Below are 127,163 nucleotides of genomic sequence, written 5' to 3' on the forward strand. Positions count from 1 at the left end.
AAGCTAATTCCTTGAAGCAACTTAGACATGCACAGAAAAGCCATACAGCCTAAAGAGGGTTACGGTCTGAGTCTTCCTATCAAGAATAGGTGGGCAGAGTAGTTCTTATCTGCCATCAAATTTAGTGTTTCTACTTTGTTGAATGCTTCGGGTATTTCGTTTTGTATATTTAGACCCCTCTCCGAGTTTAAACCAACGCAAGGAACAATATTTTGTTACTATAACAAAAAATTTGCCAGCAGCTCTTTTTATTTTTTTTACGCTGCCAGAACTAGAATATTACCGTGTTAGTGAATAACCAGGCGTATTATGAAATGCTTCCTCCTTCACATATCTACACTTATGTCTGGGTAAATAATTGGGGCATTAACCAGGGTGTGAACCTGTAATATGATCCTTTAGCAAAGCTGATGTTGGAAAATGTACATTGAAAAATATTTGTTTTCTCCAACTGGAAGGGAGTGGATTACAAACATGAAAATAATTACCCAATTTATAAATAGGGATGCCAAGAATCAAACAAAGATATGTATGATTGAGTGGGTTATGCCCTCTATCCTTTACCCATTAGGATTCTCGCTTTTCATCTACCGTGTTTCCCCGATAGTAAGACACCCCCGATTGTAAGACGTATCGGGGGTTTCAGAGGGGTCGGCTAATATAAGCCGTACCCCGAAAGTAAGACATATGTCTTACTTTCGGGGAAACACGGGGGATTTGCCGGGTCCGCCACTCTAAGGGGCCGGGAAGTCCCCACCAAGGCCGGCCTTACGTGTCTGCGGCCGCACAGGATTTAAATTAAAACATCGGGGTTTTTTTTTTAACTTTATTTAACATCCTCCATGTTAAATAAAGTTTTTTTAACTTTATTTAACATGGAGGATGTTAAATAAAGTTGAAAAAAAACCCCGATGTTTTTATTTAAACCCTGTGCGGCCGCAGACCCCTAAGGCCGGCCCCTTAGAGCAGGGCCGACCTTTGGGGTGTGCGACCGCACAGGGCGCCACACTCCAGGGGGTGCCAACCTGCGGCACCCGGCACCCCTCCAGAGACGGACAGTAATGTCCGCCGCTGGAGGAGCAGGCTCGCAAGGGAGCGGTATCGGAGGTCTTTAACAGACCTCCGGCTCCCTTGAGTGATTTTAAGCCGGGTTCAACCCGGCTTAAAATCACTCAAGGGAGCCGGAGGTCTGTTAATGACCTCCGATACCGCTCCCTTGTGATCTGCGCGGCAACAGCTGTTGTGCGCCGGGGTTTCTTGTCAGATCCCGGCGCACAACACTGAAGCCGCGCCCACCGCTGTCCGTGCCCTCTGACCCGGAAGGAGACAAGAACTGAAGAAGAGGAGGAAAAGAAGCTGAAAGAAGAAAGGAAAGGTAGGAAAGCATTAAGTGAGAGTGGATTGGTGTATATGTGTGTGTGGATTGGTGTATGTGTGTGTGGATTGGTGTATATGTGTGTGGATTGGTGTATATGTGTGTGGATTGGTATATGTGTGTGGATTAGTGTATATGTGTGTGGATTTGTGTATACGTGTGGATTGGTGTATATGTGTGTGGATTGGTATACGTGTGGATTGGTAGGTGTGTTGATTGGTAAGTGTGTGAGAGTGATGGGTGTTATGCTGTACCATTTCCAATGTCTTTTTCATGATCTAATTATGCTCTAAAAGTACATCATAACTCCCATCACTCTCAATTTTTTCCCAATATAAGACATACCCTGAAAGTAAGACATAGTGGGGCTTTTAGGGATAAAAAGAAAGTAAGACACTGTCTTACTTTCGGGGAAACACGGTATGTATTCCTAGATCTACACAGAGAAACTACAGGCATCATGTCCGCTTTAACGCATATGATAAGCTGAGTGTCATAATCCTTCCTATACATGAGTGGTGTATGTGTGAATAACCTAAATAAACACACAAACAAATGAACTTGGATATAAAAAGGCTGTGGTATTTTATTGAGGCTTTAATAAAAACCCAATTACAATTAACCGTTTATTAACCATAAGTTAACCATAACGTCATACATAATAATTTAACCATTAAGTCAGCCCTACTAGCCAGACTTACAACCAAAATTGAAAAGCTGGCCACCCCCCTCTAATGGGCAGGTGACCCATACCCTCAATAAAACCACGACAAGCCAATAATAAAAAAAAATTTTGGTGGGAAGCTCAGCCAGTGGCGTCACTACAGGGGGTGACGGTGTCACTACAGGGGGTGAAGCCACCTCCGTGCGGAGGAGAGAGAGGGGCATCTAGGAGCCGCTCGGCGCCCCCTCATTCTCCTTGGTGGGGAGGAGAGAGAGGGGCGCCTAGCAAACGCTCAGCGCCCTCATTCTCCTCAGCGAGGCCTTCGACTTCCGTCGCGGTGCTGGCATTTCATGCTGATTGTCGTCATATTCCTGCGCTCAGCAGTGAAGCAGCGGGCACCGCAACAGAGCAGGAAGACAGAAACCTCATGCTCCCATCGCTGGATGTAAAGGTGAGAGAACTACAAAGGGTAGATAGTGAGTAGTGAAAGGGGAGGGAGAGGGGGTAGAAAGTGACAAGGGAGGGAGAGGGGGTAGATAGTGAGATAGAGGGTAGTAAAAATATTGAAATAAGTAAAGAGTGTGAATTAATGTGTGGATGCATTGTGTGAATGAAGGAAAGTATGAGTTAATATGTGGATGAATTGTCTGAATGAGGGAGAGCATGAGTTAATATGTGGATGAATTGTCTGAATGAGGGAGAGCATGAGTTTATGTGTGCATGAATTGTCTGAATGAGGGAGAGCATGAGTTAATGTGTGGATGAATTGTCTGAATGAAAGTGTGAATTAGTGAGTGACTGTAAAAGTGTGTGTGCGTATCATAGATGTATAATTTGTGGCAAAGATGGCACTAGCAGGATGTTTGAGCCTTGGGGACAAAGATGGCAAATCTTATGTGTGTTATCTGGGTGCTGGTCAGGTTCTATGTGGGCAGTGTGGACGCCAGGGCTGGCTTTGGGGTGTGCAACCTGTGATCTATGCTTGCCGTGTTTTTATGTGAATTCCAATTGATCTACACCTGCAAAGCTGGGTCATTCTGTAGATCCATATCTGCTATGCTATGTTTCCATACATTATTTATGGATACCTGCAAATACAGGGTTTGTATGTCTTATTCAGTTGATTAATACCTGCAATGCTGTTTCCATGTATTTATTTAATCTATACCTGCAATGCTGCGTTTCATATATTATTATTATTGTATACCTGCAAATACAGGATTTGTATGTCTGATTCTGTTTATTTGATATATACCTTCAATGCTGAGATCACAAGTGAATTTCAGTTGATCTATGTATGCAAAGCTGGGTTTGTGTGTTAATGTGTTGATCCATACCTGCTATCGGCAGCAGGGTCTAATATTTATATATATATATATATATTTATATATATATATATATTTATATATATATCGGCAGCAGGGAGATGGGCGTAGGAACCCCTAAAAATCTGGGTGACAGCATTTTCCCCCATCAGATCCCCACTTTCTCCACATCTCTCACACCATGTACCCCTCTCCCCCTTCTCACACTATCTACCCTCTCTTCCCCCTTCTCACACCATCTACCCTCTCTTCCCCCTTCTCACACCATCTACCACCTCTCCCCCTTCTCACACTATCTTTCCCCTCTCCCCCTTCTCACACTATCTACCCTCTCCCTACCCCCCTTCTCACACTATCTACCCTCTCCCTACCTCCTTATCACTAGCTACCCCCTTCTCACTAGCTACCCTCTCCCTAACCCCCCTTTCTCACTAGCTACCCTCTCCCTACCCCCCTTTGTAGTTCACTTACCCTGCAGTCCTGTGGTGGGAGCGCGTGGCCTCTGTCTTGCTGCTCTGCCGCGATACGCGCAGCTTCACTGCTGAGTGCCGGCATATGACGTCATATGCCGCCGCTCAGCATGAAGCGCCGGCACCGAGACAGACGCCTCACGCTCCCACAACTGCAGTTGGGGCAGCGCTGAGGCAGGCGGTGGCGGCAGGGAGCAGAGGGGCCATCACATAAATCCATAATAAAGGGAGGAGCTTGCTGGGGGCATTAATACAAATAGTAGTGGCTAGAGGCGATCATACAAGGGTGTGGGGGCACCACATTAATTGATACTTAAAGGGTGCTGGCTGGGGCATCAATAGACAAGGGGCAAAAACACCAAAGGGGGTATAAACAACAATGCAGTGTGAAAAATCCATCCTTATGTAGATAAGTGACATAGATTGTGTCCTGTTGTTTGTGTGTTTTTGGTTATCAGTGTAGCAGAGCCTGTCCTGGGGTGTGTGTGTGTGTGTGTGTATAGGTGTTGGTGTGGCAGAGCCTGTCCTGGTGTGTGTTTGGGTGTCAGTGTGGCAGAGCCTGTCCTGGTGTGTGCGTTTGGGTGTTGGTGTGGCAGAGCCTGTCCTGGCATGTGTTTTTGGTCATCTATTTCCTGGCACTTAATTTGCAATAGGAATTATTTCATTTATACTTATCCGGAGATAAAATGCCCTTCTGAAGTTGTAGTGACTTCAGGGCAGGGCCGGCCCTACAATGGAGCCGACTGGGGCGATTGCCCCAGGCAGCACTTTAGAAGGGGCGGCACTTTGCCGCCCCAAGCGTTTTTTGGTTGTTTTTTTTTTAAGCGGAGGAGAGAGAGGGGCGCCAAGTGGTTTTCGCTTACCCGCTCGGCGCCCCTCTCTCTCTCCTCTGCGGCGAGTCTCCCTGTTCAGTCTCGGTGCCGGCTTGTAATGATGAGCGCCGGAAGTGGCGTCAATTTCCGGCGCTCAGCATTACAAACCGGCGCCGTGGCAGAGCAGGGAGACCCGCCGGCAGGACTCTTTAAAGGTAAGTACTGGGGGGGGGAATAATGGCGTCAGCGAAGTTTAAAATGCCGCCCCCCCCCGCGTCGGCGGGGGGGGGGCGGCATTTTAAACTTTGCCCCAGGCGGCGTTAAGTCTTCGGCCGGCCCTGCTTCAGGGGACAAAAGGTTCAATTGTGTTATTTACTCTAAAATATTTATTTCAAGGATTAGTTGTACTAAATTGTGGCTTCAGGCTTCCCATGTTGAATGATGAAGTATTATGTTAGTCCAATAACAAAAGTATCATTCCATAGCACATTACTTTTGGCAATATAAATATATATATATTGTAGCAGGATGGCCCGATCAAAACAAGAAACTCCGAACACCAGCAGAATAAAAGCAAGATGTGGTTTATTGCAGATTTGTACAGTCCACAGCAATGCACTTCATAGTGTCAATAAACTGAAACAAAAACAAATCCTTTTGATACAGTCTGAGGGCCTCTGGCTTGCCTGCCTCTCACCCTATTCCCAGACAACTAATGGCTCTAACGGCCGCCCTTTTAACCACCTGAGTGCAGGTTAATTGGCTCCACCTTGCTGACCTCCAGCAATTAACCCTCCCCATGCTGGGAATAATGAGCGTTCCAATCTGCCACTTATGTAGACAGAGTCCATTACTTTGCCACAATATATATTTTTTATTTTATTTTTTTTATTATTTTTTTTTCCAGTGGTATGATTTAATGGTGGAAATTATTAATGCCCCCCCAGTTTGACTGTGGTATCTTGTGTGCCCCCCCTATATATTGTTTCTAGAGTTGCCACTGAGCTCAGGCCAACGCAATATAAACTGGCTAGTTATCTCAGATTTGTGCAAATAATTTTACCAGCGCAGCGCTATTTATATTAACCCTTCCCGCCTTGCCGTCTCGTGCGCGTCCCATAGCCAATCAGCGGCTCACCTAACTACCTGCTATTAGCCCCTACCTGCCCTATTAACCCCTACCTGCCCTATTAATCCCTACCTGCCCTATTAATCCCTACCTGCCCAACACCCTCATGCAACATTAAGGGCTATGCGCCCTCATGTTGGTGTTTTTCCTTGGCTTGCAGGAGATGCGTTTGGTCAAATACATTTCCTGCTCGCAGTGCTCATACTTACTGCACGATCCTGCTCTGGCGCATACAAGAATGTGTATAATCTGACACATTCCGCATGCATGTGCAGAAAGTACTCCCATTAATTTATTTGAAAGTGCTTTCCTGCCAGTGATTGGCAGGTAAACCTGGCGTGACACATGTGGTACCCTGTAGCTCTGAAGCTGCAGCGGTTTCAACGGATTTCTAGAGGTAAGGAAATGGCATTTAAAGTACTTACAGTGTGCTTTAACCACTTTATGACCAGGGTTTATTCCCACCCTAGCTTTTTTAGACCAAAGCTTTTTTGATGTTCTTACTTTATGGTTACAATATGCTTGTTCAATCACGATTCAACCTTTTTATATTTAGTGTGCCCACGCAATTTAGGTACCGTTTTTTTTTCAAGGATATACAGAGCTGTGTGTATATTCCATCACTAAATATGATTAATATGTATATATTTCTAGTGGAAGGGGTATGCAATTTATGGGCACCTATTTTTACATGGTGTCATAGTGACTTTACTGCAGTCAGTTTATTCATTTTTCTGCTTTAAAAAAAATATATATTTTGGTTTATTTTCCTATGTTTGATCCCCACTGTAGCTGATCGCAGATGGCAGGGCTCCATTCCCCTGCATTACTGTTTGCAGTACATGTTATTGATTACCTTTTGGGAGGCAAATAAGAGGTCCCGCAGGAGTCTAGAGAGACACTCTTGAGAAAAAAGTTCTAGGGAACTTTTATATGTTTTACACCATTTCAGTCGGGGAGCACCAGTTACACCAAATCAGTCAGCTGGGTGACAGCAATGTTGGGTCCTGCTGACAGGGCAGACCCCTAATCTTCCGAGTACCAGTGGGGAAATATGTACCAGTGGGGAAATATAGTAATAATACATCTGAATGTTGGAGCTGTGTATAGAGCATTAGACTGTCACTTTAATGAATGCTGTCAGCTAAGCAGCCCTGCTCAATAAATGACAGAACTTTGGATGAACAATATATTACGGATTCCTAACCTAGTGCAAAGGGCATTCACTCTCTTCTTGAAAGTATTTACTTTATTTAATACAGTTTTTGACTCTAGATTAAACAATATGCATAAACACTTGTCTTACCTGTAAGCACTGATATGATTACTGGTTAAACAAAGAGATTTGATGGATTAATGAACAAAGACTATTGTGTGACACAACTTTATGACATTTCTTAATATGGGTTCATAATTTTTCTAAATGTAAAATTACACTAATCATCAAATTATCGTGTCATACAATATTTAATTGTGTTTATAATTGTTAGTTAAGGGTAACATTTTTTTTGTATATGGCATATTTATACTATATCTAGTGTGCATAGTTATGTGTCAACCCACTCTGTAAAACTAAAACCTAGTCTTTAGTTCTATTCCTAACCATTAATTGAATATCCATAAAAAAAAAAATACATTGATTCACTGGTCTCAAATATACTACGTTATTACTGCCTGTAACCTACACCGTCGGGGCATTGACTCCACTAGACCTCTGAAAGTGTGCTGTGGTATATGGCACCAAGACGTTAGCAACAGATCCTTTAACACCTTCAGTCCCCTATGGACGTACCAGTACATCCAAAAAACGCATCTTAAGAATCTCCTATGGACGTACCGGTACGTCCTGCCTTTCTTGCAGCAGCAGGGATGTTTGACAGCCTGGACTCCCCTCTGACAGCAGAAGCCAGCATCGTTGGCTTTCTGCTGCCCAATCTCATGTAACAGCTTCCGGCACAAACGCCAGAAAACTGTTACATTTTTAAATGATCTGGCATTACCTTTCAGATCACATCACTGCTGACGTCACCCGGAAGGTCATCGGAGGACAGGATATTCCCTGCAATATATGATGGCTCTGATCACAGTGTGACCAGTGCAGGGGTACGATCGTGTACCATGTTTCTCACTCTTCTCCCATGCTGAAAAACAAAACGAAGAGGAAAAATTGTTAGTGATTTAAAAAAAAAAGAACTAAAATAATACAATAAATAATAATAAAAAAAACAATAAAGTGAGCTAAGTGATGTCATTGTGACATCACTGGCATTAATGGTTAGTACGGTTAGAGGTCCTTAACCCAGGTCCCAGTGCGTAAAAAAAAAAAATCCCCCCCAAAAAATTAAAAAAAATAATTCACAACCCCAAAACCCTTTAAGCCATAAGCATAAAAATTCTATGCATAATGTACACCTAGTATGTTCCCTATAATTGCTAGGAAAGTATGGAAAATCTATATAAATTAGGTATTTCTGAAATCAGGACACATGAATTGATAAACCTGGAGGGGATTTTCCATCACTTTACCTAATTTTGTGAGGATTCAGAGGGAAAATATATAAAAAATTTGGGTTTTTTCAAATTTTTGCTAGTTTGTACTAAATTTCTCATCCTAACTTTTCAGCTAATCATCTAACTATGGTATCAAAAGAAAGCTCTATCTCTCCTTGAAAAAACAACATATAGTTTATATGGGTACACTATTTGCAGGAATATATCGCTGAACCAACATACCGTAAAAATGGCAAAATTGCTCCGGGACTTGAGGAACCAAAAACCCCTGGGACTGAAGGGTTTAAGTCCTGTAAGTTGTGAGGTGGGCCTCCATGGATACATTCTGGCGCCATGCGCTCCCCAGGTTAGCGACGTACCTGGCCATCCACTTGATTCATCAGGTCAGACCTTCCATTGCTCTGTGGTCTAGTTCTTATGCTCACATGCCCATTGTAGGCAATTTCACCAGCGGACAGGGGTCAGCATGGGCACCTTGACTGGTCTGCGGGTATGCAGCCCCATACACAACAAACTGTGATGCACTGTCTGTTCTGACACCTTTCTATCACAAGCAGCATTATATTGTTTTCAGCAATTTGAGCTACAGTAGCTCATCTGTTGGATTTGACCACACCGCTGCAAATGAAACCTGTCACCTTTTCGGCTTTCCATTCCTTGGACTGCTTTTGATATGTGCTGACCACTGCAGACTGGGAACACCCCAGACTTATTTAGTAGAGTGTTTCTTAGTTTCCTGTGCCAGGGGCCACTTAGCTTTACCTGTAACCCTATGCCAAAGGGTGCAAGCTTTCCCCTGAATGGAACCAGATGTGTTTTGCTATTTTTGCATATGTGTGGGTTTTGTAAGGATGTTTAAAGCCGTAGTGTTACGTTCTTCAAAAAGCATTGAGGACGCGAGAACTAGTTTCTGTAGACATAAGTTACTATTTATGCAATTTGGTTTGGGACAAATATTACATACGTAGGCATAACAACCATAGAAAATAACAAAATGATTTAAAGGTATGGTGTGAGTTCCCCTTTAAGCACTCGTTCAGGACCTGTATATCCTTAAAACCTATAGCAAGAAGCCCATTAGGATGAACAGGTATGTCCTGGCTTTGTAGCAGCGACAGGGACATCTCCCTTCCCCTACACAGGAGTTTAGGCTCTCTATTGACAGCCTGGAATCCAGCATGCCGACTGATCGTGTGCAACTGCTCTCACCAGAAGCTGTTTCACCATCATTCAAGGAATGTCAAATCATTCCTAACACCCACCAGAAGTTCATGTGAGGACAGGAGAGACTTACCTGGGTCTCTCTAGAGCTATGAAGCCCTGCTTGCTGATCATAGTGTGATCAGCAAAAATAGATAAGGAGCAGGAGAGGGAGAAAAATAGTTTCTTCCCTTTCCAAATAAAAGGGAAAAAAGGAATATAAATTAAAGGCATCTCAAGCCATACTTCAGTATGAACGGTACAAAATTAGTCAAAAAATCGGAAAATAATAAAATAAATAAAAAAATATATTATTTTCTAAGTGCCCCTTAGCCCTAATGAGTAAAAGATCACTTATCACTAATAATTATTATTATCTTTTATGTATTTCTATGATTTTAAAGCAGGCCCTACTTCTGAGCAAAATTACATATAATTTGTGTGGGTTCATGACATATGGAAAATAGGAGTCATACTTTAACAAACATATAGTGAAAATATTTAAAAAAATATTGTATGGTAAAAATATATATGGTAATTTGGTTATGAAAACCCCCGGACCTGAAGGGTTTTAAAGGGTTTGTCTTTTTTAATATGTGCATGTAGTAACAAATGAAACAACAATAGTATGTCAGACATATTAAAGAACAGGCAACACTTAAAGACAGGAGGAATATTTTCCACCCCTTTAATCTATATGGGCAGTTCATGCATTTTTTTGGAATTCGGTTTTCAACATTAGCAGGAAGTTGTACCACGTTTCCTAGACGTTAACTGCCTTTTTTTAGGAGAATGCACATGAGCCACTATCTGTAGAAAAGTTTGAAGTGCCTTTGCAAAACTAATTTTGCTAATATCTTGGGGTGAGATAGCAAACTAAATTGTGTGAAGCTGCTGCAAGATGCCTGTTTTCACAAACAAAAATTGAAATTTTGTAATTGAAGACATCATTAGAGGTTAATGTATACTGGAAAAGAAAGTAAGACCTACCATGTTTACATACTTTAATCTGTCGATTACCCACTTAAAAATAAGATAGGGTAAAAAAAAATGTTTTTTTGCAACCGATTAACATCATCATCTTGTGATGTAAAGAAAACATTGTGCTGGATTTAATACCTGTGATAAAATTAATCGACTAGTAAACTCAGGTGTGTAGTTCCATATTCATTAACTCAGACACTTTAATGGCAACTTTTTTTCTCTTTTTTATCTTATGCTATTCAATTACTTGTGATAGATTTTTTTCCAGCATTACATCCAGCTAATTGTGAGCAGGATTTCTTCTGGGCTAAAAATATGACGATAAGTAAACAAAATTTAGCTTTGAGTTTGAAACAAATACCACAGTGGAGAAAGAAATCCACCTTGCGCTTAGCAATGCTTTTCATAATTAGGACCAAAAAAAATACTTTTAGGGACATGCAATATAAACCGTAATTTTATATCAAGACAAATATCTAAAGCAAATAATGTCTTTTGATTACTAAAAGGTGCACTTATGTCTTATTCAGGACTAATATCTATTTTAATTTAACTTCTTGAGCGCTGGGTCAGGACACATTTTGCCACCACTAGAGTGCTTGGCCAAATGTTTTGTTATAGTTAGAGCTAGGTGACGTTCAGGGCGTGTGTCGGCAATAGCTTGTACCAGCCAACTTGTGGAGGCGGAAGCACAGTGGTGTTACACAACACAAAATGACCCTGTGGTAATAGCATGGCTGCTCGCACTGTTTTTGAGCAGCTGTAAGTAAAGGCAAAAGTGTGAGGTGTGATTGATAGAGTGATGTGTGACGGAGTGAGTATTTTTTGGTGTCTGTTACAGTCATTGTTACAGTGTGTATATTATTTACGGAGGGGAAGGCTAGCCCTCCTCTGGTCACCTTTAAATATTTTACCATTACACATTGTTTTCAGGAAAAGTCTTGTGCATTCAAATTCATTTAAACTAAAATTTTGCCTAATTTGTCCAATTGAACTAATCTCCAAAGACGACAATCTCTTAAACAAAAAGAACATGAGACCTGTGAATGTTCAGTCTGCCCAAATTAGATTAAATTTCAATAGTGCTGCTGCTCTGTGGGATCAATTCTTAAAAATGGTCCAAGTTTTAAGGAAATCTAGTCCCATAATGCATGTCTAGATTTGTGTCTCTGCCAGTGCCGGCCCGCTGCCCAACTGCTACTGCTGCTCTTAGAGGGCACTCTGCCTCCTGAAATGCCTTAAACCTCCCTATATGCCACTCTGCCCCATAATATGCCTTTTAACCCCCTAAATGCCAGAGTGGCACATAGGGGGTCAAAAGGCATATCATGGGGCACAGTGGAATATAGGGGGTATAAGGCATTTCTGGCGCAGAGTGGCATATAGGGAGTATAAGGCATTTCTGGGGGCAGATGTGCATAACTGGGACAAAGTGGCAAATAAAACGAAAATAAACAAAATTTTCAATCATAGTTTTTATTAAATATGATAAAATAGTGAAATATGTGAAATATTTACTAGTAAAACATTTTTCCCATAGGGTAGTCTTATATTAAGGCTTTTTCTTTTTTTCTAAATTAATATTCAAATTTGGGGGGGGTCATCTTATAATCAGCAAATACAGTAAGTGCGTATGTGAGCATGTATGTGATAGTGGTGTGAGATGAAATGTGTGTTAACTTAAATGGTGTGAGAGGGAATGTGTTAGTGAGTACGAGTAAGCGTGTGTGTTAGCATGTTAAAATTAGTGTTTTACAAATGTGGGCCAGAGTGTATGTTGGAGGAGGGAATGGACAATTATGGAGCAGACAAGCTGTTTGGGGGCAAAGGTAGTATATGTTGCTTGGCGAAGTTAGGGGGCCCTGAAGCAATTTTCACAACAAGGCCCTGTGGTTTCATATGCCTGGTGGCCGATTGAGCTGCATCGTATCCAGCGCGTGGCTGTACATACATCTTTTAGTGCCCTCTGGCCTTAAATGACCAGAACAACTTTTCTTCCCCAGTCAGGCCCTGGCCATTAATACAATAAAAAAAAAAAAATACAATCCTGGCGAGAAAACAAACATGATCTTTTTTATTCAGGACTTAAAATGTGATCCCTAAATCATTAATAAAAGATCTGTCAATCAAATAAAGTTCCCAAAGTGCTCAAGGATGAATCTATTCTGGTCTCTTTCTTTTGATACCATTTAAGGATGTGTAGTCCATCATTTAATATTAATAATACATTAAAATAATGAAAATACTTGTGGGTTGTAATATTTAGTAATGATAATTGTCCCCAAACTAATTCAGCTGGCCAAAATATTACAAATATAATAACGTAAATGTCCTGGTTTTGAAAATACCCAACATGTGTGTACGTATTTATGTTTTGGGGGATTTTTTGGAAGTTTGGGGGCATAGCCATTCCTTTTTCTAAACTTGAAATTCAGATTTTATTTTGTGAGGCCTCATTTAGGACTGTTAAGGAGCCCACCAGCTCAAAAGTACCCCCACAAAAAGTATATATTTTTGGAAAGACAAGCTAGGGTATCACTAGGAACATTTGGTCACCAATCTATGGGAAAGGAAGCCATATCAATATTTTGTTGTTGCTTCCCCCCACTACAACCTTTTGTCAGATTACATGCAATGATGCAACTGCACAGAAACTCACCAAAATGTATTCAGATGCATCTCCGGATTACAGAAAAATCCCACATGCATATGTTTTAAAAAAAAATAAATAAAAAAAAATTTAATCTACATGGCACATTTATATAACATGACACTATGCAAATAGTTCAGGGAATTAGGGGGGGGGAATACAATTTCACATGCATTCCAGCCTTTTTTCATGCTTCAACTTTTGTGGGCCAGAACTCCCATCACGCTTATCATCAGCCTGACCAGACATATCAGAAGTTGTAATCCAGTATTTTTTCTTATTTTCTGTTTTATTATTTGATTTTACCTGCAGGTGTAGGGGTAGCTGGCTATGATATATTTGAAGAATGTGTTTGGATGGGTCCTGCATTCCCTTTCAATCATTTTCTGGTTCTTTAATTTAGCTATCCAGATTGCTTTTCATTTTGTAAATTTCTTATATAAAACTTTGAAAGGAAGCCTTTGTTCCTTTAACTTTTAAAAACTTTTTAATTGTATTTTTTAACTTTCAAAAGGGTGCTATTCCACCTAGGGTACATCATAAAATGAAACTAGATATATGTAGAGAGAAGGAAAATAAGCAGATGTTTTTTTTTTTTTCCACAATCCCAGTCTCATAAAAGCAGTATTTGATTGTAAATTAAGTTACCAGCATTACTTAGCAACCAAGTCCTGCCCTGGATGTTACATTGCTTGAAGGAGCTTTGCTGAAACCTATCATATGCTAAAGCACATTTATGCGATGTCCGAAATAGGCAGGCTAAGCAGAGCAGAGCGGATTGGTTTCATTGCAGATTTAAGAGTCCTATAGGAAATGATTTGCACAGCAAATGACAGAAAAACAGCAGTGCCTTTTAAAACTATGGATGTGGAGAGGACAAAAACATTGTCACAGTTGGTGTCCCTACATCTCTTAGGGGCCTTCTGCAAGCTACAGAAGTTTTAACTTGCAATTAGGTAGAAAAAAAATAGTGCCATCCTCATTTAAATGTAAGCTACACCTAAAAAATATGCATGGGGAGAAAATTGTCATGATTAAATGAATCTTTATTTAACCCTTAGCATACCATAGTGTTGCGTAGAGTATTTGGTCCTGCAAACATTAGAAGACGGCAACATCACCATTAAACTTGCTTGAGTGGAAAACACAGATATTACTTTAGTAATAGTATTCTTGAATAATACTATTAATAACAATTAAAAAACAGAAAGCATTACAAAGTAAATTGTTTTCAATAATCAGACTGACTTTATTACCCATTTGAACATTTTACAATATAAAATGTATCTCCAAAAATAAAGCAAAACAAATGCTAGTAAAGACACCCAGTATAAAAATAACCCGTTTGGATTTTGCATGTGGTTCACCTGGAAGAGACACTGAGGTCCCTGTGGGAAGAAAAGCTTTACACTAATCTTGGAGTAGCACAATGTCAACATTATCATGAACACCTTGTAAAAGTAGTTCCCCTTGGTACGTGATGATCTTCCTACGTTTGGCAGCTTTTAGTGTCCCTACTAAAGCCTCAAAGAGGTTGGCACACTTGTCATCTGCGAACAACACACCAAACTTAACGCTCAGCTTCCCATCTTCCCCTGCAAGTAGAAAAGCAGCAGTTATATGCAAACAGTGTCCAGATAATAATCAGTAAAGCAGCATTGTCTCATGAAAATATTACATTAATCATTAGGGCAAAAACTATGCTGAAATAAAAGGTATTGTAACATTTGCTATTTTCTAAGATGTAAAATTTAACACATACAAAACATACTAGTTGAAGTTAAAGAGTAAAATTGCTAGAGCTATGTCTCAGGGTGAACAGCGAGGCACACATGTATATTTCTCTAGGTCCATAATTATTATTGTGCATGTCAATTATTTTTTTCTAGTCATATAAATTAAATCACAACAATTTAAATTGAAAGAAAAAAACTAAATTAATTATTTCGGACAGGACCCTTGTAGCCGATTGGTAGAAACTCCACACATTTTGGCTATTGAACACTATTCTAACTTTACATGTGGATATTAGGACATTGAATATTTGTAATAACTCCATAAATTGTCAATTAGTTATACCAAATAAATCTAATTTGTACAGTTTTCATATTACATCCAGATGGATTAATGTTTCAGACCATGCCTCTATAGCCCAATAATTTCTAGTGTTCTTACCTCTAGAACCAAGGCGGCGTATCTCTTCCACCAGAAGACCAACTTCATGTTCCACATTCATTGTTAACCTGGGCAAAACATTAATCTGTTATATGGTACTTTGGTACTTAAACTCCAAACTGTTTGCCTATGGCCAAAACAATACAAGCGATATTGAAATTTAACAAAATTATTCTTGTTTCAGTTTATATGCTGTGTTTCTGTGTCAGCCAACTCCTCCTAGGAAACACCATGACTATGCACTGTGAGGCACTATGCTTCATACTATAGTTCTGTTGGGTCTATTTATATAAAAAAAAAAATGTGCATTACATCACATGATAAAAGGTACCAGTGGAAAAAACACAACAGTTCCCCAGTATGAAACTTGAAACTAGATGATTAAAACTAAATACCTTATTTGCCCGAATATAGGCTGCACTCCCCCCCCCACTTTAAGTCTTTAAAGTGGGTGTGCACCCTATATTCGGGGTTTAGCACAGGGATGCGCAATTCGTATCGCCCCACGCCCAGGACATGCAGTTCCAGGTGCCGGGCAGGTGTTTTTTTTTCTCCCCCCATTTAGGTTAGGATGCAGAACCCCCACAGCACTGCAGGAGACCTGGATCCTACTCTCCTGCAGCCGGCGGATGTCCGCGATGCGCGCAGACAACCTTCACTCCGTCATAGAAGCCCCGGCGGAAGTGCCGGCAGCGGAGGTTTGCGTGCATCACCGTAGCCGATGGCTAGCCGGCCCCGCTAGACACCAGGGAGTCTGGGGGTGCATTGGTAAGTCTGGGGGGTGGCATATCAGGGGGACAGAGTGGCATATCTATAAGTAAGGTGCATTATGAATTAAGGGGGACCTTAAAATGGCTATTGGTTTTCCAAATGTCTGTTTATATATAACCTATGCGGCATAATAGATACCAAAAATGTTAAAATACATGTATTCCTGTGTATTAGGGAAAATACTCTTTTACCATTCCACTAATGTGTATTCTTTAAAAATATTTTTTTTTTCTTTAAAATAGCACCAAACTTGTAGCGTGCAGCCTATATTCAAGCCATTATGGTATGTTTTTTTGTTTTTTTTTACTCAGTAAATACATCCACTTACGGTGGTTGTAGTTACATGTAGATAGCATAATATGCTAATGTCGGGGACAGTACAAATATATTGCAGGGCAGACACATAAATATCTATACTAAATAAACAGTCTACATATAAAATACTTCCGCTGGTGCACCGACTTTTGTGGACTGTGGGATAGATTATGCATGGACATAAATCATAATATATATACTTGGTCTTATAATTCCTTTAGTTATTTTAGCTGCATACCAGAACGTACAGTCTACAATACTTACTTATACATAATTTATTTTAGAAATGCACTTCTCCAGATTTTATGTTATCTCTGAACAAACTTGACTCTTTCACAATCATACATGAACATGCAGCCTAAAACAGGAAGCAGTATTTACAAATAAAATCTACACCCACACATTCCTGCTACCAGTCACCTTTTAGCAGGGGCTGTTTTAATGCAGGCCAGGACTTCAGGGGTTATTTTATGTAACCTATCCACTATGATTTTGGACAAACTTTAATATCATTGTCTAACAAGGTCACCAGACAATAAGAAGTGACTTTGGAGGTATCTTTATTGGGTTCAAGCAGCAACAAATAAATAATAATATTCCTTAGTATACCCATCAGGGCCTTACTACCAAATTTACCACCAGTGCTATCTCTTTAATCCCCTTCGTGATGATAGACTTAAAAGTTCATCCCAGGATTCCAGCAGTTGACACAGTAGGACGTGTTATTACAGCATGTTGCTTTTAAGCATTGGCAGGACTAAATCCCTGCAGATGCACAGGAGACCAGGTTGTCCCCATCTCTCCTGCAAGCTGGAGCCAAAATGTTTGACTTCAAGCTCAGTGCCCAATATTCTTATAATTCTAGACAACATATTACGGCTTAAAGTCTTAAAATTGCAGCGTCTCAGGGCAACTGCCTCCTGGTCATGTATTTCTTGCACCACAGGCAGTTAATTTTACCCATACTGTGCCACTGGGAAATGAATGCACCAGCTACACTAGAAAAAACAACAACATGCACTGGCTTTTAAACTATGTCCTAAAATCTCAAAATGGACATTTTCCCTGTGTGCTAGACACTAATAAGGAACATAATGCACCACATTTCATTCTTTAAGTAGTATCCTGAAACCTGAAATAAATGCACAACTTACAAACAATCTCTATTGTATAAACTATATGCAAAAACACCTCAGTACATAGCATGTTTGATATCTGTACTTCAGACTCTATTATATTATATTATACATTAAACATTATTATACAATTAAATGCACAACTGACATACATTAATATAATTTGAAACACTAAATCAGTCACGTAATAAGACATACCTTTACCTTATATTATCTGGGTTAGTGGAAAACCACTATTTATATATAATGAAACATATATATATATATATATATATATATATATATATATATATATATAATGAAACTATAACATGTGACAAAAAACTGTATATGCAGTAACTCTGACACCCATCTTGTGATCAGCTGCTCTTGCCACACACTAGGGGGTGGGAGCGCCCTGCTTTTATTAACCAGACATTCAACCATTGTTGCTTTTTTTTTTTCTTCTTTTTTCATTTTCTTATTGTTTTGTTGACCTAAGCTCACCTGGAAACTTTCCTCTTGTTATCTTGTATACCAGTGCCAACAGCTGGAAGGGAGGACAGCAGACACCCTGTTTTACCGATTCAATGAAGAAAGAGAAGCAGGAAGGGAGGGAAAATGCTTTGTGTAGGATGGAGTTAATTTTATGAGGCTGTACCGCCCATAGGACTGTGCAGAAGCCTATTAGGTGAAAGCCGGGAGGAAAAGGGGAGGAATATGTATTTATACACTAGAAATAGGGAACGAGGTAGTCTTTCTTAATACAATCTCTAACTGATCAAGCTATATGCTCTAGAGACGACAGTCGGGGGAAACTGCATTGTGTTCCAAGGTCATATGGAATCACTAACCAACATGACGAGATTGTTAAAACACCAAGGTATATAAGCAGCGTTTGAACCCTTAAGGCGCCAATACTTATTTGACCTGAGAAGAATTTTCACTTCTTCCGGTGTGTTCGCCATAACAATGTTACTTCATGGTGTCTGTTTAACAGGGTGTGTGCATTCGGAATCACGGCCCGTTTCACGTAGCACCCTCTTGTGTATGATATGGTTATATACATAAAGCAATGTTGCCGGTTTAGTTAACCATAGTAAGTCTATTTGGTGGGTAGTTATGGTTAGTCCTGATATGTTCTTTTGTCTAGGGGTAAAAATAAAGTATGTTTAGTTAGGAAGTAAGTTATTTTATTTTTATAAAGTTCTGTGGGATTTTTAGGAGGGTGATTTTTTTTTACTTAGTATAATTGTTAGGTGGGTGGTTAGTGGGTTGTGTAAATTGTATTTAGAATTTTCACCCTACTATAATGCATTCAGCTTTTTGTGGAGGAAACCTTTTTGGGAGAGATTGCCTCACATACCAATTCATACGCTAATTTTTGTCAACAAATTCTAGTTTTTACACCAGTCAAACATCAGTCATAGTATCTCACTAAAGTGGCTGAATTAAAAGTATATAACTTAAAAACCCACAATATGGTCCCACTGGACTACAGATTGCAAAACCCAGATATAAGTCTATTCTCCACTTTATGCACTTTTCTTTCCCAAAGAAACCATCGTTATGACAGATCTTATAAAGTTGGAAACGTCATACAGATTTCAATGAGACGCACCCAATAAATTGATTTGTGAAAACTCCAAGTTTAAAAACTGATGTTTGCAATTGTCGTCCCATTATCATGCCAGGTGGTACATTGCTAGCTAGACTAAGAGGATGTTGCCAAATGTAGTCTTCATGTCTATTTTTTAAGTTTTAAATTGACAACCACATGGCCTAAAAATGAGACAAACGACAGGTAAATCCAGTACGTTCCAAGCTTAAAGCAGAGATGTGCATTTTCCAGTTTAGACACCATACATACCTTTATATACCTTTAAACAGCTTTGTCCAGCGAATGTCGCAAACGGAGGAACAGTTTGGGGAAGGCCCTTTTCTACCCAGCATGAATGTCCCCCAATGCACAAAGCAAGGCCATAAAGACATGGTTGGATGAATTTGGTGTGGAAGAACTTGACTCACCCACACAGTGACTCCCTCCCAAACTCAAACCTACCCCTTTGTGTCCTCAGCCTCAGGGGGTTACCAGGAGGATATGGGGAGACCCTCCTGGGAACTTGTTTATTAATGGGCGCCGCCATCTTGCAAGATGCAAAATCTCTCGCCCTGGGGTGGGGTTTCAGTGTCGCCGAATGCCTCACTAACGAGACATTTCAGTAAGACCGTTTAAGCTAACTGTACAGTGAAGGAAAAAATTATTTGATCTCCTGATTTTTTACGTTTGCCCACTGACAAAGACATGATCAGTCTATACTTGTAATGGTAGTTTTATTTGAATAGCGATAGACAGAATAACAACACAAAAATCCAGAATAACGCATTGCAAATAAGTTACAAATTGATTAGCATTTGATTCAGTGAAATAAGTATTTGATCCCTTATCAATCAGCAAGATGTCTGGCACCCAGGTGTCTTTTATACAGGTTACGAGTTGTATATGAGTTTGAGTAAAGAAAGTGACCCTTGGCACGTCATTGGTAGTTAAGCAAGAGGGGGTCTTGCCCCCCTACATCATGACTTCTACAAGGTAAGTTAACTTCAAAGGGGGAGGATGGATAGGGAGAAAAGAGTGAGGAGGGGGTAGATAGGGAGAAGGGGGAGAGTGGGTAGATAGGGAGAAAGGAGGGTAGCAAGAATATTGAAATAAAGAGTCAGAATGAGAGAGAATGAATAGATTAATGTGTGGCTGCATTGTGTGAATGAGATAATTAATTTGTGAGAATGCTTTAATGAATATGTGTAAAAAAATTTGAGTGAAAGAATAAATGAATTGTGTAAATGAAAGTGAATTAGTGAGTCACTGTAACAAAGATGTTGTACGCTGGGCTGTTTGGGGACAATGTTGACTCATGCTGGGCTGTTTAGGGACAAAGATGGCATGTCCTATGTGTGTGTAATTGGTCATGTTCTATGTTGGCAATGTGGAACTTTGGGGTGTACAACCTGTGATCTATGCCTGTAATTCAGGGGGTTTTGTCTATACCTTTTAATGTTGAGTTTTTATGTGAATTCCAATTGATCAATACCTGCAAAGCTGGGTTTTTGTATCTGCTATGCTATGTTTTCATACATTATTTATGTATACCTGCAAATACAGAGTTTGTATATCTTATTTAGTTGATCTATACCTTCAGTGCTGAGTTTACATGTGATTTCCAGTTGATCTATACCTGCAATGCTATGTTCCCATACATTATTTATGTATACCAGCAAATACAGGGTTTTATGTCTTATTCAGTTGCACATGCTATTTCCATGTGTTGTTTATTTGATCTATACCTGAACTACAGCGAGTAAGTAAAAGAGATGTGTGGTTTAGTGAATGAGGGGACAAAGAGACTCTGGGGATGATTACGGGGGGGGGAAAGGACCTCTCAATGTCACGGTGCAGGAGGGAAGACTGCACTGACTCTCACAGTCTTCCCCTGATTTGCAGTCAGTGCGGCAATTTTTTTTTTGGTGTGGTAGCGAAGGGGCTAATATTAATATATATCGTCAGCAGGGGCTAATATTAAAGAATGAAAAATAACTGCCAGTTCAGCTGTTGATTTTAAATCATATTTCAATCAAGGTCTTTACTTCAAAGAGATAAGTACATATTGTGTAGTTAAAAATGCATGTCTAACATATATATATATATATATATATCAGGGCTTGACAAATTTGTTGTGAATCTAGGCGCCAGCTAAAAAAGTTAGGAGCCAGGATTTTTTTTTAAACTAACAGTTGGTTAGGAGTGATCTGATCATCATCAGCCCACTTACTAAACTCACAGCATTTGACCTGGAAGCACCCTGGACTTTCAGGTCAGTGCTGTTTTTTTGGGTTTTTTTTTTTAAATAATTTTTTTTGATATATATATTTTTTTAACACTTTCAATGCTGATGTTCCATTGGAGCACAGCATTGATTGATATTTAGTCCCCACAAGCTTGTGGGGACAAATGTTAACCCCTGCAATGCCACGAATGTGTTATAAACAATTGTGGAATTGAAGGGGTTAACGCTGCACTGTCGCTCTCATGGAGCGATCAGGCAGCAGGGGGTGTTGGGGCTGGTCTCCACACTCATGTGGAGACCAAAGAACCCTCTCCCCCTGTCACTGAAGCTGCCTCTGGCAGCTGGGAAGCAATTGCTGGTCTATAGACCAGCCATTGCAGAGGAGAATCTCTGATGACTACAGGAGTCATCAAAGGGCTTGTGGGGGCTCGTTTTTGCTGTTGCTGGTCTGCCTGGACTTCCAGGCAGACCACCAGCAGCAGAGCCCCTTGAAAAACGGGAATTAAGGGGTTAACGCTGCCCTGTCGCTCTTATGGAGCGATCAGGCAGCAGGGGGATGTTGTGTCAGTGTGGGGACCCAATCAACACTGAACCCCCTTTCCTGAAGCTGCCTGTGGCAGCTGAAAACGCTATTGCAGGTTTCTCTGAAATCGCGGTTTCAGCCTACAGGATCACTCCATGGGAGTGATCACAGGCTCGGGGGCGGGCTCGGAGTGGCTGTGCTGTCTGCCCAGACTCCTGGGCAGACAGCAACAGCAGCGCCCCCGCGTGGTGACACGGGGGCATTTTTTTGTGAATGTAAGAGGCTGACAAACTCCTAGGCGCCAGGACAAAATTCTGAGTCGCCATGGCGACCTGGCGCCTGGGATTTGTCGAGCCCTGATATATATATATATATATATATATATATATATATATATATATATATATATACACATGGTGTTAGTGTATATGTAGTGTTTTACTTTGGTCCCTGTTCCCCCATGTGCCCCTCCTAAATATGAAAGCTGGAGACACCACTGTAGTTAAGGGGTTAAAATTAAGTACTGGCACCGTGTGTACCGTTTATAAAGATTAAAAGTGTGTGGTTCTTTTTCACTTTATGCCTACTTTTGTTCTTTTTGTTTGTTTGTTTTTTACATACTGGCTGATAATAGGTGAGACAGATAAATCATCAGCGGCCTAAAGAATCATTGATCAGATAGCAATGTATTGGGTTAAAAATTAACTTCTTAAAAATAAAATATTGTAAAATGAAAAAAAATATGTAGCTACTGTCAGATCACTTGTAAGCAGCAGGTTTAGGCAACTGACTTTGATCTGTAAATTTGCTTAATAGTCAGTGACCTAAATTTTTTTCTTATCAGTGATCCGATAATGTGATAAAAATGTAAAAAAAATAGAATATAAATTTTTATCAATAATTAGTGTGTATGGTTTTTTTTTTTTTACTTTATGACCTGTCATAATGGTTAGATTGGTTAGATTACTTCTGACCAATAAGAATGGTCTGATCATTAGGAATTCGGACTATTATAGAATGTAATTGACTGTCAAAGCACCCTTTGACTTGCAGGTCAGTACTGTTAAAATGTTTAACTTTTTCAATGGGAGCACAGCATTGATCTTTACTTGATCTTAATAGCGCATTCATGTTACAGGTCGCAATTGCATAATTGAGGGGGTGAACGCAGCACGATCGCTCCACTAGGGGAAATCAGGGATGGTCCCTACACCCCTGTAAGGCAGCTGGGACACGATCGACGTTAAACTGGTGGTCATGTGGTTGAAGCTGCACAGTCGCTGTAATACATATTTCAACAAATTTTTACTCTGGTCTCATATGCACCTCCATAAAGTGATGGACAGGGTCAGCAACAATACACCACAGGTAGGCTGTTGTGTTTAAACAATGCTCAATTGGTACTAAGGGGCCCAAAGTGTGCCAAGAAAATGCCTCCATACCATTACACCACCAACAACCTGAACTGTTGATACAAGTCAGGATGGATCCATGCTTTCGTGTTGTTTACACCAAAGTCTGACCCTGCCATCTGAATGTCGCAGCTGGAATCGGGACTCATCAGACCAGGCAACGTTCTTCCAGTCTTCCATTGTCCAATTTTAGTGAGCCTGTGCGAATTGTAGCCTCAGTTTCCTGTTCGTAGCTTACAGGAGTGGCACCCGATGTGATCTTCTGCTGCTGTAGCCCATCTACTTCAAGGTTTCACGTGTTGTGCATTCAGAGATGGTATTTTGTATACCTTGGTTGTAACGAGTGGTTATTTGAGTTATTGTTGCCTTTCTGTCATCTCAAACCAGTCTGCCCATTCTCCTCTGACATCAACAACACATTTTTGTCGGCACAACTGCCACTCACTGGATATTTTCTCTTTTTCAGACCATTCTCTGTAAACTCTAGGGATGGTTGTGCGTGACAATCCCAGTAGATCAGCTGTTTCTGAACTACTCCAACAACCATGCCACGTTTAAAGTCACTTGAATCCCCTTTCTTCCCCATTCTCATGCTCTGAATTTCAGCAAGTTGTCTTGACCACATCTACCTGCCTAAATGCATTGAGTTGCTGCCATGTGATTGGCTGATTAGCTATTTGTTAACAAGCAATTGAACAGGTGTACCTAATAAAGGGGCCAGTGAGTGTATAATCTACACCTGGGCAAAACACAGCTGGCAAGAGGGATAAAATGCAAGATGTAGCCAAACCAGCTACAGCACTTCCTGGTATTTTACTCTGTACAGAAGTCCTTATGGATGTGCACAAGGACTTTCCACGTGCATCAAGCTGGTGCAGTTTTAATACAATTAGTTAGAATACTCTTTAATTCATAGAGAGGCTAACCGCCCAGCAACACTACATGATGGAGGACAGGTGTTCTATTGCCGGCACTGACTTTCTGATTTTCTCACCAGAGTCACAGAATTCACATAAAAAAGGGTCAGATTTTCCTCATCTTCTTCAGAGGAAGAAGATGTAGTGACTCAAAAGCAAGGGAAACTTTTCCTCTCAGGGATACAAATCTCCTACATCAGGGGTGTCCAACCTGCAGCCCTCCAGCTGCTGCAGGACTACATCTCCCATACTCCTCAGCCAGCCCCTTAGCTGAAAGAGCATTAAGGGATATGTAGTACTGCAGCACCTGGAGGGCCTCAAAGAGGATGACCTACTACTGAAGTCCCACATGGGTATCCCAGACATGAAGGCTATTTGTAGTTCTGAGATAAACCCTGCAATCAGTCCTGTTTTTAATAATACCTCTAATATGTTGAACTACTCAGTCTGCAATATTCAATATTGTTATGGGTTCAAAGGCAGGGAGGATAATTTGTCCACTGCTTTAGCAACACTCCTCCAGCTTCCAGTAAATAAATCTGAACAGGCTATTTGGTAAGCTCCCAATGTAGTGGACAAAACCACATTAGGTTTAAAAGCAGATGAACATTTATTACAGCGAAATGCAGGCTTTTAGGGCTGCAACTATCACTTATTTTCATAATCTATTAGTTGGCTGATTATTTTTTGATTTATCGATTAAAAAAAAAATATGCAATTTTTTTTTGTTTATTTAAAATAAAAACGTAATTTACTTTAAGGTGTGTCATTAACACTTTTATCTCTATCACAATGGCATTTCTCTATCCACCTTCTTATTTTACTGACATAATAGTTAAAGCTATATTTTAATATACAAGAACCTAAAACACATTATTTCTCAAACTAAGTTTTAATACCAAAAAAGTTTTACTAGTAAATATTAATTCATGTAAACTATTTTTTCATATTTATTAAAAACTATGAGAAAAATGCCTCGTTTATATTTTCTTTTATTTGCCAACCTGCCCCCCAGTTATGCACATTGTAATGGTATGATGAGGCAGGACCCCAGATGGCGGAGGTAGCCAGGCCAAACAGGAACCAGAAAGTCAGAGAACCAACCGGGTCAGACAGGTAATCAGGATAAGCCGAATCAGAATCCAGAGACGAGGTCAACAAGCCGAATCAATACCAGACGAGCAGGAATCAGGAGACAGGAACGAGGTCAACAAGCCAAGTCAAACCGGAGCAGTAGTCACAATCAATGCACAAGCAAATAGCAAAATACACCAACCAAGGGTGAACCAGAAGAGGAAGTCCAGGTTTAAATAGGGACAGGTGGAGGTGTGTCTAGCATTAAGGAGGTCACCTGAGGTTATAAGTACACGTTACGTATGTGCTACCTGTTTGCCGCGTGGTCGGCCACGCGGTGAAGACGCCGACCGGGTAGCGGTGGTACTAGCTGCCCGGGAAGCCGGTCGAGGAGGCAGCGTCGCAGGAGCGGCCACGGCGCGGGACCGGAGAGGCAGGTAAGTCCTTACAGTACCCCCCCCTCGAGAACCGCCCGAAGGGCGACCAGGACCCCTGCCAGGCCTCCCGGGGTATTTGGAATGGAAGAGACGAACCAGCCGAGGCGCGCGGACTTCAGAGGCGGGCACCCAAGATCTTTCTTCAGGTCCATAACCCTTCCAGTGAACCAGATATTGCAGAGCACCCCGGAAGATGCGGGAATCGAGGATGGAACGGATCTCGTAGTTCTCCGAGGAGGTGACCGAAACGGGACCAGGACTGGCCAGAGGACGAGTAAAACGGGAGAACAACACTGGCTTCAGGAGGGAGACATGAAACGTGCGAGGAATACGAAGGTTACGTGGCAGGTTCAGTTCATATGTGACAGGGTTAATACGGCGTAGGATGGAGTATGGTCCAATAAAGCACGGTGCTAGTTTTTGCGAAGGACAGCGAAGGCGTATGTGACGGGTAGAGAGCCACACCTTGTCTCCAGGCATATAGGAAGGGGCAGGTAACCTTTTACGGTCATAATACTTCTTTTGTGTCTGAGAAGCAGCTATGGACGCAGAGCGGACAGAGGACCAAACAGAAGACAGGTGTTTTAGGTGTGCGTCCAAAGCAGGTACCCCTACCTCTGGGGTGTCTGTAGGCAAAACAACCGGGTGGAAACCGTAGACACAATAAAAGGGAGTGTGTTGGGTGGAGCCTTGCACGGAGTTATTGAGGGCGAACTCCGCAAGTGGGAGGAGGTCAGCCCAGTCGTTCTGGTTGTCGTTAACAAAAGCTCGTAGATATTGTTCAAGGCGCTGATTAGAACGTTCCGCTGCCCCGTTGGTTTGGGGGTGATAAGCCGTGGAAAAGGACAGGGTGATACCTATGGCTTTACAGAAGGACCTCCAGAACCGGGAGATGAACTGGACTCCACGGTCAGATACGATATCCTGGGGAATTCCGTGGAGTCTAACAACTTCTCTCATGAAGATATCCGCGAGTTCTCTGGCCGAGGGAAGTTTAACTAGCGGAACAAAATGAACCATCCTGGAAAAGCGGTCCACGATGGTGAGTATGGTGGTGTAGCGGCGGGATAGAGGAAGTTCCACTATGAAGTCCATGGCAATATGGGTCCAGGGACGACAAGGCACCGGAAGGGGCCGTAGGTGACCAGCTGGAGGAGTCCTGGGGGTCTTGGTAGTGGCACATATGCGGCAGGATCTGAGGTAATCAGCCACGTCTTGTCTCCAGGAGGGCCACCAAAAACGGAGGCCTAGGGCCTGGCAGGTGCGTCGAAGACCAAGGTGGCCAGAAAACTTTGTGGAATGGTGTAACTGAAGTATCCTTTCACGGTACACAGGAGGCACAAACAGTTTGTCAGGTGGGGTATGGGCTGGAGCAGATGGTTGGCTGGCTTGAATGCGTTGTAGGAGGGGAGAAGCAACGGCTAGAGATACAGCGGAGATAATACGGTTAGCTGGGACGATGGGTTCCGGGTCTGGTTTCTCCTCTGTGGCTGTGCAGAACATACGGGATAAAGCGTCGGCCTTGGTATTTTTAGACCCCGGGCGATAGGAAATAACATAATTAAAACGGGATAAGAAGAGAGTCCATCGTGCTTGTCTGGGGGTTAAACGTTTGGCATCAGCAATATACTGGAGGTTCTTGTGGTCTGTGAGAATAGTAACAGGTATGCGGGAACCCTCTAGGAGATGACGCCACTCAGTAAGGGCGAGGATGACTGCCAGTAGTTCCCGGTTGCCGATGTCATAGTTCCTCTCCGCAGGAGAAAAGCGTTTGGAAAAGAACCCACAAGGATGTAGCGGCCCTTCGTATGTTTTCCGCTGAGATAGGACCGCTCCAGCGCCGATTTCTGAAGCGTCTACTTCTATAACGAAGGGTTGAGAGACATCAGGGTGAACGAGGACCGGAGCAGACACAAACAGATTCTTCAATTTCTGGAAGGCCTGAACAGCGGAGGCAGGCCAATTATGACAGTCAGACCCCTTTTTAGTGAGCGCAGTCATGGGAGCCACAACCTTAGAAAAGTCTCGGATAAATCGTCTATAATAGTTAGCAAAGCCGAGGAACCTCTGGAGGGCTTTCAGTCCTTGTGGTTGAGGCCATTGCAGAATGGCATGCAGCTTGTCTGGATCCATTTCGAACCCTGTATCGCTAATGACATAACCAAGGAAGGGTACGCGGGAAACTTCAAATACGCATTTCTCCAATTTAGCGTATAAACGGTTTTCACGAAGGCGTGCCAGGACCTTTTTAACGTGTATCCGATGTGAAATAGGGTCCGGCGAGTGGATAAGTATGTCATCAAGGTAGATGACAACGAATTGATGAAGATAATCCCGGAAACAGTCATTAACGAATTCCTGAAATACTGCTGGGGCGTTACAGAGCCCAAATGGCATTACTGTATACTCGTAATGGCCAGAGCGGGTATTAAAAGCTGTCTTCCACTCATCGTTCTGACGGATACGAATGAGGTTGTAAGCACCACGTAAGTCCAATTTAGTGAACACCTTTGATCCCTTCAGGCGGTCGAACAACTTGGTAATGAGTGGCAAGGGGTATGTGTTTTTAATGGTGATTCGATTGAGGCCCCGATAATCTATGCACGGGCGTAGACCGCCATCTTTTTTAGACACAAAAAAGAAGCCTGCACCGGCGGGAGAAGCAGAGCGGCGGATAAAGCCCTTTTGGAGGTTTTCTTGGACATAGGCCTCCATGGCCTCAGTCTCTGCTGGGGATAACGGATACACTCTGCCCCTTGGGGGTACGGTGCCAGGAAGCAGGTCAATAGGGCAATCATAGGGACGGTGAGGAGGCAAGGAGTCGGCCTCTTTCTTATCAAACACGTCAGCATATTCCCGGTATTGCGGAGGCAGGGTGGTGGTATCTAAAGAGGCGATTTTCACTAAGCATGGTTGAGGGAACATGCAGGAGGAGCACCGCCAGGAAGTGATTTCACGGGTAGACCAATCGATGTCAGGGTTATGCAGCTGCAGCCAAGGGTAGCCCAACACTATGGGAGCAGCCGGAGAAGATATTACATGTAGAGCCACAGTCTCTTTATGGAGAACCCCTATTTGGAGACGAAGCGGTGTAGTGTCATGGGTCACCGCTGCAGGTAGGAGAGGCCGCCCGTCGATTGCCTCCACAAAAACTGGAGAGGCTTTCTCCTGCAAGGGAATGTTGTGGAGCCTGCAGAAGTCGCGGTCGATAAAGTTTCCGGCGGCCCCAGAGTCAATAAGGGCTGGGGCTAGAATGGTTCTCTCCTGGACAGTGAGAGCAACAGGCACAAACATACGCGATGTCCGGTCGTGGGGAAAAACAGCAGGAAGGCCTAGAGGAGACTCCCCAATCCTCCTTAGGCCCTGTAGTTTCCCGGCTTCACGGGGCAGGAGCGCACGTAATGACCTTGTTTGCCACAGTACATACAGAGGTCCTGTTGGCGCCGGAGGGTTCTCTCCTCCTCGGAGAGATGTGTGGAGCCGATCTGCATGGGCTCTTCAGGCGGAAGAGAAGCAGAGTCAGAAGCAGCGAGACGTGGCGCAAAACGCACTGGACCCCTTCTTTGGCGATCTCGCTGTACCTGGCGTTCCCGGAGGCGTAGATCAATGTGGCCAATGTAGGCGATGAGTTCTTCCAAGTCCGTGGGCAGGTCTCGGGCTGCTACTTCATCTTTCAGGCGGTCAGTCAGGCCATTAGTGAAGGCAGCAACCAAGGCGTCGTTGTTCCATGCCACTTCTGCAGCCAGGGTACGGAATTCAATGGCATAGTCCGATAAACTGCGTGTACCCTGACGCAATGAGAAGAGACTTGACGAGGCAATATGGCCGCGACCTGGCCTGTCAAACACTTGACGGAAAGTGGTTACAAAGTCATTATAATTGTTGACCACTGGAGAGTTGCGTTCCCAAAGAGGAGTTGCCCAGGCCAGAGCCCTGTCAGTGAGTAGGGCGATGACATACCCCACACGGGCTCTGTCGGAAGGAAACAAGTAGGGAGACATCTCGAAGTGAATGGAGCACTGATTGAGGAATCCACGACAGGTAGCAGGATCTCCTCCATATCTGGGAGGAGGAGGTAAACGGAGGGTATGAAGACCTGGGTCAGCAGGCGGTGGAACAGCAACAGGTGCAGCAGCGGGCACAGGAGGAGGACCACGTGCTGGATCAGTCCTCGCCAGGAGGGTTTGCAAAGCCTGAGCAAACTGGTCCATGCGATGATCCAGACTTTCAATACGGGCTTCACAGGTAGACATCTTCTGGCCAATCTCCGCGGGGTCCATGGTGACCCTTGGTACTGTAATGGTATGATGAGGCAGGACCCCAGATGGCGGAGGTAGCCAGGCCAAACAGGAACCAGAAAGTCAGAGAACCAACCGGGTCAGACAGGTAATCAGGATAAGCCGAATCAGAATCCAGAGACGAGGTCAACAAGCCGAATCAATACCAGACGAGCAGGAATCAGGAGCCGAATCAGGAGACAGGAACGAGGTCAACAAGCCAAGTCAAACCGGAGCAGTAGTCACAATCAATGCACAAGCAAATAGCAAAATACACCAACCAAGGGTGAACCAGAAGAGGAAGTCCAGGTTTAAATAGGGACAGGTGGAGGTGTGTCTAGCATTAAGGAGGTCACCTGAGGTTATAAGTACACGTTACGTATGTAACGTGTAATATTACTTTTTGGCCACACGGTGGCGCTGTGCTACCTGTTTGCCGCGTGGTCGGCCACGCGGTGAAGACGCCGACCGGGTAGCGGTGGTACTAGCTGCCCGGGAAGCCGGTCGAGGAGGCAGCGTCGCAGGAGCGGCCACGGCGCGGGACCGGAGAGGCAGGTAAGTCCTTACACACATCTCACCGCCAGCTTGCCACTCTGCCCCCAGAAATGCCTTATACCTCCTATATGCTACTCTGCACCATATATGCCTTATACCCTCCTATATGCCAGAGATGCCACTGTGCCCCCTGATATCCCTTATACCTCCTATATGCCACTGTCCCCATATATGCCTTTTACCCCCGATATGCCGTATAGCCCCCTAAATGCCGTATAGCCCCCTATATGCCGCTGATATGTCACTCTGTCCCCTGATATGCCACTGTGCCACGATATGCCTTATACCCCCTATATGCCACTGTGCCCCCCTGATACGCCTTATAGCCCCCTATATGCCACTCTGTCCCCGATAAGCCACTATGCCCTATACCCCCTATATGCCACTGTGCCCCCTGATATGCCTTTTAGCCCCCTATATGCCACTGATATGCCACTCTGTTCCCTGATATGCCACTGTGCCCCGATATGCCTTATACCCCCTATATGCCACTGTGCCCCCTGATATGCCTTATAGCCCCCTATATGCCACTCTGTCCCCTGATATGCCACTGATATGCCGGCGTTCAGTAATAGAAGCCCCAGCGGAAGTGGAGGGGAGAAACAGAGGGTGTCTGCGTGCATCGCACAGACACCCAGAGGCTGACAGAGAGGAGAATCCAGGTCTCCTGCAGCGCTGCGGGGGATCTGGATCTCAGTCTTATAGTCAGACCTCTATTTGAGGTCGGATTATAGAAGGAGGGGAGTTTTTGCTCTGAAAAAACTCATTTTATAAATCGATAAAAATGTATTCAACTAATCGATGTTGAAAATCATTGACAATTTTCATAATCGATTATTATCGATTTTATCTTATACAGAAAAGCATCAGATAACTGGGGTAACACAACTTCTAACAAAACAAGAAGCTAATTCTCCATCAGGTACTCTCATTATAGAGTTACAGGATACAATGGGGAAGGGGAGTGTACGTGACAGACAGGGGGCATAATACAATTACCTTTGGTGAAGATACCTGTACACAAGACATAAAATTTGATTCCCCATTGTCTGGAAAACAGGCCCCCCCCCCCAGCCTACACACAGTGGTACCCCCACAACCAGCATGTCCCTGGATGCCTCTAAGGGTCACAGATCCCTCTTCAAAAAAGCATCACGATCAGATGTTATTTGGAGGATCGGTGGTCAAAGTATAGGGGACTGTGACATGATTGCAGTCTGCCTGAGAGTTCCAGGTGAAATCCACCATCTCCCGCTTAGGTGCTAGAAGTGTCTGCGGCTGGATATAGGGACAATAGTGCGCTCCAGAGACGGCATAATCCACACAGGAAGGATAAATCTGGGGTGCAGGCCTGTCCTGTTACAAATATACAATAGCAGGCTCGTGGGTCCATTACTGTTAATGTTATGTAAGGCAGAGAAAGATGGTAATCAGGTTGTTTGTTTAACCAATGCCTTATTAATAGCGTCTTAACTAGCCTTAATCAAAGCAATTAGTAGAGCTGCTCTTTTATCAGGACAGACCTTTTAGTACAGCTCCTGAAAAGGTCCAGGATATTAAAATAAGCAGGTCTGGCTAATCTGCCCCCTAAGGCTTTCCTGAACCGCTCCTTATCACACCTATTTGGCCCTGGTTTTATAGTACAGGCTAAGGCTTTCCACAAGGCTAGATCTTTGCCTATGTTTAAAATTCCTCCTAAATCCAGGGCAAAGAACCTTTTTAGAACTAAGGGCCAATCCTCTAGGCCATAGGATGGCACCATTAAACAATGGGCCAAACTTTCACATCCAGGGAAGGTGTTTTAGTTAGTAACAGGTGGGTCGATCTGGGGTCTTGGTTTGTACAGATAATAGAGAGAAGCATTTATTTTGCCCCCCAAAACAAGGACAGAAGGTGCCTGCAGCATGTGTGTTAAATGAGAAACTTAAGATCATGTATACAACAAAAAGTTACTTAAGTTATAAGAGCTGCCAAAGCACACGCAGAAGTGAGAATTGCCCAGTTAGTAAAAAAGAAAGATAAAATGTTTTTTAGATACATAAATGATAAAAGGAAAGTAAAACAAGCAGTTGTTAGATTAAAAACAAAAGAAGGAAGGTATGTAGAAGAGAATAAAGGACTAGTAGGCTGCCTCAATGAATATTTCTGTTCAGTTTTTATAAATGAACGTGAAGGAAAGGGAACTCAGGAAAAAAAGACTTTAGCTGTCTAAGGTAAAGACAAAAAAAGGCCTCATGGGATACACCCCTAGTTATTAAAAGAGCTTAGTCATGTACTAGGAAATATTTAATCAATCATTGTTAACAGGAGTAGTCCCAGGATATTTGAAATTGGCAAATGTTGTGGCCATTCACAGAAAGTATTCAGTGGTTGGGTACACTAAATGGGACGAGTGGTTCTTATCTGCCCTCAATTTATATGTCTTTATCTAGAGGAAAATCCAGGAGATATCCTTTCATTAAGCTTTCCTACTTCTCCTGTCCCCTCCATACTAGCCAGAGTTGCTCAATAGGAGTTGATCACCACAGACGAGCAAGTACTGGGTAGTGAGAAAAAGCCTCTTCCCTTCCTCTTCTCAATTTCCCTCTTTAGGGTTATACTTCATGCACCTCTTCATTGGATGCTGTTCTGTATATCAAGCCCCTGCAGTCGGCAGAATAAAAGAGGCAGACCTCACAAAAGAAGGGCTTGCTGAGCCACATCTTCCTCATCATAAAATCGGATGGTTCAGTTTGTTCTGTCCTAAATGCCAAAAGACAACTAATTTCTTCGTCCAAAACAAATAAGGCCTTCAGCATCTGCCAATTATTTTATCTCAGGGCTCGTGGGTGGCCAAGATTGATCTCCAGAACCCTTTACCGTCTGTTCCCATTTATTCTCATTGGACGTTATTAAGATTCGCCTAGGTCGTGAAGCAGTAAAGCAGCCTCAGACCATTACACTACCACTACTGTTTGACTGTTGGTATGATGTTCTTCTTGTGGAATGCTTTACGCCACATCTAATGGGATCCATGTCTTCCAAAAAGTTCCACTTTTGACTCCCCATTTTAAAAATAAGATAAGATGAGCAGTGGTTTTCACCTTCCAACTTTTTCATATTGTTGAATCATGAACGCCGACCTTACTCAATGATGACCTCCTAAGCTCAAATGGTGTTGCCGAAATGGCTTAATCAAGGCATTCAGCGATACTGAAAACCCACCCCCAGGGTGCACTGTGGCTGCTCTAGAGACGCAAGCACTCATTAAAAGTGTTATGTCACCATCAGGAGAACCATCAAGTATCAACAAAATGTGAAAAAAAGTCCAAAAATATATAAACAAAATAAAAAGTTTATTTTTATGTCCTAAAATTAACAATATATCTTCTGAAAAATCCTGGCATGGAAAGAGGTAAAATACTACAATTTGAAATACCCATGCGGTTTCTTGTTTTCAAAAATGTTTGATGGGTTTAAATATGTCCCAAATAGGGCATAGGCACAGACTGGCCCAATGTGAAAAAATGTGCCCTTTTAGACCCCCAAACAACCTGACAAGCCCATAACCCATGCATGGGTAGAATCAATGTACTCAGGATACGTTGCTGAACACATATTGGGTGTTGTTTGGCAGTGACATATACTGGGAGCTATGAATTCCTACCTCATGTACAATATGCTTCTAATACCACCACAAACTTTGACATAGAAGGGCGGTAGAGTTTGTGCATGGAAAAAATATAAGCATCTGACATACCCTGAGGTGTCTAGTTTTCAAAAATATATGGTTTGACACAGTAAATTGAATAGGCCGGCTTCAAAGATGCCAAAAAGGGCATGGGGGCAGGCTAACCATATGTCAAAATTCCAAACCTGAATTGCACATGCCCCAAATGTGGTCTGTAAGCCCTCAAACAACTTGACAAGCCCATGCATGGGTGGCATCGCTGCACACAGGAGATGTTGCTGAACACATATTAGGGTGTTGTTTGGAAGTGACACGTACAAGGTGTTTATACCTGAATTACAATTTGTGTCAAAAAAATTATTACGATATTTAACAAAGGCTGGTGGTGCCTTAGAAAGTCTTAAAATACCAGCATTTGAAATAGCCTGGGATGTCTGGTTTTTCAAAAAATACATGGTTCGATGGGGTAAATTGAACTGACCGGCTTTAAATATGCCCCAAATACGGGGGCAGGATTAGAAGGTTTGAAATGTTTTATGAAAGGCTTGAAATAGCAAAGCACTACTTGTATTTATTTCCCTATAACTTGCAAAAAAACATAAAAACATTAGGTATTTTTAAATTCAGGGCAAATAGTAGAATCTATTTAATAGTTTTTTCATTAGCTTTTGTAGATGAGCTAAATATTTTCAAATAAAAGTAAAAAAAATGCTTTTCTAAATGTTGCACCAAATAATGGTACCTAAGGAAAGACCTTCTTGTTGTGGAAAAAACAATATACAACTTATGTAGGTACATTAAATGAGAGAAAAGAAAATTACAGCTGAACACAACCACCGCAGAAATGTTAAAACCATTGCCTTTGCGGGTACAAAAAGTTAACGCTTTAAAGGAGATATATAAAATATGGTATTCTTGTTCTAAGTGACTAAATAATACATAAAAGGTCATGAAATTACTTAAAACGTCCTGGTAAAGCCCTTCTTCTCCCCACGCCTTCAAAAACAAAAGTGTCCCCGTTCTACAATTTTCATTTGTGGGAGATACGCATTAAGTGCGAGACCTGCGTCACAAGTGACTCCGCGCGCGCCCCCGAATCCAAAGTGTCAGTGCAGTGAGCGCCGCGCAGCCTCGATTCATGGTCGCTTCAGTCCTAAAACTTATCTTTGAATCTGTTTGCCCTCCAGGCCGCTAGAGGTCGCTTGCTCTTTTTTTCAGTACCCTCCCAGTTAGGTTTGGGACGGAGCCTAAAGGGTGTTCCGCTCTACATCCGGATCCTCAGTTCACGTCTTTTTCGGACTTGTGTATGCGACGACGTCAGCCCGGGGGCGCAGCAAGCACACGCTCGTGCACTGTATGGCTGTACGCTGAACGCTGAACGCTGAACGCAGGGGGAAGCAATTGAGAATAGCGGGCCTGAGCGTGAGAAGGAAGTATACCGGAGCTGACTCATTGATTTGGGCGCTTTGTGTCCACTTTATAAGGGACCCTACCGGCAACCCGGAGTGCGTTTCGTGGTCTTCCTATCCTGTACTGATTGCACTGTTTTGGCAGTGGGTGGGTCTCATTCCCAACCATAGCAGTGCCTTTAGAGACTGGCGTTAGCTCATGTGTTACATTAAATTATTTTCAAGCGAGTGAAGGGGCGTATCTAGTAACTCCTCACTGGACTCCCCCACCTGCTGCTCCTACACTCAAGTGTTGTTCTTGGGTTCCCAGCATCTGTGTGACGGATCATCACTTGCTTCCCCACTTTCCAGTGCATACAAGGCCCATCACTGCATATACCTGGATCCAATGCGCTACGGAAGATAGCAGTGAACTAGTAGTTCTTTTTGTAAGATCTGTTGAATCCATTTGAGCAAGCGGCTCCAATGTGTGTTGAATTACACATACATCTGGTTGTGCAGCCCCCTATTTGTAACTGCTAGTGGGGTGGGTGTTAGTGTGGTGTCTTGCAGGCTTCAAGAGTTTACAGCAGTTTTCCTCTCCTTCAAAGCATGGAAGGACTATCATTGAGTGATGTGGAGCAAAAATATTATTCGGACCTCTTTGCTTACTGTGATACTGACAGTACCAAGAAGATTGCATCCAATGGGAGAGTGCTGGAGCTATTCAGGGCTGCCCAGCTACCCAGCGAAGTGTCTCTCCAGGTAAATTTTGGAAAGCCCAACACCAAATGTTTTATTCTCAAAAGAAACAGTGGATCCTGTTTTTCATTTTTTTTTGTTACCAGATACTTGACATTAGTGTGTGTGTGTTTTGAACAACTCTTCTAGACATACTGACAATCTTGCAGTCTGAAATTAATTTTCCAGTGTTCGTATAAAACATGTTTAGTCGCTATGTAATTCCTAAACGTTTCTTACAATTAAAGCATAGCTGTGGTTTAGAGGCTCCTACAAAAAAACTGCACATAATATCAATAAAGATAAATTGGGTTGATACACTGTAGCAGTGTATGCTTATGGGTCTATTTAGTTTAGCTGGGACTGTCCCTGCCCAAGATGTCCTGCGTATAGGTATAGACCTCTTTAACTTTATGGCTGTACACAAGTAATAAAGGCATCCACTAGATGAGCCTCTTACTAACAAAAATAGGTAAGCTAAACACAGACACAAAACACTATCTAGCATGCTTATGGCTGTTTAGCGAGTCATTATAAAATACTGGCTTATAACTGCAAATGTCAAAAAATTGGATTTGGTGCTTAGCACATTAGCATAACGTATTCCATTGTACACAAGCTATAATGTGGTTAAAGATGTGGTTTTACTTTACTGAATATAATACTCTTGCAACTAACTTCTACTTTTAGTAATATTCCTTGGGCTGTCTACACCTATGTCAGAAACTATTCTTTAATCATATAGTTAGCCTCTTTATTATGTTTATCCAGCAACACATGTAACACAAAGCAGACGGTGATAGATGCAAAATGAGTTTTTTATGTCTAAACTTGGCTCATCCTACTCAATTCAGCTAGCACACAGCCTTTATTTAATTCTTCGACTAGCTTTTCTGGAAGACAAGACATGGCATTGTTCGTACAAGTCCATAGCCTTATGTTTTGTAGACAGATTAACATTTGTAGATCTCAAAGATCAACACTGACAACATTGTTTGTTTTTCCATCTAAGTGCTATAGAAAAATGTACTTGTTCCTGCTGTGTTTCTTAAGTAATAAGGAACTATTCATATGTGATTGTAATTATCCCAAAGGTTGCTCATCCTTGTAATTAGGGACAAAATAAAACTTGCAGAACCCGATTAGGAGCAAAGGTAGTGAAGTGTGTTAGAGACAAGGTTTGTACTATTTGCAGTTATCAATGAATGGCTTTAAAAACATTTGACAGGAAGCCAGCTTTGAATGGTTATCACCTACACCATCATCTTTCAAGATTACATGCAGTTTGTAGCTCTATTATGGGAAGACCTCATGCCCTCCTCTACCATCTCTGTGCTTTTGTCCTGTTTTCCTGTTAGGTGTATGTTGGAATATATTTTTAATGGAATCAAATACATTTTACTGCATGCAATTGGGTAGATGCATTTGTTGGTTACTGCAATTCTTCATTTTAATTTAACTGCTGTCCCTGGTGCCTCTACTGAAAGCAGAGATCATACCTTGGTATGCTTCTTGCACATTCTGGTCAGTGGGAATAGCAGGCAATCACGTTTGCTGTCTGAACGCTGATGTATTGCTAGCATTCATGTGATTGGCTGCTGCTTTCTTAACTACAGTGGAAGTGCTGCTGAGCATGTGCAGTAAGAATGCCTTCTAATGGTTCATTGCTTCAGTAGAGGAATGCCATCCAGTTTTGCTGGTGGCCAGACCCAAGAATATTAGCGCATATACCCATGCACACACAAACACAAGTCCATGTAGAATGTTTCCTTCTACCCAATGGGACACTACACACTCTAAGGAAACTGCGTAATTACTGCTATTTCAATGGTGTATAATGCAGTTTCCTAAAACATATATTTCTAAAAATGTATATTGATATGTCTGTATCATATAGGTGTGTGGTGTGTGTTTCTTTGTATAGATACATAGACACACACATTCAAATTAATCAGTTTATGCAATATGGACCGATCTGGGTTTTCTTTTTCACAGTAGCCTTAGAAGGCTTTCATATTGGATTCCAGCTTTCAGATTTTCTGACTAATTGATTCTCCTCACAGAAACGCATGATTATATTGAGCCTTATACAAATGTGCAATTAGTATCTTGTTTAGTAATCGGGTTCTTCTTTCATCCCTTTATTAAAAAAAAAACCCAAATCATCTTTATAGCTACTGATAATCTGTCAAATGATAAATATACATTTTTTTTTTTTAATATTAGATAACATTTTTAGGCTTCATATTTGCTGGGAATAATTATTTGGTTGGTTGAGAAGCAAACGTTCGGTGAAGAATGTTTATCATACAGTGTTTAGGTCCTGGTATCCAGCATCTCTCAACACAGGTAAAATAGACCTGAAGCTGACTGTTCTGGCAGCTCTTGTAAGAGTGGGATAAAGTTTAACTTAAGGCCTGAAGATTGATTAGTTATTCTGGTTTTGTCGTATATCCCACCTTTGACACCTTCAAAACAATTACACTCATTGGAGAGAGAAGAAAAAACACAAAGCAAAGCTTGTTTTGAAAAAGCATTTTAATTATGAAGGTATAATGATGGCACAGTTTACCTTTCCAGGTATATACATAATAATGTTATGGAGCATCTCACTTAAGTAAATTAGAAGAATGTGGCACTGTCGTTTAATGTTTATCTGTAAAATAATGCACTTTGGACCGGTGATAAAATATTAGAGCTGAAACAACGAATCGATAAAATCGATAATAATCGATAACGGAAATCGTTGTCGACGATTTCCGTTATCGATTAATCGAGTGATCGATTCGTCGTTGGAGCACTAGGCTCCTTTTACTTACCTCCGCCTGCGTTCCCCGGTTCTGCTCCACGCTCTGCAGTCTCCGCCTTCTTCATGCTACGTGACGACGGAGGTGACGCGCGTCTACTATCAAGTTTGAAGTGGAAGAAGTTCGTAGCGGAGGTAAGTACTCTTTATGTCTATTGTCTGTGCGAATGTTTATGTGCGAGACGAGAGAGAGAGAGAGAGAGAGAGACTGGGTGCAGAGCAGAGTGGGGGTGGGGGGCATTGCAGGGTGTGAGACTGGGTGCAGAGCAGAGTGGGGGTGGGGGGGCAGGGCAGGGTGAGAGACTGGGTGCAGGGCAGAGTGGGGGTGGGGATGCAGGGCAGAGTGGGGGTGGGGGCACAGTGCAAAGGGGTGGGGGCACAATGCAAGTTGTTTTTAACATCTAGTTCTTAAAATTATTTTAAATAAACGAAAAATTTGCATATTGTTTTTTTTATCCGATTAATCGATTAATCGAAAACATAATCGGCCAACTAATCGATTATTAAAATAATCGTTAGTTGCAGCCCTATAAAATATAGCATTAGGGGTTCTGTGTTGTCACAAAGATTGACTTGGGTGCAAATTGTGAGGCTTTAAAAGCAGGCAGGGTGCTGGGTTGTATAGCTATTGGCATTAGTAGCAGAAAGATGAAATTGTTTGTTAATTTAAAGATCTGTGGTGAGACCTTCCCACTGTACGTGATCATACATCTCCAGAAGGATAAACACATTCAGTTCTGAGAAGATCTAATCCTTTTTTTAAACTGCAAAGCAGTAACCACCAAGGAAGGATAAAGGATTTCAATGTATGTAGCTTGGATGAGATAACAGATTAAGGATGTGATAGTACAGTTTTAAATCTTATATACTCACAGACATAACGATCTGCAATACTCAGTCTAGTATCCAGTAATAATGAGCCGTTGGATTTAAATTGTGTTAAGGGTGGAGTGCAACTGCTCTGACAAGTTCTAGAATTTAGGTAAATGGGTGGATATGAATGTGCAGTAGCACATCATAAGTATGCAACCCTTTTTTATTTATTTTTTTTAACCCTTTTGGTCTGAAGACTTGTACATGTGCACCTGTGTGTTTATATATAAACATATGTATCACAATTTTATGTGTAACAGTAATTGTATTAAAAAATGCCTCCCAAGTACATCTCCCATCGGTAAATTAACCAATTGGTACTGGACAAGCATCACAGGACTTTAAGTTGCACAGTAACTAGTGAGATACTGAAAAGCTATTCCTAATGTAGCTTATCAAGGTTTTTAAATTTGTCACACTTCTATTGTAAAATACTTTACTTCATTGCTTGAATTAATAAAGAAAGGAAATGCAGTGGAAGTAGTCTCTCAAGACACATCCTGTTTTGAAGTATAGTGGCTCTTGCCCCAAAACATGGTGTGCTCTCCTCCTTTCCATGTCGTTTGCTCAAGCCGGTCCTGCTCATATATGATTTAAACTGTAGGATGTATACTTTCTGTGTGCATTTTGTCAAGAAATATAAGATAGCAAAACGTCATTAACATAAGCATGGATTTTATATTTGAAATTTGTTTGTATTACTAAAAACATAGAAAAAAATATCTGGTATGAAAGAAAATGTGTACATGTGTTTTCAGATTACCTAGCTGAGTTGGATTAGCCCCATCTAACTCTGTAAGTGTTCTAATATAATTTAGTACAAGATTTAAAAAAAATAATAAAAAAAAAACCTTTAAAAAGAAAACTCAAAATGTTCATGGATGTTTTTTATATTTTGCTATTTGTCCTGGGTTTAGAAAACTCTTCATATGCCATGCAGGGATAAAATTGTATCATGTTAATCTACTTTAAATTTTTTTTTTTTGCCCTAAATCTATGGATATCTGTTTAAGAAACTTCCATCCCAACTGTGTGTCAAAAAAGGCAGATATACAGCTAGAGTGATCAAGTAGCTCAAAATATAAACTTAGAAAAAATATTTTCCACTCGCTGTGCCTATATCTGCTCAATTGTCAAAGAGCAATTAAATACATGAAAATGCTTTGTTGGCTGCTGCTGGTCTGCTTGGTTCTGCAATCGGTAACATTACTGGAGAGCATATTACATCATTTGGCTCTATTCTGCTGTAATGCAGGGCTTGACAACCCCGGGTGCCATGTTGCCATGATGACTAGAAACCACTTTCTGGTGCCCAGGGTTTTGCAGGGTTGCCATCATGAATCCAGCACCCTATGCTTTCCTCCAGGGTGTGGTGTTGGAGTGCTGTGAAGCTCCCAGCGGGGTTGTGTAATGTACCGCTCCTCTCCCCTGCATGAAAGCATAGGGTGGCTCATTCAAAATAGGCACCGGTGTGGCTGGTCTTCATGTGGTGGGAGGGGAGAGAGGTGTAGTAGTGTATGCTGTGGCGTCAGTCGTGTGTGTGTGTGTGTGTGTGTGTGTATGCATATAATAAATAGCTAGCCAGTGTGTGTGTGTCCATAGTGTTCGAGTGTGTAATATTGTGTGTGTGTGTGTGTGTGTGTGTGTGCGTGCATATGTATGAGTATGGTGGTGTAATATGGCATGAGTGTGTATCAGCATATAGTGTTCATGCGTATATTAGTGTATGGTGTTAATATGTTCATACATGAGCATAGATTTAGCGTGTGTTACTGTATGGAGCTAGTGTGTAAATGCATGTCAGTGGATGGCAAGCTGTGACAAAACTTGGGCACCAAGAAAATGAAAACATGTTCAGGGAAGAAAAAAAAACACTGGCTCATAACTTTTTTGGCTGTCCCCTAGGAAAAAACAAATTTGTCAACCCCTGCTGTACATACTTCATCCTTAAGAAATATTTTATATTTTTTTTCATGATTGTCTATCATGGTAACTGTTAAAATATTTAAATGTAAGGACCATTTAATTGAAGCTGGAACATGAGGGGAAATTGCATCGTAATACATTAATATTGCTTGTTCATTTTTAAAGACAATAACATAGATCTGGTGTACAGAACTGTAAATAGTATGTATGAAGACTGATCCATCTCCAACAGGTTGAGTGTGATACCTTTTTAACAAAGGCATCGCATTCCTCTGTTTCACCTCCACTCACAAAGCTACCGTGCTCAGCTAGTGTCCGTTTAGTGAGCAGTAAGCTCCTTTCAAGATTGTTGATGTCCCTCAATTTTTTCCTGTAGCTCTCTAATACAAGCATCAAGAGAGGCCTTTACAGAGGTATAAACCCTAGACCGATTATTCCAGCTGCTAATACTTGGTATATTTGAACACAAACAGCCGCTGTATAAGCGGACTGAAAAAACCTTGTCAGCAAACTAGTTCAGATTCCGGAATAACGTAATACACACCTTCTTGCAATTAAATGTCGTATAAGTCAAAAGATATCCAAATAATTCACTTAGCTTCGGCTAGTTAAGCAGAGCGTGAGGGAAGCCTGTGTTGGCATCAGCCAATGCCCATGATCGAGAGTACAGATTGAACACAACACAACAGATCTTTTTATACCATCTAGATAACACGATGACGGTGCATGTGTCTCTAAACAGTGATCCAAGATCCAGCAACTACTATGTCTGTAACATTATGTCCTTGTTCTGATAAATCTGTAAAGTAAGGAGAAAGAACAGCTGCATGAGCGCTAAAGAGCCATGGAAAGAAAAAACTCCTATCACACATTGTTTGGTTGTTTTTTCTGTTTATTTTTTATTCTCTGTGTCATTTTGGCTGCTTTTCACATTGACTAGAAAACTAGAGGTGCTTGTCCAAGTGGGTGATTGCCTGCATTTTTTTCTCCTCAATTCTTTCCATTTAAAGGGACACTCCAGCCATCATATGAACTTTAATGCATATGGTAGGAGAGTGTCACCTTACAAGTGGGAAGGTTTTGCATTAGTGAATTGCTGCTCATGATTTTTTAAGCCTCAGTCTGTCACTTTTAGTCATAAGGAGCCCTGGAGTATGTGAGGTTGATTATCAGTTTTCAAAAGTACTCCCTGGCCCTGGGGTTGATGATTAATGCTGGGTATGCTGTGGCTTTACAGTCATATGATTTCCTAACCTGAGAACATTGGAGCTGGTTTGCAAGGTTTTTGGCTGGTTTATGTACAGCATCGCTACTCCGACTAGTGATATTGGAAAGTGTGTTTTTTGACCAGACTTTCTCATGTAGGAAACATGAGGACATACCCCTATATATACCTCATCACAGAGTACCAATACAAAAGTGCCCATGTTCCCTTAGACCATTAGGAAATCTGGAATGCATGAACGCCGTGCCACAGACGTTGCTTAGTAATTTTTACCTGGTATAGTTTTTATCACCTTTCCAGACGATATGGACTTGTGTACGGAAGTTCCAAAAGAACCTGTCTTTTGTGATCTTCATTGCTCGCCTTGGCAACAGAGAGTTTGGCATTCAGTTATTCTTGTTGCAACCCTTACCACTGCCTTTGTCTCAGACACTAAAGTTTTAGGTTCTGGGTACTGAAAGTCGCTTCAATATGAGAAAACCTAGAGGAAATCTGTGCATGGTGTTCTAACGGGAATGTTTTCCTGTTTGAGGCATACATGTTATATCAGCACAGAGGTTGGGTGAGAGAGACTTTCTATGACAGAGCCATTTTTTTTTCTTTAACTCTTTTGAGAAGACAAAACTTTCCCTCCAGAGTTGTCTGAAAGGCTGTTTATTCCCAACAGGAATTGTTGGCAACACTTGTTGGATGTTAGTTGCTGTGTCCTTAATTTCCATGTGCAAGAACATAATAGGAAGGTGAGGGCTTTCATAGTTTTCCTTTTCTACCAGAGGAGGGTTTTCATGAACAAGGAAAGAAATTCCACATATGTAGAACTGTTGCTCACACAATTTTGTGAAAACAAAGGGATAACGACAATTGACGTGCCAGGACCCTTATGACTTTAAACGGGTGTGATCTACGTCCGCTTTCTGCACACAAACGGTGTTGCTGTAATGCCTCGACCAGCAACACCACGATCGGCACTAGGGGCCATGTCTGGCCCCTCCCCGGGGTGTCAACATCCGCCATACATTGTATGGCGGCGGATGCCCATTTTAAAAGAGTTTAGGAGGCAGCCCTGTAAAAAAAAAATAATAAAGTTGAAAAAGTTCGCTAGATGGTCTCCAGACCCTCTAGAGAACTCTGGCAGGTACTGCATTCAACCATGCAAGTCAATGGAGCCCAGCTTTCTAATCACAGTGTGATTAGTAAAAATAAATAAAAAAATAAAATAAAAATAATTAGAAAAAAAATGTTAAAAAAAAAAAACCTGTAAAATGTAAAAATAATTTCCCACTGATGTCAGGGGAACCTTCAAGTTCCAAAAATGTAAAAAAAATTTAAAAAAAATAAAGCAAAATAAAAAAATATATATATTTCTGTGAGCAAGTCCTAAAATTAGCACATTAGCTTAAAACAATTCTCGCATGGAAATAGTTAAAATACTGGCATATTAAATGCCCATGGCGTATCTACTTTTAAAAAAAATGTATGATTTGATGGGGTAAATTGAATTGGCCGGGTTCAACAATGTCCCAATTAACACGAGAGGGGAAGGATGGCCACACATCTAATTTCCAATTAGAAAAATGCACACGTCCCAAATTTGACCTTTTAGTTCCACCCCAAAAAATGACAAACCCATGCATGTGGGGTGCTCACTGTACTCGGGAGATGTTGCTGAACACATATTGGGGTGTCATGTGACAGCGGCATATACCAGGAGCTGTAAATTCATAGATAAAGTAGATGTGTGGGGAAACTTTGAAAAAATGCTGGTGGTAAAATGTGTGCATGCAAAGAGTTAAAATACCAGCATTTAAAATACCCTGGGGTGTCTAGTTTTCAAAAATATATGGTTTTATTGGGCACACTGAAATGGCTGGGCTCAAAGATGTACCAAATAGGGCATGGGCACTGGATCACCAAATGCCAAAGTTCAAAATGTGGCTCTTTTGCTTCTAAACAGCCAGGCAAAATCATTCATGTGAGGTATCGCTGTACTCGGGATATGTTGCTGAACACATATTGGGGTGTTTTATGATAGTGACATATACCAGAACCTTTAACTTCATACCTGAAGTAAAATGTGTGTGAAAAAAATGCAAAAAATGACTACCACAAAGTTTGACAAAGACTAGTGGTAGATATGGTGCATGGAAAGAGTTAAAATACTAGCATTTGAAATACCCTGGGGTGTCTAGTTTTCAAAAATATATGATTTGATGGGGAAAGTTACATTGGCCGGCTTCAAAGATACCTGAAATGACACATGGGGGGAAGAATTACCAGATTTGGAAATAGCAAAACGCTACCTGTACTTATTGCCCCATAACGTGTAGAAAAAAGCAAAAAAACATAAATACATTGGGTATTTCTAACCTCAGGACGAATAGTAGAATCTATTTAGCAGGTTTTTTCATTACCTTTTATAGATGAGTAAAAGATTTTTCAACCAAAAGTCATTTTTTTTCTAAATTTTTCACCATATTTTATACTTTTTTAGTAGCAAATAATGATACAATCAAAACAATGTCATCTAAAGAAAGCCCTTGTCCTGAAGAAAATATATAACTTGTGTGGGTTCAGTAAACGGGAAAGAAGAAAATTACAGCTAAACATGAGCAGTGCGGAAATGTTAAAACAGCCATTGTCACGATGGGTACAAAAAATAAAATCGGCCTTTGTCACGAAGGGGGATATACCGTTTTGGCTCGGATATAGGCCGCCCCCGTATATAGGCCGCACCCTAAATGTTTGGTGCTTTTTTAAAGAAAAAGTTTTTTTCTTTAAAAAAAGCACCAAAAAACATCCTGCCACTCTGTCCTCTCCCCCCCGAGATACGCTGCCACTCTGTCCTCCCCCCCTCCCCGAGATACGCTGCCACTCTGTCCTCCCCCCCTCCCCGAGATACGCTGCCACTCTGTCCTCTCCCCCCCGAGATACGCTGCCACTCTGTCCCCCCCCTCCCCGAGATACGCTGCCACTCTGTCCTCCCCCCCTCCCCGAGATACGCTGCCACTCTGTCCTCCCCCCCTCCCCGAGATACGCTGCCACTCTGTCCTCCCCCCCTCGAGATACGCTGCCACTCTGTCCTCCCCCCCTCGAGATACGCTGCCACTCTGTCCTCCCCCCCCCGACTTACCAGAGCAGACTCCCGGGTGTCTTACGGGGCCGGAGGGGGAAATCTATGCACATCGTGTATACAACTCCCGGTACCGGCACTCAGCGGAAGTGCCGGCACCGGAAGTTGTATACGCGTATTGCATAGATGTCTTCCGCCGGCCCTGCAAGACACCCGGGAGTCTGCCCTGGTAAGTCGGGGGGTTAGAATGCATCGTGCGCACGTTCACCGGCAACGGCGCATCGCCGCTGCCGGTGAACGTCGGTGCGATGCGCTTAGACAACCTCCCGTGCCGGCACTCCCCTCCGTGGGAAGTGCTGGCACGGGAGGCTGTCTGAGCGTATCAGACAGTAGGATACAGGTCCCCTGCACCGCTGCGGGGGATCTGTATCCTAACCCCGCTGCCTGCCCGGCGCCTGGGACTGCATGTCCCGGGCGTCGGGCGCTAGACCCCGAATATAGGCCGCACCCCCACTTTAAAGACTTAAAGTGGGGGAAAAAAGTGCGGCCTATATTCGGGCCAATACGGTATTTGTTTTGTTTTTAGACAACAAGAACACTCACTCACACACTGTTTTTTGAGGGGAAGTGGAACTGGTGAGCAGTAAAGGATTTTAATTCCTTCGTGGGAGTGCTACAAAATAAGTTTTCAGCGAAGGTGCAGCTCCATGGTCCGCAATGTACATGGTAGTCTTGGCTGATAGAAGCAGTCCATTGGTATTCTTCCCCCTTTGAAATTGAAAGGACCTCTTACTGGACATGCATAAGGGGGTTCTTGTTTTTTTCCAGCAAATCCCTCCAATACTCTGGATCTATTTTCCTTATTTGATGTACACATTCAAATTATACATTGTCCAACCATACAAAAAGGGAAAAAACTATCTTGGCTTTTCTGTTCCCTGTTGGGTGTTGAACCTCCCGGAAGGGAATGCTCAGTCGTATGGCCAGTGACATACTGCGTACTGTGAAATATTTGTCTCCCCTATTGAATAAAATTGCTGCTGCTGGTTAAAGTGTTAAATATGAATACTGTAAAGCTGTCTTATTAGGCATTATCTTTGAAAGCAACACCAAGGCTCCAAATTCTGGAAAAACATGCCTGGTGAGTTTTGTTGGCGCTCTCTCTGTGAATGTAAATCAAGTAGAACTTAGAATGTAGATATTCTTTGAGTAATGTATATTTTCCGGCCTGCAGTCCATGCTTTTCTTTCTTGTACTTCCCACTGTGTTGTCAGCTAGTATGTTATAAGACCACTTAAGGACCAGAACATTTGTGGTTTTTGCTTCATTTAGTTAATCTGCCCAAACTGTATAATTTTTTTTATCAACCATGTTGATGTATGTATTTTTCATAAATAAAATATTAATGTTTTACAGGTCACATCTAGTATAAATTAAAAAAAATACTAAAACTACATTTAACATACCCTAATTTGGAAACCTATATTCCTAGATTTAATTTTTTCAATTTTCTAACTTTTTTTTCTAAGATTAATTTTTGCACCTAACCTCATCCAACTAATCCAGACTACCCCCTTCCACACTAACTATACAATATTAATTTAAAATATATATGTTTTTTAAAAAGTCACAAATATTTTGGCCCAGCGATTCACTGTTTCTTACGGTCTTGCTCACTATCACAAATAAGAGACAGATAAAAAAGGCAGTACTTACAAGCACTGTCTTGGTCATCTGACGATATCCGTGCATGTGATTGGCTGTAGAAGAGGTGTAACAGAAGTGCAGGGAATCTACTGGACACTGACTGCTCCAGTCTTGGAGTGGTCAGCAACAGCAGCGACCCTGTGATCATGGGATGATCCTGCTACAGTTTGCTTGATTGTTATACAATTTAAGTTCTAGTTGCTGAGTAACGGTGCTTTGCCTAGTAAACTATGTATTTTAGGTAGCCCTCCTGCAAAAAGTCTATAACGGCAATACTGATTCCTGTCTGATTTACCTATTCAATATGCGTTCATAGCCACTGATGTAAAGCGGAAAAAATCATAAGATCACTTGCTGTGTTTTACAGATAATGGAACTTTGTGGGGCAACAAGACTTGGCTATTTTGGAAGAAGCCAGTTCTACATAGCATTGAAACTTGTGGCTGTAGCCCAGTCTGGCCTCCCACTGCGAGTTGAAAGCTTAAATACTGGTAAGTACTTGGGCTATACCACTTTGCTGATATCTGCAACCCGTTGAACACTCTGGCTAGACGCACCATACATAGTTATGACTTGTATGACACTACAACTTCTCTGGTATTTATAATTTTACTAGGTGAGCAGTGATAATATTCTATGAAAAAATACTACTAATGTATCTAACACACCCAGTTAATACATATTTATACTTTGTGACCATACCTTTTGGATTATTAATTCATGGCTGTGGTTTTGAAAGACTTCTTCTTTTTTCCTTTTTTACCTACAGTAAAATCTCAAGTGTAATACTTATAATTGACCCCTGAAAAGGGAGGGGGGGTCATATCATACCAGAATACATAAGTGCGGCCACAGCCTTTTTTCATTGGCTTTACCTCAAGCTTCTAGAAATAACTTGGGAAGCTCAAGTTATGTACACAAGTACTTCATTTTGTTTAAATTGAGTGTAAAGTTTTATATCTGAGATTTTACAGTATCTTATGCTTGGTTTTTGACCTACCACAGTTCATGATTAACTTTATTCCTTAGTAAAGGACCTCCCGCTACCAAGATTTATGGTGCCAAAGAATGAACAGGATTCTAGACAAGCAGCTGCACACGGTTCAGAAGGTGACAACCCAGCTTACTCAGGTGTAATTCCTCCTCCTCCTGGAAGAACTCAAATAAAAAAAGGCTCCGTTAGCCATGATGTTATACAGACACGTGGTCAAGCAGAGCAACAGGTAATATTGGACACATAGAAACAAGTTGAGATGTGTATTAGGAATCGGCTGATGCTCTGTTATGTTTTCCTTTAGCTACTACTAATAGCAGTAGTAGAAGTGTAGTCATTTTGTGGACTATTTTTGGATTACATGACTGGTTCACCTGCTTTTGGAGAATTAAAAAGCAAGATGTTTTTTTCCAGCCAATAACACTAGTATAAGTGCAACATTATCTTTTTCACACTAACTATATAGTAATAGTAGTCCTGGCTAGTAAGTTAAAGGCTAATTAAAAAAAAAGTGATTAAGGAAATAATTACCGCCATGTTGTGCAAATCTAATTTGCCAGCTAATATGTAGTTGGAATTGTATCCTACTGTAAGATAAAGGGGCCACTAATGTTTACAAGATAAGGTGGACACTTGTACTAGAGGTAAAATGTTATACCTTACCTGAAGTGGGCCTTTTCAACTACAAGTTTATGGATGACCAGATGTGAATCCAACAAAAAAGGAAAGTTGTAAAATAAAGTATTCTCCTGTGTTTCTTACTGGTAGGAATCGACATCCCCAGTAGTTTCTCCTCAGCAGTCCCCACCCACCTCTCCAAATTCCTGGAGGAAACACAGTCGACATGCCAGCGGTGGGAATAGTGAACGACCCGTGACAGGATCTGGTCCTTTCTGGACACCCTACAACGAAGCACAAACAGGTTTGATTCTATATTAATATCAAGTGGTACACAAAGGTGAAAGTAGTTCCCCATTTTTCCTGTAGGTTCAATTCCCATATCTGATAGCCACTAAAAGAAGATGGGCATACATTTTTCAAGAGTAGCTAGACGCAGAAAAACCTATAACTAAAACGTTCATGTGCTTTTATTGGAAATACTGTATATTCTGTTCAGTTATCCTCTTCGCCTCTGTCAGTGTTTACGAGTAATATCCCAATTCGTGACGTTGATAGAATCATAGGTTTCCATGAGTGTAATCTGTATGTTTTTGGGTTACCGTTTCAGGTGGCTCATCTGGTGAAGGGATTTGGGCAGCGCATTCTCCTCTACCCCATCAGGAAAACTGGGTCAGTTTTGCAGATACACCACCAAGCAGTGCTCCTTTAGCCATGCATCCTGCCTCTGTCCAGGTGTGACATTTTATTTGGTTGCATACTTGTTTTGTTGGAATGGCTTTTTCCTCATGCTTTACTATTTTTTACGTTTTCCACAAGCTTCTATTGCATGGCGATAAGGATGTTCTAGATTTTTAGCTGATGGCACAACATGTAATCCTTAAATAGCCAATTATCCAAATATCAGTAAACATGCGAAGCACTCCCTAATAGCCCATTTTTTACTTGTTAGTTTTCAAGTAAAAGTGTCTGAGCTGCTTGGTCTTACCTCACGAGTCTCTTGATACTGGTACTCAAATAAAAAAACAGGCGCTATTATCTTTCAGCAACATAATTTAACATTTTGATGGGAACAGCTTTAAATGGTAATGGAGCCTCATATTTGGTATGATTTCTCTGGACAGCCTATTTTGCAAATGGAAAGGTAAGGTCTATATGACAACTGCCATTAGGAAAATGAATAGTTAAACTACTTTTCAGCAGCCAGTTACATATGTTACATGATTCATTACTATGTTAAGCTCTTTATGTAATTAGGTGAATAATGTCTGCCAGCACTGCCCCTATACGCACTTGATGTCAGTGAATGTTCTTTACTGCAACGCTTTCATCTTATGCGCACAAATGTTTGCATGTAGCCCTTTTCCTTTGATTTGCTTAAATGCCTTCCATATAGTTTTTAAATCTTAATTCAATGTATGTGGGAATACAATTGAAGTAACATTTCGATATTTATTGATTACTTCCCTACATTTTACTGTCTCCCGATGGGTAAGGAAAATGTAACAGCTGTAGAAAGTAGCACTATGTTTTGCTTCAATGTTGTATGGCGTATAATGTAACACCATATACTGGTATGTGCAAATAGGGTGTTCTTATACTTACCATGCTTAGTTAATACTTTAGATAGCATTAATTTTTAATTCTAGGACCAGACAACAGTACGCACTGTGGCCTCCACCACAAACGAAATTCGTAGACAATCCAGTAGTTACGATGATCCCTGGAAGATAACAGACGAGCAAAGACAGTATTATGTAATTCAGTTCAAAAACATTCAGGCTGATCTGAATGGCTTTATCCCAGGTAAGAGTTTGTGCAAAGGCAGATAATGGTTTTGGCGCATAATGTTTCACATGTGTAACATGAGATGATGACGGGAATTTGCTTTTCACGCGTGTGTTTTTATGTAATCGCTATGCTGTTCCAGTTGATTTTTTTTTTTCTTTCTTTCTTAACTTGTATGGGCAAAACCAATATTTTTGCCCTATAATGTGGACAGCATTGAGCGTTATGGGTTCCCCTTTGTGCACTCTTGTTTTTTCTCTTTTGTGGGGTCAAGGGCTGCCTCACACAATGTAATCATCAGAAATCTTATTGGTGGGAAGGCATTGTTATCTCAGCAATCACTTTTCTCACATGACAAACCAATGCACATGAGGATTAGTCAATACGACTGTTTTCTCTCTACATCATGATGGTATAATGAAGACAGTGGCTTTTTGAGATATATATATATATGTGTGTGTGTGTGTGTGTGTCAAACTAGTCTGCCTTACTTAAGACTTAAACTAAACTTTATATCTAGGAGTGTGTGGGATTAGTGATTTAGTTTATATAGTGCTATTATATTCCGTGGTGCTGTACAATGTATGTAACAGGAGTTGCATGTATAACCTTCAAACATTGCTGTGAATTTCCTGTGAAGCATTGCATGGAGTTTGTTTTAGGGGGAGTTGCCTCTGAATTGAGATGAACAAGGGCAGCATGAAAGTGACAACATGACCCTAGTAAACGCTGTTGTCTATTTTTAGTGCCAACTGTACTAAACTTGAAAACTTCACAGCTTGGAAAAGATAATGTGCACCTTGCAATATTGGCACTGTTATTTCCAAAATAGATGGAAATCCTGCATATGTTTCCAAATCAGAACACAGAAAATAATATATTTTGGGGTACCTTTCTTCAGTTGGTTTAGTTTTATGGAAATATTTAGCACAGAAGTGTGTGGGGTTTTTTCTTTCAAATTACCTTAAATTTTTTATGTATTCAGAATATGTTATAGGTTACATGTATGCATATAATATCAAAAGATAGTGGTTTGTCCTGAATAAAAGTGTGTGGATTCAGCACATTATAAAAAGGATGATTATGGTTGAACAAATAAAAATGCAAAATTATTTTTATATAGAGCAAACATATTATTTTTTTTTTCAATTTGTATTTGGTAGTTGGTTAAGTATCTTAAATATTATTCCAGGCAACTCGGTTACGTTTTTCATGGCAATCATGGCTTCTTTGGTCATGTACACTGGTAGCACCCAGTGATTAGCAGCTTAACTGGCGGCTGTAGGTGCCGATAATACACTGCATAGTCTGAAGAGGAGGAGAAGTAAAAAGGAGGTAGGGGCACCCGGGCACAGCAAAGTTTGAAGCTTTTGTGACATCATGAACACCTACCCGTGTTTTTTTTCTTTTCTCCTTTAGTAAGTTGGTATAGGTAGGTGTCGCATAGACAGCAGGGGCCACTCCCTGCCAGCTTTACCACGTTAGGTTCGTGTTGGGCGTAAAACGGTTAATGTACGTAAAAAAGCAACTGTACCTTAACCTCAAACTTTTCTTGCTGCCACCATGAAATTCAGTTTAAGTTAAATACCTAAGGAGGCTTCGGTAACCCCCAGAAAAACCCAATTTAGTCAAAAAGGTAAAATGTCCAAATTACAAAAGCTGTAACATTCTGTCTCCGAAAGCTATGAATCTCAAATTACCAAACTGATTAATTTATATTTAATCTGAGTAAAATGGTTCTTATACAAAAGTAGTGGTAAAAGAAGACATAGAAAAATGTGTACTAAACAGTATAAAAATAAACAAGTATTGAGGGTGTGGCTTGTTGCAGCTCCGGGTCCAAATGGAGTTTTTTTAAGCGTAATCCTTGAGCAATTGTGGCGACTTATCTAGGTAGGATGGCTTCAAACCACAGTAAGAAATAAAATGAAAGCGTTCAAAAAAAAAAAAAAAAAAAAGCTTATCATGGTGGTGTGGAAGTACGTTAGGCCTCTGTCCCCTATGAGGAAAGAGATAGATGAACCACCAGTGCCTCTGTTATCTAACTTGAAAACTGATCTAAAAAAAGAAATACAAAATATGATTGCTTCTATGCAGAAGAAGGACCGCTTCTCAGAAACCAAGTTTGACCTAAAAAAACCTTAATCAGTGGTGACACTTTCCACACATGCGTACCGGTGACTGAACATACAGATACATGCAGCGTTTATAGAGCCTGGAAATGACAGGGGATTAGTGGATCACCTGCAGGGCATTTAGTTGGGGGTGTGGGGAAAGGGGCAAATGCATTTGGGGGAATTCTGCAGAAATTATATTTTTCCCACAATTTAAATGGTTTATAAAATGGAGACAATGCATTTTTTGTTAATTGTTTTACTGCTTATTATTACTATGAAATGCAGTAATCTTGTGTAAATATTCTTATAATTAACTGGTGGTTCCACTTGATCTTGATTTTACCTAGTATGAAAAAGTTGTATTGAATCCCATGTTTGTGTATAATATATAATACTAACAAGCTAAAGCCTCCATTTGAATTATTGTGTTACAGCGCATGGCAGGTTTTTTTTTATTTTGCGCTCTCTGGACGCAGAAAGCAAAAACAAAACCTTCCAAGACCAAATATCTGTACGGTTTTGCCAGTCTGACTTCTGTCACAGTTATTTCAAATGTCTGCAGTTTTCTAGAGGGTTAGGTAGTTTAATTTTGCAGTATGTTTTGCTTTTAGAACCTCTTCTCACTGTCCTTTTGAATTCAAGTGCTCAGCTACAAGTTTGGCTGGGTTCTTGGTTCTGATCTGCTTCAACACTTTATCTGGTGTGTGTAGAATTGCTCTGAATGGGTTGTTTTGTATGTAAATATTTTAAATGTCCAATAAACACAATTTTTGTGGTGCAAGCCTATTAATTTTGGGGTGCCCCATAAACATTATTAAGCATATAGCCTGGAGATGTGGCACTATTAATGATGCAAAGCAAGGGCTTTCAGTCAGGTAAGGGGAGTACGGAAACATTTAATGGATGCATGTGGGCTTCATGCTTATTAGATGGTCACCAGTGTGTATGTATTTTGGTCAGGTTGACATTATCTTATGCTTTCTAGGTTCTGCTGCAAAAGAATTTTTTACAAAGTCTAAACTTCCTATCCCTGAACTTTCTCACATATGGTAAGTTGTAATTTTGTATTGGCAACATTGATTGCATTTGACGATGCCAGTTTGTGTTTTGGAAGTATTAATTGTGAAAATGTGTGCCTCTTAAATTATGGGTTGAAGGTTTTTTTTTTTGTTTTTTTTTGTAGTTCATGGTTTCTATTTTCATTAGACTAACAATTAGTTGCTTGTTTTCCCCTACATTTGTTTTCATTCTCCTTGACATGTTCACAAATATATCAGCAGAGTCATGGCAAGGTGTGCAGCTGCCCTGATTTTAATGACTATTGCATAATATTAACTATAATTCATTTTACATGATTACTCGCCTACGCTATCATCTGCTGTTTGAGACGCTAGTTCTCTCAACATGGAAGCCTCTTGAAGAGCGGAACACTGCACTGATGTTACCCTATAAATATTTTTGCCGTAATGTCAAATATCCATACGCAAGACAGATATTGTCACAAAATCGGCAAAACATGTCTATACCTACAGCATTAGTGTGGCTTAATATATGATGCTTCTGAGATCAGCTTGGGCTTAATGTCTGACGTTCATCTAGGAAAGGCACTTCTGAACTATAGAATTAAGTGTAGGAACATTAAGCATACTGAATATAAATATTTCTGGAAAATCAAAACACAGGAACTAAGGAACCGCCATGTAAAACTCTATGTAGTTTTTCCTGTTTACGTAACAAGCAATTATAGGTACCCTACCATGTAAGTATGCCGTACACAAAAAGTGGATGATCCAATTTAAATTGGCCCACCACCTGAAGGCTTTTGGTAGCATTTGCATAATGGTTAAAACCTTTAATATAGTCTGTAAGTATGCTGTCTGCTTGCCCCCTGAATGTTACTAGGCATGCTGTGATTCTCAGTAAATGCCAGAGCAGTCTGATATCTTCTTTTAAAAGCTAGCAAAGTCCATAAGAAAAATTGTTCTCCACCTACATGACTGTAGTTATTCTCACGATGTCCAATATAGTATAGTCCAGGGGTGTCCAAGTTTTTGTATACGTGCGAGGACCGCATTCATTTTTCACTGTGAGAAAATATGGCCTTTAATAAGATATGAAATGTATACAGAAAAAAGGGAACCCAAATTCCACGTGTAGAGATGCAGGTATGATATAATAAATAATAACAATAAATACTCCCCAAATAGCAGCTTCCAACAACACTCTTCCTCAGGATGTTAACAATACAGTAAGACAACCATGGAGCGCATATAAAAGGGGAGAAAAAGAAACAACAATAATGGTGCAGTATGAACACACAATTAAATAAAAGGGGAGGGTGTAAGATCCACTCACAAACACTTGGAGTAAAGCAAGCTCATCAAAGGTTCGGTAAGGTATCAGCAGAATTTTAATTTCTTCTAAAATCTATAAAACAAGGAGACCAACAAATGGTGCAGTATCATCACTGAAAACAAGAATAGGGAGGTCTGGATGCACTTACAGTTGGTCGGAGCACAACTATAAATGAAATAGTGTGCAAACACGCAAATAAAACCAGAAATCAGTCCCAAATTCGTTGTGGTGATGGTGAAAAAGCTCTCTCAACGCGTTTTGCCAGTGGTCCACTGGCTTCTTCAGGAGAAAATATCAAATAAATGAATGTATACCGTCACTTTATTCTCACTGACGGTATACATTCATTTATTTGATATTTTCTCCTGAAGAAGCCAGCGGACCACTGGCGAAACGCGTTGAGAGCTTTTTCACTGCACCATTTGTGGGTCTCCTTGTTTTATAGATTTTAGAAGAAATTAAAATTCTGCTGATACCCTACCGAACCTTTGATGAGCTTGCTTTACTCCAAGTGTTTGTGAGTGGATCTTACACCCTCCCCTTTTATTTAATTGTGTGTTCATACTGCACCATTATTGTTTCTTTTTCTCCCCTTTTATATGTGCTCCATGGTTGTCTTACTTTAATAAGATATGCAGAGTAAAATAAAGTAAATGACACAAAACCTTTACTTTTCCTCTCACTGATTTCTGGGCCTAGAAAGTTTTGTGACTACAAATTCAGGATTCTGGATAAGTAAAAATGAAATAGTTCTATTTATTTTAGGGATGCACTAAAATGAAAATTCTGGACCAAAACCAAACATTCAGGGTTCACTCAGCTGAAACCGAAAATGACCCCCCCCACACCTTTAAAAATAATTTAAAAAATCCCATACTTTTAATAAAAGTAAGTTACACACCAAAATTGTACAAAAAAATATATAATTTGTTAACAGCAATCTCAGGCGTACCCAGATTCCAGCATGCACTGGCTGGCTGGGCATGATAGGAGTGTGATTGCTGTCAACAATCATATATAAATATTGTTACTGTATTTTTTGTCCAATTTTAGTGTGTTAACCACACTTTTATTAAAAGTAACACACAATTGGACAAAAAAATAAACAATATGACTTGGCATGCTAGGAGTGTGATTGCTAACAGCAAACACACTTTTTATACCCAGGCAACCAGTAAATGCAGGAACCTAGGCATGATGGGACTGTGATTGCTGTTGGCAATCACACTCCTATCATCCCAAGTCAGCCAGTACATGCTGGTACAGGGTGGCTGTAAGTGCAGACCCCATACTGCTGGCAGCATCAATACACAAGGTGGACAGCTAGCCAGGTTTCAGCATGTACTGGCTGACTTGGCATGATAGGAGTGTGATTGCTAACAGCAAACACACTTTTTATACCCAGGCAACCAGTACATGCTGGAACCTAGGCATGATGGGACTGTGATTGCTGTTAGCAATCACACTCCTATCATCCCAAGTCAGCCAGTACATGCTGGTACAGGGTGGCTGTAAGTGATGTGCAGACCCCATACTGCTGGCAGCATCAATACACAAGTGGGGCAGCTAGCCGGGTTTCAGCATGTACTGGCTGACTTGGCATGATAGGAGTGTAATTGCTAACAGCAATCAGTCCCATCATGCCTAGGTTCCAGCACTTACACATCCATGCTATCACACACACAAATTCATTCATTCACAGATTCATTCCCTCAATCACGCATACTCATTCAAACACCCTCCCCCACCCCCTTACCTGCACTACAGCTCTCAATGGCGCTCACAGACTTCAGCAGGGGTCGCGGCCTCCCTCTGCATTCTCTTGTACTGTACAGAGGAAGAAGAACTGGAGTAGAGTCATGTGATATCACATACATTCACGTGACTCCGCTCCCTCTGTGCAGTACAATAGACCCTCCCACATGTAAGCAGCAGGGCTCTTGTGATCCTGGCTGACGATCAAACGCGGTCCGCACCTCGAGGTCCCGCGGGCCGCATTTTGGACGCCCCTGGTATAGTCTCATTTTCAGCATGTTCCTGTAAAGATACAGATTGCACGTGCATAATCATTCAGCCAAATAAGTTACTGTATTATTGTTTAACAGATAAAGCTTCTTCTACCCCTGTATCATGCAAGTCTAATGTAATGTTCTGTTTTTGATACACTGTGTGCTTGAGACATGAACTAACTTCTGGGATGCCAGATGTTTTCTTTTGGTTTAGGAAAATTACTTGTCCCATTTATAGAAGAGGTTCATGTCTCTGTGATCTAGGCATGGGATTATAGTTTTACTAGCAATATTTACTTGATTTTTGCGTTCTTGAATGTAAATGTCAAAATTATCTAGTTCTTCTTTTTTTGCTTGATTTTATTGAAACAAAAATGTGCGTTATATTTTCAGGGAGCTGTCAGACTTTGACAAGGATGGTGCACTGACATTGGATGAGTTTTGTGCTGCCTTCCATCTTGTAGTGGCAAGGAAAAATGGTTATGATCTACCTGAAAAACTGCCTGAAAGCTTAATGCCAAAACTCATAGATTTAGATGATGCTGCAGGTACTATTTTAAGTTTCATACATATTTAACGTTTTGACAAATAATGAGCCACTCTTAAGAATCAAGGTTAAGACCTCAACTTCAAGGCTGCCTTTAATATTGATTGGAGCCTGGGCAAGCATTTGATTGGGCCACTCCCTGGCATACAATCACACCCTCCACTCCAGCACCAAAAAACCCACCTTGTGACCCTGCAGTGACTCTGTGTGAGATATCCTCATGCCACACGTGCTGGATAGGGGAGTTGTGCAATACTATTTAGAAAACAAATTGTGCAGGTCCGTTGAGTGACCTGAAACAGACATGCGAGTTGTAACCAACGCAAGATTGCAAGCTTGCGAGCAGGGCTCTCTCCACCTAATGTATCTGTTTGTCTTAATCTGTCAATTCTCGTCTTGTCATACCCCTTGAATATATGTATTGTATTAAGTGCTGCGTAAATTGTCACTGTGCCACACCTCTTTCCCTCCATCATATAGTTCACATATAGATAAAAAATACAGATGGAAACACATTGTAGGTATAGATCAACTGAAAAACACATACAAACCCTGGATTTGTAGGTATTAATAAATAACACATGAAACATAGCATTGCAGGTACAGAGCAACTAAACACAAAACCAGCTTTGCACTAGCAAAATCCCCATTGAAGGTATAGATCAAATAATGCATGGAAACCCAAAATTGCAGACAGATCACAGGTAGCACATCCCAGAAGCCAGCCCTAGCACCCAGATTAGCTGCATAGGACTTGCCATCTTTGTCCCCAAACATCCTGTCTGTGCCATCTATGCTGCCTATTTACATATCCATGCTATCCCACACACATGTTCATTCGCACATACTCATTTATTCGCACCCAGCCCCGGTTGCAGTTGGGACCGCGGTGGGCTCAAGGGTCAAGAGGCAGCTGCCTCTTTTGCCCCGCTTTTAACATGGCCCAAAAATGCTTGCATGCATGTGCGTTGTAAACATTAACACAGCATGTATATTTTTGAAGCTGGCGATCAGTCCGGTGATGTTGCATTCTCAAGTTCACCTGCTGAAGCTCCTCCTAGCAAGTCCCCTTCAATGCCATCTCTGAACCAGACGTGGCCTGAGATGAACCAGAGCAACGAGGTAAGGAGAGTTGCTTAATGTATTAAATCTGTCTGTGCTGCCATCCCCACTGACATAACATGTACTAGGTATCATAACTGGGTTCCTGTCACAAATACAAGTACATGTTTTGCTGCCTTTAATCATAACTTAAATCCATTGGTACCAGTAGACTTGGCAGTGTGTATTGTTGAGGCTGAATTTCTCAAATGCTCCTAGAAATTACATTTTCTGGCTGCTCCAATGTCAGAGGCAGAAATTCTAAAATGCCTCAAACTTTGTGGCACTCCCCACACAGGTATATATGAATGGATCTGTGTCCTGTTCTGTCTAGCATATCCAGCTAAGATCATCAAAGTCACAGGCAACATATCCTAAACAAAATTTCTGCCACAAAGGATGCTGCTGCTGACAATTTTAAATATCCACCACAAAAATACATATTTAATACAAAGCTTTGACAATTGTGCTTAAACAAAATGTGTGCTTAAAAACGTGTGACTCTGCTCTTACTCTTGGTAAACCGAGGTCTAATTGTGACATAACACTTATTTTGCTTTGAGAATTTCACCTGTTTGGCTGAACTGAGTTGCATTGAGATTCTGATTCTTAACATAACATTGTGTTAACATTAACATTAAAAAAGCAGTTATGCAGACAACACAGGTTCTTCAAAGAATAAATTCCTCCATTGGCTGCAACTTAAAATGCAAAAAAGAAACGTTATACTAACGCTAACTTTCTTGGTATTCCCAAATGTATGGTTTCTGCTTGTGTCCAGCCCTGAATTAAATCTGCAGGTGAAACTGGATGTTGTCATTTCTGGCACTGTCTGTTAATTTTGAATTGCGAGTATTGTCCAAATTACTGTTTAAATGATCACACATGTAACGTAAAATATTAACAGATGGAAAAATATAGGGAAAAGTCACAGTAATCCAGAAATCTTTTTTTTGAAATTTTATTTTAATAAGCTCTATGAGGTAGGGATGTGCATACTAGTTTAACATCACTTGGATTATTGATCATGTAACAGCAAACGCAGTAAACAAATCTAGGATTCACATCATGAGTACTGCTGACATAAGTATCTCTTCCTATTTTTTCTTTGCATGACTGGTTTGCTTTGGTGATTATTGCATGTTTCCTTTCTAAAAAAAAAAAAAAAAAAAAAAAAAAAAAAATAATGAAAGATCTGTGCCATGAAGAATAAGTCCCACATATTAAGGCAAGTTCTAGGTATAAAGAACAAAAATATCAGAACTTCAACTTTTCTTTGGTCCCTAGACAGCAGAGAGCCTTTCTCTCTTCTCCCTTTTGTGTATCTATGGCTGTTTAAAATTGGCTGCCATCCAAATACTTAGTAGCCTTATATTATGAGCAGAAAAGATGGGAATCTTGCAGCTATTTATGGACACTAATATAAACACTGTTTTACAGTATACAGCATTGCATCTGTAGATGTTAGGACAATTGCAAGATACTGTGTGAAACAAACTAAAACCAAATATATGCCTTGGGTTTATCGAGTCTTCAGCAAATACAAATTAAGCCCTTCAATGAATTTTCATTTGCATATGACAACACATGGTTGTGTTACAGAGAAAACCGAGCCAATAGATGTTTATCTAAAAGTATATAAGCAATTCTTATATTAAAGAATATTGAAAGGTGGAGAAGGTGGCTCTAAGTACTCTGATTTAAAGCGCAATGTATTCAACTTGGCTGTATAATTAATTGCACAGCACACACACATATATAATATATATATTTCTATAATATATATGTGTGGATATAAAAAAAATGCTTTCTCGACTTATGACTCTAACTTTATGCTGTAATTTAGTAGAAAGTCAATAAATTCAATTTTGTGCGTATACCATGGGTTGCACTGACAAGTTTCCCTTGACATTTAAAAAAAAAAAGTGTTTTCTGACCCACAGGCCAAAATAAATAGTGCCTCGTTGATAACATTTAAGATTGGGGCCTTATAGAAATCTTGAGTTGAAATATTTAACACGCCTTACAGTGCAACCCATGAGTGTTTCTGCTTGGATCTTTTTCCTCTCCTCTCTTATCATGCTGACTTATGTCTCCTCTGTCTGTTCAGCAGTGGGAGACATTTAGCGAACGTTCTTCGAGCTCACAAACTCTGACCCAATTTGATTCTAACATTGCACCAGCTGATCCTGTAAGTCAATCACTTAGCTTGCTTGTTTTAAAATTAATACTTGTATTAACATTGGGATTGTGTAATTTTTATAGTCTTTTTCTGTTGCATGATTCAGTGACTACTGCCTACGGTGAACACTTAATTTGTAGAAACTTAGATGGAAAACATTTAATTGTTCTTTTTCTTATAAATTCTATCATCACATTAGGCCTGATTGTTTTGTATTTAACGTTACTGCTGGTAGAACTGTAGATTTAGGAATAAATATTTTCTCTGTATAATAAATACATCCAAATGTCCGTTATGGGCCAGTAAAGGTTTTTCTTTAATTTACTAAATGTTGATATAACATGATTTATGCAGGTATACTTCTTATGTGGTATTTTTCCCCATGCTTCTCAACTCCAGAAAAAAAAAAGTATATTATATTCAGTTTGTTCCCCAGTTCAGTGTATTAATTCAGTGATATTTGGTGTTAGGCTTCTATCTTGTCGTCTTTTTCCCCCAGTACCATACATTTCAAAAATGTAACGCTGTATGTACGTTGTTGCAAGGATATGCTCATCTCTCTGTTAATGTAATGATTACATATGTTATGATCCATGTATAAAGTAGGTATAGAGGCAAAAGGTGATAATTGTTGACCTTAATTGCATGCACCTACCCAGAATCCCTTGTGGTTGTGGCAGGGAAAAACGAGCCTTCTGGCTTGTCTGGTGTCTGTAGATGAGTGTTTTAATAATGCTTCTACTACCACCTTAATTTACAATGTTAAGATGTAAAGATTACCGTATTTTCCCGAATATAGTCTTTAAAGTGGGGGTGCGGCCTATATTCGGGGTTTAGCACAGGAATGCGAAATTCATATCGCCAGACGCCCGGGACATGCAGTTCCAGGCGCCGGTGCAGGGGACCCGTATCCTACTCTCCTATGCGCTCAGACAGCCTCCCCTGCCAGCACTTTCCACAGGGGGAGTGCCGGCACGGGAGATTGTCTAAGCGCATCCCGCAGACGTTCACCGGCAGCGGCAATGCGCGTAAACAACCTCTGCTGCCGGCACATCTGCTTGATGTGCTTTAACAATATCCACATATTACACTTAGAATTACAATTTTTCTTTAAAAAAAAAAAAGCACCTAACTTTTAGGGTGTGGCCTATACTCGGGTGCAGCCTGTAATTGAGCCAATATGATATATGTCAGAATCTTTCTTTTAAGCAATAACACCACAGCATAATGGGTCCACTATAGGCCTTTTTTCAGTACACTTCTTTCACATGCTTAGGAGTGCTCATTTTGTTTAAAAGTGGATACGCTCCATTAGAAATAAGCAACAACCAGTGTTATCTCAAAAATTGTGTTTTTTAATAGCATTTATGTGATTAGCTGCTGCTACTCCCACTGGTTCCACTTTACCTAGAATGTACAGAAGATACTATAGTCTGGGTTGTCCTCTGTTTAGAAACATAGTTTTGTGGGAAAATCTTGATCTGTGGCCATTATTGCAGTTAGAATCCCATCATGCTAAATTTCAAAAAAAAAACTGGATTTGGAAAAAAAGTTATAGAAACCTTGTAATATTTGCGCTGTAACTGCCAAAATAGATTAAAATCCTAGACATATGGGCTTTTTTCCAAATCGAGACAAGTTAATATATTTTGGCTTGTTTTTCCCCTATAGGCACATGTTGTGTAAAATGTATTTAGACGTAAAACTGTGAAAAATGCATTTTTTTAAAATACAAAATTCATACAGAATGTGGCTTCAAAAGCCCTACATGTGCTGAAAAAAATATTCAATTTGTGTGGGATACCAAGAGGGGCATTAGAGTTGAAAACAGAAGAGCACCAAATTGCTCTGATCCTGGACCAAATAGCTGTAGCCCTAAACTGATTAAATATAGTATGCGTCGACATTACACACAGAACCAAAAACATTAGGCATGTTGTGTTTTAGTGGTGGATAGTTTCATGTTTTAGGGTCTGTTTCATCAAGCTGTGCTCACTAGATTTAATCAAGCCTTTCAGTTACTTGAGTATCGGCTATAAAGGGCAATTGATGGGATATGACTACATTTTAGTGCGTGCAGACATTTACCAAAATACTGGAAATTTAATTCAAAAGCTCATGCTTAGAGAACAGGCTCTATGGGGCGAGCCATGGTGTCTGTGACTTTTCTACATACTGTACTTTTTGGATGTCTGTTATACTGTAAAATGCTAAGTATATCCGTTGATGAGATAAATAAAAATATACAGTACGCAGTATTCAACTCATGTTCAGTAAATGTTTTGGGTTTACCGGTTTACAAAATATCAAGACTATAGGAATCAACCAAAATTTATTGGCTTATTTAACATTGCTGATGCTTTCTCAGTACATTTTATAATTTTATTTCTGAATTATTGCGTTTTCAGGATACTGCCATTGTTCATCCTGTTGCTATAAGAATGACTCCAAGCAAAATTCACATGCAGGAGATGGAGCTAAAAAGAACTGGAAGTGGTAAGGGATCCGAAAGCATCCTTTTTGTTTTTGCTTGCTTCAGCAAAAAAGTTATGTCACAAGCTAGCAGCCATGACAGAAACTCCACAGTTCTATTGCTTAGTGAACTTCTGGTTCCCTTATTTTAAAAACATTTTTCAGGTAATTTTTTCTGTTAATATTAGTTTGGTGATTATTTACAGAGGGGATTTGGTGCAAAGTTTTAGACGTGACCTTATCGCCTTAACCCTAGGTATATCTGTTAATGGTAATAAGACCAATTTACCAAGTACCTGTACATAAGAAAAATCAAATGGCTAGAGTAATAAAATATATAAAAAAAGGCCTGCCCTCAGGATTTGTGGGGCCCAGGGCAAGTAGAATTCACATGGCCATCACATGGTCACTTTGCGTACAGGAAGGCTCTCGCTCTCCTTCAAGCATGTGCTCTCTGCAAGTCTAAAAGATACATAGCAAAGTTACGTTTCTGCTGCTCAGAGACCTGGAATGATCTCGAGCCTCCGGGAGTGCAAAAAGCAGTGAGAGTGTAGGATCCATGGCAGGAACCAGCTTGCCCCTGAATAAGAACATTCCTGGATCCCTACAACCACTTTAAGTGTTTAACTGTCACTGAAAAGATAGTGTTGCCAACCACACAAGTTTAACAAACTATAGTGTTACCTGTTTTTTGGTTTTTTTATAGATCCTACAGACCCCACAAGTCCCCTGCACGTAAAGCCACAAGAACTTTCTGAAGAGAGTAATCTAAGTTCTTCTGTGAAATTTGTTTCTGGGAATCCTGTTGGTAAGTAGTGGCACCGTATATTTTTTGTTTGTACAGCAAGCAAACTGTTTCTTTCAAGTTTCTTTCCTAGTGGCTGCCTCCTGACATCATTCTAGCAGCACGATTTGCCAGAGGTTCTATACAGACCTTGATGGAACCTCTGATGACCCCCCTACAGTCTAATCATGGGTACTGCTATTAGCAATACACAGCTACAGAGCCCTGCTTGCTTATTATTCTGTTATTAGTTGCAGTGGGGTTTAAAGTGAACTAGTACTAGTGTAGTATGTATGTAGTAAATTGTGTGGGTACACTAAAAGAGTGGTTCAACAAACTTATAGAAAATATTACTAGTCTCTCTTAATGGTTTAGAACGTAAAATAATTCGTTTCCTAAATTACACTTAGGCACCCGTTTTTGAACTTGCGAGTTAAAATTGTGCTTAAGAAAGGTGCTCAAAAGCATTTATAGGAGTTGAACAACTCTCTGGCTTGGGGTCATCACTAGTGCCCGCTTGCAAGAAAAACTGAGAGGACTGAGAGTTTGTATGCAATTCGAAATGGTAAAATAAAATGCGTAGGTAAAGAAGAGCAGCTCGGAAGAATAGCACCTGAATAAAGGGCCTTAATAGAACATTGCAATAGAACAGTTCTATAAAATGCTGCTTGTCTCCGTGCAAATGTTACTCTTTGAGATTATGCTAAATTTATGATATTAGCGTGTACATTTTTATTCTCTTTAATGATAACCAGCAGTACCTTTAGTTGAACTTGTAACTGAAATGTGAAAACTACATTTTTTAGCAATTGTTTTTTGGTAACAAACCATTTTCTATTGTTTTTGTTTTGTAGCTGATGGTTACAGCAGTTCAGACTCCTATAACTCTGATCCAGAGGAGATTGGAAATGTGATTACCAGGCAACAGTGAGTGTTCACCTATTAAGTCTGGTTACAGTATTTAGGCCATACAGCACTGTATCATGTTCAGAATTCAGGATCTGCAAACTAAACCTGCATGTTGCCTATGCTGAAATATTCATGTGTACAAATGCAGACATACAAAACTATATATATATATATATATATATATATCACACATACATATATACATATACAGGCCCGGACTGGGACAGAAATAAATATGGGCTGCTCAGGCTTAAATGCCCGGGCCTATTTTATTTATTGTTAAAGCCCACCCTTCATGTACCATCTTTGCATTTAATTCTTTGCATTCTCATACGCATTCACACTACCCCCTCTCTTCATCTTATCTGCCCCTTCTCACTATGTTCCCCCTTTTCACTATGTAACCCCCTTGCCCACTTCTCAATATGTACCGCCTCTATCTATCCCCTCTCCCCCTTTCTCACTATCTAACCCCCCTCTGCCCCTTCTCACTGCACCCCCCTCCCTCACCATACTTACCTTGTTGCCAGAGCAAACAGCAACTGCGACCGCGCCTGTGGCAGGGCAGGATTGACTTAGGGGCTGATGGAGCTGCAGCTCCAGGCCCCCACCTTAAAATAGGCCATATAAGACTGACTGGTCCTATATGGCCGCATTAACGCAGAGCCCCTTAAGCCCGCCGCAACTACCCCCTCCTAACTATCTACCCTCTCCCTCTTTGAAGTTCACTTACCTTTCAGGAGTCCTGCGGTGGGGGTGCAAGGCCTCTGCCTCCCAGCTCTGCCACTGTATGGAACAGCATAGAGTAGTGGAAGTTAGGATGTACTTTTAGAGCATAATTAGATCATGAAAAAGACATTGGAAATGGTACAGCATAACACCCATCACTCTCACACACTTATATACCAATCCACACACGTATATACCAATCCACACATATATACCAATCCACTCTCACTTAATGCTTTCCTACCTTTCCTTTCTTCTTTCAGCTTCTTTTCCTCTTCTTCAGTTCTTCTTCCGGGTCAGAGGGCACGGACAGCGGTGGGCGCGGCTTCAGTGCTGTGCGCCGGGATCTGACAACAAACCCCGGCGCACAGCAGCTGTTGCCGCGCGGATCACAAGGGAGCGGTATCAGAGGTCTCCGATACCGTTCCCTTGCGAGCCTGCTCCTCCAGCGGCGGACATTACTGTCAGTCTCTGGAGGGGTGCCGGGTGCTGCAAGTTGGTACCCCCTGATGAATGGCACTCGGTGCGGACCGCCGCCCCCTGGAGTGTGGCGCCCTGTGCGGTCGCACACCCCAAAGGTCGGCCCTGCTCTAAGGGGCCGGGAAGCCCCCACCAGGGCAGGCCTTAGGGGTCTGCGGCCGCACAGGGTTTAAATTAAAACGTCGGGGGTTTTTTTTTTTCCACTTTATTTAACATCCTCCATGTTAAATAAAGTTAAAAAAAACTATTTAACATGGAGGATGTTAAATAAAGTTAAAAAAAACCCTGATGTTTTAATTTAAACCCTGTGCGGCCGCAGACCCGTAAGGCCGGCCTTGGTGGGGACTTCCCGGCCCCTTAGAGTGGCGGACCCGGTCGCAGTTGCGGCGGGCCTAAGGGGCAGGTGCCCCTTATGCCCTGCGTTCATGCGGCCGTAGGTAGGTTAGGGGCCTGGAGCTGCAGCTCCATCAGCCCCTAAGTCAATGCGGCCCTGCCGTGGTGTGCCCGATGGCCGGTCCGGGCCTGTATGTATATATATATATATATATATATATATATATATAATATGAATTAGGAGTGTATATATATATTCTTCCTAAAACATTTTTACATCCTTATTTGGTTGTAATCCACTTTCTTTATTTTTTCATAGGGGTAAATTCTCCAAAATTCTAGTGCACATCACTATATATAAAAACATATAGAATAATTTCCCTCTTACAATGTTCAGAGCAGTCACTGGTCCTGTATGTAGGTTACCCTCGAGTTTGACCGGTCAGAAGACATCCCTAACCACATCATATAGGGTTGTTCTGTGACTGCTCTGAAGATTGTAAGTCTCTTATCTTTACCCACCACTATTATATTTATCATATTTATTACACTATAAGCGATTTTGTTGTTCTGTGCTCTTTCCAAGATACTTATACAATTTGAAGACTTGTATAAAGGGAAAGGGAAAGTAATTTATATGTTTTTACCCTATTTGATGTGCTATCACGTCTTTTTCATGTTCTGGCATTGTTTGTGAAACAACTGTGAAGTTTCTCTCTCGTTTTAGCAGCACTCATGCAATTTCACCTGTAGTGAGTTTATAATGTTACAGTAATCCCACCCCAATATCTGCACATATAAGCACGTAAATTTAACTTGATTAATGTATTCTCTGGAGAGAGTTATGTCCGAGATTCAGAGGGCTTTATTTTGTAAATAAACCCCAGAGTTTGTTTTCGTGTACTAATTCGCTCTGATGATTTGATTCTGATGGGGGGTTGGTTTAGTTATCAGGCATTCATAACAAAATTGGTACACACAAATTCTTGTTTTTGCCAAAATGTCTGACTAGCTCTACTTATTTTTATGGTTAAATAGCAATCCTTTGTATTAATTTAACCCTTTCATAGTACCAAGGGTATTTTCTTTCCTAGAAACGGGGGGGGGGGCTTGCTATTTTTACAAAATGTTTAATCACAGCTCACCTTTTGTATTGTTAGTGTACAGACCAAATCTGTTTTTAAGACAAATAGGGTTCTCATTTTTAGACAATATTCTTCCATGAAACATATACAGTATAAAAACATTTGAATATTGTAACTATTGATATATTCGGTATGAGACCTGTCATTACTACAAATGTATATCCAACAACTCTCCTGAGTACACTGACATGATGTAGATGGGATTTGTTTTGTTTAAAAAAAAAGTTTTGAGCAAGACCTCCTTTGCTTGTTATATGAAGACGAAATGCATATCATAATGTGGAATAGGCATATCGCTAACCTAAAAATAAGACAAGACCAACAAATGGGCAAAATAGTTGTGCTGAATATTTCTTACCTGCAGTCAAATTCTAAGTCACACAGTGTCTTTTAGATTTGTTTTTTTATGGGATTAGGCAAATGTTATTTTTTTTTTTCTACTTTTTTCAACTTTTCTTTTGCTGCTTATTCAACTTTTCTATTTTTAAATTAGAGGGGTACCCCTCATGATATCATCACATCACTATATTCCCTATTTTCAAATCTATTCAAACTCTGATCTAAATTTGTGATCAGGAAGCGGGCATTCGGACTACTTTTTCAGTATGTCATAGTATGTCCTAGGGACCTAATGGGTTAAGTTGCATAATTCTAAAAACTACTTGGTGTGTATTGTGTAAACAGGGTGGTGCCTTGATGGTAAGATTTGTGTACATGTGACCTACCTGATATCTTAACCAACGCCCTAGTAGGTGCTTTATTTCTATTATAGCTTGGCTCTCTAAAGTTAGTTGCCTCTACCCTGTAGTTTAATGAGATGAATTCAATGATATCTAGTGACCTATAGTCTAAACGTCAATTCTGTATACTACTGCTTTATCAATATAAGATGCAGGTAGAACTAGTGTTTGCCGGTAACTTTCTAGTTTCCAGTTGGTAACAACATTTCAGCATCTTCCCCAATGGATTATTTGTTTTTTTCCACACTAAGCAATAAAACAAAAAAATCCCACTTGACTGGTATGAGACATTTCTCTGTTGATATTAGAGGATCTGATGCATTGTAGTTGCCTGTTTTGCTTGACAGGTCTCATTCAGGCACTTCTCCAGACAGTACTGCTCCACCTCCACCTCCTCCAAGACCGCAGGCCTCGCATTCACGATCATCATCCTTGGATATGAACAGAACTTTTGCAGTCACCACAGGTGAGTAGATATTTTGCTTTTAGTTAAGGTATTTTGAATAATAAGTTTTATTAGTTGGGTTAGGGCAACATCATTTTTAGTTTTGTTCAAAAATTAAGTATAAGGCATTTTCTGGGAAATTAGAGATTTTTGTTACAATGCTGACTTTATTTCAGGAGTCTAGTAGTGACATGAAAGGAAACAGAACTTAAAATTTAGAATTCATTACTGGAGTTGCGTATTTGCCATGCAGAAAGGATGTGAGAGAATAGTCAGCCACTTCATAGTCTGCCTTACTGTGTGTCTCCGCTTGAGAAATGTAAAATTAACCCCTTAAGGACAATGGGCGGTCCCTAAACCCATTGAAAACAATGCATTTTGAGCCTGTACATGTACGGGCTTTGTCATTAAGGGGTTAAAAAAATTGAGATGCTTTCAAGCGGGGATGCACCGTAAGGTAGACTATGAAGTGGCTGTCTGTCCTTGGTGAGCATCTCACATCCTTTGTATGAGTTGAGGATTTGTACTATTTCCCAGTACCTCCTTACTCTTCCCCACTCATGAAACCCATGGGATAGGCTGCATTTTTTGTCCTTTAAAAATGTTGTTCTTGTAACGTTAATATGCTCAAGTGGACATTGTTAGTTTTTTGGGGGGGGTTTTGGGGTTTTTTTTTTTTTGTTTTTTTTTTCAATTTTATTGAATTTTGATCAAATGCCAAACTACACAGCTTGCTTTAAGTTATGTCTCCACAATAATGCCCATATAGTTAAGCATAGGGGGCAAAGTCAGCTAGAACTTTGAGTCTATTAGTATATACCAAAGACGTAAATTTAAGTTAAAGCAGTGGACAAGTTACTGTAATTATACTTGTGAGAAGAGGATTCATTTCATGTTAAGCAGTTACCTTATCTTGTTTAACAGGGCAGCAGCAAGCTACTGCAGTCCCGCATCCTCCTGCTGTTCCTCCTAGACCCCTGCCCACCCAGGTACAGTAACGGTACATTACCAATCGCCAGTTTTGACATTATACTTTATAAGCTTGCAAAGATAGAAGAGAAGACTGTAACAGGACAGTCATGTTGTACTCTACACTGTATATACGTTTATAATGTTTTAAATATTTACCAGAATTCACCTCTCCTGTTCCTAATTATGTGATTTAGTTTTTTAAAAATATATATATATATTTCATACTTCTTTGATATGTGAAGGGGATAAGGATAGAAGTTGGAAGGAAGTCTGCTTTTTCATAATGTTTGTAGAAATTTTTTTTTATGAATTGATGTCTTGGATAGCAGGTTCTCTGTTATGTAATGGTGCACATGAACTTGCTGAAAATGTGACCCCCCCCCCCCCCCATACAGGCACCTAGAGTTTTTGTACTCCTTCTCTCCAGACTTCAGGTACTCATTCACACCGCTCCGTGGATTCAGAAGGTATTGTGGCTCATTCTAGCACTTCACCTCAGCAAATTCCAGAGCAGCCAAACTTTGCAGACTTCAGCCAGTTTGAAGCATTTGCTTCGTGTGCAACAGAAGAACCATCTGATGACTCTGAGAAACAATTGGACGTACAGGTTTGTAACGCATATTTTAAAAAAAATATACCGTATTGGCCCGAATATAGGCAGCACTTTTTCCCCCCACTTTAAGTGGGGGTGCGGCCTATATTCGGGGTCTAGCGCCCGACGCCCGGGACATGGAGTTCCGGGCGCCGGGCAGTCAGCAGGATTAGGATACAGATCCCCCGCAGTGGTGCAGGGGACCCATATCCTACTCTCTACGCTCAGACAGCCTCCCCTGCCGGCACTTTCCATGGGGGCACGGGAGATTGCCAGCACGGGAGATTGTCTAAGCGCATCGCGCAGACGTTCACCGGCAGCAGCGATGCGCGTAAACAGCCTCCGCTGCCGACACGTCTGCACGATGTGCTTTAACAATCTCCCTTGCCAGGAATTCCCAGGAGGGGAGTCCCGGCAAGGGAGATTGTTAAAGCACATTGGTCAGACGTGCCGGCAGCGGAGGTTGTTTACGCGCATCGCCGCAGCCGGTGAACGTCCGCACGATGCATTTTACCTCTGCCCCCAAGACTTACCAGAGCAGACTCCAGGGTGTCTTGCGGGGCCGGCAGGGGACATCCACGCAATACGCGTATACAACTTCCGGTGCCGGCACTTCCGCTGGAGCTTTTCCATGAGTGGGTAAGTAAGTATGGGTTTATACATTAGATTGGTTTAAGAATAACTCCGTATCCTGTGTTAAACTGAGGCTAAAATCAAGTATTTGCTGAAAGTGTGCTTTCGATTAGCAGGCAGGTGACAAGTTTTATCTGCAAGAAATGTAATACTTTTAAAATGAGTATATTTCAACAAAACGCTAAAATGTAATGGCAATGCATTTTAGAAACCAAAGGACACCAATTCAATGGGGGTAATAGTGATTGGCAAACTTTTCCACTGGACATCCAACAATAATCATAGTCATGCAGTCCTTTTTTGTGAGGCCTACTTTATAGTCCCCCTCTTTCCCCTACATACTGAAGAGAGATGCATGAATCTATAACTTTATGTATAGATGTGGTTGTTTTTTTGGGGGGTCTTGTTTTTGTGTTTTGTAACACAATACAGAAGAGCTTTTACATTTAATTTTTTTTGTTTTGATGCTTTTTCTGCATACACCATCGTTGTTGATGCTACACTTCACACTGGAGATGATTCATAGATATCATGATGCAGCTGCCATTGGTCTTTGCTGTTTCCTTACTAGCCAATCACCTGTGCTGTCCAGATCAGCGATGGCTCATGTTTTTGATATTTTTTTTCCATACAGGCTGAAAAACCATCCTCTGATACCGTACGAAATGCCAAGTTAAATGGCCGTGTGGAAGAAAAAACTGTGTCTGCAGCCCCTGCCAATTCAGTATGTATTACTTTACACTTAAAAGCTTAAATAAGTTTACAATTTTAAGTTAATTTTTTTTTTTCTTCACAACAAAAGCATTTTTTCTCCCCATTGAGCTTATTTCTAATCTGGCCACAGGGAAAGGTGAACACCCCTCTTGCACCCCCTCCTAAACCTGTCCGAAGGCGGTTAAAATCTGAAGATGAACTTAGACCAGAAACAGAAGAACACAATCAGAAATCAAATGTCGTAACTACTGTACTCCCGCCACAGCCATCTATTCCACGGTACTCACTCAGAAAAATCAATAAATTAAGATAATGCTTTTAATTAGCCTATGTATTGATGTATGTATTTGCTATGATGTATGTATTTGCTATGAAATTGTAGAGCAAAACATCTATCTATATTATGCTTGCCCTATTTTCCTTGGAATGTTACAAATGCTATTTCTTTGCTATATGCTCATATCCTAAGATATGTTTATTTTGATCTATTTATGCCTCTAGATCAGCTGGAAAAGATAAGAAGGCAATTCAGGCTTCAATTAGACGCAACAAAGAGACCAACACAGTGCTTGCAAGGCTGAACAGTGAACTACAGCAGCAGCTAAAGGTAGCACTCCTTACTTGCCAAGGTCTTATGTTATGTGGGCACACAAATTATTTTGCCCTTGTTTTATCATATTTACTGCACTTTCCTTTAGCAAACGATATACATCATCACTGGTATATGTGAAATGCCGGCACTATGTGTCGACTTCTCAAACCCAGTGACTTTTAAGGAATACCAGTTAGCGATGGATGGGATATAATATGCATTGCTTTCTGAGGCGAGACATATGTTACAATAAAGTAATGAAGTTCTTTGCTCTTAGTAGATCCTGGACAGATCTGTTTTTAGTTCACCCTCAATTTCAAAATTTTACCCAAATATGCAAAAAATATTTCAACATATTAATGTTTTGATATTATCTCTTAATACGTGTGATGGGATGACCAGATAGCGTAGTCGTCCTCAGATATTTCTATGTTGAATAAGAATTTTATAGTGCAAAGTACATCTTCAATGTCGCCATAGCCTGTACTTGACCATTAGAGCTTTTGCTTTTTGGAAATAAAAGATGACTTCTATTACTCAGAGAAGAGAAATTTTCACTGAGGTCCATTAAGTGCATATCATGCTGCACAGGTGGAAAGACCACACCAATTGTTTCATACATTCCTACTACAGCTTCAGTGTTAATGGGCGTTTTAATAAAGGGAGAGTTCACAGGATTGTCTACATTTACTGCACTATACATTATGAAAGGGCCAACCCTAGTGAGCTTAAGCTGCAGGAAGAGTTTGGCAGACACTTCATTATAGTTTAACGAGTGATATTTTTTCTCTTTACACATTACCTTTTCGCATTGTACAGTCAGTTCGACCCTTTATTTTTTGTTTTTGTTTAAGGATGTTCTTGAAGAAAGAATTTCTTTGGAAGTTCAGCTGGAGCAACTTCGACCTTTTTCTCACCTTTAGAAAGACTGCCGCTAACTGTGAAATACAGGCCTACCCTCAAAACTGACCCAGAATGCCAGCATCCTACCATGCATTCAGCATTATAATGGTGTGCCTCTCTTGCGTCTCGTACATCTGCCATATTATCCACGTGACTTAGTCACAAAAGAATATTTATCGGTTATGTTTGTGGACATTGATTCATGTATATCATTCACATTTTCCCCAGTTAAACCATGAAAAAAATACTAACCTTAAACATGTTGATTCCTTTAAGAATGAAATGAAAGACTGGACAGATAATTTAATAACTGTTAAATTTCAAAAAAAAAATTGGTGTGTGCTGTCAGACAGCACAAACCTTTCAGATTTTTTCCTAGTCCCATCATAAATGTCTAAGTTTACTGTTCACATCTGATTAGAATAACAAATTTGTTTACGCCACTATACAGAGAGCTGGAGTTGCTAAACATCTTGGTATGAGTTTTAAGAAATTACCACACATCCAACAATTGACATGGATGTTCGCAAAGGTTTCGGTTTGAAGTGAGATTAGGAAATATGTGCAGTGCCTTTTAATTAATTACAGACAACGAAACATCTTAGAAACGCTGGAGATTTTTCACGATAACAATATCCATCTTGTATTACGTTAAGATGTCTGCTCTTCTACAATCAAATCATGCCGTGTTTGTGCAATTTCTCAGTAAGACCGCATTGATTTATTAGATGCTGCGTTTAATGCAGTAAATATATTGATACATACTGTGCACCCTTCCTCTCCACAGCCAATCAAGGACAATAACCTTACCTTCAGTATAGCAAACGCACCAAACTTTTAAAGCATGGAAATAATTCATCAACTATTTGGAATATAAGACAATTTTAAGATGCTTTTATTTTCTTAAAAATCAAAACCTTGTATTCCAAAACTATGGTATACATTTAAAGTAACCCTACCATAAAACCTCCAATCAAAATATAAGCAGTACTAACTCCATAATCATGAGCAGATGCTTCACCAATTGCACGTCTTAAGTACTTTTTAAAAAAAATATTATTTAAAGTATTTAATCCCATGAGTATGGCAGGTTTTGTATCTGCATTGGCCACTGTAAACACTGAAAATTCAGCCATTCCCAAAACAGTATGTCACAGAAGGTTTCTGTTTCATTAACCCTACATCAAAAGTGGGCATATTCCTTTTGATGGATAAATGGGATTACTTAACAGCAAAGACCTTCCTGAGACTATCCTGCTATTCAGGTTTATGTACTGTAAAAGGGGTTTGTTCTATATTGTATGATATACACCTTTTGATCTTGTATGTAAATTTGCATTAAAAGCTGACTAACAGCAACTATTGTATTTAATAGCTTATTCTGGCTGTGGGATCATAGATGTTAAAAGTGCATGGATGTATCTCAGCAGAATCAGAACTAGCAGAAGTGTGATTTTTACACCAATAAAACAGCACAATATTTTAATTTTATGACTTGTTTTCCATTTCTTTATACAACCATGTTTTACAACAAATTCAAAAAAGTAATTTACACTAGGACTTCATATGGCACTGAAAGTACGCACCTAAAATAAACTTGGACACCTCTGCACTGCAATCATGACTTTTGCGGCTTTTGAGTTAAAAGTATCTTGCTTCCTAAGGAGATCTACAATTTATGACCATACATATAGAGACACCTGGCAATTACACCTATATGAGCTTGTTCCAATTCAATTAACATGGGCATACTAGAAGAGTAGAGGCTGTTATAACTGCAAGTGTTTTTGAATAGAATGCCCAACAAGCACATATAGGTGTGATGGTCGTGTCCACATACTTTTGCTTATACGGTGTACATGAAGGGCATCCCAATGTAACAAGAAGTGACAAGAAAGAAGCTGCCACTCACATTTCCATCTGACGCATGCCTGAAGTGATAATAAGCCACGTAATCAGCTTTGAAAAGGTTTTGTGGTTAATGGAGACCAAGAAAGCTATTAGGGGAAATTGACTTTACCTCAGTTCAATAAAATCACATAATTAATGTTAAAATATTACACAAACTAGTACTATTTGTAATTCAGTAATATATGAAATTTGGTAAGCAGTCATTAGAATATTTTGATTATTTCTTTTCAATACTGGCACTTATGGCACTCTGACAAATAGAAAGCCAGGTGAATTTCTCCTCTTCACTGACTGTAGAACAGATCCATTGGCGCTTTGGGCCTTGCAGAACAAAAGCATTCTTCACATCTGTTGAAAAGAAAATTTTAGGGAGAAAACCTAATTACTGCGGTGTAGTATAGGATGATAGGATATCATGTAGGATATTGATCCTGGAGCATAGGTATAGAAGAGCATGTTTCACATCAAAGGGTTGCTGGTTTAGCTACCATGGTGGTAAATGGGAGGTTAATGCTCACCTTTCAAAGTATTCAAGACCTCTGGGGGATATTAACTATCTGCATCTCGCCATGTAATATTTGAGATAGATTGTGTTATTCCCCATAATTCCAGAAATATGATATACGACACTTTAACTGTGGTTTCTTTTGTTTTTAAAGAAAATTGTAAATAGAAACAAACATTTAGTTAAAAAACAAATTATAGGGTCCCAAAAAGATAATTAAGCATTGGGCAGCTGGTCAGATATCTGTAAACGTACAATTTTAGAGGGACAGGATTCACTTAATGGTATAACAAGATATGAACTTGATGTGTTCTTAGTTTATAAGAACACAATACCCAATAGGAAATATTATGATCAATAAGCATAAGTGAGAGCCTCCCGGCTCCATTATTAGAGCTGCTGTATAAAAGCTAATCCAATGGAGTTTCCAGTTATACCTATAAAATATCTTAAATTGTTCAAGATACTGTTTGTCTTACCAGTAACACTGTTAAAATGATAACACCTATTAAAAGAATTGTTTTTTTTTCTCTCTATTTAACACTTACCATACGTCAACTTTAAAATGACAAGTTTGTTTAATTGCTATAAAAGGATTTTTTGTTGCATGAAGCTTACATTTTGTGTCAGGGATGTCTTCCACAATGAGATGTGGTAGGGAAACGGATGCCATGAACTGGTAAGATGTCTTTGCGGCACGTTTAAACGGGGCAAAGGAGACGTGAAGACTTGTTATCAAGAGGGCATCGTTGAAGAGGAAAAAACTGAGGTCGCTGATTTGTTCATAGATCCTTGAAAAGACAAAAAAAAAATAAGCACTTTGAATTTATTGGTAAATTGCTTTTAGGATTTTGCATACTAATCTGTAGACCCTTTATCAAAAATACTGGTAATCTGTGTTTAATGCTGAGTAAATTAATTTGCAAAATATTACATTTGAAAACTTTACTAGAGGTTAATACATTTAAGCATATTAATTAGAGGCATCTTATTTTGTACTGTCTATGATCATTGAACACAGTTTTCTCTATTATTAGCGTGGTACATTGGAAAAGGGCAATGTAGTTGTAGAACTTCTGTTAAGCCATTTCGATATCCAAGGCATCAATAAAATGTGGAAAAATCATATTGGAAAATGTGGAAAGATGTATTATATTATATTTATCTTTTATTCATACAGTGCAAACAATTTATATAGTATACATGTACATGAGGGAGCAGATCTTTAACCCCAATGGGCGGCCCCTAAACCCATTGAAAACAATGCATTTTGAGCCCGTACATGGCATGTATGGCTTTGTCATTAAGGGGTTAAAATCCAACCTACTTGGAGGGTTATAATGTAACACTTAGCCGGCATTGTAATAATGCTTACTGGTAATTTGTCGCTGTGTGTTTTGTAATCTGTGACCTACATCTCACATGCATTGTGATAATTTATATCTCACAGAAGATTACGCATATCTGGATTAACATACCTGAGGGAAGGCATTACATCCTCATTGGAGCAGTTTAGCAAAGCCACATCCTGGACACGGATAAGATGCCTATTGGCTTCTACTAAATTCTGGAAGAAACAGAAAATGTAGTAGATAAAAAAAAAAAAAACCCTCAAATATACACTAACAGAAGAGCCCAGTCAGGGGACATTTGAAATTATTCAATAAATAAGTTTAAAAATATTCAGAACTAGGTTGTTTAGTGTTACTTTGTTTTCATTCATTTTATTGACAGATTAGGGAAAATTATGTTTTCCAACATCTCTTTACATACTGGACAGCCCATGATGGATTTCTGAATAGTTGGCATTTCAGATTCTTTTTCAAAACTGGTTTTCAACTGTAGGAAATAAAAAAGTAAAAATATAACATATTAGATGTCACTGCATATACACTGGAGAGTGTGTACACAGAATATTCAAAACGTTACAAATGTATGTGTTAGATACACTATATATCAAGAAAAATGGAACTCAAATTTGTTAAAACTGGGGGGTTCTGGGGGGTTTTGGTAAGTCAGTTTTATTCATTTTTATACACACAATATGTGTTTATAGGGAAAATCATTCAAAATAAGAAAAAATACTGCATTTGAAAGAGCATGCTCACTGAAAACTAGTGTGACTCCAATCAGCAACTATCTCAAAAGAGCATGAGAAATTTTTTTTTAAAAAAAGGGGGAAAACTCACGTGGGCTTGGTTTAGGACAGTGCGTATGGGAGGGCACACAACAGAAAACTATTCATGGACTAAAGCTCAGCAAAGACGGTGAACTCCACCCAATCAAGCTACATCACGATGGAAGTTTATATTCAATCAGAAACTAAATGGATCAATTCCCCCATTTCCCTATCATCTTCAACTTTATTAACCCATTACATATAGCAGGAGCATTCATTGTTTTTATTCCAGTAGATGGGAATTAGTCATTTGGCTGGAATGAGTACATGTCTTGTCAGGGTACATTTTAAGTTGATGACAAGATGGTATTATGGAGAAGCATCACATTTCTGACATCTTGTGCGTAGATTGGTGGATCTTCCTCCATAAGGGTTGAATTAGGGGGCATTCCTGCCATATATAGAGGTATGATCACAATTGTGCACCACATCTCCAGCAACAGAATTGTCCTACCCAAGTGATGCATTTTCCTAAAACATAGATGTAAGGGTGTGCTAAAAAGTACATATTGTCCACTGCTGTGGTGTGAAAGACCATCCCAACTTGTTTTTTCCCATTTAACATGAAAGAATGGGATGGCATAAGAATCAGCCAAGAGTAAGTAAAGAGTCCTGTTGACAGAGGTGTTCAAAAGTTGTAAGATCCTGATTCAATTTCTGTCTGCCCGAAACAAAAGCTACAGGTATTGAAGATATTTAAAGCATTTCCTGTGGCCATCCAGCTGCTGCAAGACTACATCTCCCATAATGCTCTTTCAGCTAAGGGGCTAGCTGAGGAGGATGGGAGATGTAGTCCTTCAGCAGCTGCAGGGCCGCAGGTTGGACGCCTCTGCTCTAGGCAGTAGCTGCCTCAGAAGGATGACCTGTGTCTCATCATACATCTAAGAAACTGGATCTTAACTGGAGTGATAAAGAGTAAGTGGTAAGAGCATCGGTATTTACAAGATGGAAGGAAGATGAACTCATAGGCTATGTGCTGACCCTTGTTAGGGAGATAAGCATTGGCCAAGCATAAATTTACCACTCTGGGCTCATAACACACCATCACAAGGAAGGAGATATGCTGGAATTTAAGAATCACTGGTGCCTTAGACTCAAATGAGGTTTTTCCAATGAATTCATTTGTACTCAGGGGAAAGTTGTTATGAAACTAAACCAACCTGCCCGATATAGTCCTGGTACTTTTTCATCTGTCCTATGGCTGTAGTTAGGTCTTTACGATCTGGATGCTCTGAGACAGTATGAAGACGAAATGCATATAAAAGATTTACATACTCTTCAAAGCGACTGGAAGGGAATAGCAGCAACTCTTGCAGACTAAATGAGAGTAGAAATAAGGAAACGGGCAAATTCCTATGAGAGGCTTATTAAAAGAATGAATCCTGTGACTAGGCAATCAAATGAAAAAACAACAGTAAGATATTAGTAAAGGACAGGGTAAAAAATGCAACTGCTACCAATGTCATCAAGGTGCTCTTGTCTATTAGAGGTACAAAAACAAATGTTTTTTAACAATTTATGATAGCTCTAAGCATCAAAGTAAAATAGGGTATTATTTTTTATTAAACAGCCAAGGCTCAATATAATCTGAGACATTACTTCACTCAGACTGAAACCCCTGTATGGAAAATATCTCCCTCACTCATTAGGGCTCTGTTTTGTTTCCTAGACCTCTTGGAGGAATGTATCATATTATAAATGCATCATGGTGTTGAGGGCCATGGCATCTAAGAGATCTGCTGTTTCTTAGATGGGATTTACACTTTATGGGCTCTTTTTTGTTTTTGAGTGTCAGTCCTATAAAGTTATATAGTTTGCATAACTGGTGGGACACTGCATTCACAAATGCCACACTTGCACTGGCTTCTTGCCTCCATACAGAGATAGAAGCATTAGATAGTGGTGCTTCTATGGGACGGTGTTTAACAACAGTCCCCCGCTTAGACACTCATATGAGTTTGCCCAGTGACCAACAACAAAGTTTATATTACCAAAGTCAATTATATCTATGGGTTCAGGGGACTACAGTGCATCAAAAAATTAGCTATGAAAAGAAGCAGACAATACTTTATCACGTTGACTCACCTCATCATTTTAGTGGGAACAGTGTTGTCGTGTCTTTTTAAGAAGGCTCGGAATGTTGGATTTGCTTCTCTACTCTACAAGCGAGAAATAAAGAAAAGTGTTTCTATCTACCCATGTTTCTGTCTGCCTCTTATATGTTAGTGTTTCGTAACACAGTGAGGCAATCTCCCACTTTGGAGGTAAAGTTAAGATTCTGTTGGACAAAAGCAGTAACCATGAGTTACGTAGGGTCTGCAAAATTATTATATAAATACCAGAGCTGGACTAAGAATAAAAACCAGCCCTGGAAATGTCAGAGTGCCATTACTGTGCTATACAGCACCTTACTACATAACCCACAACCATCATCATCATAGTCCAAAAACTCTTAAGACACGGATTCATACTGACCATGCTTTGCCAAAATGACTCAAACACACTAGACCAAACTCAAACACACATGTCCCATACTCGGCCAAACCCAAACATTGTAAATTTCCATGTCACAGAAGATCAGTCTCTGTGCTATGCCACTGAAAGATTATGCCGCCAGTAATGGATACCTTATCAATGGTTTTAAGAATGACTGAATAGTTGTTGAAAAAATTGGTGTATGACTTCAACTGAGATCCAAACTTCATGAAAACATCTCCTAAACATTGCGCTGGTCCCCATTCATTAAATCTTTCATTCAGCTCATGCAAAAAATGTCTGGAGGGAAAAAAATTGCAGTATTTTACATATTTATGTAAACAAACTACTGAAGCATTTCTTATCTGGCCAAAGTTTTCAGCACTACTGCATGAAAGCAAGATGTAACTTTTCTAAGGCCCATAGCCACTATTTTACAACAAAAACAGGATATCATGTTTTGTGCTATACATACTTAATAATACAATCATAGGTAAGTTTAAAAGTTGTATAAATAATTGCAAACATGCCTCGTAGAATGCTGACACATGTATTTTCTCAAGCTCTGTCCCCATTAATTCATCTAAAGTATACAGTTGCCAAATATTTTAATGTAATAAAAGTAAAGGCCAAGATAGGTTTAAATAGTTTACTATTACTACGCAAATAGCACCAGAGAACAAAAGCCTCCATCAGAAAGCTGTTCCTTGAAAGATGGTACATGTTGTCACTAAAGAGACGCTGGAGAAAGAGAGCATTTGTTTTGAATTTGGTGACACAGACATGGAGTAACACTAGGGATCACTAGGAGCTTACATAGAAAGTTCTATAACGTGTTGCATACAGTAAAAGTAAAAGTCACTAAAGAAACGTGGGTTTTACTTGATACTGTTTCAATGCATTTACGTTCTCTGCAGATGTGGAAGACACCATGACCATGGTTATGTGAAAGTTAGATGACATTTCCAATTAAAGCACCACACTGAGCTGATTTTCGGCAATACTGATAAGGTAATTTCCTTTAAAGACATTGTATTTACCACAAAGCAGTATGCTAAATAACAGACAGAAAAAAAGTAATTCACAGCTGTTAAAATTAAAAATGACTTAATAGTTTTAAAATATGTTTTAAAGTCATAGTAACAAAATAAAATGAAACTATGGTATGGTACTCACTACAAAGAAAAGTACATACTTGTTGATTTTTAAAATATTGAGAACATCCGAAAAGATGATTTGAACGTTCGAGATGCTCAGGATAGCACGATTCGAAGAAAGAGCAGCTTTCAGAGGGACAACGTACACATCCCTGATGACCTCTAGAATCTGTACATACTCCCTCTCACTTCGGAGGAGTTCCCCAGCAAACCGCGTGCGTCTGTCTCCTATATCAGCCAGTAGTTTATTTTCCTACATTTATAACAAAGAAGATAAAATGGCATGTGCGGTGGCACAAAATCCTGCAAATCATAAAGGACTGGCTTTTCACAATCAATACAAGTAAGCAATTTGCTGTGTTGTGTTTTTTATGACTGCTGAGCTTTATTTACTTCTAATCCTTCAATGCAGCAGTACCACTTTCTTACCAGTCGGGTGGGATGTGGAAACATCAATTCATTTTTACATGGAGGGAGACTATCCTGGTCAAATGTGGTCTCGCCCGAGCTTGTATCTTCTTCCTGCCCAATAAAAGAAATTCAGAAATCATATTAAAGAGGACATCCAATTCAGAGTAATAAACATACATGAGAAAAAACTGTACAACCTACAATCTCAACTGCCTACTAAGCTACTTTTTTTTCCACTAAGCCTTTCCAATCTGGTTTACATTAACAACATTTTACAAAGAGTTCTCACCAAAACAACCATCTCCTCACAAAAAGGTCACTTTTCTCCTTGCTTATCATCTTGGACCTCTTAATTTACATATCCTCCTTTGGATTCCAGCACCACTTTTAAGTTAACAACATTCACATTTACCTTTCCTCTCCTCACAACTCAGCTTCTCTTCTAACCCGACTCACTGTGTCTCTGATATCACATCCTGGATAGCATCCCACTTCCTGAAGCTTAACATCTCCAAGACTCAGTGTCTGGTTAATCCCATTTCTGTTCTTCCCTTGTTCTTGATATCTTCATCACAGCTGAGAATTCCAAAGCGTATCCAGCAGCCCAACATCGCTGCCTTGACATTACATCTCTGATCTCTCCTTAATCCCTCATAACTTGTCAATTACCATTGTCAATGCCTCCAAAATTTCACAAATGTCTCCTTTCCTCATACAAGACACTACTAAAACACTAAATACTAAAATATGAATTCCCTTGTGATATCAGATCTGTATTATTATAACTCCCTACCTATCCATTTCATTCAGAACACCTCGGCCAGACAAATTTATTTATCTCATCATTTCTCATTTATTGCCTCCAACATTGAGTCCATCCATTGGCTCGCCATTCCTTCCACTGAAATTTAACTCCGAACCCTTACCTACAATCATCTTACCTTTTCCCATTATGAGCAAAACTTCTGTTGAAGAGGAAAGCCACATGTTTAATGTGTTGGCTTTTTCTAAAAAGAGGAAGCTGCAGATCAGTTGTAGACTGACGTGTGTGTGGCTGAGAGGGTTATATATGGCGGGGGGTGATTTGTGTGACGGACACACACACCTTTCATATACAGTCACAAAATACCTATGTCTTGCCTTACCTTCAACAATGTTAATGTACCCTCATCATTTCCATTTGTCAACCTTGCCTGACTTCCAAACTCTTCATTTTTAGAACATCTCTTCAAAAGGAATACAGACATAAATTCCAATGGATTATCCTGCAAAATAGTGGATGGTTTGCTTTAGAAATGATCACAGACCAGTACTAACATGTTACTCTGGTAACTATTTTTTCATTATGTGATAGGGGGTGAGAACGCATTTTTATAAATGTATAGTTTAATGAGAAGTTTTATGTTTAAAAATAAATAAATAAATAAAATGCTTACAAATTTTCCTTTGGAGAGTTCCACCAAACCATCAGTTAACGCCTCAGACAGTTTTTGATTGTTTTGAAACCTTGCCATGGTCATAGTGTCAAACATGAACTGCCCTGTTAAAAGATAATACTTAGCACTCATTCGTTGACGAACCATTTCAAATATATTTATGGCTTTGTTAACCGTGATTAATAGTGACTGCACTATAAATAGCTTCATGCTAACAATTATTAATGTTGCAAAGGTCAAAATATATACACTAACTGTGTCAGTTACTATGAGCAATGACAAATAATAAATTAATCCATTTTTACCTATTATCCTTCCAGACACCTTCCTCTGTGCCTCTCCAATGTACAGTTTCAACTGCTTCCTGACCATCTGAAGTGCTTCTTCCATAATACTTGCAAGTCTACACCAGCCTTGCAGTTTTACCTCATTGAAATATAAAGATGGAGGAGACACGTTTCTTCTTGATCCTGACAGCCATTCGCTGAGGACTAATAATAACAAATCAGTTATGCAGACATCCAAAGGTTTTAGATGCTAAAACCCATTTCTTATGTTACTGGCAGGTTCATTTAGGGAGGAAACGTGTCATTTACTAATGACATATATTGGAGGGAAAAAAAGCAGGCCAAGGGCAGTTCAAAACTAATAGGCCATTAGTATCATTCATGCTTTCCAGGGGAACTATAATATAAATCACCTCTGACATAAACACAAATATAAGTAAATCTACACTACTATTTAGTTCATAATAAGTGTGTGATGGCAAGCGATGGTTTCCGCTTCAGACATTGAGGATCTGGTTCCCATACTTGTGGAACTGATCTGCAATAACTCAGATGTTTTAATCAAATGTTTACTTTGCAAGCCTTACCTTTCATATAAGTGGGGTATGCTTAATAATTTTCTGAAGGCCAAAAAATCATTTTGAATATCACTTAATGAATTAGATTTTAAATGATTGAATCTAAATAAGATTAAAGGTAACATTAATCCTTTATACATATGAACTTTCATGACATCATACAAATGGGTAGTCTGGGAACTGTTTGGCTATGCGTGTGCAGTGGAAGGAAATAAATCAGAAATGAGAGACTGATTTGTAAGTTTTGTAAAACCTTTTTTTTCCCTCAATTTGTCTCAAGGTACATTGGGATTTCAGTATAAATATAAACTACAACTCTAAATTGAATGGACCCTGAACTTCCACACATGTTCAAATGTTCTTACAGACTTACTGTGCTGATAGGATCCTGTGATGAGCCCAGTAGGAGAACAGAACATTACACCAGTGAGTTGAGCAAGACGATCAAGGATTTCCATTCCAGACTCTACCGTAAAAATGAAAATTAAATTTCTTCAATGCCCCAACCCTAGTGATGTTTTATCCTTGTAGAGTTTTCACAGAACGGCGTCTGGTTTACCCTTTGATATAAGAGTCTATGATAGTTAGTAGATTGCTCTCTCATATTCTGGCAAAGAGCAAATGGATCCCTATTGCACTGCACCTAATTATCTGTTGGCGCCAATAATGGAAAATGCTTGGATCATACCCCTGACACACTTTATCAGAAGGCCATCCATCAACACTAAAGACATCCATGATATATATATATAGACATATGTTATCCAGCACCATGACATTGATAAGAGTCCTATGCAGTGAACACAGTTGGTTAGAGGTTCTGACTTAATAGGCAACAGGGTGCATTGGAGAAACACTGTTATAGTTAAGGCCTGACTAACTTTCCAGCTGAACAATGGAGGAAGGTTTGCTAGAGAAGTGAAGCCACCAGGTTAAGCTGATTGAATAAGGTATCGGGCACAGATAGACTGATACAATGTCAACAAGCAGACTAAATTGGACTAGACTAACATTTCGTGTATACACAAGGTAATATTTTTAAAATAATCCCTTAAGTGTTACATTCTACTTTTGACAAACCAGGTAGTAAAATGCTTTTATATATTATTGCTAGATTGTTAATTCTATGTGTTTCTTTTTTTTTTTTTTTTTTTTTTTTTACTTAATTTTAGTATCTGCCCCCTAACGTACTATTTGATTTATGTTTTCTTCATAAAGACATTTCTTACCTGATGCTGCCAGAGGAACAAACACGTCTATGTGACCACCATTTTTCTCTGATTCCACACAACTTCCCAGTTTTTCCCAAAATTCTCTAATCCCAGGTTTAAGAATGTTTTGAGAATTTATTTGGCAATCTAGAAAGATACAACCAATTAACAATATCGCTGGAAATAATGTTCTACAGACATATGCACTAGTTATATTTAAACATAAAACTGTAAAGCTCATAAGTGTAGCAACCAATAAGAAAGAAGCAGGTGAGTACATGTTGATCAATGTGCAGAACACAGAGCGTGTCTAATGATGCCAGACAGGTGGGAGCACATAATAATACAAATATCTTTTAAAACTATATATTTGTTTGACATTCTTTTACAGTATTTTATAGAATTAAAAGCATTTCTGAATACTGTGTTAAATTCCATAATATTGTGGAATATCTTCCTTGCTTAGCAGCTACTTTATTAAGCCTAATTAATTTGTAAAAAAAAAAGTTATCCAATCTTATGCTTACTCTCAAGTAAACGTATCTGTTGGGAGTCCCCACATGTGACTAGTCCAATGCTCTGTGCCATGAGTCCTTTGAGAGCTTTCTCCACGTAGAAGAGAAGACTTTCTGGAGTCATCCCACAAAAGTCATAGACAACAGGAATAACACCAGGTTTAACGCTGTCTAGAACAACCTACAATAAATGAGTTAACATTACGTAGCGTTCAGACGTAGTTATAAAATAAATACATCTTAAGCGAAGACTACCTCGTATGCTGGTATGTTAGAAGATATCAGCAACAAGTAAGGCTTACTGGAGCAGCCTGTTTGTGCAAATTCGTGATGCAGACTGTGGCACTGTCTGGTGAGCAAAGAATGGGATCCAGCAACAGTCTGCCTATAACAAAAAGAAATATCACAAGAACTAAACAAATCGCAACATAAAGAACCTTGAACACAGCTTTTCTAGAAACAAGAAAAAAAATGAAAAGTTTCTTTTGTCAGGATTAATGAAAAATTGTGTCTACCTTTTTGGAAATGACTTTACTGAATTTGCTACTGTCCTTTTCTCCTGGTTGAGTCTGAAACTTAGCGACTGGTTATTTTCATCCATCAGCTGACCTGAGAGAGTCTTGTCTGCAATATCAACTTGATCCTGAAAACACGACACATTCGTACAAGCCTTTAAGTAGCATATTATATCATTATGTTAAAAATAAGAATTTTAATTAATTTTCCTCTTAAAGTTGCTAGAACTAAACATACTGTTCCTTTCAATGGGTACTTCTTCAAGTTGACTGGTTATTCTTAATCTTCATGCAGTGATAACAAAAAGTGTAAAAAAAAAATAAATAAAATACAAATAAGGAAATCAAAGCAAGTTTGCATTTTAGTGTCTGTTTTAGTTTCGTTGGTAAATCATAGCCCATACTGTCACCATATATGAGTCAATGAAAGGCTTGATTTCTACACTTAAAAAAAGTTTGATAGGACAATAAGAAAGTATAATGGTTGATGGTTAACCCTTACCTTTATCAACCATAGAGCAGCTTGCAGAGCAGCCTGGTCAGACAGGCTATTAGACTGGTTTAATTTTAATTTAGAGTTTAAGAGTGCTGACTTCCAAGCACCGCTCATCCAAGGAGGTCTGCTTTTAAATAATTCTTCTGAAAATGAAATGAACATTTGGAAAACATAAAGACTCACAGTAAGAAGAATAGATGATATGACATATTTACTGTTTCTTACATATCGGATTATTCAGTTCCCTGATATCAATATTAAGCCAACTTCAATGAGACAAGATCTAACTTTATATTTATATATTTATATATATATATATTAGTAACTATTATTTAAAGGAACAGTCTAGTCCCCATAAGTGTATTGTCATTGAATTATGTAAGAATGCATTTTGTACAAACTTACTAACATTACTAACGTTTATGAAGTGCTAGCCTCTCCCGGAGCATTTTGCGCAGCCATTTCTCCCTGAGTTTTTCCTTGTGTTCTTCGTTCCCTTCCATAGGTTCGTTGAGGGTACCATATGTTTCTGTAGCCTCCCTGGGTGTTAAATAATCTAGACTGCAAGCGCATGTTATGTAGTGCCTCTTCCAAGCTCCATATTCATTCTCTGGTGGGGTATATGGCAGAAACCAGCCAAACTTGCTACATTTCGGCATCCAAAGGCAGTCCTAAATAAATTCATTTTCTTAATATGGGCAATTTTATTATTTAGAACACATTTCTTACTGTATTCACACAAATTATTTTGATGTTACAATATGTAAGCTCTTACTTATAAACAATGGTGACAGATACACACAGTGTAGTTTAGCAGGTAATCATTTACTAGGGCTCTGTCTTACTGGGTTAGATTTACCTTTTTGTTGGATCTTTAAAATGGAGATCTAGATGACCACATCACCTGTAATCTGCTGAAATGTTTCCAGGTTTACTCATATATGATCTCCACATGAGACCAGAATACCTTCAGTAAAACACTGATGAACTCCTTTACAACCGGCCAATGCAGATTACACCGATAAATATAAAAAGCTGTGTACTAGAAACCATACCTGCTCAGAGAGGAACTTCCAGTGCCAACTGACTTGTGCAGCAGAGCAAAGATCTCGAGGGTTGAGAAAGGAGAGAATGTACAGAGAGACAAATCGGGGCAACACGGTAGTGAAATCCAATTTGGCAACAGGGACTTCCTCTGTAAACCAGCCACGAACAAACCTTTCAAAGGGACAACTTTATTAGGAAAAAAATTATTTACCCTAATATAAGTTTCAAATAATTCACCAAGCATTTTCCGTTATCAGTTCATGGAATTTAAACCCCCAGTCCCCCATAGTATCTTGGTATCAAGATATACCAATGCTGAAAAGCCTTTTTCATTTCTGCAAAGAACATTGACGATCACAAGATGGAAGCTACACATTCTATTAACGGATTATACATTGCCCTATTTCTAGAGTAGAGGAAAAGAGATACTAGCAAAGGGACAGGTAATATTCTATACAGACTGATGTACACACCACAGTGAAATAAAACAAGCTGCAGCTTCGTTTCTTTTATATAAATGGAATAAGAAGATCTCTGTTTAAGAAGGATAGATCCTGAAGAGAATATAAACCCTTAATTCCTTTACTATGATTAATGAAGCCTATATAGTGTACCTTGCTTGAGTTTGAGTCTTCTGTTAGGCAGTTCTGTGTTATAGATTGATATGGATATTTTAATGCATAGTGCAAACATGTATATTACTATATACTATTTCTTCAATGGTCATAAATACTTACTTTAGCTGCGCTTTGCTGCTTCTTATTAGAATAGAATGTAGGAATTGTTTGCGTTGTTTGTCCGTCCACAGGTCAAACCAATGTCCTATAAGATTAACTCTTTCATGGAAAAGCTGAGAGAAGATAGTTACGAGAAATCAGTCTGTGTTGTAGAAAATGTTTAAACCGGGAAAAGAAAAAATGTCGGTGCGCTAAGCTAGTCACAGGCTCAAATAATACAAATGTATAATACGAGGCCTACCAAACAGGTGTAAGCATGCTGCAAAAACAGTGTTTGGCTGTACAATGTATACAAAAAACAAAAACTGTCTGCGCTTCTTACCCTAATAAAGTTGGCAACAAATATATAAACATAATATAAATGAGATATTATTTTTATATATTTGTTGCCAACTTTATTAGGGTAAGAAGCGCAGACAGTTTTTGTTTTTTGTAGAAAATGTTTGGCAGGTCTGTGGTATATTGTGTATTACCCACTGGACAATACACCTATATAAATACGCCATCCATGTACACCTCATTATCACTATTATAGACCAAGGTTTTCTGCCTAGTTTAACATCAAAGTTCAGAAGAGGTTCTGCTAGACCACTGTGTTAAATACAAGATCATCCTCAAAAACTTGACAGTCAGTGTGAAAGAGAAAATATGTTGTATTATTATTATTATCTTGTAAATAACGTTCAGGAACGCCTCATCCATGGTCAGATGTTTCTCCCCACATTAAGCACTTCCACAAATGCACAAGACGCAAGCACTGGCAGTAAGTTTATGCCAGGAGACTAGTTTGGAAAAATACATCAAAGGGACTACTCAGCTATCAAATGCATTGAGGTGCTAATGAAGGGGTGTCCCTTTAACTTGAGTTGCAGAGGTCCCCTCCCAAAGTATAGCTAAACACAGTTCTACAGGGAATGTTGCAACTAGACCCAAGTATCACATAAATTGGAGTAATAGGCACATCCATGGTCATCAGGAATCCACCAGACTACCCCATATGGGTCGCCAGTCCATCCAAAACGGAATGCAAATTAGAAAACCCAGGTACCTTTTGCCCCCATATCTATTCCTATTGTAAAGGAGAATTCCGTGATATTTGCTTGCAAACTATGTAAACGGCATTCTCTCAGTGTAGGTCTGCTCTACTGTGAACTGAGGGGTATTATGTCATACACTGCAGAATTCAGTCATTTTAACTGGAAAAACATGATACAACGCATGGTGGGGTCGAGTTGTCTCTTACTGCACCTCCCCTTGTGTCTAGTACAAACAATCCTCAGAATCACAGATGCTCCCAACAATGATTATAAAGTACTGGTCTGTGCCATGCAGCAAAACCTTTGTGCTTTCAAACCATGATGGTAGAACCATACATTATTCAGAAAGCATATTCCTATAGAAGGTTAGATTTCTTTTCTCCTAATGATAGATTTATTTATGTTTGCTGTAGCACATGACTATATATATATATATATCGCCCTTCTGTCTATTGAAAGCATGCATCCTTGGTTATATTAGGATTGATATGACGTGATAGTTAGTTCTCTTTTGCAAGTATGGGTTTTTAACCTTACCTGCTTGTTGAAAGATTTGCTTGCCATTGGTGTCCAAGCACTAAATCTTGTCTGATTGCTCACAGATTGGTCCAGTTTGGAACATTCCTTGATTGACATCTCTGTTTCTCCTGCTTGTAGTCCTATACCCTCCAACTGCCATTGTTTCACACTGTGTGGGTTTCCCCTAAATGTGCTGGCCATCCTGTCTACAATGATGAATGAGCAATTTACACAAATATCAACATGACAGGTTAAGTCTCAGATCCAAGGTGGGCTAACTGTGTTAACGGTACTCATGCACCGCTTACAATACAATACATCTCTTTTAGCAGTGGGTTGACATTGCTAAACACCAAAGGACTAGAGATCCCAGTCTATCATCTTTAAAAACACCAGTTATATAGTGTTGGGATGTCCTTTCTGTGCGTTCCTCCCAGTAGCATCAACACGGCATTTAAAGTAAACTTATTCCCAAAGGTAATTTGGTATAGGCTACTTTGGTATCCAGTCTGTGTCAAGTCTTCCAAATCAGCTATAGGCAGGAAGATTCTTCACTATGCCTCGTGTACCATAACACGACACAGCTGGATTAAAAAAAAAATGCAGACCCGCAACTGACAGCCTGCAATCATAGATAATAAACAGCCCTGGTTTACCCTTACTGTATTCTTCTTTTTTGTTCAGTCTGTTGAGAGGCTATTTCTTTCTGACTTGAGATCTCTTTCTGAGTAACAGCGGGGCTGTGGCCTTAGGTCTCCCTGGAAACAAGTCAACAAACGTCTAGACACACGCCTTGCTCACGACAATCTCCGTGAAGCTTTTGTGTACTGCTGCTAACAAGTGTTAAGGGCCAGCCATATAAAACACTAATTCCCCTTACAGAAATTGACAATTATATATATATCGAAAAAGCATTTTCAGCATAAGTTTTATGTGAAACATTTCATTGACTCTACGTTATTATACATTATGAAATAACCCCCATCAAGTTTCTCCTATGAGAAGGGATGTATTACACGGTTTAATACATAGTTACATTTGTGATATGTCATTTAGCTATACATTACACAGGGTCAGTTTGGCCATTTATAAAGCACATTTGGAAGGGTTGGCTTAGCCAGTGGGGTTTATTAACTCTTCAAATGGTGGTAATCAGGACTTAACCCCCCCCAGTTAACCTATTAATCGCCTAGTTTAAGGGACACAAATCCAATCACATGATAAAGGTAAAAACAAAAATATCCTATTTTTCCCCCAATATGTGCACAACAAATTGTAAATTCAATGACAACTTAATAATTGCCGTAAAGCATATTGCAAAGTACTACCCCCGACTTTCTCTACATGTGTGTGTGTGTGTAGAATTTCATTAGACCCCTTAAAAATCTCACACAAGCTAGTGCTGGACCCTCATGCATGCCCAAAACAGTGAGGGTGGGGAAACAAAAGAAGAATATTATGACTCCTTCTATGCACTTGCATATACACCGCTCAAAATAATAAAGGGAAGACTTAAACAACACAATGTAACTCGAAGTCAATCACACTTCTGTGAAATCACACTGTCCACTCAGGAAGAAACACCGATGGACAATCCATTTCACGTGCTGTTGTGCAAATGGAACAGACAACAGGTGGATATTGTAGGCAATTAGCAAGACACCCCCAATAAAGGAGTGGTTCTGCAGGTGGTGACCACAGACCACTTCTCCGTTCCTATGCTTCCTGGCTGATGTTTTGAATGATGGTGGTGCTTTCACTCTAGTGGTACCGTGAGACAGAGTCTACAACCCACACAGGTGGCTCCGGTAGTGCAGCTCATCCAGGATGGCACATTAATGCGAGCTGTGGCAAGAAGGTTTGCTGTGTCTGTCAGCGTAGTGTCCAGAGCATGGAGGAGCTACCAGGAGACAGGCCAGTACATCAGGAGACGTGGAGGAGGCTGTAGGAGGGCAACAACCCAGCAGCAGGACCGCTACCTCTGCCTTTGTGCAAGGAGGAGCAGGAGGAGCACTGCCAGAGCCCTGCAAAATGACCTCCAGCAGGCCACAAATGTGCATGTGTCCACTCAAACGGTCAGAAACAGACTCCATGAGGGTGGTGTGAGGGCCCGACGTCCACAGGTGAGGGTTGTGCTTACAGCCCAACACCGTGCAGGACGTTTGGCATTTGCCAGAGAACACCAGGATTGGCATATGCCGTGGAGAACGTTCTGCTGCCTGCAACATCCTCCAGCATGACCGGTTTGGCGGTGGGTCAGTAATGGTGTGGGGTGGCATTTCTTTGAGGGGCCGCACAGCCCTCCATGTGCTTGCCAGAGGTAGCCTGACTGCCATTAGGTACCGAGATGAGATGCTCAGACCCCTTGTGAGACCATATGCTGGTTCGGTTGGCCCTGGGTTCCTCCTTATGCAAGACAATCTTAGACCTCATGTGGCTGGAGTGTGTCAGCAGTTCCTGCAAGAAGAAGGCATTGATGCTATGGACTGGCCCGCCCATTCCCCAGACCTGAATCCGATTGAGCACATCTGGGAAATCATGTCTCACTCCATCCACCAATGCCACATTGCACCACAGACTGTCCAGGAGTTGGCGGATGCTTTAGTCCAGGTCTGGGAGGACATCCCTCAGGAGACCATTCGCAACCTCATCAGGAGCATGCCCAGGCATTGTAGGGAGGTCATACGGGCACGTGGAGAGGCCACACACTACTGAGCCTCATTGTGACTTGTTTTAAGGACATTACATCAAAGTTGGATCAGCCTGTAGTGTGGTTTTCCATTTTGATTTTAAGTGACTCCATATCCAGACCTCCATGGGTTGATAAATTTGATTTCCATTGAGAATTTTTGTGTGATTTTGTTGTCAGCACATTCAACTATGTAAAGACGGAAGTATGTCATACCATTAGTTCATTCAGATCTAGGATGTGTAATCTTAGTGTTCCCTTTAATTTTTGGAGCAGTGTATAAAAAGATAAAAAAAGGATGCACAATATTTGTAGTAAAGTCCATATCATTGCTGGAGTATACCTTTACTTACAAAATAAAATATCTTCACCGCTTATTCACTAAAGTTTACAGTTGAGTAGAGATTAGACCTTTTGGCTCCCGGACATTTTTCTGCAATTAGGGACGCATTTGCCATGTATAGTGCATCTTTAAAACATCAAGAGTTCTTGGACAACTTAATTCCTATGAATGCTGTGGATCTCAATATTCACATCAGGTGGACTGAGTGGTACGGTATATCCTAAGACTTAATAAACACAATAAGACTCATGTTTACCTGTAACTTATTATGGTTTATGTTATAAAACCCTGCGCACCTTGCCTTCTTTAGCAACTTTAAAAACAGTAGCCTTTAGATAAGCAACTATGTAACTGTCACATTATGTCTCTGTAACATAAGGCATCTGGTCTCTTGATAAACAAACAACACAAAACCTAATTGTTCAATTTTTTTTAAATAAACAAGACCGTAAATACTAGTTTGTCTTTATTTGGCCATTTCAGAATACATACACAGATAAGCAGCACTTTAATACTTGCTATTTTGCTGGTATCACCATAAAGTAACATAACTATTTACCAGGTTTCCTTGGAATGGTAATAAACTGTACTTTACTGCTTGTATGTAAAAAATTTTAAAATAAAAAAAAGTTCCTCCAATATGTTCAGAGTATTAAAACATTAAATTCAGAAGCATTTTGATTGTCAGCATGTAAACATCAACAAATAGGCTAAGCGGACCGTTCATCACATAACGGAGGCAGCTGCTTTGCGGAGGAAAGTAAATACTTACGTTTTTACATATTTAGACCAATAAAGTGTAGGATATAGTACTCTATTTGGACCGATGTGGCATGGAATACAGTATCCTTTGGAAATGTCTCAGTAACCTACAACATACTGCAAAATTAGGAATTCAAGTCAAGTAATGTTCTTTGTACACAGCAATACCACTATGGGACAAAAGCAATACATACACCAAAATGCAAAGGGTTCTGGATGTTTCTATTGATAAACTGCATGGAGGTACTCATGTAGGATATGTAAAAATCTAGAAGGCAACGATATGACTCAGTAGTTTGATAGCACGAAGTATGGAATTCTTGTTTTGTTCACCAGGCAGTGGATGTAAGAAAACGTTATAAATACTTTTTTTTTTTCCACAAACAAAAAAAAAAGATCTTAACAGCAAGCATGACTGGTCTTCAGTTGGTAGTAGATTTAGGGATATCTTGGACATCAGCCAGGTGAAGCTTTTGTCTGAGAAATAATGTTAAGTTTAAACATGCAAGTTCCCATCTGAAAAAAAGTAGGTTATTTTTATAACATGGAAGTATTTCAATATATATAAGATTTCTAGCATGTAAGATACGGAATGAGGTGCAGATGCATAAAGGCTATGTGTAAGAAGATAATAAAGGACAAAAGTATTGGGGCAGCCAGCCATTACACCAATCGGGGGTTTGTCAAGCTTTGCCATACACTAACATACATTTACACACGCTTACACTATATGCCGACATAAACACTCATGCTAATGCCATACTGTGACATAAACAACCCCATATACGCTAGCACCACACGCTTATACACACCGACTCTGGCACTATACATTTACACACTTACTGACTCAAGCACTATACATATATGCTGATACTATAGTATACACATATTGACTCCAGCATTATACATTTACGCATACACACTGACTCTATAGCACACACACTCACATACACTATCCCCACCTCCCTCTCACCTCGTGCAGACCAGCCATGCCTTTAAGGCACCGGCTACACCACGTCCCCGTAGGAAAGCATAGGGTGCCAGATTCATGATGGATGCCCTGCAGAAACCTGGGAAGTGTTTTGTAGTCCCCATTAATCAGTTAAAACTAACACAGGGAATTTTACTTACATTTCATAAAATAAAAGGATACATAGACGAATTTAGCTCTTCCAGCTGTAAAAATTAAAAAAAAAATGGAAAGAATATTTAAATGAAATGTAAACTACCAATAAATAAATATCTAGACCATCTACAAAAAATCTCAATCCATGTTGGCATTATTGATCCCAACCCAAATGTGGAGACTAAAACCACAGCAATGAATATTTATTGCTATCCACAGCAATTAATATTCATGATTCAGACTGCCCTATAAGGCTAAATAATTCATGTAAAGTTTTTCCTTCAGATTTTCCATTTGGTCTTCCTTTTAACTTACATCAGAAAGAAGTCGATCAAGATTGGAGTCACTGGCTATTTTCCGTTTGTCTTCTGGAAGTTCCTCTAGCTCACCATAGAGCTCCAAATGTAGACGGGCAAGCTTCTCTTGCATTCCACGCACATGTTCCATCTGCTCGATTGAACACTCATTGCCTGAAAATGTTAAACCAAAAGGTAAGAGAGAAACAAATCTCTACTTCCACATTAGGAGGATGATGATGAGGACTAAACTGGGCAACTTGTATGTAAACGTTAAGTGCTCTCCCTGCACGGCAAGGGCCCGCACCTTATATCTCTGGTGCTTGCACACTGAGCAAGCAGCCTTTGCTGGTGTGATTCTGTCATTGTTTGTATACTAAACTCCACAGACTGATGATCACTAGATCCCAAACTTTCACCATACAGCACATATAGTACAGATCTGAACAAATGTTGTAGGGTATTTAAAAGTATGACAAGTAATCTACTTGAATAAACCAGTAATCGAGCAGAGAAGATAATTACCGAATGCCTGAAGTTTGCCGGAATGGAAGTCGTTCAACAGGCTCAGGAGACCCTTCTCCATCTCCTGGACATCAGACACATCCGTAAGAAAGGAATGCTGGATGGGAGCTGATGCAGCACCTTTGCCTTCTCCCTGAGACTTTGATTTTTCTTTAATCGCTCTTCATTAAAAGAAAACATGAGTCAAACTATCCGGAAAACCTGTATGGAAGGGATCTGATTCCATCTAACAGTTAAGATTCTTATGTCAACCCGCTTAAAACCTACCTTTTCAGCTTTGGTTTTTGGCTTGTTGGCTGTGGCACAGCATTAGAGAAGATGGTACTTCTACTAACTGGAACAGTGTTTTTCTTTGAATTCACCAGAGGTGGCGGGTGACTGGTAGAGGACTTTGGGCTCCTCCTTTTCATCTTCCTCTCATCCATTGAGGAAAAGCCTTACTTGTTCTTTTGTCTATTTTAACCTAAAATTACAAACATTATGTACCAGCAGTGTTTTGCTTTTTTCTGTCTTTTCATTTTTATGCTTAAAAGGGCACTCTAGCCCTTTCAAATTTTCATGTAGCCTCCTTTGAAAATTCATGGAAGGAGTCTGCCATTCCCTTGTTTGCACTTGCCCCTTTCCCCATCATCAAGCTTCTTGGTTTGCATTATATGTGTTGGCCAAACATCTCCAGTTGACTGTGCCCACAGCGTATATTCATCACCAGTCAACTGCTGTGCGGGTTTGTTGAGAGTTCCACGGCAGGTCTAACGGGAAATTAAATAAACGGGAGGACTTTCAAGTATTACACTAGTAAATTAATGGGGTATTGGCTAGACTGAGAAACCTAAATCACTGTAGGTCCTGAATTTACCAGTACCAGTAGTAATCCTGAACCAATTTACTTAACTCCAGGTATTTACAACAGTCTTCATAGCAGAAGCACTCAGGAGCCCCGTACAATTTCCCCCGTTGACTTTACAACGGAAGCGCCATTTAATGAGGCCAACATACACTCAGTTTTCACAGATGTACTCAAAGCTCAAACACATTGACAAACAAACATCAACCCAGTGGCAACTCAACCATATTAACCATGCTTTGCCACACCTGTGTACAATCACACATATCACTTTCAGTCAAACTAATTCACTTAATATCCTTAAATAATATACACTCTATTCAGACCCCTGTAAACATGTGCAGAAAACACTCCTATTGATTTACTTGAGAGGGTTCTTCTGCCACTGACTGGCTGCTTCAGGCAGCCAATCAGGGACAAGAATTGCCAGATCGCAGATGAGGAGGGTAGCTGCGTCACCTACCAGAAGTGCATTTATTTAACTTTTCATTATTGAAGAAGGCGGATTAAATAATATGCATTCTTCTGTCAGGGACAGTCAACTGCCCCTTTAATATGCGACATATTCAAACTACCTACATAATAGTTGCAAACATCACATGACACCCTAGTGTTTATTCACTAATGAGGGAGTTGTCAGGAGACTTTATAAGAGTTTCATTTCATTGTCCTTACTTTACATTAGGAAAGACCAACCCCACAGCATGGATGGGCCTGTGTAAATTAAGCAGTCACGTGACTGCTTACACTATGCATTACACAGGGTCACCTCAACCCTTCAGTGTAGATAAATATAGGGATGGTACTTTATCACTTAGGTCATTTGACTCTCCTGCCAAGCCCCACTCCAAAGTCTTAGTATTCCTTCAATTGCATACTTTAACCAGGAAACAATCACTACAACAAAAACACAGAAATCACCCAAAATAAGTAAGTTTACTTGTACTATATACAGACCATGGCCAACACCTATGCAGCTTTTTAACAGACTAAACTTGACAACACACGATTTAAGGGGAACAACCGCACAGATCTAAACAATAAACAATACTTGCTATGTGACATCATATCACATGGTGCTTCAACCCACATTACATCGATCCAGATGAAGATTTACTTGAGTGACATCACGCCCCTCCGCAGCTAACACTGTAGCGTATAACTTCCTGTTGTGGCACAGGTAATGCTTAACGAGGTGACGTGCTGTGTAATGCTTCTACGTAGGGCGTCGCTTGATCGCGTGAGGCCACAGTAGACATGTTTCAAAAGGGCAAGAAGAAAGCAAAGTATCTCCCCGAGCGGGAGAAGTGCGGCATTACCTCACGCAAATCTGCATTAGTTTGCTTAGGGGTGCGGACTTTTGGTGAGGTGCAAGATGCCTGTCTCTTTATATTTTTTTTATACCAAACATAAACAAACCGCTGCCCTTGTTAAATATGGTAGTGTTGTATTTTATTGCATTATGGGACACGTAGTCCGCTTGTTATTTGCAGCAAATATATTTTATATTTAAAACCACATAACTTTGTAGTGCATCGTTTATGGCGTCTGGACTACATAATACGAATGCAAAATAGAATGTGCTGAACTGTTATTTAAACAATATCGTCTGCTTTTCTGACTTATATAAGTTGTATACCTGGGAATGCATCACATGCAGATTCTCAGCTCTTTGATAAGTAATAGCTAAAGCATAGCCTCCAAGGGCTTAACCTTAGGAGGTATCCAAATCCCTGTGACCAATCCATCTCCCCCTGAGGTCTCTTTTCTATGAGTTTGGAATATTAAGCGGTACATCCACAATAATAAAAGTCATAATGGGAATGGTTGATCATGCCTGGCAGGGGTTAAGTCAAAGGTCATGGTATGTGATTGGATGTTTGCATTAAATGGGACCTCCCACTCCCACCTCCCTGTCAATTTTTTTTTTTAAGGGAACACCCCAGCCATCATATGCAGTATAATAGGTATGATAGCTGTGTGGCCCCTCTACAATGTTTGGGTCTCGGTGTGGCAGAGCCTATTCTGGTGTGTGTATTTGATCATCTGTTTCCTGACACTTTAAATTCTGTAGGAATATTTAATTGTTACTTATCCAGAGATAAAACCCTCCTGAATTTGTAGTCACTTCAGAGGACAAAACTTTCTAGGCCCACAAATCAGTGAGAGAAAAAGTAAAGGTTTTGTGCTTTACTCTATTTCAATCTGCATATTTTATTGAAAAGGATTAGTCGAACTAAATTGTGGCTTCCGGTGTCCTGTGTGTGATTACTTTTTTATTTTGATTCACCCTAATCCAATCACATAAGATTCTATCCTATATTATCTTCCTGGCACTGATGTCCTCTTTATTCAGTAGACACGGATGCAGAGGATTCTGTCCATTCTGTCTATTTAATTTATTTCTATAAAAAGGCCCACCCAAAACTAGCCCAAACTAGACTTCAAATTCTGCCATCGGGGGGGGGGGAATTTCTTCTTGACTCCAAAAGGAGTTTCTCTTTGGATCAAGAAGCTCTAAAATATTATTTCTATTTATAGCCCCATATGTCATGCCTTTCTAAAAAAAAAATATCCAGACCCCTTTTAAAGGCATCTTATGTAGTTGATAACACCACCTCCCTTGGCAGTGAATTCCATACCTTTATTCTCCGTACTATAAAGAATCCCTCTTGTTCTTTGCACATTTCTGTTTATGAACAGGTCACTGAAGAGCTATTTATATTGGCCCTGCATATATTTGTATAATGTTATGATATCCCTTCTTAGACACCGTTTTTCCAGTGTATATAATTTTAACTTCTTTAGTCTCTCTCTTTTTAACTAGCATCTTCCAATCCCCTTCTTAATTTTGTAGCCAAAAATGTTGTAGTTCCATAATGTCCTGGTGCCCAGAATTGTACCGCATATTCAAGGTGAGGCAAGAGGCAAGATGATAGCCTCCTCCCTTGAATCAATACCTTGTTTTATGCGTGCCAAGACCTTATTGGTCTTTGCAGCTGCTTGCTGGCATTACGCACTGTTGTCAAGTCTGTTGTCTACCATTATTCCCAAATCCTTCTCATTGGTAGTTTTCCCCAAGGATATTTCATTCATAGTATAGGTTGCATTTTTATTATTTTTACCATAATGCATATGTTTGCATTTATCTATGTTAAACCTCATCTGCCATGGATGAAGGGAAAAGGCTGGTGGTAAAATTAGTGCATGGAAAGGGTTAAAATACCGCCATTTGAAATACCCTCGGGTATCTTGTTTTCAAAAATATATGGTTTGATGGGGAAATTGAAAAAGCCGACTACAGAGATGGACCAGATGTAAAAGTTCCAAGTTGACAAAATGCGCACTTCCCAAATATGGCATTTTACCTCCCGAACAACCCGACAAACCCATGCATGTGGGGTATTACTGTACTCAGGAGATGTTGCTGCATGAAAGTGACATACACCAGGAGCTGTAAATCCATACCTGAAGTGCAAGTTTTGGGATAAAAAAAATGACTACCACAAAGTTTGACAAAGGGTGGTAGTAAAATTAGTGCATGGAAAGGGTTAAAATACCAGCATTACGATACCCGAAATAGCACATGGGGCAGAATGACCAGATTTGGAAAAAAAATTGGTTTTGAAATAGCAAAACGCTACTTGTACTTATTGCCCATTAACTTACTGAAAAAAAGCAAAAAACAAACAAACATTTGGTATTTCTAAACTCAGGACAAATAGAAAATATTTAGCAGGTTTTTTCATTTTTTTTTTTGTGTAAGTAAAAGATTTTTCAAATAAAAGTGCGAACATTTCTCGTCATTTTTTTACTAACAAAATGGTATCTGAAGAAAGCCCTTCTTGTCCTGAAAAATAAAAAAAAATAAAGCTTGTGTGGGTTCAGTAAATGGGTGAGGAGAAAATTACAGCTAACCACGAGCACAGCAAGCGTTAAAAAAGCCATGGTCCCAAAGGTTACAAAAAATGAAAAACAGCCGGGTGTTAAAATACTTCCATGTAGTGGCTACTGTAGAGGCTAGTTCAAATACATATAGTTACTACCACAAAAACTCCTTATTTTTGTAATTTTAATTGAAGGGAGAACATTGAGGCAAATAAAAAAATTGAAGGGAGCGTAAGTTAGAAAAAAAAGAAAGCAATATGTAAAAAACTATAATAAACATTAAAAAAAGAACACTGAAACACCCTGCTCAACATAAACAACAATGTGTGTGGGGTCTCAATATATTGTTATTTATTATGGTTATCATATAAAACTATCAGTTGGTGCTTTTGCTCCCAGTATGTTATGATTTATATACCTGGTTGAATGTATATGTGTGCGTGTGTGTGTTTATATGTGTGTGTGTGTGTTTATATGTGTGTGTGTGTGTGTATATATATATATATATAAATATATATATATATATATATATATATACGCCATTTAAATAAACTTACAGTGCATTAAATAAATAATGTAAATAAATGGCATGACTGTATTTCAGGGACAGCAGTATTATTTCCGGCTACATTGTGGGTTATGTATAAAGTGCGAGAGGTGGTAAATAGCACCATTGCTCTAACCGGCCCCCTTTTACCACATTGCTCTTCATGTAACCCCTAAACTGTTATATGTGTATGTATTGTGTATGTATTGTGTATGTTATAACGAAGAGTATGTATTGTCGGTGTTATAACGAAGATGGCAGCGAGTTGGTCGCGCGTATCGGAGATTGCCTCGGATCACCATGTGTCTCGCGCCGTCTCCGCTTCCAGAATGTATCCAACGAAGATTAAAAAAAAAAAAAAAAACCCAACGGTAACGTTTCCGCCATATTGAACCCGTTCAGCAGCAGAAACGATTTACTCCGTATACCGAAGGATTTTCATGAGATTGCGGTAAGTAGTCACAGGACTTTAACCGAGCGGCGGCGGGCGGACTGCAGCTCTGTGATAAAACAGGCCAGTTATCTCTCCTGTGGAAGGTTTTAAGCGACAGGGCGTTCGCCAACACCCGTTGGGTCCGGTGAGAAAGCATCTTCCGTGGACAACCATTTAATCTGGATCCACTGTATTTGAAGCAGGTGTCCTACCGTAAACGCTGAAATGATCTTGCCCAGGTGTTGAGACATAGCCTCAGATCCTAGTATGAAATCTTGTGGCTTTTCTGAGCCAATGAATGACCTCATATAAAATAGATCAATATCCATGTTTATATGACCTGGCAGTTGGGATCAATGGAACTTGTGGTTGTGGTTTTGTTGTAGAGTTTGAATTGTTGTAAAATGAATGCAGATTATTAGACCCCAGATAACTGTGTATCATGGAAAAGTGGTTTCTCCTAATCTGTTTAAACTAAATCCCAGAGATGAGATTAAGGTTGGCTCCTATGAAGAGCATGCCCCTTTATAGATGCTGTGCTACAGTATGTTCAGCCATTAATATTGAATAGATGCATCATTGTATTCTGTCCCTAATCTATTTAAATATATACACTATAGAAACCCGTGCCAAATAGGACTTTCCACTTCCATCATGGGCGTGAAGATACGAATACTTTTCCTAGGAAGAGATTCAAAACTAGCTTGGTATTTAGATGCAAAAATATAACACAACAAAATAGGTACGGCACATTTAAGATTACACGTGTCCCTGCTTGATGGTGATCTGTAGGAAAGATAATTTCATCTCACTAACAACTTTTAAATATGACGAGCCAGATTCATTATGTTGATACATCATACAATGGTAACAGCCTATAAGAAATTGCACCAGCCAAATGGTGACATATTCACAAACCGGCAAGTTGATGGAGATGAACTTTAGCCTTTTGCTTGGCCAACCTGACAATGTTCTTCCTGCATGAAGTACAGAGATTGCATATTTGAGAACAAATACATAAGTAAGACACTTACTCTTTATTTTACCTATATGTGTGGGGTAGCACAGGAATCTTCAGAACTTGGACCAAAAAGTTTGTTGTTTATTCCAAGGTGTGCGGTATGTATGATATGAATAATGTATGCAGTAGCAAGTAATATACATGTAGATTTTTTTTCTTCAAAGAGAAATCCACTGCTTTAGGCTCTCTATTTTTTGGTTAGGTTCCCAGTTTGATATTGATATATGTCAATACATAAAGGAATTAGGCCACAGTGATCACACCGATTGTGACAATAGCCATAATAAAAAATCATAATTTGCTGTTTTAAATGATATTCCCTGGAAAAAATTCCCATTAAAGCAAGAGTTACATTCTTCTTCAAACAAGTTCAAAGTAGACTTTTTCGTTTTTATTTTCTTTCCACTAAAGAAAACAATGAAGGAAACCATACCTATTAAAAGCAAGGTTTGCACAATCATTACAGGAGTTTTGGAGAGTTGCCCCCCCCCAATGAATTTACCTACAAATTATTACTTCCTTCCACGAGCCGTCTCATTTCTGTCTGCTGGCTGTGTCAGTAAAATTATTAAAAGTGCTTAAAAAATCTGAATTTTGACAATATAGATGCTCAACAAGCTCATATAAGTGTGATAGTCACAAAAGTTCTCCTGGCATTAATAGGAGCACATTCCAGATATGCGAAGGGGGTAGGGGGGGGTGTCTCATTAGCCCCCATGATGTTTTACTGATTGTAAATATATCATGAGGCAGGAGAGGTATTTGAAGAACACATGTTCTGCACAGAAAATTACTTTCCTAATCCCCCATGCATTTGCAAGGGCATCACTGTGTAAATCTAAAGGGGGCTCTTAGCTGTCATATGCATTCACTTGTTTGCTACTCTATAGAAGTACAGGCATGTCCATAAAAGTTGAGGCAAGGTGCCTTTTAGTACTTACCTGTACGTCATGACTTTTACGAAGCGGCAGGGGCATCTCCCTGCTATTATATGGGAGATCAGCCTGGACTTCCTGCCAACAGATCATGGCAGTCAGCACTAGTGACCTTACATTGTGTATAAGGAATGTCTGATTGTGCGAAGGGGCATTCCCTTCCAGTAGGTGTCAATGTTGACACAAATCAGAAGGTCACTGGAGGACAGGAGATGAGGTAAGACCAAGCAGCATCTGCCTAGACCAGGGGTGTCCAAGTTTTTTCTGCAGTGGGCCACTTCATCAGAATTGTATACGTGCGCGGGCCGCACTCATTTTTCACTGTGACAAAAAATATGGCCTTTAATAAAATATGCAGATTAAAATAAAGTAAATGACACAAAACCTTTACTCTTCCTCTCACTGATTTCTGGGCCTAGAAAGTTTTGCGACTACAAATTCAGGATTCCCTAGATTTATTCTAGGGATGAACTAAAATGAAAATTCTGGACCAAAACATTCAGGGTTCACTTAGCCAAAACCGAAAATGACCCCCACCTTTAAAAATAATAATAAAAACTCACATTTTTAATAAAAGTAGGTAACACACAATTGGACAAAATTAGCAATATGACTTGGCAACCAGTAAATGCTGGCAACGCAGGCAACCAGTAAATGCTGGTACCTAGGCATGATGGGACTGTGCTCGCTGTGATTGCTGTTAGCAATCACACTCCTATCATGCCAAGTCAGCCAGTACATGCTGGTACAGGGTGGCTGTAAGTGATGTGCAGACCCCATACTGCTGGCAGCATCACTACACAAGGGGGGCAGCTAGCTAGGTTTCAGCATGTACTGGCTGACTTGGCATGATAGGAGTGTGATTGCTAACAGTAGTCACAGTCCCATCATGCCTAGGTTCCAGCACTTACACATCCATCCAGTAAATACTGGAACCTAGGCATTATGGGACTGTGATTGCTGTTAGCAATCACACTCCTATCATGCCAAGTCAGCCAGTACATGCTGGTACAGGGTGGCTGTAAGTGCAGACCCCATACTGCTGGCAGCATCAATACACAAGGGGGGCAGCTGACCAGGTTTCAGCATGTACTGGCTGACTTGGCATGATAGGAGTGTGATTGCTAACAGCAATCACAGTCCCATCATGCCTAGGTTCCAGCACTTACACATCCATGCTATCACACACACACACACACTCATTTATTCATATAATCATTCATTCACAGATTCATTCCCTCAATCACACACACTCATTCAAACACCCTCCCCACCTCCTTACCTGCAAGGCAGCTCCTCGATGCCGCTTACAGACTTCAGCAGGGGGCGCGGCCTCCCTCTGCCTTCTCTGCTAAAGCACAGAGGAAGTAGGATGTCACGTGAACTCCGCTTCCTCTGTGTGCAGTCCAGAAGACCCTCCCACAAGTAAGTAGCAGGGCTTGAGGTGCGGCTCGCGTAAGATCGGTTGCCCTGGCTGCCGATCTTACGCGGGCCGCACCTCGAGGTCTCGCGGGCCGCATGTTGGACGCCCCTGGCCTAGACCCTGCTGGGATTACTGATTGCTTCCCTGCTTGCTGATTGCATATGTTGCCATAACACAGCTTGCTGATCACAGTGTGATGAATGCAGAGGAAAGAAACAGAAAAACTGAGAAAGTTAAACAAACTGATTTGTTAGTGTGCACACCCAACACAAAAAGGGAAACTTTGGTTAAACCAAGATATGGTAAAAATGGCAACCAAATCAATGAGGGTACTAAAAACTCTTGGTACTGAATGGGTAAAAGTATATATGATAGCTTGAGGGTTCTATAACTGTTTGAGAAACATTTATTTTCATGTTTTTTCACTGTGCCAACTTGCTTACAGTGAAAAGGTTTTTTTCCTCCAAAGAGTTTTCTTTCTTTCCTTCTATTTGACCTTTTGCCAAATGTTTATGTTTTGAAGCACCTGACAATTTTTTTTTTTTTTTCCCCATAGATTCCAATTTCAAGTACTGTGACTTTCTCTCTGGCAAACGGTGAGTAGATCATTCCTGAAAAAAATGCTGATCTAATTGTAAATGTACTCTAAATTTATAGTTTCCCTTTACTACTAATATTTAGAAAGGTGTAAACATCTAACATATTATATGCAAGTAATTGTAATATGTACCAGTATTTCAAAGATGAAAAATAGAAGAAAAGGAACCAGTTTGATACAACTAGAACACAAGACACAGACAGTTTAGGTCACATATTCTCCAAAAACATAAAGACATATATTACATCCTGGGAATGTTGAAAGTCATTATAGTGATTGTATGTGTATTTATTAAGTACTACCTGGCACAGTTGAAGTGCAGTTATCTAATAAGTACAGTAGTCTACAGACAATTTGCTCAGGGGGTACAGTAGGTATTATATTAAGAAAGGAGGTTCCTGCTCTGTAGAATGTACAATCAAGGTATTGGTTGTATGGTTCTTCTGACACTTCTCAGATAGGATACTGCCAACTTTGCCGCATAGAATAGTGAACCTTCAATATGTCATGTTCTATGAATGTGTTGCTGTAACACTATACTGTACATTAGCTATATTTATTGTGTGCAGCAGCATTGCAAAAGGGGGCAGTAAAATTAACAATAACATGAAAAATATATTATATATATATATATATATATATAAAGAAAATATATAATGTGACAATAACATTAACATACAGTAGGTCATAGCAGAAGAAGGCCCTGTTTGTGTGAGCCCATACGTCCTTTAGGGAGATTGGTGGGTAAAAAGACAAAAAGCTGCCTCCATTTGATATTTGACAAATATCCAAATCTGGTACAGTGCTTAGAGTTTCATTATGTTTTTGTAATTTTGATAAACAGGAATATTCTTAAAGCGGTCACAGGTGATACCTTTAAAAATCAATTTAATGTTTAATCTTCAAGGTTTCCGGAATCTTGCAAGAATTTTAGATATTTTTTCTTATTTACAGATAAATAGCTGAGAACAAAGCACAGACACTGCATCAATCCAAGCGTTCAGATTGCTCAGGTATGTAAGCATTTTTCTTCTTTGTTTGCGAAACTCATAGTAAGATCATGGACGAAGCCTGTTAAGGTTCTTCTGCAATGCAAGCTGAAGTGACCCTGCATAATAAAGTCCAAAATATGCGAAGAGCATTTGTGACTTTTTTTCTTCTTTTTTGTTCAGTAAGAGGCATTCCCTTTGAAAAGAACACAACCTACAGTGGCATACATACTGCAAAACATACATGTGCAACACAATTATAATGCTTACAAAGACTGAATACAAAACACACCTTCAACTAATGTCACTTTGTTTCTTACAGAGCAAAACATGGCGCAGGATGGCAGATCTGATTCCGATGTGAGTATATTTGTGATCCTTAAACCACAGGAATACATCTGCCCCCATCTAAACATTGTAGTGGTTCAGAGGGTTGTTGGAAATGCATTGCTTATCTCCCTTTAATACTTGCTCGATCTTGTAATTGTAATAATATTTAAAATGTACCAATCTCTGTATTCATTTGCAGACAAGATGGGTCCTGATATTATTGGCTTTCCTGATGTTTCTGTATACAATATTTTACTTAGTTTTTGTATTTCTCTTATGCTAAAACTCTGTTCACAATTTTTATTTGTATTTCTGTTATTTTCAACAGTTGCGACAATTTAATAAGAAGGTTATGTTGTCCATCAAGCCTAGTGTGTTTGAAAGCATGATTAAGGCTATTCAGTCAACCCAAAGAGTGATTTGTGAATTTAGCCCAACGGGTAAGTACTAATAACTAATATATTCTGTTCCTGCTAAATAAACTCATTTGCTAGGCTTATAAATGTCTCCATAGCTGGTTAGTCCATAAGGTTGTTTATTTTTAACTGTTTAACTAGCGATAGCAAAAAAACAACAAATGCAATTAACTGTTTTACAGTTACTAATTATTGGACACGGTCAAATAGGCCAGAAATCGTTCAGAAAAATGATTCAGTTTCTTCTGACAACAAATTCCGTTCCCTGCCCAGGAGGGCATTTTAGATTTGAGAACGTAATTTGTTGTCTGACACCCACATTTACTTTTACACACTCATTCTTTTACACACTCATTCTTTTACACACTCATTCTCCCATACTTTTCTCACTCCTCTCCCTCTCTCTTCTCACTCCTCTCCCTCTCTCTTCTCACTCTCTCTCTCTCTTCTTGTTCTGCATCTTCTTGTTCTCCCTTCTCATCTCTTCTTTTCTCGTCTGCGGACAAAACACCTGTAGCGTCTTAGTCTATTCAAATGTGTAAATATCAAAGTGAATTATGAATAAACAATTAAGTATATATGAATTAAAGATATAACACTTGAGCCAGAACATGTGAACCTTGGTTTACATTTTTAATTTGATACAGTCATGTTTAAAATTTTGTTTTTACTAGTTTATCATGTATTTAATATTGGATTATTATGATGAAAGTGTTTTATTGTTACATGTTTATTTATTGACTATTTGACTGTGGATCTGTGTCATCTAATCACAGTGATATATATATATATATATATGTGTAAATTTTATGTATATATATCTATATATATCTATATATATATATTTATTTATTTATTTATATTTTTGCATTCCAAGCATTAACCCCTTAAGGACAATGGGCAGTCCCTAAACCCATTGAAAACAATGCATTTTGAGCCCGTACATGTACGGGCTTTGTCATTAAGGGGTTAATGGAGGCCAGACATTTTTAACATCTATGTACTGATACAACTTTTTAATTTTGAGTTATTGGTTTGCAATATCATTCCGTTGTGTTGTTGTTTTTTGTTATTTGTACTATTTATAGTACATTATTACACACATTACTAAATTGTAGTCTATGATTATGTAGATTTTACAAGTAGAGCATAATACAGTGGAGGAATTCAAACGTGAATGTGGTTTTAGCAAATATCTTAGGTGTGTATTGTACTTTTACAGAAAGAGATCTGACATTTGCCCCTCCGATTTTGTCTTATTTACAGAAATACCAGCCGCTGAAAAATCCTCCAAACCATTGCAGACAGCGAAAAGACTAAGAGCCACTGTGATCTTTGAGAGCCGTAAACATTTTACAGGTGACTAAATGTTATTTACCAGCCTGTTGGAGTACCATGTCAAAGGATATCATGGCTTCTTACTTTCTAGGACTATTGAGTATGTTGTAGACCACTGAAAATATCTTTACATTGTAAAAGCATGTTAACAGTATGGTCACACCACAAGGTCTGCCTCATGCTGCAGATAAAGCTTTGCATGGTGATTTATGGGGTAACGTTTTATATGGTGGCAATATTAACAGTTGTGTTCTAAGTAGAATTTCCTGACCTGAGACAAAACCACAAGGTTTATTATTCATTTTATTGGTAAATTGCCTTTGTCTAATGTAAACAATTTTTTAACATGGACCAGTCTTTGCCTTAGGCTGGTGAAGCAGGCATTATTGAATGCATAGTTTTATACAGTAGTACAAAGGTTTTTGAGGAGATCTGCTCTCTGGGCTCCCAGGTGAACATTAGTGTCTTAGGAATCGTCCGTTGATTTCTTTTGTCAGACCAATTTGGTGAACTAAACCGAGAGTAAAAATAGACTTGGGTATTATACAAACTATGAGTATTTGTTTTTGGCAGTTCCCAATTTTTAAACCTGAGAGTACATGCTTATTTTTTTATGTATATGTATGGGCAACTACTATATATGTTTGAGGAACTATATTTAAAACTGGGGTTCTTTCCTTTTCTGTGGCTTTGCTTTGTGATGAAAAAATAAAAATTGGGTTACAACAATGGATTAGTAATCTGGATTTTGTTGATACATTTGGAATACCTTTTGTAATTTTGGTGTACATCTTAATTTCCAGGAAAACAACGCCAAAATGAACGACCCACTGTTCTCCAGGAACCTCAACACTGCTCCTCTGTCTTGAAACGTAAAGCTTGGGATACCAAGCATGGCCATGTAATGCGTTCAACAGGAAAAAAGCACTGTGCTGGTTTAGATAGTGGGAGAACATATTATGACCTTCCCTCACGTACCATGGCAGGGTATGCATTTTATTTCTGCATCCTTCATATACGTCCTTTGGATCAATTGCATTACATATTAATTGCTTACTTTTCTCCCATTCAATTGTGTCTTTAGCTCCACGGACATAGGAGTACAAGTACCAAAACCACCGCCTCAAGCTGTCCGTGCTGAATGTCAAGAATCAGGGATAATTGCAGGATCAGGTGAGGCTATGTAGGAACTTCAAATTTAGTAAATTCGACCAAAGACAGGTATAGTGTTAATATATTTCTTCAATTTGCTCTCTGCAGACATCATGCTATCAGCAGAAACTAAGGATTTTACAGCCAGTGACATCGACAAGCTGCACTTGTATGTTACAGAATATGCCTTTAGAGTTTCACAGGCTGTAGAAGACTTTATTTCACAATCAAACATCCTCAGGGTAAGCAAATAAATAAATAGAGGTGGGAAGCTGACTCTCCATTTGCAGAAAAACTTAAACATATTCTAAGAAACGCTTAACTGGCAATGGGAAAATTGGATTTTCTGAAGCGTTAATGCCCATTTATTTTAAAATCTTAAGCTCAGGGAGGGAATCTTCAATAACTTTCTGGTAAAGAGAAAAAAAACATCCTGTACCTATTGTTTTCTAAAATCTCCACTCACAGCAACCGAATGTTGTGTCAGTTCTCCTTCATCTCATCTGTTTCCATTAGGCCAAGCAGGACCGTCAAAGGCAGGAGTTAATTGAACTTAAACGACTCTTAGAAAAACAGCAGGAAAGCTGGAGAGAATGGGAAGAGGAGCTTCAGAAACCAGCACAGGTAATATAGTTTGAGAACTGAGACAATTCCAAGCAGAGCATTGTATTCTAACAGGGCAGTTTATCACTGACCAGTTACACCAAAATGTGTGAAAATACAGGTCAAAACATGTCAGAGCTCCAAGAAGACTTCCACAACCACTCATATAGATTAGGTGAAATCAAGTGTTTTTACCACTCTGGCATCTGATTGGTTGCCATATTAAACTGATGCACCTGGATCAGTTTTGGGACGTGTCGGTAGCAATGGTTTTTAAGATGATCGTTTCTGCATTGGTTTGTTTACATTAGTGCAGCCCCAGACATTGTGCAGAATATATCTTCCCTATAACTAGCATTTCCTGGAGTAGTTAAATAACCTTATCTGGATAATCAGATTCATTCAGCTCTATGCTATGAGGTGAACTGTCATGTTCTTGGAAAGTATAAATAGTTCATTGATTAATTCTGTTCATCCTTATGCATCACCCAAGTGTAATTAATGCCTATTAATTAGACAGCTTACTTTTTCTTGTTTTGGCTTCAGTTAGATTAATATAGCGTACCTTTTTTCAAATCTTGTATTAAAAAACACTGGTAAAGACTGTTTTTCTTTTTTTCATAATGTTTACTGGATTTAAGTAGAGCCTGTTCGAGCAAATGTCTAAACGTGATATTGACAGCAAGTGTCCTTACCATGTCTAATTCACACCATGACCAAGCACTAAATCCCCCTTTTATCTTACAGGAAATATCAACAGAGGTCACTCCTGTATCATGTGTTGAAAACCCCACCCTGGACCTGCACCCAGACGAGTGCTTTAGGTTCCCCAGCCATAACCTGCATCAAATATCCCAACAACAATCTGGACACAGATCACCTAAATACATTAGACCATCAGAAAGACAACACCATCCAAAATGTAGGAGAAGGCTGGTCTTCTAAGTACAGTTAATAATGTCTATAGTTCTAGTTGAAACGGTTGTTTGTTTCAGCAGTTTTTTATTTATGTCATTAAATATAATTATTATTATTTTTTGGTGTAGCCAATTACTGGTCATTAACTCGGTTTAAAACAGTTTTCAAAAAAATCCCAACAAAAATATAGAATTTGTAGTGGAAAAAAACACATGGGAAATAGGGCTGCAACAACTAATGGATAAAATCAATAAGTTGAAAGATGTATTTGCTTGAATATAAGACAAGGTTTTTTCAGAGCAAGTGCTTTGAAAAATACCCCTCATCTTATATTTGAGGTTATTTTAAAATCTCACCTTGAATAGAGGTCTGACTATAAGACTAAGATTCAGATCCACCCAGAGCTGCAGGGGGACCTGGATCCTCCTCTGTCCCTTGAAATGCCTTATACCCCCCTGATATGCCTTATTCCCCAAAGATATGCCATTCTGCCCCCCAGATTTGTAACTCTGCCTCCCCAAGACATACCAGTGCATCCCCAGACTCCAGAGTCTCTAGTGTCTAGTGGGGCAGCCGGTGGACATCAATGCTGCAAGGTGCAAATTGTGTGAAAAGAAACTAAGCCTGGATAAGGTGTTAGGTGATACCAATTCTGGTTTGAACCAATACCTATGTACACACCACAGTACAAGTTTTTAAATATTGTGGACATTCAGTCCTGCACAAAGGTGCCGCATATCACTACCTGCCAGTGCCTGCCTAGGCCACATGCCTTACTACTGTTGCTGCTGCTCCTGTCTTTTTCTTCTTTTTGAATATTGGTTAAATCTAGTTCTGTACTAAGTACAGTGAAGGAAAAATGTTTTTATCTCATGCTGATTGTATACATTTGCCCACTGACAAAGACATGATCAGTCTAAAATTTTAAGTTTATTTGAACAGTGAGAGACAGAATAACAACAAAAAATCCAGAATAAATTATACATTGATTTCCATTTTACTCAGTGAAACAAGTATTTAAATACTTAAATAGGTTGTCTCATAATCAAACCTCAAAGAGGTCTGACTATAAGACATAGATCCAGATCCCCGCAGCGCTGCAGGGTACCTGCATCCTCTTCTCTGGCAGCCGGTGGAAGTCTACGTGGTGCTTCTATGACAGAGCGCCGGCGTTAAGTGACCTTCCGGGGCTCCATCATAGATGCCCTGGTGGAAGTGCCGGTGTCTGGAGCACTGGGGGGCAAGACTGGAGATGCAATGGTAAGTCTGGGGGGTTAAGATGTGCATAACAGGGGGGCAGGTTGGCAAGTCTGAGAGGCAGAGTGGCAAATAAAAGGAAATAAAAACAAGAAACGCATTTTACTCATACTTTTCATTAAAAATTTAAAAAAACAGTTTCCATGTAAATTAATATTTAATAGTAAAAAAAACTTTTTTTCCCCTATAGGATAGTCTTATATTCAGGCCCCCCCCCTAAATTAATATTTAACCCCTTCAGTCCCAGGGGTTTTTGGTGCCTCAAAGCCTGGAGCAATTTTGCCATTTTTGCGGTATGTCGGTTCAGGGATTATTCTCTTTTCCTGCAAATAGTATACCCATGTAAACTATATATTGTTTTTGTAAGGAGAGATAGAGCTTTTGATACCATAGTTAGATGATTAGCTGAAAATTTAGGATGAGAAATTTAGTAAAAACTAACGAAAATTAGAAAAAACACAAATTTTTTATATATTTTCCCAGGGCTCTGCTGCTGGTGGTCTGCATGGAAGCCCAATTTCTAAAAATGTGCACATGTTCCAGTCATGGCCTCATAGCTTCCTCAAAAAATGCATGAATCAGGGGATGTTGGTGAACAAAATATGGTGTTTTTTTCTGTAGCTGCACATATTCTATACAAAATCTAATATGAAACGTAAAGCAACATTGCAACATATGCAAAAAAATTCACAAATATATAAAAATACCTCAAAATTTGGCAGCAATTGGTGAAAAAATACCTGCTTGAAAAGTGTCAAAATGACCCTAGTTGTACACCTTGACTTATCTACTGTTCATAAACATAATTTTTGGGGGATAATCAGTATCTGTGACAACTATTGCAGTTATTAGACTACCATGCCAAATTTGAAAAAAAATACATTTTAAAAACGTGATGCATGCCTTGCAATATTTGACCTATACTGGTCAAAATAGATGAAAGTCCTGTCCATATTGGGTGGTTTCCAAATCAGGACAAGTTAATGAATATATTTTGGATAATTTTTTCCCATTGGTTCAATGTGTGTACAATTTGTATGTATACAAAACTGTTAACAAATGTGTTTTTTTTTTCTTTTTTTTCCCCCTTTTCACGTTTAACAAAACAATGTACTACCCAGCTTAATATGGTTTCAAATGAAAGTCCTACTCGTGCTGAAAAAACAGTATATGATTTGTGAAGAGAGAAACTACAGTTGAAGAAAGACATAGCAAAAATGGCTCTGGTCTTTTAGCACAACCTTAGTAACAAAAACCAGGTCCTGAAGGGGTTAAACAAGCTTCTTCCAAGGATTCCACCACTACAGGACTGGGATAATTAGGCGTATGGGATAAATTTTTGTAGCTCAGAGGTTTTATCAGGAAGGAACGGGGAATACAGAGGTTGTAGGGTCGCTTCAATTCGTAAGTAACCAAGTTAATACACCTATGAATAGGGTAGGGACCTATGAAACGAGGTGCCAGCTTAATGGAAGGTACCCGTAGACGCATATGGTGGGTAGATAACCATACTTTATAGTGAAAGTTCTGTGTTTAAATAGGCAGCAGGGGTAGAGAATGAGGCACAGGAGGTCAGATGGAGTCATCCGAGGTCACAATTGTCACTCCAGTACACGCGTAGACGTGACGTCACGTGACTGCGCATTCCCCGACATTCGAGGAGGCTGGTTCATGCCAGCGGGGATAGCATCCGTCGTTGGAAAGTGGGACTTTGTGGGAAGCAAAGCCAGGTAAGTCCCAACACCTTGCTTGTAATGAGTGGTTATTTGAGTTACTGTTGCCTTTCTGTCATCTTGAACCAGTCTGCCCATTCTCCTCTGACCTCTGACATCAACAAGGCATTTTCGTCCATACAACTGTCGGTCGCTGGATATTTTCTCTTTTTCGGACCATTCTCTGTAAATCCTAGAGGTGGTTGTGCGTGAAAATCCCAGTAGATCAGCAGTTTCTGAAATACTCAGACCAGCCCGTCTGGCACCAACAACCATGCCACGTTCAAAGTCACTTAAATCCCCCGTCTCCCCCATTCTGATGCTCGATTTGAACTTCAGCAAGTTGTCTACATGTCTAAATGCATTGAGTTGCTGCCATGTGAGAGAAAATATAGTTACATTTATAAAAAAGGCCAACCTCTAGGGTGGTTTCACATGGCTGAAAGTGCAATCCATAAACTGAACAGTAGATGGTAGCAAATATTTACAAAAAAGCCACAGCAGAATTATCATATTAACCAGGGAGACTGGTGAATCATTCCAAGATGTAATTATTCATACAAAAAACTGGCACTTATTATGTGGGGTTAAGCATTAACTCTTTGTAGAGAGTGAAGACTCCAACATGATAGATTTAATGAAAAAAAAACAGTTAATCTTACCGGATCTACCAAGTAATATCTATCAAAAACAATAAAAAAGATTCCAAATTCGAGTTGAGTGGGGTCCAATCCATATGTATTCCCATCCCCCGCACAAAAAATATGATTGTGAATACTGCCTCCTGTGTGATAGATCTAACGGGAAAAAAGTTGATCTTACTGGATCTAACAAATATATACCAAAATCAATAAAAACAAAATTAAATTTCAGTTTAGGGGGGGCAGACCCCCCATTTTAAAATGCAATATCTTGGTAATCGATCTAACAACAATTTTGTCTGATCAAAACTGACCTAATGCGCAGCAATCATAATCAATATCAGTTTGTTGAAATTGTTTGTTGAGGTAGGGGCTGACTACGGGTTAGTCCCCCTGAAAAAAGTTTGCATATTTTAGGCTAGCACTAACAAAAACAAAAAGTTAATCTAACATAGATCTAAAAAAATGAATGATCCTTTGTTAAAATTCTTAATATGGGAGGCTAATCACAAATTTTATGGCTTGAAAGATCGGCAAGACCATCAATGTCTACTCTGCTCTCCACTAATTAAAACTCTCTATATGTATCTAAATTCTTAAAGGCTTCCCTGCTGTCACTAAAGCCTCATCATGTAGATCCTGTTAACGCCAAAATTTGTGGCATTAATAGGTTTTCAGCATATTTTTTGAAGTATTTAGGAACTGCACATGTCTTACAGAAAGACTCATTCCTGCAACAAAAAATTGGTACCTCTCACCCTGGCAGATCCACGTTGCAAGCCCGGGGCATTGTGTTCCCAGCGCATTTAATATAAAGAATGTTTCATAGTGCAGTTATTGTTTTACTTTCTTGGCACAGTTGATTATATGCCAGACAACAATATAATGATACAAAGAACTCACAGAAACCTCTATCTTCCCTTAGTATTTTAATAACAGTTATACTATGTTTACCAAAAAAAACATGTTTTTCCTAACAGAAAAAGCATTATGTTTCAGGTTTTTCTTTATGAAAGTATCACATAGAGGATCCATCCAAAAACCCAAACTCCATTAAACATTATCTAATAATGCAAAAGTCAATTATAATGAGTGACTCTCAAAGCATTCCAAATAGAGCTTGTAGGAAGCCACAACTTTAGTTGTTCAACCAGGATCTTTACTATGATTTGCACCACTTAAGTGTCTCCGGTATTATTAAAAACATTGAGGAGAAAACCTGGTTTTAGACGACTCTGCTAACTAAAGGCCAGTGTGTGAGCAGCCCTGGTTTCACCAAAGGGTCACTTGACCCAAATTCGCTTCTGTCTCCCTATGCCAGATAAAAATAGCTTAGAAAGGTGCGTGCGGTCGCGGTCAGAAGGACCGTTTCTAAACTATTTTGAATCAGTACAAGGAGACACAAACAAGGGGTCGCACCGGCCCGCTAGAGGCACGGGCCCCGTCGCAGCTGCGACCCCTGTAGTTACGCCAGTGTGTAGAGGCTAATACAGTGATGGAATTTAAACATGTAAGGGACTGGCATAAAACTATCCTGAATCTAAGACAAGATCAAGGACGAATTAAGGTCTGAGTCTTTGCATCAGGAAAAATAAGCAGCCTAGATGAACAAATGGTTGTAAGTTTATGAATGTTGTCCAGCTTTTAGAAAATCAACATTCACAAGTTTCCCACAAAAACAAAGAAAAGAGCCCTGAAGTCTGGTGTAAGTCAGGAAATTATCAGCCAAAGTCACTTAGCACGCCAATTCACGGCAACTGTGACTTGTAACAAACCTCCAATGTGTCACACCTGCATTGAGCATTGTTTAAACACCTGGGTTAGAAATTAGTTTCCAGGTAAAAATAGTATATGCAAAATGTATTGTATTGGGTTGAAATAAATATATATATATACACCATATTAACCAAAGGTGGTAATAAGTCTTTTGTGACCAAAAGCCACAATTTAATTTTGCATTGAATTAAGTTACTACTATCTGCACTAGATTGCAGCTTACACCCTATATGGACAAAAGCATTGGGACACTTTTTGGTTTGGTGTGGAAGAACTTGACTGGCCTGCACAGAGCCCTGACCTTAATGCCCATAAACACATTTAAGATGCACTGGAACAGAGACTGCTCAGACCTTCTTGTCCAACATCAGTGCCCGAGCCCACAAATGCTCCACTGAATGAATGAGCAAAAATTCCCACAGAAACACTCCAAAATCTTGTGGAAAGTCTTCCCAGAGGAGTGGAAACTGTTATAGCTCTAAAGGGGGGACCAACTACATATCAATGTCTATGTACTTAGAATGCAATGTCATACAAGTTCCTGTTGGTGTTTTTTCAAATTTTTTTTTTAAAACTGTACCCACACCTGTAATGATAAAGCCTGATCAAATAGGGCAGGCTGACATGAGGTTGTGGGGACAGGGATATGATACACAGTGTAGGGCAGGTCAGATAGGTCACAGAAAGGTCAGGCTATGGGTTATGTAAAAAAAAAAAAAAAAAAGGTTATATAACTTTAACTGCATTTGCGCCTGTGCTAGCGTGTTGCCGCTCTTTTTGAGCGGCTCGTGCTGCCTTTTAGTGTCCGCGCGGGTGCCTCGCGCCGCGCTAAAGGGCGGGAATTGCACCTATAAATAGGCGCACTCTGAGGGGAGCGGTCACTTACCTGGCGATCCACTGAGCGATTATCTGCACTGACCGTAAGAGTCTGGTGAGCGGTAGCGAAGTGGTGAACCGAAGAGTCAGCATGGAAGAGCTGATGAAGTTGCTCCCTCCCACCCATCCTTATGTTTATTTATTGTCGTGGCTTTTAACGGGGTAAAGTTGCCCTCTGGGTGAACTGTAATTATTGGTATGCTGGCTGGCTTTCAGGGCGGTTGGCAAGGTTAAAAGGTTTATATGGTGCTCTGGGGCTTATGCCAAGGGCTTGTGTTTATTTATATTATATGGTTACAGAGTGAGTTACGGTATATGGGTTTTTGTTATACTGGTGAAACTAAATAAAAGCCACGGCCTGATTCATCCAAATTTCAGTGTGTGTGTCTTTATTTTAATATGGTCTTATTATTTAGCAGTTTTATGTCCCTTACAACCTCATGTAGGTGACAATATTTCTAGAATTCACCTTGTCATTGTGACAAAGAATAGAGGATTTACCCTTACAAATAATCATAGCAAACAGCAGAATGAATAATGGAATAAAAATAAAATGTCTCATCTTTGGAATTTGGAACACATGATGCACATATGTGTCACAGACAGTTGTCGTGCATTTATTTAGTGCCATTTTCATTTGACACTGTAAAACCTCACAAGATACTTATACTGTAATTATGCCTTCTTAAACTAAGTTGTCAAGATTTGTAGAGAACAACTCCCATACCAAACTGTTGTCTAGTGCCATCATTTCAATGGTTCCTGTTTAGTTGTTGGCATTGCAGTACACAAACATAAAGGCAGCAATTTAAAAGGAAGATTCATATTATTACAAGGATGTTCCTTTGCAGTAAAAAATAAAACTCTTCTGCCTCCCTGTGACCTGATGTTTTGTGGATCACTTGTGGCTGCTTGATCCGGCCTTCTTGCATGAAGGCTGTTCAGCAGGATAATATGATAATATCATATATTGTGGCTGGGTTCATGAACCCCTCAATGTTGTTCACTGTTGGACAAAATACCTAACAGAGGTAACTGCCAGAGACAATGAGCGGTATTTCTAAGTAAAACACTATTTGCTATTTGTGAAACTAGCAGCTTTCTAAACCTCCTCCATGAATACATACCTCCCAACATTTCAAAATGTAAAAGAGAGGGACACTTTTTTAAAAAAAATTGCTCTCATGGAACTCGCCAATACAAGCAATTGCACTTTACAATGTCGTGCTTAAAACACGCTTCATTTTTGTCAGCACAGTCATGCATATTAAAAATAACCAACACATTGAATTCCCATGAGGTTCAGCCAGACATACTACATCCATGATGCTGGAGAATCATAAGAAGTGCAATTAACAGTAGATAAAGCTGCATATGTTAGCTGTGAACTACAATTCCCGTGATTCTCAGCCAGCCATAATGCTGGCTGATTATCATTGGAAGAGTAGTCCACAGCAGCAGTGATCTTTTTTTAATTTAAAAAAAGGCTAATGTTAGCCTCCCTCCCAGGACCCTTACACACAGCCTTTACACACACCTGCCCATAAGCACACATATACACATACACTGCCCTTACTCACACCTGCCTTTACACACACACACATACACTGCCTTTACACACACATATACACATACACTGCCCTCACACACACACCTGCATTTACACACACACACACACACATATATATATATATAAGTACATACACTGCCCTTACACACACCTGCCTTTACACACACATATACACATACACTGCTATTACACATACACATACAATGCTCTTACACACACCTGCCCATCTACACACACACACAAGCTTACAAACACACACACATATATACACATACACTGCCCTTATACCTCTTTCTTTCCATCTCTTACCTCTTCTTCCTCCATCCTGTGGTGGGAGAGTGAGGTCTGTCACTTCAGGATTCTGCTTTACTACTCCCTCATCGCTACGCGCCGGCTATTGACCTTGCACTCCCTAATGTTCAGCCGACTAGGGGGACATTGTGATCTCCCAACTAATCCTGCAGACTGCAGCTGCTCATCAGGCGACTATGCCCCCCTCGCAGCTGCGCCCAAGGTGAGTACTGCTCTTGCCTCGCTCCTCCTCTGCAAAGCGAGACAGAGTTAGGGATAGGCGGGACAAAGTGACAGAGTCCCAAAATCGGGGGTATGTGAATATGCCCCACACAGTTCTGTGCAGGTTGTATAGCTATAAATTGCTTAGACAGAGTATGTGTGCCATGGCGAGTTGTGTGTTTGTTGTGTCTTTGCGCTGTTAGCTGTTCTCGTGTGATTGGCTGTCTGTGATTTTTGTGTTGTGTTTTGTACTGTGAATTGTGTTCATGTGTGCATGTCTAGGAATTGTGCAAATAGCTCTGGAAGCTATGAAGATATGATCAGTTTTCTTGAGTGAGCATCTGCGAGTGTCTGTAAATCGTACTCCTGGCTATGAGAACATTGAGCTGTTTGAGGGTTGAATCAAGAGCAATTTGGACCCCAAGGCTTCACTATTACTTCTCCTCCATCTAGTTCAGCATAATTATGCATACCCCACAGTGTCCTGTAAGGGAAGGCTCCGGGTAGCTGGAGCCGAGAAGTTCCCAGGTATGCTTATCATTATATAAAGATACACTTAATTGAGTTACCTGCAATCGAGCAAGGATATTAGCCATAAGACACTGGTAGCAAAGAACCAGTCGGGAGTCTTAGATATGGTCACAGCATTGCAGAATTGGAAGGAATCAGTTCCAGACTGTGTGACCTGAGAGTCTGCTTTTTAACCCTGGGCCAAACCCGGAGAGTTCCCAAATATGTATATACATATATATCCTAGTTGCATATATAATTTGGGGTCACTTAAATTAAATTATGAGGAATGTTCAAGTTTTTTTAACCCGTAAAAACGTTTTCCCAGGAGATGGTCAACATCAACTTTCCTGCTGACGCTTGCATCCATTTTAAAACTTTTCAATCCACTCATAGACGAAACCAGAGAGAACTTTATCCCAATACTGAGCACACATGCAAAGATGAATCTGTGCTCCCGGCACACCTTCTGCCCACAAAAAGCATATGACAGAACGCTGTTCCTCTTTTGTGCAATTTATAAGTTTTGGAGCCATCTTCACCCCAGGGTGAAAACCCTTATACTAAACTGCAAGGGCAGCCGGCTTGCCAGACAGAACTAGAGACATGACACTCTAAGACGCGACCGATTACTTCTCCTCCTGCCTTCACTGTTTTCAAGGAAAATATAAAAGTGTGGAAACCTTTGAAGGTCCCTCATATCTATGAAACACACATTTCAATTAACATGTCTGTTCCAGATATAAGTTTATATTGTTAATAAAGTTTTAGATTATTTATAACTAATAATTAAATAACATAGACATGCACCATCATGAATACTGCAATTATTTTATAAAACAGAAGTTTCTCACACATACAAAAACCATGACTCACTTGTCTGACTGCTGTTTGCAAACATTCAAGCAATATATTTTTATATATATTTTGCTAAATAATGTTCACTGGTGGTGATTTTGGAAGTGATTTATGTTATAGACAAGTTCAAAACCATTTGGAGGAGGAGAAGGCAACAGGCATCTCTCTGGTCATGTATTTCTCTACCAACTAAAAAGTTGAGTGGTCAACTCAAGTTAAGGGTTAACCAAGGTTGCGTGCCCTCACATGCTAACACTTGCAAAACAACTTACACATTCAACTTTAAATTTTGCGAGTTTCAGACAAGGGCGTGTTCAATGAGAACTTGCATATTGTCTCAGCATACCCTAAATAAAAATATTTAAAAAAATGAAATAAAAAATAATTAAATGGTGGTTATCGTCTATCGACAGCTTCTCGTGTGTATAATGGGACAGGAGCATTAAAATAAACTTAATGGTGGGTGAAATATAATTTAAAAAAAAAATCATATTGGATGCACTACTGTGCCTCACCCCATCACATTCTTGGTGGGATGGAGGCTTAAAATAAAGAAAATACCCTTTGTGGGGAATCAGTGCCATGTCCGGCCCCCATCCCCTGCCCAGTGGAGTGAGGGAATTAAAATGCCCCTTTGGAAGTGCAAGGACCCCATCCCTTGCCCCACATCACAAAGGCCAGAAACAATAAGCAATGACCAACAGAGCCTCAGCCTAAAGACAGGAGCAATCCAAAAGAACCATATTAAAAAGGGAAAAAAATGCCCTGGGGTCTTTATTTATAAGCTTGTTTTTAATAAGTTTGTATATTGGAGGGTAAGATGTGCAACTCACAAGCAACATTGTGAGTTGATCTCTTCCGCTCACACATACTCCGTTCTCCTGCAGATGAGTGAAGTGACATATCATGGTTGGACAATGCCCTAGGCCTGAACCACAGCTTTCCCTCTGTGGCTGCCATCCTCTATGACATAATATCCCTGTACACTGCATTATAAAGACGTGTGGTGAGGAATACATTTAGTACAGAGGCTGCATCAGCTAGGTGCAGTGCTCCTTAGTGTATATAGACAGGCTACTGGTCTATGAAGCACTGGCCTGCTGAGGAGGTTGATTGCCTGACCAGCCTCAACCGAAATGAGCCACTGTATAAGTGTATGGGAGTTATACATTTTTAAATAGTGTAGTGAATCGAGACCAAATAAATGTGTTCGATCACAATTAAAGAGCTACATTTTTGGTAACCCTTGTCTAAACCAAGTTTCTTTTTATAAATCTGTTTAAAATGCTTGGCTATCTGTGACTAACATTGTTAATTTAATTTACAATACCTTTCACTTTCAATTGGATGCAGCCAACTCCCCTTACCTTGGTACCACTCAAGCACTGTGATGACCTTCAGCTTAACATTTCTAAAGTCTAGAAGTGAAAAAGGAGTATATCTGCACTAAAGTATCACATGACGAAGGAAGACATGACTGAGACATAAGCGCTAACTGTCCTGGATTCCTAAAGACAATCCCTAATGTATTATGTTTGTCCTTTTTTTAAAAACCTTTTCAAAGAGTTAAAGGCTCCAAAATATGTCCCACATGGCCCTATTGTTATTGACAATTATTTGGAGGTACCAACAGATTTTGCTGATTTGTGCAATGGGGAAAGAAAACAAATTGTGATATATTGAAACAGAAACAGGGCCTGGAATTTCCTGGTTATTGAAGCTCATAATGACTTATCAGATGGGGTCTTATTCACACAGAATGAATAATTCTAATTATAATATAGACACTGAGCATTTCAAAATGTTGGAATACATATGAAATAAAGTGTAGAAAAGATAGATTCTTAGATCACAACCATAGCTATAAAGGTTGAAAGCAAAGATTACAAATGCAAAAACATCTTTTAATAATAATATAAAATCAAAATAATACTTCTCTATATGTAGTTGATCCACTGTTCTGGGGTTCTTCTGTATCGCTGTTATTCAAAACATCAACCACAGGAAAGTGTAACACTGTTTAAAAGCTAAAACAATATAATTTATTAAAACTTCACACACAAAAGGAATGCATTTTTTAAATTGCATAAAATGTAGGAGATATGATACATTGCCCAACTGGGTTCAGGAATCTCACCGCCTCCTCTCAGGTTGTAACAAAGCCATGCGTCCATGTTCTCACCTCTACATGTCTGTTATTGTGGGATGCCTATCGTGATATGATCAACAGCAGGTGTTGTGGTTCACCCAAAACAGTATGGGAAATAAATTGCAATTAATAGGCTGGTCCTATGCATTTTGTCTAGTAGCTAGACTTCATCAGAGGTTTCGTAATTCTCCATACAAAACAAACTATAATAAAACAAATCTCTGCTAACTTAAGTACATTTGAATCTCTAGAAAGTCCAATCATGTCAGTATCCATTTCCAATCTTCAGTCAAATTGTGCAGATCCAGAGAATATTGTCCCAAACATGATAATAATTTAAACTTGATTAAAGTATCTTTCTGAAATAAACAAATACACTATATATTTGAATGACCAATTTCAAAATCAAATTAACATGATTTTAAAGACATAATGAATTGTGTATATATACCAACTTAAATTAATATAAAACAGTTGACAAATATGTTTGATGATGATTTTAATTTATGAATAATTATTCATTTACCAGTAATAAAATTAGTCAGTAACCAATTTTCTGAATCCAAAAGATGATGACATGATGATATAATTAAAAAAACATCATGGTAATGAATGTTTCGTTGATCCTTTGTGGATGTTACCCCAATGCTCTGATATACCGTATTGGCTCGATTATAGGCCGCACCCTTAAAGTTTGGTGCTATTTTAAAGAAATATGTATTTTTAGAGAAAACATACACATTAGTGGAATGGTAAAACAATATTTTATCTAATGAACAGGAATACGTGTATTTTAACACTTTTGGTTGTTTTAGTATTTAATTTAATATGTATTTTTTCTTTTTGATTTACTAGTAGAGTATCTATTTGTTTGACCTCTTTTAATGCTAAACCCATTCCTTTTGTGAGTGAATTATTTAATAAATTATATTGTTTTAACAGTGTTACAGTATGGTATCTATCTCTTTTCTTGCATGCATAGCGCCCAATATATTCTATTTTGATTCACCTGCTTTCTATGGTTATTGTTAAGAAAGAAGTTGAAGCAGATCTGTCACTATTCCCAAATAGTATATTATACAGGTGTATACACTAAATAAACATATATTATAAAAGATGATATACCTGTATTAAAACCCTTTGTGTATAGCATGGGATAAGCTATTTCAACCTTCTTTTCTAGTATGTAGTATTATTCTGCATCACTGTCTGTGGACAGTCTTACAATGTACATAATGCAGGTCTGCTATTTTGCACCATCCAAATAGCTAAGCATGACAATTTGATTTATACTTCTGATATCTACGCTGATATACTATATGTGACAATCATTATCACAATACATAACTCTGTTAGCCCTGTGTAATGTGTAATGTATAGATACATTTGAATTAGATTTTTTTGAATGTCAAGTTAGTATCTAATAAAGCATTGTAAAGAACTAATAGCCTTCCAGGAAAAACGTGCAAGGTTTTGCCATTTCATACTACCAGGGCCGGACTGGGAATAAAAAGCAGCCCAGGAAATATTTGGACACCAGCCCCATATATTTTTTTGCGTGGTCAAGCTCATATGCCCATACGCCACACCAGGTGTATATTTAGAAACCACAGGGGCCCAGGGTACCCCAGCTTCACAAGCAACATGTCCCACAGTACCAAACTTGCCCCAAACAGCTTGTCTGTGTTATCATTGCTCCCAAGCAGCTTGTCTCTGCCATCTCTGCAGCTAATCAGTCTGCCTGTGCCATCACTGCCTCCTAAACAGCCTACTTGTGCCATCTCTACCCCTGAAACAGCCCCAAAAGCAGCTAGGTGAGGAGCTTTTGTATTATGCGGGGCCACCAGGATCTCTCCCTCTTTTGAGGAAGTGGCTTCACATGGGGGCTTGGACATGTGAGGAGCATGGTTAGCATTGTGAAGTGTGGGTCAGCCCCAACTAGCATTAAATGGTTTAGGAGTGGAAGGGTAGTAGGCGTGTCTAAATGGCACTTCATTGCCTAGAAAAAGGGGAGAGCGACCCAGAAACACATCTTCACCTGGTAATTCCAAGTCAAACAAAAGAGTTGGCAAGTATGCAAAAAATATATACATTGCATTGACAAATCTGTGAAATCTCAATATGCACACCTCAAGAGAGAGGCTTAGTGTAGCTGTCAAAGTTTACAATATTTATGCAGAATACCTGGTATATGTTGGTTTTTAAAATAAGAACATTTGGCTTTTCAAATGGATGAGGAACGCTTGTAGGTGTGGCAAAAGTCTATCTCCCTCAGAAGGTTTCTGCATGTGCTGTTACATAATCTTTCACGTTGCACAGGACAGTTCAGACTTGCATCACATACAATGCATTGGCAATTATCACTGCCAGTTCACTCTTGGTGAATAATTATTGAAAAATGAATACATCTCTCCCTAAAAGAAACTAGATTGGATCAGACTGTAGACACATTTAACACTTTGAGTACCAATCACATGGGACACATGGTTACCATAAATGAGGCTTAAGATAATATACGGTATATCCCTTACAGAGGTGCCAGCTCTGCCTGCGTACATCTGATAGTTAGAGAAAATTTAATGCATATAGCGGAACTTCTGATCGATCAGGCACCTCATAGGTCTGTGGATATTTGTCAAAAGAGACCACCATAAATGCAAAAACAAGCATGTTGTCATATGATTAGTTACATTAGTTAGACAACATGCAAGAAAATGAGTCACTCATTATCTCATAGGCATGGGTAATAAGAAATAAATGCCCTCCCCCCAAAAAAAAGTATATAGTTTAATGCGAGTAGATTTGTTTATTTTAAATAAGAATGGGCACTTTGCCACTTGACAACTACAGCTTCCCTGACCCTAGGCCATGCTTTTTCAACAGTACAGATACAATGTAATTCACAATTTACCATAAAGCAGGCATTCTGACTAACTTAACTATATGTTTATAGATTCCTGTAAAGCGTAAGTTGTTTTGAAGTTTGTCACCTAATTAAAACAATAAAGCGTTC

The 127,163-nt window shown here is 39.7% G+C and overlaps 4 protein-coding genes across 8 annotated transcripts; 1 reads left to right on the forward strand and 3 right to left on the reverse strand.

Annotated features, from left to right (window-relative positions):
- Positions 1-14,345: 14,345 nt before the first annotated feature.
- ABRACL (ABRA C-terminal like) lies at positions 14,346-15,422 on the reverse strand. Its single transcript, XM_053461050.1, has 2 exons — positions 15,296-15,422; positions 14,346-14,715 (listed from the first exon to the last, which is right to left on the reverse strand). The coding sequence occupies exons 1-2, from the start codon at positions 15,354-15,356 to the stop codon at positions 14,531-14,533; spliced, it is 246 nt and encodes an 81-aa protein (XP_053317025.1). The 5' UTR covers positions 15,357-15,422; the 3' UTR covers positions 14,346-14,530.
- A 20,089-nt stretch (positions 15,423-35,511) lies between these two features.
- On the forward strand, positions 35,512-74,434 carry REPS1 (RALBP1 associated Eps domain containing 1). Of its 2 annotated transcripts, XM_053461051.1 has the most exons (20): positions 35,512-36,359; positions 48,310-48,433; positions 48,972-49,165; positions 49,705-49,858; positions 50,165-50,289; positions 51,204-51,360; positions 54,445-54,508; positions 58,217-58,371; positions 59,374-59,492; positions 61,582-61,662; positions 64,062-64,149; positions 64,832-64,933; positions 65,764-65,836; positions 69,593-69,711; positions 70,615-70,679; positions 71,090-71,269; positions 72,522-72,611; positions 72,732-72,880; positions 73,103-73,208; positions 74,048-74,434. In XM_053461051.1, exons 1-20 carry the CDS (start codon positions 36,207-36,209, stop codon positions 74,114-74,116), a joined length of 2,367 nt encoding a protein of 788 aa, XP_053317026.1. In that variant the 5' UTR covers positions 35,512-36,206; the 3' UTR covers positions 74,117-74,434. The 2 variants fall into 2 exon arrangements, with proteins under 2 accessions (XP_053317026.1, XP_053317027.1); XM_053461052.1 differs by lacking the exon at positions 61,582-61,662.
- Positions 74,435-76,224: 1,790 nt separating this feature from the next.
- Positions 76,225-91,313, reverse strand: ECT2L (epithelial cell transforming 2 like). Its single transcript, XM_053461032.1, has 22 exons — positions 91,131-91,313; positions 89,557-89,669; positions 88,828-88,990; positions 88,191-88,443; positions 87,779-87,915; positions 87,277-87,404; positions 87,017-87,146; positions 86,774-86,942; positions 86,265-86,393; positions 85,409-85,501; positions 84,476-84,661; positions 84,171-84,274; positions 83,880-83,999; positions 82,753-82,845; positions 82,362-82,576; positions 81,319-81,466; positions 80,777-80,850; positions 79,852-80,008; positions 78,286-78,351; positions 77,991-78,079; positions 77,131-77,303; positions 76,225-76,355 (listed from the first exon to the last, which is right to left on the reverse strand). The coding sequence occupies exons 1-22, from the start codon at positions 91,311-91,313 to the stop codon at positions 76,225-76,227; spliced, it is 3,054 nt and encodes a 1,017-aa protein (XP_053317007.1).
- A 3,280-nt stretch (positions 91,314-94,593) lies between these two features.
- Positions 94,594-98,898, reverse strand: CCDC28A (coiled-coil domain containing 28A). Of its 4 annotated transcripts, none has more exons than XM_053461045.1 (6): positions 98,793-98,898; positions 97,121-97,316; positions 96,854-97,014; positions 96,348-96,502; positions 96,060-96,082; positions 94,594-95,383 (listed from the first exon to the last, which is right to left on the reverse strand). In XM_053461045.1, exons 2-6 carry the CDS (start codon positions 97,276-97,278, stop codon positions 95,329-95,331), a joined length of 552 nt encoding a protein of 183 aa, XP_053317020.1. In that variant the 5' UTR covers positions 97,279-97,316; positions 98,793-98,898; the 3' UTR covers positions 94,594-95,328. The 4 variants fall into 4 exon arrangements, with proteins under 4 accessions (XP_053317020.1, XP_053317019.1, XP_053317022.1 ...); XM_053461044.1 differs by having other exon boundaries at positions 98,788-98,898; XM_053461047.1 differs by having other exon boundaries at positions 98,749-98,894.
- Between the last annotated feature and the right edge of the window lie 28,265 nt (positions 98,899-127,163).

This window comes from Spea bombifrons, chromosome 3 (genome assembly GCF_027358695.1).
Source record: "Spea bombifrons isolate aSpeBom1 chromosome 3, aSpeBom1.2.pri, whole genome shotgun sequence".
Lineage (NCBI taxonomy): Eukaryota > Metazoa > Chordata > Amphibia > Anura > Pelobatidae > Spea > Spea bombifrons.

Coding starts and splice junctions, on each gene's coding strand:
- ABRACL (XM_053461050.1), bottom strand. CDS start 15,356: ATGAATGTGGAACATGAAGTTGGTCTTCTGGTGGAAGAGATACGCCGC. Junction 14,716..15,295: donor ACGCCGCCTTGGTTCTAGAG/GTAAGAACACTA, acceptor TTCTACTTGCAG/GGGAAGATGGGAAGCTGAGC.
- REPS1 (XM_053461051.1), top strand. CDS start 36,207: ATGGAAGGACTATCATTGAGTGATGTGGAGCAAAAATATTATTCGGAC. Junction 48,434..48,971: donor AGTTGAAAGCTTAAATACTG/GTAAGTACTTGG, acceptor TTTATTCCTTAG/TAAAGGACCTCCCGCTACCA. Junction 71,270..72,521: donor AGAAACAATTGGACGTACAG/GTTTGTAACGCA, acceptor TTTTCCATACAG/GCTGAAAAACCATCCTCTGA.
- ECT2L (XM_053461032.1), bottom strand. CDS start 91,313: ATGGCCAGCACATTTAGGGGAAACCCACACAGTGTGAAACAATGGCAG. Junction 86,394..86,773: donor ACAGATACGTTTACTTGAGA/GTAAGCATAAGA, acceptor GTATCTTTCTAG/ATTGCCAAATAAATTCTCAA. Junction 84,662..85,408: donor CACAGGATCCTATCAGCACA/GTAAGTCTGTAA, acceptor TGTTATTATTAG/TCCTCAGCGAATGGCTGTCA.
- CCDC28A (XM_053461045.1), bottom strand. CDS start 97,278: ATGGATGAGAGGAAGATGAAAAGGAGGAGCCCAAAGTCCTCTACCAGT. Junction 96,503..96,853: donor CGGCAAACTTCAGGCATTCG/GTAATTATCTTC, acceptor TAACATTTTCAG/GCAATGAGTGTTCAATCGAG. Junction 96,083..96,347: donor TTGATCGACTTCTTTCTGAT/GTAAGTTAAAAG, acceptor TAATTTTTACAG/CTGGAAGAGCTAAATTCGTC.